We start from the raw sequence: 121896 nt of genomic DNA, 5'->3' as shown, positions 1-121896 counted from the left end.
AGAGTTATTTTGTTTTAAATATTTTAAAATTGGATGATTTCATGTTTTCAACTAAAACCTTATATAAAATGTTTTTCAAACTTGTTTAAAAGGTTTTAAGTTAAAAAAGTTGGCTCAACTAGTTGAACCGGATGAGGAACCGATCGACCACCAACTCAACCGGTCAAGGGGTGCAAAAAACCTTCTCTCTCTTCTAGAATGGTTGTTCAACCGGATGAGGAACCGGTCGACCCACACCTCAACCGGTTGAGGTCTAGTTAAGGTCCAACCGTCACCTCCCAAACATTAAATGTTAACGGTTAGTCAACCGATCGACCCCCAGCTTGACCGGTCAAACCCCCAACGGCTAGTTTGGTTTTTTTCCTCTAGAAAAAGGCTCCAAATCTTCATTGTTGAAGAGCTCAACCTTCCCAATTCTTTCTTGAATATATTTGAGCCTTGCAAAAGTGTTTTTGAGTGCACCATTGTTCTAAAACTTGCATATCTTTAGTGCACCATTCAATCCTAGTTTTCTTGTATCATTTGAGTTTAAAGTTTTTGTACTAGGATTTTGTGAGATCGATTATTTGTATATCTTTGAGAGTAAGATTCTCAAGTGTGGGGTATTACTTGAGAGGTTGTTTAAGAGTGACGTATCTCTTAAGGATTTTAAAGGGTGATTGGAGCCAAAAGTCCAAAATGGTGGATTGGAACCATAATCCAATTGTATTGCTTGAAGGCTTGGTTTGAAAGCCTTGAATTAGTGGAACCTCAAGCTTGGGATTGAAGCTAGAGGAGAGTGGATGTAGGCCGGGTTATGCCGAACCACTATAAAATCTTGTGTTTGCATTATCTCTTCCCTATTCTTTTACTTTATATGCAATTGTCTTTATATTGTTTTATTATATATTTGCATCTATTTGTCTCTTACATTCACATAGTTTAAATTTGCAAAAAGAGACCATCACCCTTTTCACCCCTCCTTTAGGGTGATTACCATAGGTTGGATTAGACTAATTTTTCTAACAAAGATATATATAGACACACACTCACAAATCTTTCTAGTGTAGTGATTAATGAAGGTCAACACATATCTTCCACCACTATTTGATATAACCTAAGAAGAGGCTTAAAGATCTAAATAGATTTAATCCAAAATAACTTTAGTCTTATGATATCATTAAACATGAACGAAGGTTCAATACATCTTCATCACAATCATCATCACTAGCAAGGGCATCACCAGTAGGGGCATCACCAGTAGGAGCATCATTAGTAGGGTCACTAACATCAAGGACATCAACAACAAGGATAGCAAGAAGGCCATTAGCATCGAGAAGATTAAGAGAAACATGATTAGAAGGACCAAAGGCATGGATAAACCTTTGCAGTATCCTTTATTACCTATCACACATAAAGAAGTTGATTTAACCCACACATGAGCCTTATCAATCATGAGCAAATGTGTAGGCTGTTGACACAAATCATCATAAAACAATTTCAAATAATCTATGAATATACTCATAACAAAAGAATTCTCTAAATCATCAAACTCTCTAAAACTGGAGCTTAATTGCCATGAAAATAAAACATAATGGCTAATGGGTTATAATAGTTTTTGTTTTTGTTTTTGTTACCTCATATGTATAAAGCATCAAGAATGAATTTCAAAGTGTTCCAACTCCCGCCATAATTTGAAGAATTGATTGATGCATTCTTTTGAAATTGTACTTAGTTAATATCCCTACAATCAATAGATATGGTATATTAATATAGAGAAGAATTAGAAGATCTACCATCAAAACTGGCATCTATGAGTCAAATTCAAATGTTAATGTTGTTGGGATGAAACCCTTAAAAACAAGGCATGATATAATAAAGTTAGATTTGAACTTCCATTTTATTTATCCATTGTATGCATTGATATTGATTTAAGCATTTAGACCTATATCACTTACATTGTACATGACTTGAGAATAGTAAGAGTTACATAGAAGATACAAGTTATGGTTTCCTTACAAGATGATAAATAGCTCACACTTGATTCATGGATTTGGGCAATCCAATAAAGATTGTAAAACACTACCTCCTAATTAGAGAGATGACTTATCTTAATCGTCAGGATGAGTTTTTATGGTGCACTAGTGTGTATTATAAACCATTGGACATGACCTATAGTGAATCATGACATAAAATTATCGAGAAGTCATAACTTTACCAAATTGTTGTGCGGTATTGTTTCTCAACCTTGAGAGAATATTAAGCTTGTGCCAAAATTAGTAATGACTTTAACCCATGGGTAAGATCCTAAAGTGATAATACATGTTATATGAATTGAGTCACTATTGATGGAAATTAGTAGCAACAAGTACTCTCAATAGAAACACCATGATATCTCATGGACTTTGAGATAGTGTGTTCCCTTGGATGATCTTAAGGACATGTGATTAAGAAATCTTTGATTGTAGTAATTCCTTGAATGAAATTTGATGTGTTTTTCTAAGCTAGGATATGTTAGGTGATCACATAATAGAAGGATTTGTAACTCAAGGATGATAGAGGTAATCTAAATATATTAAAAACTTTCACTTTATTAGGTTACGAACGCCAGTTCATGAGGAGATTATATATAGTGGATAACACATCATAAACCCAAGTTCTTGTATCTCATTGTAATATACATAGGATACATGAGTGCAGTTGACTTTTTATAGTGAGATGTTGAGTCAACTTTAAAATTGGATTATAAGGGAGCGAATATTTTCTTATGGGTCATAGTGATTCCCACTCGATCTCATATCTCTTGATAACATGATCTATGAAAGTTATATGAGTTTTTAGTTTACTTGTGTGAATAAGGATGGTTTATTAAATACAAGGTTGCATAAGAGCTTGTAAATGGTCTCTCTAGATTGAGCTAATTGATTAATTAGAGTCTAATTGGGCTCATTAATCAATTAAGTTCCTTTTCGACTAATTGATCAATTAAGACCTTTATTAGGCTAGATTTAATGATCCAAACTCAAGGTAGGCTCAAGTCACTTAAGCTCATAGGAAGCCTATAAATACCTCTCCTTGGGGTTAGGGCTTTAGTTTAGTCTCATGTCCACTTAAAAAGAAAGAACCCTAGTCTCCACCCTCTCTGAGATCTCTACTATCTTAGTGTTTGTATTCAAGGAGTCATCAAACACAAGATCTTTAAGTCTTTAAGGTCATCTTCAACACTTAGAATTTAAGGTTTGGAAACATCTCAACATAAATGTTAGTATTTTAGCACTAAAGAATCAATTTTGAAAATTGTTATTACTTTTGTTGTGCATAGATTTAAGATTCCAACAACGGGTATTAGAGTATTTGTTATAAGCATCGTTAAATCTTTATTTAAGGTGTGCTAACCTCTTTTTTGTAGTCTTGGTATAATCCCATGACCAAGGATCACATGCATGATATATATTTTTTTTATTTTTTTATGTGTGATGAATGAATAGGACGAATATTTTCTTTCTTTGTTTTCTTCATAGATTTGATGTAAGCTCTCCTAAAGGAGCATTGGTGCTCTCGTTTTCTTATAAAATTTTAATTTTTTTCATAAATTGAGATGTAAACTTCATTATAGGAGCCTAGGGTTTAATTTTATGATGAAAATTTATTTATTTATTTATTTTTATCATTTATGGATGGTTACAACAAAAGAATTCCTCATTAATGTCAATAAATATTCAATCTTTGATTGGAGTATCATCTATGAAACATCAAGGAGACTAGCAGAAAAAAGAAAGATTTTTCTCTAAAAAAAAATTTTATTTAGATTTCTTTGGGATTGGATGATATTTGTAGAAACTCTCTTCCTAGAAAAGCACCTTCAATTTTATTTGTTAATCTAATATTATTTGAGAATATAGTAGATGATGAAGATGATGTTTCTTCAACAATGAAGATAGAAACTAGGGCAATCATTAAAAATCATACCTTGACCTTAATTTTACAAAATTGAAAAGTCCTAATTCTAATTTCACCTCCTTTGTTCCAAAACCTTAAGATAATTTATACAAGTTTGAATAGCTACTTCCATGAACCATATTCTTTGAATTAAAACAAGAGTAATTTTATTCCGCCTTCATCTTTGTCTTTGATTTAAGGTATGAATTGAGAATAGATAAGAAGTAAACAAAGATCGACTTGATTTATGGCTTCAACTAAAAATAGATGAGAAGTAAACAAAGATTCAATTGATTTTGGGTTTCAATTGAAAATAGATAAGAAATAAAGATGGATTGAATTGATTTAAGAATTTGGATGAAAATGGAGAAAACCATTAAGAAAGATCGGAGTATTATACTTAATTGGGTTTTACTCGGAAATAAATCTTTATTAAAACATTTTTGGGTTTTTTTATAAAAAATATTAAACAAATTGTTGTTAGTCAAAGGCATGATCATCTAAGATATATTAAAATTAACTGTCAAAACAAAAAAATTAAAAAAGAAAGGAACTCCAAGCTGTTTTACAAATTTGATTGTGATGGAGGACAAGGACAAGAAAAAAATAAAATATAAGATTATTTGAAAGTTTCATTAGCTTGCTTAACCTAGCATAGACAAGCAAGGGCTTAAAAAAGTCAACTTATAAATGAACTTAGTCATACATATCCTGTATTTAAGTATTTTTCCTACCTTCAACACATCTCTCCACTCAACTTGGTAACCTTCTCCAATACGTTCTTAGTTTTGTCTTTGAACAAGAAATTGATCAAAAGAAACCAAGATACAATAGGATGATAGCCTAGAGAAGGAATTAGATGCATGTATCATCGAGATTCTACTTAGAAAGTGAATTAATTTGCAAAAGAAAATCAATCATTTTATTTTCCTATTGTTTATTCTCCACATTTTAGTAATTTTTAATATTTTTTTATTATAATTTCCAGAAGACATGAAATTTTCATCCAACTCAAGTTGCTATTAAATTATGTGGAAAAATATAATAAAAATAAAGTAAAAATTTTAATAAGATATAGATAAAAATATGAAGAGAAAAAAAAAACTACAAAATTTTAAAGGAAATGAGTGCATGGTTTACTTTCTATGGATATATAACCGTTCTTAAACAAGGACAAATTTGGAGTTAATTAGCTATCAGTGTGTGTTACATTGATAAGAAATACAAGAAATTTGGGATTGATTTATGTTTAATTTAAAAATACGGAGACATTTTTTTTAAACAAAAAATAATAGTAACTTTTATATAAAATATAAAAGAACTCTTTAGGACTTATCAAATTTTATAAATAGTTTTTAAGAATATAAAATAAATTTGCATTTCTAATATAAGAGTTACCATAACTTTTTGTTTATGATTTTAAAAATAAAAATAGTTGTGATTTTTATATAAAAATATAAATAATATTTACTTACATTATTGTAGACCCCTTTTAACAGGCCACCCGGGAGGAGTAAAATTTTCGTTTTTTAGGGGTGGGGACAGCTACCAACGACACATGCATGGGACGCGTGGTGAAAGGCACCACCACCTCGCCATGGTGGTGGTTAAGAATGGAGATAGGGCTGATGGTTGGAATAGGAGAGCAGTTGAAAAAAAAAAAAAAAAAAGAAGAAAAAGGGGGGAAAAAGCGGAAATGGGAGAAGAGGCCTAGGCGGAGTCGCGGAGAGCAAGAAGAGAGCTTGTTAGTTCGATCCAGGTATGATTTCCGCACTATTTTGTACATTCTGAAGAGATCTATCCTGTTTCTTGATAGTTTTTGGGTTTTATTTGTTGGTTTGCTGTGGACATCAAGAGCCACAAGATGGTTTTGGGTTGAATGTGATTATCTGCCCATATATGCTCTGTTTTGGTCCTCTTTGCTGCTCTCGTTTTTTTTTCCTTTGTAAATGGCCCATGTGCATGGAGAAAATTTTAACTTGTCCAAGCAAAGACTTCATGTTCTCATGATGAATAACACGGTTACCACATGCCTACGCCTTCTTCACTGTTCATGTCAGCTATACCCATTTCCTCACTCAAGCTTGCAGGAATCAAGCATCCTCCACCACACCCATTTTCCTCTCATTCATTCTCCATCCCACTCCCTCACTTACATGGAGTCTCACGGGTGCATGCTATCCTTCACTCCTTCACATACCCATTAAAACCACTCACTCAAGCCTCCATATCCATACAACCCATACCCATCCTTCATGCTACTCATAACCATGTTCTATCATACCCATGTGTACACCCATTTAACCATACCACCAAACCCGTTTCTCTCTCTAAACCTTCACCTACCTGTGGGATCCTCCCTAAAAAATGTCACGTGACTCTCTTTCCCTTGCACGTGCAGACGGTCCCCATTGCGACGCGCGACATAACTCATTCCACCCGGGGAAGAATTCTGTCCGGCCGACGTTCCACCTTCTCCGGATATCTCACATCCGGAATTCTGTCCGGCCGATGTTCCACCTTCTCCGGATATTTCACATCCGGCGCCTGACGCCGGATGGGAGAGGAGGGCGATTCAACTTCCCCCGTCAGACATGTCCGGATCCTCTGATAGCGCTTACCCGGAAAGCATCTGCAATCGACAATTCAGATTCCTCAGACAGCTTGGCTCGTCAGACACTCGCGATTCGCCAGATCCATTTCCGCCCACAATCAAAAGGCAAACTTCGATAATACTGACGACCAAGTCTCCTAAACTATCACTCATCTTTAATGCAAAATAGATTTGGCTTTGGTGGGGGCTCCACACGCGTGATTTTATGATCGATTGATGGATTGATTGATTTGATTGCTATATGTGATTGATTTACACTATTCTATGATACACACGATTATTTTGTATTTAATTGCTAACATTTGTTTTCATTGAAGTAAACCAGTTCATCACTCAGGTACATTATTTGTCTCTCCTGTTCATTCAATTATTTTGTTTTGAGTGATATTCATTCAGTATTCATGCTCGATTAATTAATTGTCATGATTGCTTCATTTTATTAGTAGAGACCCGTCTTTAGGGACTTAAAGGGGTGCTACGGTCTTTACCGTACCTTCCTGATAAGTAACCTGACCCCCGAACCCGATCCGGTTTTTCGTAGACCAACCTTTTCCAAAACAAGGAGTCACACCTAGGGTTTTCTTTCTTATTTTGTTTACCCCTTTAAAAATAAAACAAAAATAAGTGGCGACTCCAAGTCATTCTTCTAATAAATAAAATCATTTTTCAAAATAAAAATCGAGCTCGCCATCGAGTGGGAAGCGCATGAGCCGAAATACGGGGTCCACAATTATGTCCTTGCAAATTAATTTTAAAATTTTAAAATTTTAAAATTTGAGATAGTAAATACTTCTTAATTCTTCAATTGTTTTAAACAAATTTTAAAAATCGTTATCTATCATAGGTAAAATCTCTTAGGGTTATTTCAAAATTGTTTAAAAAATTGGAATAAATAATTTTTAAACTCATACTATTTATACAAAAGTTACCATATTTTATATAATTTTTTTTATAATTATCTATTTTTAAAAATAAAAGAGGACTAAGCGTATATTTGGATACATATTTTGTCTTTTATTTTAAAAACAAAAAATAATAATAATGTCGATATAAAATACAAGAGCTCTTAGAAACTTACTTAGATAGCTAATGATTTCTAAAACCTAATTAAAAAAATTAAGGTATTAAAATTTTTTACTACCTTAAAAGTAATTTTTAAATACATAAGGTAAGTTTATAAGTTTTTTATAAAAGAATTTCTATTTTTTTTTTTAAATGAAGAAGAAGCAGCTTAAATTTGTCAATTTTCAAAGTTAATTTGAAAACATTTGTGAGGTAATCATTAATCATTAATAAGAATTAATTTTTATTTTTAATTATATATTTATTTATTTATATTACCAACAAGTGAAAAGGAAATTAAGGTCTGAGCCCAAGCAGAAAACAGAGCACCTTCTGATCACCGACGAATGGGCCACAAACAATAGGCCCATGGGCCCATGACCCAACGCAGGAACAAACAGAACCGAGGAAGAGGAAGGAGGAGAAGGCGAAGGCCTTGTGTCATCTTCTGCATCGTATGACGTGGAACACATTGACGGCAACCTCCCCAGACGGCGACGATGAATCTTTACGCACACGATCTCACCCTCCTCGACTTCAATATCAACTTTTCCGATCCGGTCTTCGATTCCCTCACTCGCTCCTCTCAGAGATCCTCTCCTGATTCGATCTCAGTTGATGGTAACTCTCCCGTGTCAAATCCCAGCCCTCCAAGGTACCGGCATGATGGCTCCTCGCCCCTCCCCCTCGGCATGGATTGGAGCCCTCCCCCTCGGAAGTGGGTATGCCACGATTTTGATTTTAATTTTGATTTTGATTTTTTTTCGTTTTTGGTTCCCGGGAAACGAGGGGAGGGGAAGGCAGGAGTTTTTGAATTGGTGAAGAGAGGAATTTGATAATTTTGAATCTCGTGTTCTATTGGGTTGTTGAGGAAACTGGGGGGAATGAGAGAAAATGGAGATTTGAATTGTGGCATCTGTTTGGATGACGAGAAAACGTGGGATAAGGGAGCGTGTTCCGAAGATTACTGACAAACGCTCACTACACTATAAGCTGGTGACTACCCATTGAAAAATTTTCTAGATAGTTTGAACTATGTGATCTGAAGCTCCAAATCTTAAAGAAGATTTTAGCTCGTTTGGTCAGCAAAAAGTAGCACTGACTGTTTTTTGAACATATTCTTATTTTTTAAAGACGTTGAAATATTGTCTTCACAATTTAAACAACAGAAATACTTAAAAAAAAAAAAAATTCAAAAATGAACATTGAACATTATTGTTGTTTTCATTTTCGAAGATGAAAATATTTCTGAAAACTACTCGGCTACCTGAGCTCACCCTGCGGTCAATCTAATCCTCTTTATGTGGATCGATGTCATAGTCCTTTACACTTGTCCTGAGACTTAACTACGGTTTACCATCTAAACACCAACGATGGGGCTTGACCATCCCACACAACACACCCATCTGGCCTTTATTCATTTGATGCTTGTGGCCTTGAGTTTTAAAAGGCGCAAGGTGCACTTAAGGCACAAAAATCTCTTAAAGCATAGGTGTAAGGCACAACACAAGAAGCTTGATTAGTCGAAATGAATGCAACCTATGGTGCATGTTAGTTTTTTAGAAATTTGAAGAAATAAAAGCTTTTTTAAAAAAAGAAAACAGACAAGGCATGCCTCTCTAACTCGGCACAAGCTTTGGCAGGTGAAGTGCTATGGCTAGGAAGTGCTTGTGCTTTGGATAGAGCGCACACCTTTAACAAGTATCTACACATCAATCCCAAGGTCAATTTTTCTATTGTCATTTTCTTGGGAAACAACATTGTTGCATACCTGAGAGCAAGAGGGGTCATTTTTTATGGAATTGAGAGAATCCACATCTTATTTTCTTGATACTTCCTCCATATAGGTAGCCAACACCTTGAAGTTGGACCTTATTGAAACTAACTACTGTTTGGATTTGTCACACAGTAACTTCACCCTGGATTTTGCTCACTGTTCATTACATTCTAGTTTATTTGTATGTGTGTGTGTGTGTATGCCTATAAGGACAAAAGTATGGATTTATGTGACATATGTATATATGCTAGTGTGTTCAGATCAGGCATGCGACTATATAGTTTCTGTGAAGTAAGTCAACAAACAGGATCACAAAGCTTAAAATTGATAATTTTTTTGTGCTTAAAGATTTGAGCTACTCAAATATGGTTTAGCAATTATGGTATTTTTTTTTTCCATTATTGACCTTAAGATGGATTTCTTTTTATGTAGGATGGACGAGACTCCATTTGGCCACATGATCCTTGCACAGGGTGGAGTTACTGTGTGACAATTCCTTCTTGGGTTGTTATTCCAAAATCAAGAGGTTCAGATCCTGTTGTGGTATATATTTTCATTTATTTCTCAGATTGAGTTCTGCTGTTTTCTGCTGGCACATGTGTCTAGCTAAGCTTTATGTATTTGTATAATTGATTGCATGTAAATTATTGTTAGCTATTCTTAGTAAATTGTTGTTCCCTTCTCTATTTTCAATTTTTATGAAGATCTCACTAGTGTTTGTTCCTATTTCTAATATGTGGATATTTCTTTTTCTTGTTCTTCTTCCTCTCTCTTTCTCTCTCACACACACATCAGGACACAAATACATACAGTTCTGATTATGCTATTGCTTCATCATTTTCTTATGTCACATATTGTGAGTCATCTAAGGGCAATATATGTTACTTGTTTATTGCTCTACTATGCACTGCACCTTTTGCTGTATGTTTCCCTTTATAAAGATACTTCTCTTCTCCCAAAGTCGTTTAGATGCTTGTGCAATTATGTTGCTCTTTTTTAATTGGGAGCAATGGAGCAAGTGGCATTGTGTCTTTCTCATGTTATGCAATGGAGCAATGGACCAGTGTCATATATCAAAGGCTATTACGCAATTTGTTAAATTTAACATCATAAACACTAAGAGCCTGTTTGGGAACTATTTTCTAGACACAAAAACACGTTTGACAATTTTTGACAGAAACAGTTTTTTGAAAGCTTGTTCTGAAAACATGGCATTTTCTGATAACATATTTTAATTGTTTCCTTTTGTTTTTTAGGGATTATTTTTAAAAACTAATTATATAAACATAAAGAATGATTGAAAATAAAACATTACAGAAAAAAAGTTTTTTTTAAGCTACATTCAGAAACACAGAAAACACATTGATAACATTCCAAGCCTTCAAATAGACTTTTATTCTTAAAAACATCAAAAAACTGTTTATGAAAATTGTTAAAAAACTAAGTTTCTAGAAGTTTACTATGGTCTGTTTAACCCTTGCTTATGTCTCATGTTAAACAGATAGCACTAGTTCCTGGGTTCAGTTCTCATTTGTATTTCAATTTTATCATGAGTTATCTTAGTTGTATGTAATGTATGACCTACAAACCAACACCGTCCATGTCCTCTTTGGTAATTTTATGATCCTTTCTGAGTTGAGACTTTCCTGTTTTCTTTTGAAACTTGTTGTAGTAGTTGCATTGAGATATCCCAACTTGATTTCTTTTTTGGATAGGCAAATAAGAATATATTAATATGCCTAATAAAAGAAAAAGGGGCACACATCAAGCACATAGGAGGTATACAAAGGATGCCTAAAGACAAGATATCCCAACATGAATATTCCCCTCATTAACTTTTTTGATTGGTTGGGCTCTAGGTGAGGGTAGGTGAGGTTTTTGTTTTCCTCCTGTTTTGCTCTTTTTTCCCTTTTGGCACCTATTGTATACTTCCTGTATGCCTTTGGTTGCTTTCCAGGTTTCCTTTTTCTAATCAATATACTCTCTACTACGTTTATCCATCAAAAAAAAATAAAAATATTCCCCTCATTAAGCTGTGTATTAAAGTTCCATTATAGGTTTTTTCAATTCTTTGTAATGAACAGTGAGTTGTTGAATTTTGGAACATGTCCAATATTTCTAGGGAAGCAAAATTATGTTTTGGATCCTTAAAATTTGAGAAGAATTTCATCGATGATGTCATATATTTGGTCAAAGGATAAAAGAGAAATCTTTAATTACAGGGAATTAGAGATGTGGGATGCAGTGTTAACTAGTTTTAACAATTATGTTTTTGAGATTAATGAGCATTATTTATTTATTATTTTTTAAATTTTGTTTTATCAACACAACCATACTTGTGATTTTGTATATTTTTATTTGCTTCATTCATTTTTCATTCACTATCAGTGTATTTGAAGAGCACTCTTATGGGGTTCACTTTGCTTTTGTTTTTTTTTTTATTTTAATATTGAAATTCTGAATTATTTGTATTCTGGTAAGCATTTTCATTGCTTCAGTTACACTCTCTCTTAACTTTGGAAGGGACAGTTTTACAGGGTTCAAGTTGGCATACAGTCTCCAGAAGCGATCACTACTACACGAACAATATTAAGAAGATTTAATGATTTCTTGAAGTTACTTTCTGAAGTAAGTGTTTTAATTTTTTCTTCATTTTTTAGGAAGAGAATTTTCTGGCTGCTATGATTTATAAATTATTCTCATTATTTATTAGGAAAAAAAATCTGTAATTAACTTTCATGGAAGAATTTTATTTTTCTATAAGTTATTGACATTGTCAGAAAATTTCTTTTTTCTTTTTTAAACAATTTATTTGATAATAGTGGCTTCAGATCAGCCTCATTTTTTATTTTATTTTTTCTGTTCTTTCTAGCTTGAAAAAGCATTTCCCAAGAAAAATCTGCCTCCAGCTCCTCCGAAAAGGCTTCTGAGAATGAAAAGCAGGATGTTGTTAGAAGAGGTAGGTAGAATTTTATTTTCTTGTTTTCTTTGGTATCCTATGCATAAATCAAAATCATTAAAATACCTCTCCTTGAATTTCTGAGTCTTTACTGCCCACAGTCAATTAATGTAGAACTAACTTTCAAAGCAAACCAACCTCATAGAATTTGTTCTAGTAGCAATTAGCCATATGGAGGATAATCTCTTTGGACACATTAGTGAACCTCTCTCTTTTTGATAAGTTGTTTGTGTGCCTTTAGGCATTAAAAATGTTCTTAGGATCTCTCTCTTTACCCCTCCACTCCTCATCTGCACCCCCTGCATATGTGTACATGCCTGTGTTCTATCTTATGTCCCCCTATTTGCTAGTGGTTTTGTTACCTTTGTAGCATAATATGGCTCAGTCAAAGATTAGCCAAGTCTAAAGATAATCCATTTGCTTGATTTGTTGGCAATTAAACAAAATGTTGGACTAAAAGAATTCTATCTTGAAAATGGCTTAAACTCCTGAAATAGTCTCATGAATTTCCCCTGTCAACGGAACAAGGAAACATTTTGATAGTCTCAGTGCTTCTTGTCCTAGATCCCCTTCAATCTTGCAGTCTAGAGAAACTATTTTTTCCAAATGAGGAAGAATCTTAAGCATTTGTATCCTCTGTCTTCTATGGGTAAAAATGCTTCATACTTGTTCCTTTGATCTTCATGCTCGTTCCTTCATTCTTATTCTTACTCCTAGTGTAAGCTAATCCTTCATTTAGCTAATTTAACTCACCAATCACTACCGTGTTAATATAATTTATCTTTTCCTATCCAAAAAAAAAAGAAAAGAAAAGAAAAAGAAAGTAATTACTGACTTATATTCCTTGTTATGTTGTAAAGCTAAGACTCCGAGCTTGAGATATTGAGTCAAATGTTGGTTATTATTGGGACGAAATTTTCTCATAGAAGTTAAGTTTTTGAGTATTTTTGGAAATAGGGAAGCAAAGAAATGAGTAATACAAGAATTTGGATATTTTCTCTAGCTAAAATTGGTCATTCTTAAAAGGAGGGTGAAGGGGAGGGGGAGAAGGGAGATGCGGGAGGAGCTAGCCTTGGTCAGGGGGCTTTGGAATGAGCCCAGGTGTCTAGGTGGAGATTTTAATGTGGTGTGTTTCCTAGTTTAAAAAGGGAATTGCAGGCAAATGTTGCTCACTATAAGGGAGTTTTTTTGGCTTATTAAAGAGTTTGAGTTGAAGGACCCTCCTCTGGGTGGCGGTAGCTTCACTTGCTGTGGTGGCCTGGTGGGAAGGAAGATTCCTTCAAAGCTTGGTTGGACCACTTTCTTTTCTCTTGAGATTAGGATGAGCATCTTTTAAGGTGTTTTCTAGCTATTGCTAATTTGCTACCAAGGCTAATGTCTAAACACACTCTTATTTTTCTAGACTGTAGGGTAGAGAGGAAAGGTATGACTCCATTTTGATTTGAAAATATGTGGTTAAAAGTGGAAGGTATTGGGGATCAGATCAAAGATTGGTGGTAGAAATATGGGCTTAGGAGAGAAGTTGTAAGCATTCTAAACTGATCTAAAGAAATGGAATAAAGAAGTGTTGGACAATGTAACAATCGAGAAGGAAGCTGCCTAGGACATGATACATTACTGGGACAGTATATAAAGGTTAAGACCTCTCTCAGAGGAGGAGCTGAGAAGTAAAAAATTAGCCAATGATGATTATAGCCATTTAGCCATCTCAGAAGAAACCTAATGGAGGCAAAAATCAAGGGCTCTTTACTTAAAGGAAGGCTCATTGCATGGCTAATGAGAGGTGGAATGGCAATTTCATCAACAACCTTAAAATCAATGGGGTTTGGATGAAAGAAGAGGAGGAGCTCAAGAATGGCATTCTATCTTACTTTAAATTTGTCTTTAAAAATCCCTAAGTGAGGAGACTTGACATGATAGGGGAGCTCTTTAAATGCATTAAAACATCAGACAGAGAAAGTTTAGAGGGGGTCCTTTCTTAGAGGAGAATGCGTTGTCAGCTCTTTTGGAAGTTTTGTTGGCCTATAGTAGGAAAGGAAGGGATGTGATGCAACTATTCGAGGAATTTCACTTGCAGAATTTTGTTGAATGTAGCTTTAATGCTATATTTTTCATTTTCATTCCTAAGAAGGGAGGGGCAAAAGACATTAAGGATTTTAGGTACGTTAGTGTCGTGGACAATCTTTATAAACTTCTAGTGAAAGTTTTGGCCCATAGGCTAAAAAGGTGGCGTCAAATGACTAGAATGCCTTTAAATGAGGCTGTTGATTCAAGGATTAGAAGCTCCAGGATAGGTTTAGTTTCGAATTGGATATAGAAAAAGCATATGACCATGTGAATTGGAAGTTTCTCTTTCCAGAGGGGAGAGGGGGAGGAGGAAGGCATGTCTTTCACCTATTTTTTGTAGATGATACCCTTCTCTTCTGTAAGGTTAACACAAATTAGCTAAGATTATGGAAATGGATCATAATTTGCTTTGAGGTTGTGTTAGGTCTAATAAACATGCATAAAAGTGAAATTATTCTAATTTTTTTTTTTTGGGGGGGGGGGGGGGTGGGGGCGGTTTGGGAGAGTGGGAATGGCTTCTTTATTTGGGTGAAGGTAGGAAGATCTTTTGCTTCTTATCTTGGTCTACTTTACTTGAGCATCTCATAGGTCTTATGCTATGTGGGATGTAGTAGAGAAGAGGTTCAAAAGGATATTACTCCTTATGTGCTGAGACTAAAAATAGTCTCAGCACCATTTTTGCCTCTAGGAACACCATTTTTTTTTGCATGTGAAGGAGTTTGGAGAAAGATTTGAACAATAGATATTTGATGAAGAGAGGGTGGACAATGGTCAGCAGATGAAGGCTTTGTGAAAATAGTGAAGAATCAACTGTTCATGTCTTGATATATTGTGATGGGACGAGAGTGCATGCTTCTTTGTCTTTGGCCTGAAATGGGTGTTTCTAGCTTCAGTGGAAAAATCTCCTTGAGTGGAAATTTAAGGGATTAGATAAGAAGAGAAGAATTGTTTGACATATGACCTCCTTTTGTTTGTTTTGGTGTATGTGGAAAGAATGTAAATGAAGGATTTTCAATGAAGAACTCTTATATCGAAGGTTGAAAGAGTATATATGAAATCCCTATTGGAGTAGTCTCACTCTTTGCTAGGATTGGAGAGTTTCTCAGTGATGGATTTCTTAGATAGCCTTGTCTGTCGATGGTCTTGGTTCTGTTGAAGGCTGTTTTTTGTACGTCTCTTTTGGTGTTTCTGCTGTGGTGCTTCGTGTATATTACTTGTATATATAGGGTGAGCCTCCTTTCTTTGGCGCTCTTTAATGGATGCTCTGGTTATTTATCAAAAAAATAAAAATAAAATAAAGAAAATAATTGGTCATTCTTAAATGTGGAGCTCAAAATTGTAACAAAACTATTGTTGGGCTTTTTTGGTGCTCTCTGTGAGAATTGTATGACCTGTAGTTTGTATTAGAATGAAGTGAACCAAGAATCATAGATGAATCTGGCTGTAAGAAAGAAAATGTATTAAAATCAAACTGCTTATCCAATATTGGCGCTTCTCTAACAAGAAAAATGTGAGGATAACAAGAAAGAGAGAGAACTGTTATTACTTTTTTTTAACTTTTTATTTTATATTAGGTGTTTCAAAAATATACAATCCAAAATTTAATTCAACATATGATGAAAAGCATGGTCGAATGCTGTATTTCACATCACCTGCTTATTTTATTTTTGTGAATTTTAAAATATGTATTTTGAAATTAATTTTCTAGTACAACGAACGTCAATGTCATTTTGCATGGTGATGGGGAAAAATTACATTGAAATCATAGCTTAACTCCATCCAAACTTTTTAGTTTGTAACTATTTACCATTTGTTTTGTAATCCATGATGGGCCCAACTATGCTCTTTAGAAACTAAATATAAGATTGATAATAGAAATAGTTTCCACCTGAGATTTCTAACATATCCAACCTCTAGGATGAGAACGAGTGATTATTGGGATATGAATTCTTGTTATTTAGACCCAAAGTGTTTCTATTTCTTTCTTACATTCTATTAACCAAACAAGGCCTAAAAAACAAATGAAGTAGAAGTATTATCACCTCCAATACTCAAGTAAAACTGTGTTGTGGAAAGGGTTTGTTCTGTGATATGCTTGTCTGAGTAACTTCATTTCTTGGTGATTGGGGGATGGTATTTACAAGCTGATATAGTGCCAATTCCAAATGATATATCTTCCTATGGGGAAAAGAGGATGGTTTTCAAATTAGTTAATGGACATAGAATTCCACAGGTTATTTTGCTCTGTGTCAGATGCTGATCATGTATGAATACTGAAGTATCTTTATTGCAAATTTTGTGCCTTTTTTAACTAGTATTATTGCAGATAAGTAGAATACTGTAGTTAACTACAAGTATTATTGCATACAATAACCACAAACGTTGCAAGTAAAAGTTTGTTATTATTGATAAGAAGAATCACCCAGGGACTAGCAGATAAGATGGGTGATGCTAGTTCTAAGTTCTATTCTTAAAAATAAGCATTTTTTTTTTGGCAGATGCAAATTTGTTACAGTTTTAACTTTATTTTTTCTTTGGGTCAATGGCTTATTTATCTATTATTTTAATTTTTTGGTTTGTTCTTGTTGACATTAGTTGTATTCATCTGTCCTCAAGAATCTAGAACTTGAACTAGTTGTTGTATCCAATAAATTAATGGTAATGATATCCTTAAAATGGTTAGCTTTCTTGCAGAGAAGGTGTGCTTTGGAGGATTGGATGGAGAAGCTCCTATCTGATATTGATTTATCAAGAAGTGTTCTAGTGGCAACCTTTCTAGAGCTAGAAGCTTCTGTGAGGTCTGGTAGGTGTCTCGATAATGCATCTTATTATATATATATATATATATACATGAAGATGATGTTTGAAGCAACTTGTGCTGATATTCAAAAGTGCAGTTTGGATAATCCATGGGCATCACTCGTATGCTAATATTATTATTTTTTAATATTGCTGTATTTTCAGCATTCTATGATTCAAATCAGCAAATTTCAGATGCAAATGCTTCTGGTAGTGGCATGTTTCCATCATTACAACTCCAACCAAACTCTGATTATGGTAGTGATACAGCTTATGAGAGATCTGAGCTTGGAACACTGAGGCATGGAATGGATAACTTCTCTGATCTTGGCATGGAAAATTTTACATCTGACCATGACATAACTGGTACAATAGAAACTGCTGGAAAATATGGGATGTCTGATAATGGTAGTGGTACGCTAGTGGGAGACTTCATTCTAAAGAGCTTAGAAAGGTTTTCTAAACATAGGATGCTTTTGAATAGAGATAATAGCGTTGCAGAAAAGGATAAAGTTAGTGAAGGAACTTTAAGAGCTGCAAATAATCATGAGGGTGGAATGCAGCTTTTATCTGATGTGGAGGATTGCAAGCCGGTTGGCCATGTTCGGAGATTGTCAACAGAGAGTGTTGGAAGTGATGTAAGTTCTGTTAGACATAGCGAAATTTCAAATTTAGGGGTGGCCAATTCATTTGGTGATGGCTCCACTGACATTCTTGAAGGTGCTGAAGCTCCAAGAACCATGGATACTCCTGTTAAGCCAGATTTACAGGTCTCTAGTGACTTAGTAGTGGCCCTTCCATCGGAAGAGCAACATAAAATGAATAGGGTTCTTACCACCATGCGACGGCGGCTAGCTGCAGCTAGAACAGACATGGAGGATCTTATAGCAAGATTGAATCAAGAAGCTGCTGTGAGACAGTACCTTACAACCAAGGTACTACAATATTCAATTCTGTGTTTATTCGGAATTTTATTTTCTGTTTGATTGGATTACAAATAGTAAAACAGACCCTGTGCATCTCTCATCCACTTAATTTTTCTGTAATATGTATATAGTTCAGATTGGGTTTTTTAATAGTTTTCAAGGGATTCTTTTTGTGAAATCGATTGCATGTTTCTTTAAAATTCATTGCTTATATCAAAGTATTTCTATGGTCTTCTGAGCACTATTTGATAAAATAGTGGCAAAAGTACAGAAGATGGATTTTTCTGCATATTTTGTTGGTCCATATTAATAATGTGTAAGGGTTGAGTTGTTTTCCAGTTCAATGACCTTTTTTTGTTAGAAATTATTATTACCCAAATAAAATTTTTTGTTTGTTTTGTACTTTATCAAAACTTTGAGCCTTTTGTAGCACAAAATTGATGGCCTATATTGCTGGATCTTCTATGAGCTCGCATATATTTTTTCCTAGAAATATTTATTGAAGTCGTTGAACCATACAAAGCATAAAATGGTATGGCAGATCCAGAAGGAGGCTTCTTTTTTTCATTTAGATCTCATTATTCCTCTTTGTCCACTAGAAGCACCGAGACCTTCTCCTCTAGCATTGTTTGTAATTCTTGAACTCCGGTGAGTGTTGGATTCTTCGCCTGGAAGCCACTTAGGGTAGGATATCGACTTTGGACCTGCTTAAAAATATGATTCCAAATAGATGCTACATGAGAAAAAAAGAAGAAAGAAATGGTAGATCATATCCTCCACTGCTTAAAAGCAGTAATCTTGTTGCAGTTGATTTTTGCCCTATTTGGAATAGTGTGGATATTACACTCCTCAATAAGGAAGGTCCTTCTGAGTTGGCATGAAACCTTTGTACGGAGCAAGAGGAAGAAAGCTTGGAGAATTGCTCCCTTATGCCTTTTTTTGGACCATATGGAAAGAGAGAAATGGCAAGCATTGGAGAATTTCAGAAAAGCAGATGAAGCACTCAAGCAATCCTTAGTGTATATAATTTATGGGAATGAGCTAGTGTACATAGGAGTTGATTCCTTGTCCATGTTGGACTTTATTGAATGGATGAGCTTTATTTAGTGGTTGGGGTTTGTTTTTTGTGTACCCCACCACTTGGTTATGTGGTGCCTTTGTATATACCGTGTATATTTTAGTGTGCCCTTTTGTAAGGTGCTTAATACAATGAATATTTACGTATCAAAATAATACTATTAAAGTCGGGAGTTGTGTCTGAAAAAAGTTTAGGAGTGAGTGAGTAGGCATGCCAAGAAAATAGAAATAGTATGCTGTCATTCCATAATTTTTGGGGTGATTCAGAAATATATAATTAATCTGAGAATTACTTGCAATATTCAGGAAACTTGGGAGCAACATATATCCAGGTTTGCTAGTTTGATAAGACATTTTTTCTAGAAAATTCTTGCATATTTCAAGAACTTTATAAATGTGGAACAAACATACATCTTGTTCTAAGAAAGTTTGTAGTGCCTTAGTTTGGCAAGCTTCTTTCATGATTGTCAAGGGCCATCCAAAAAATTTATCCAGTGAATGACATCTAAGCCCTTCAACAGCATTAATTTCTTTCAGATTGACAAATGTAAGTTGGTTGTATTGGAAATTTAGTTGGAGATTAAGGTTTTCTGTCAACAAGAAGTATTGTAACCATATGGATCTTGATGTTTACAAAAGAGAAAGCTACTTTAAATTAAAGCGGTCTTGATATACTTGCATGACATTTGAATGTTATACATCATAACTATTTTATGGATATAATTTCTATGAATATTTTCTCTTGTAGGTCAAGGATTTGGAAGTGGAACTTGAAACTACTAAACAGAATAGTAAAGAAAGCTTGCAGCAAGCTGTATTAATCGAAAGGGAAAGATTTACACAAACACAGTGGAATATCGAGGACCTTCGAAGTAAATGTTTGGAGTTGGAGCTGAAGTTGAAGTCTGAACAGGTACTTTTTAATTAGACATACAACCGTTTTGTCATATCTCCTTTTCAAAGAATTACTTGGGGGCTTCAGCAAATTATATGTGGAAACATTTCAGGATGAAAAGTTGCTTATAGCGTCAACAAAAGCATCCATCATTCAGGAGAATGAAATGTTGCTGCAGGAGTTGGATGTTGCTAGAGAACAGTTTGAAAACCTGCAGAAACATCAAGAAGAGTCAGAGGCAAAATCAAAAGCAGATATAAAACTCCTTGTTAAAGAAGTAAAATCTCTCCGTGGTTCTCAGTCAGAATTGAAGCAAGAGCTGAGCCAATTGATGAAGGAAAAAATTGAAGTAGAGGTAATTCATTACTTCCTTGTATTCATTTTTCCTCTGTTACCGTCTTGTTTGGACAATTATTGGATCAATTATCACCATTGAAGATTGAATGATTGTTAATGTTTGAGCATCCTTCTCTGATTCATTTGATTAGTGAATTGGGATAGCTTATGTCAATTCATAATTTTGTTTCCTGGTTTTCTTCTTCTAGACCCCATGGTGGTTAAATTATTTATCTTTATTCAATCATATATCAGGAAAGGAAATCTTTTCACGTCTCTTTGATATGCTGATTCATCACTAATAAAATGTTTTATGTTGTCATTGTATCTGTATTTTTCAGAGAGCTCTTCAAAAGGAAAAGCAGAGAAGGGAATTTGTAAATTCTGCTAACACAAAGTTGCTGCATGAATGTGAAATTCTCCGCAATCGGCTTCAAGAATGCAGTGTGAATTTCCTTGTTGAGGAAGAAGATAAATTAATTATGGATACTTCATCACCATCTGATGCTATAGATCTGCTGACAACATCGGACAATCGAATTGGTCTTCTACTTGCAGAGGTATCTTTCACACTGTAAATTCTCTTGTTGATTATTGTATTCTTTGGAACTCTCATTTTTGAAGTGCTTGGTGTTTAAAATAATTCATTTGAAATGAGAAACTTAGGGTTTATTTAGGAACATTTTTAAAGCAGTTTTCAAAATACTTTATTTTCAATCATTTTTCGTATCTGTACAATTATTAACATGTAGAAAACAAGGAAAAACAATTAAAATATCTTATCAAAAAACACTGCTTTCATAACAAATGATGGGAAAACTGTTTTTTGTCAAAAAAATCATCAAATGTCTTTGATTCTAGAAAGCAGTTCTCTGTTTTTAAGAACAATTTTTTTTTTTTTTTTTAAACCAATACCCAAACAGGCTCTTGCGCTTTTGCTTTCGTTTCCATTGTTCTCCGATATCTGACTATCATGACCATACTGAGTGAACACATTTAATTAATTCATACTCTTTTTCATTGATTAGGTCTTACTTCTTACAGTTCTGATCTGTCTGTGTCCCACCCCAAATTATTTAGATGTATGACTTCACTAAAGAAAGCTTCATCCTGTCCTGACTTTGTGTACATGTGCTGCATGATAAAATTGAACAGGCACAGCTCCTTGCGCAAGACGTGGAAAATGCTCTTGTAGCAGAGGGTAGAAGCCAGAATAGCAATAATGCTGACACAAGAACTAAGGACGACGAGTTGAGGAAAATGCTAACAGATATTTTCATCGACAATGCCACATTGAGGATGCAGGTTAACTCTGTCATCAGATGTGCCCTCAATAATCCTGACAAATCCGAGCAAGATGAGGAGGAAGAGGAAGCCCCATTGAGAAAAACTGTACTAAGCAAGTTCTTGGAAAGATGACATGCAAGTGATACTGTAAATTAATGTGTTTTTTTTTTTTGATAATATGGCGAGGACTTGCCTACCGTCCAAGCAAATGCCAAAGTAATCGCCAAAGAAGCCGACTGATACTGTGTGTGTGTCTGTAACTAGTAAGTATAATATAGGATGCCAGTTTTGTTACCCCAACAAGGATGCTTCTTGAACTCTTTTATGTAAATTATGCACTCCAATTTGAAAAGGAAATCCACTCAATACAGGAAAATTTATGGGAATTCAGCACTGTCCAATAATTATGTTTGCAGGAAAGTATAAAGGAATGCTCAAGATATTCTATCATTATTTTAAGCGGCATGTGATATTAAATCCATTGCAATCCGTAAAGAGAAACATAGTTCTACATTTCATAAATTGATGTAACAATTCCAAACCCCAGCCAACGTGCCCAAAACAAAAGATTTTCAAATCATTTCAATTCTTATGGACTCTCCTGCATTTTTTTTCCCTTGTACTAATAAATACAAAACTTAAACTTCAGCTGCTAACTTAAAATATCACAGGATTTCTTAAGAAATGATATATATTCAGCGGGTTGGTCCCTCGACAAACAAGTCTCCAGCAGAACAGTTAGTAGTATTGACCTGAGTTTGGGTGGGATTTCGTTCCTGCCAGAATGCTTTTCTGTTGTGATCAGCAACGCATCCTAAATTTCAACCGGCCATTGGAGTATAGCAATGGTCTACTTGTCCCCGCCTCCAAACATTCCCAACATATCTTTGTTGTTTCCCACTTGTTTCATCAAGTTTTGTAAAGCGCCCATGCCACCAATCTGCTTCAGCATTTGTTGGGGAATGATTTTGCTCATGTGTTGTGCATTCATATTTCGGGATAGGGCACTCATTTCTCCTTTCTTTGGAATCTTAAGCCCCTTCATCTTGCTCCAGATCTTGGCAAGACGCTTGTACTCTTCCAACATCTCCATTACTTCTCTAACTTGACGTCCAGATCCTCGGGCTATCCGCATTATTCTCGATTCATTCATGAGTTTTGGGTTCGAAGTGTCCAACTCTGCAACACATTAGCAACAAAATTGAAATCAATGCAATATATTACCATGTAAATATTTCCCTTGGTTATGCAACTAAATTCATTGGAAAACATCAAGAAATGAAATTTACCTTCATTTGTCATTGAGTCCATCATGGTCATGTAGCGCTTGATCTTTGCCTGGCTTTCCTTTTCTCGACCTTTTGGCATTAACTCTGCACTAAATCCTGGAAGCATTGAAAATACCTACATAGAACAAGAGAACCACCAATTGCATGTTAAGAGATATGGATAATTATAATGTAAGTGTGCTTAAAACATGCATCACCTATAAGTATCAGTACAAAAACAATGTTTTCTACTGTTCCATGTTTGGGCCACATCTAATAAAAACCAAAAGCATGGAGACAAATTTAGACGGTTATAATGGAGTTCTGCTTATTGCTTGGGCTACTCTTCCAATCAAAGGTTCAATTCCAATTCAAATCTAAACATAATGTGTACCAAAGATGACCAAAAAAAAAAAAAAAGAGGTTTATTGGAGGGCTTTCTAGTGGGCAGGAGTAGGACTACACTGTTTAATTTACAATTTGCAGATGATTTCATCTCACTTGTGTGTATTTGTCTCCCTCCATCCGTCCTAGGTGCTAGAGCTTAGTCATTATACTCTTCAGGCTCATTCACAGTAAAGTCATTCTTCATGGCTTTGTCCAATATATGAAATCTAATTTCTTTCTCTCCAGCCAAATTTTTAGGGCATCGTGAGCCACTCAAGGCATTGTGAGCTTGTAAATTTGTTTTTCTTATTTATACGTACAATGAGTGAAGTTTATAAGTAGTGAATTCAATCCTACTTTCAAGAAAACCTAGGAACAATCGCCTCTTTTTATACGGCACCAGTTATCATATTATTCTTTGCCTATCTAGGAAAGATTCCTAGTATACTAGTTGTAATAGTCATTCCTTGGAAAATCCTAATGTTCAACTTACCACAACAAAAATATAGGTGGTACAAACTAGTTGTCATTGTGCTGATCAGTCAAGTTCTCCCTATGTGAAGAAGAAGGTTTGGCTATGTTGTTGGATTACAATATGAAACATGACCCTGTTTTATTAGGTGCATTTTAACATTTTTTTTTCCTATCAATGGACCAGAAAAAAAAAAGGAATCGAATTTCCAGGAATAATAGTTGTTGTAGTTGTCCTTTGGAGAATTTCAGTGTTTCACTTATCATGGCAAATATAATGGTATGAACTAGTTACCATGGTGCCAATCAACACAGCTTTTCTTCTATGAAGAGGAAGGCCTAGCTACGTTGTTGGATTGCAATATGAACCTGATACTTCAAATTTAATATAAGTAGAGAATTTATTTTTTGTGTCAAACAGAAAAATAGTTATATTGTAGTTATTATTCTTGATCCAACCAAACTTTAATAGTCAGTCATGGATCTATAGATTTCAAAAGAATTATGGGATCCAGTGTTAAACATATACTTCAAGGGAATACATATATTTTTGCTACATCAAATGGCATTGGAGTTGAAATCCTATATCTAGACCATCGTTATTCATGGCAGAGGGTGTGGTGGATGCAGAAGTCAAAGCCAACAAATTTAGATGGCTCAGATGAGGCATATGGTTTTAGATTTGTCAGGTTGTTCAATGCCTTAGTGACAGGAACTTGCACATACCAGAAGGTAGGTTTTTTGGAGAAAAAGGCCTGGCGGAGCTTTCTAAAAAATTTGGATTCTCCACCAATCTATAATGATATCATGATAATGAAAATTTAAAGGAGTTTTATCTACTAACAATGACTCCATCAAAGACTAGAACTTCTTACCAATTGCCTGACAAATTCCTGAAGACAGGAAATAAAGACATGATTCAGTTCCTGTTGTGCATGATTATTTTCATGGTATTCATCTTTCTATAATTGATAGAGCATTAGAGCATGAAGAGTTCTATTGTTATTCATAAACAAAAGAGTCCCATTACTATTACAATCAATGGTTGGAATTTTAGTCATACTTGGAAAGGCTTTATGAAATGATGGATGGGGTACATAGAGTCTACTTCATACGTACATGTTTTTGGAGTGGGTTAGGGTACATATGGAGTCTACTTCTTTGTCCCTTTTAGATTTCATAGATTGCTTGGGCTGTAAGTGAAGTTAGGGTGTTGGTTTTTTGTCTATCCCTCCTTTTTTTGGCCTTGTATACATCTCATATACTTTAGGCGCTTTTAATACAATTGCTTTACTTATCAAAAAAAAGAAAAGGAAAGAATGGATGGTCCAATATCTCAAAAACTGCTATATTTTTATTAACCAATCATGAAGCTGTATGCTGTCAACAATATTGCTCGCATCGCCAACTGATGAGGAACAAGTCACACAGACTTAGGCTTACCAAGGCCATGTGACCCACTTGTCTGCTTAGCTTGAAAACTGATTTTTGAGGAGTTTCAGCTTACAAAGTATCCAATTGTTGCTTTGTTTCTTATGTTTTATTTTATTTTTATGGATCAATATTTGGGCAATAGTCCTTTTAAGTGATCATGAGACTATTTTTAAGTAGCAACCATGTATACATGGTTTTAAGAGTAATAGAGAACTGAAATTCAGAGTTGATGTAGCCCTAACTTAAGTACTTAAAAAAGGTTGCAAGCTTTCTCCTAATCTAGCAAAAGAACATCATATTGACAACTGTTCCTGAGTTTTATAAACCTTATAGATTTATTCTATGAAGTTTCAACTTCAATTGTGAAATTCTTTAGAAGGTGCAACTCACATTGTAACAGCTGGAAAGCAGATCTGATTCCCTTTTGCTGCCTCAAGGGGATTCCTCAATCATCATCAATGGGTGTCCATGAGTAGAATAGGTTCAAGGAGGTCTGGTCAGTGGATGGGTTGAACTCTTGATCGGTTGAAGGACATGATTTTTTTTTTTTTTTAATAGGTACATGATTTCCTCAATCCTCATTAATCTGGAAGCCAAGATTGGCTGATTGAGAAGCTCTTATTCTGGCTAAAGGGGTCGCATCCTCTGTTAAGTTAATACAGGGTTCTTCCCTGTAAGTCTTTTTGAATTGGATTGGGTTTCTCTGTTGTATGCTGTATTCATACCAGTAGGGTTTATGACCTTTTTTTTTTTTTTTGCTTTTCTACTTTGAACCCAGAGAACAAGCAAGCTGGAAGGACAACTTCTAAGAGGATTATCTCCCATCCCAAGACCTAGTTTATGCAATCCTAAATGGTTGATGTAACACATTACAATCAAGTTGTCATTATGTCATATATTCATATGTAGCATACCCTTCCATCCCAAGACCTAGTTTATGCTGATCCTAAATGGTTGATGTAACACATTGCAATCAAGATGTTCATTATGTCATATATTCATGTGTATCATACCTCACAACTGGAAAAATTAATTCTATAAAGTTGAAATGAATGATTATATACCAAGCTTTAATGCAAAGTGCTTAAATGACATACCTGACCAATAGGACCCATTTTAAGTATGTTCTGAAATTGCTCATACATGATTCTTAAGGTAAAGTTCCCTTCTGAAAGCTTTTGCAGAAGCTCTGGCTGCTGATCCATAGGAACAACTTCATGAATTTTGTCCATGAAACCAGACCAGTCACCCATTCCTAGTTGAAAAAGGGAATGGAATGTTAATAGCTTATAAAATATGTCAGTATTTGAAGTATTCATAAACTTCATTTCAGTCAGAAGAACATCAAACACTGAGAGGAGAAAATAGTAAACATGAGGTTGATACCTAATAGGCGGCTGACAAATGGTTTAACATCAAAAACTTCAAACTCATCCATATGCTCTCCAGTTCCAATAAATATGACAGGACTCTTTGTCGCAGCAACACTACATATAGAAAGTGGAACAAAATTAAATTGTAAAGATAACAAAGAGTAGTGATTTAAACACCAAATATTTCCAGTGAAATATCTAACACATTCCTATTTGTCACAAATGTTCCCATTTCTGCAAAAGGAGCTGCACTAAGAAAAACTACCAAGAGAAATGGGGAGAAAAAGGGTATGGTAGCAAGCCCTAACACATAATCAATAGACAAATAATAATCTCCTCAACAGAAATCTCTATTATTTGAACATAATGTGCCAGAAAAATACTCTTTTTCTTTTTTTTGATAGGTAAGAAAATATCTATTAAAAAGATGTGCCAAAAGAGTGACTCAAGGTATACAATACCTATACACCCACCGCCAAACTGGCCAAAAAAGTACAAATAAACAAGCACCCAACTAGGACAAAAAACAACCTTAGCTAGAGCCCAACCAATCAATAAAACTAAGTAAAGTAAGAGGGCAATCAACTATAAACAACTTGGCCTCTAACCAAAGGGAAAAAAACAAAAATGTATTTGAGTCTCTGAATTGACAGCACATCATCATTGAAGGTCAATCTATTTCTCGCCTTCCAAACCGTCCAAAATATGTAAAGAGGAGCTACTCTCCACACCTTCTTGCACTTTTTGCCCATAAATGAACCATGCCAACTAAGGAGAGTCTCTCTAACTGAGGAAGGCAGCACCCATGACACCCTAAACAAAGTAAAGAGCAAATCCGTTAAGACCCTATTAGCCAAGGCCCACCCTTTTTTGAATTAAATCCAAGGTTAAAGCTTTGCCCCACGTAGCCTCTCAAGCAACGAAGCTAATCTTGGGCTGCACCCACACGTTCCAAATGCAACTTGAAGGAAAAAAAGAAGGGTTGCCCAACTCTAGAGCATAGTAGAGGGCTTTGACTGAGAACTTTGTACTCTTTGTTTCAGTCCAAAACACCATGTCTTCCACATCTCCGCGCACTCTCTTCCCATGCAGCCACTCCAAGAAGCTTTCCGCCTCCTCCACCTCCCAATCATTAAAGGCTCTTCGAAAACAAGGGTTCCATCCCCCCCAACCCCTCTCAACCAAGGGGTCCCAAATATCCGTCACCCACGCTTCCTTATTATCGGTTAAAGCAAACAAGGGAAGAACACACACAAAGGAGAATCCTCGCACCACCTATTCCTCCAAAATCTCACCCTCCGCCTGTTACCCACAAGGAAGGAAATCCTAGAATCCACAAAGTCCCAATCCATCCTTATCCCTTTCCACAACCCAACACCATACGCCTCTCTCACTTCCCAAGAACACCATCCCTTTCTTTCTTCCCCATACTTCCCTCTAATCACTTGATTCCACAAAACCTCTCTATCATTTGCGAAACGCCAATTCCATTTACAAAGAAGAGCCTTATTGAGAGTGGAAAGATATTTGACCCCCAAACCCCCTTCTTCTTGCTTAAGCACACCAACTCTCATCTTACTAAATGAGGTTTTCGCTCCATATTTCCACCTCCCAAAGGAAATCCCTTTGAATTTGCTCTAATCTATGTCTAACTGAGCTTAGAATGTGCAACAAAGACATGAAATAAATGGGTGAATTTGACAACGTGCTTCGAATTAGGGTCGCCCTCCTTCCTTTGTATATGTATTGTCTCTTCCACATAGCCAACCTTCTACGAAACCGTTCTTCCACTCCATCCCAAATTGTCACTGACCTAAACGATGCACCCAAAGGAAGACCCAAATAAGTGGACAGGAGGCTACCCACTCTACAACCAAAATCCATAGCAAGATCATCAATATTCTCCACCCTAACTACTGGAATTAGTTCACTCTTTTCCAAGTTTATTCTCAACCTTGACACGACCTCAAACCATATAAGCAACCAGCTAAGATAGGTCAATTGATCTTGGGAAGCTTGGAAAAACACCAAGGTATTGTTAACAAACAACAAATGGGAAATTTGAACCCCTTCTTTACTCCTACCCTTCAACCTACAACCCGACAAAAAACCTCCATCCATTGCCCTCTTAAGGAGACAACTAAACCCCTCCATAGCAATCACAAATAAATAAGGCAAAAACGGATCCCTCAGCCTCAAACCCCTTGAGCTTTGAAAGAAACCCGTAGAGGTGTCATTAACCAACATAGAGAGAAACTGGTAGTGGAAATGCACCACTTGATCCACCCAACCCATTTCTCCCCAAAACCCTTTTTCTGCATAACCGTGAGAAGAAAAAACCAGTTCACATGGTCATATGCCTTCTCTATGTCAAGTTTGCACAAAATACTATATTCATTATTCTTCAAGATCGAATTAATGGCTTCATTAGCTATCAGCACTGCATCTAGGATTTGTCTTCCCTCCACAAAAGCTCATTGGGCCTTAGAAACCACCTTTCCAACCACCTTTCTTAGCCTATTGGCTAAAACCTTGGCTAGTCACTTGTACAAACCCCCCATCAAACTTATAGGCCTAAAATCCCTTAAATCTTTAGGACCCATTTTTTTTGGGATTAAAACCAAAAAGGTTGCATTCAGGCTTTTAACAAAGTTACTATGTTCATAGAATTCCTTGAAGAATCTCATCACATCATCCTTCACAAAGTCCCAAGAAAATTGCCAGAATGTCATAGAGAAACCATTAGGCCCTAGTGCTTTGTCCCCACTACACCCCAACAGAGCACCAAATACCTCCTCTTCCGTGAATGGCACCTCCAAAGCTAGAGCGTCTAGAGTCTCTAGAGTCTCAAACTGCAACCAAGATAAAGAAGGACGTTAGTCCCCCGGATTGGACAACAAAGACAGAAAGGCTCTGACCACCCCTTCCTTGATTTCATTCTCCTCTAAAAGCCAAACACTATTAATCTTTATTCTGTCCACGTTATTCCTCCTTCTATGTGCATTGGCCATCTTGTGAAAGAATCTCATATTTCTGTCACCCTTTTTTAGCCACACTTCCCTAAATTTTTGCCACCAAGAGATCTCTTCTAGCAGAAACCATTTTTTATAATCTTCCCTCGCTTCTTTTCTAGCTTCCAACTCCTCCAAAGACAGGGTGCTAGTCTTTTCCTCAGCATCCCAATAGTCCACCTGATCTAGAGCCAAATCCTTTCTGGCTTCAACCCTGGGAAAAACATCTATGTTCCACTCCTTCAGTTTAGACTTCAAGGCTTTTAATTTTGCCGCCAAAATGAAACTTGAAGAGCCACTAAAGCTGTCCCCCTCCCACCATGACTTCAAAAAATCCTTAAAGCCCTCCACCCTTAACCACATATTCTCAAATCTAAAAGAGGAGGGGCCTCTTCTTAGACCTCCTCCATCTAAAAGAATCGGGAAATGGTCATACACGGGTCTCGGAAGGACACACTGCACTGCATCGACCTGCTAAAACGGCACTCCCACCCTTCATTCACTAAAAAACAATCCAGCCTTGACATTGTTCACCCCTCCACTCCAAGTAAAAGCTCCCCCCCAACAACGTGTCCTTTAACTCCAAGTCTTCTGTAACCTCAAAGAACCTTCTCATGTTTGAGTTCAAACTCCTTCCCTTGTTGCGCTCTTCAGGGCATTTAATCAAGTTAAAATCCCCAGCAACACACCACGGGCCATTCCAAAGTCCCTTTATGACCCCCAACTCACCCCAGAACCACTCCCTACCCCTCTTCAAAGTCGGGCCATAAAACCCTGTAAAAGTCCAAATGAAGCCATCCTCGCAATTCTTAAAATGGCATGAGATTGAGAACACTCTCGTTTCCAAATTGACTAACTCCAACACCCTGTTATTTCAAAAAACCACTATACCTCCAACAACACCCCTTGAGTCCACATCTCCCCATTCTAAGAATCTCCCCACTTCTAAGTTGCGAATGAGACCTCTTGACATTTCCTGGATCTTAGTTTCCTATAAGCAAATCAAATCTAGCTTATTCTCTTTTATCAAAGCTTTGATCACCTTCCTTTTGTCACTATCATTAGCCCCTCTTACATTCCAGGAAAGCATTCGAATCTTCATCTAGACCTGGAAGTGCTGCCCTCCCTCCCCTTCTCCTCTTCCTCCAATATAGTTCACAGTACATTCCGGCTTTCTCAACTCCCTTTCAAACCTTGATGACTTTAATTTTTTCCTTTTCCTACCATCCAACTTCTCTTTCTGATCTTTCCTCGCTTTCTTCCTTTTCAACAAGGTCAAAATCTCCCCTTCGAATTCCTTCGTCGGCATTCTATGTAGCGACTGAACTTAGCTAAACAACTAGATGACCAGCTAAGAGTACCCACTTCCTCACCCTCCTCCAAAACCTCCTATATTGTCCTCTTTGAGAAATCCTTTGTCATGTCTTCGACAGCCCATAGTTTCTTACTCGAAAATCCAAAACCCTCCGCCTTCCTCCCATCCGCCAAAATCACCCTTAAGGGGTCCAAAACTGCTAGTCTGTTCGCCTCTGAAACACAACCCCGGTTGGATCCCCTGCCAGTGGTGATGAGTGCCCCATCTAGCTTAGAAGGAATAGAAGAAGAAGAAGAAATATCTTGCTTCCCCAAGAAGAAAAAGAGAACAAAGGGGAGGGAGTTGTGTACCTGGAGGCCTCCTCCATTAGAGCTTCATCGGTGATCTTTGCATGATGAGGCATCGGTTGACGCGATCCCATCTGGAGGCCAAAATCATCCCCGTCTAGCCTCCAACAGTCAACAACTCAAAGACCCCCAGCCTCACAAACTTCACCCCTCCTTTGAGGTTCCAGTGAGATCTTCCTCAACTACTCAAAGCAAACAAGTTTGGAACGGACACGAAAGGCTCTCCCCATCTTCCAACCAAACACCGGTCCAACAACTCCCTTTTGCTCAGCAAATCCTTTTCACCAAGTTGTAGCCACACTGCTTCCCCTTACCTTCTCGCTCTAGATTTCACAACATCAGCAAAGGACTCTTTCGCCTTCTCCTCAGGAGCCCCAACTTTGCTCTCTGTCCTATTGGAATCAAGGACTCCCTTAGGCTCTTCACGTGTCATTACTCCAAGAGAACGGAGCTTTTCAGCCAACGTGGCCCAACCTCCCAGAATGCCTTTCCCCTCTGGGAACACTAAACAATACTTCTTTGCTTCCGAGTCAACCACGGAACACAAAATGAATTTGCCCGCCTCATTTGCATGACATTCTAGTCTAAACTTCCTACCTCCATCCTCCCAACTTTTAACAAACCTCTTAGCAAACTCACCCTTACAGCGAGCCTCTACTCCTTCCATCAGACAACATAAACTAAGGCCCCCAAACCTGATCCATGATGTAAAACCTCTGCTTCTTTCCATAATGATCCCCTTAAGCTTCTCCCCAAACACATCCACAGAGATTTCAAAAGACTTGGAGTCCATTGCAAAGCAACTTCTGCCTTCTCTCATGGATATTTTGTCAAAAAAAATACTCAAATTGAAAGTTGATTTGACATAAGTAAAAGAAAATATTGTGATAGTATAAAAAAGAAAAGGTAGAATAGTGTGAGTAGGGCTCATTTGGCATAGTTGTAGGTTCCAGTAAACAACTTGTTGGAAAAAACTTGTGTAGAGAAGATAAAAATAAAATAAAACAAAAATAAAAATTAATTAATTAAATTATGAAACCATTTTCTATAAGCTCTTCAGCTAAAGCATCATACTCCTAACTTCACTTAAAAAGGCTTCAGGCATCAAGAATTTTCTATTTTTAGATAATTTGTAACTACACACTCTAAAGTTCTTTTATAGTCAAAAAGAGCTTTTACGCAGTCCATAAAATAAAGACAAGTTAGAAACAAGGAATTGATATCTAAGATTCTCTTAATTAAATGAATAAGAATAACAACATTGAATACAACAATAGTAAACCCTGGAAGAGCAATCTAATAATTTTTAAAAGAATTAAACCAAACATAATGTTAATAGAGCAACCAAACAAATATTTTTTTAGAACTAAACTAAATATGAGTTCAATTGAATAACTCAACCAATGATTTCTAAAAGAAACTAAAATAACCATAATATCAACAAGGAAACCAAGCTAATAAATTTTAGAAACTAAACTAAACATGAGATCAACAAAATAACTAAACTAATGATTTTTAAAAGAAACTAAACTCAGCATAATATCAACAAAACAACAAAACTAATAATTTTTAAAAACTATATCAAGCATGAGATAATAAGAACAACCAAATTAATCATTTTTCAAAGAAACTTAACTAAGTATAAAATAAACAAACCAACTAAACTAATAATGTTTCAAAACTAAACTAAATATGGGATTAACAGAATAACAAAACTAATGATTTTTAATAGAATTAAACCAAGCATAACATGAACACAATAGCCAAACTAATAATTTTAAAAACTAAACCAAATATAAGATCAATTGAATAACTAAATTAATCATTTTAAGAAAAAAAAAAACTAAACTAAGCATAATATCAACAAAGTAAGCAAACTAATAATTTTAAAAACTAAACCAAATATAAGATCAATTGAATAACTAAATTAATCATTTTAAGAAAAAAAAAAAAAAAAACTAAACTAAGCATAATATCAACAAAGCAAGCAAACTAATAATTTTAAAAAACTAAACTAAACATGAGATTAATGGAATAACCAAACTAACAATTTTTAAAAGAAACTAAACTAGGCATGATTTCAACAAAGAAACCAAGCTAATAATTTCTAAAAATTAAATTGAACATGATATTAACAGAATAACCAAACTTTTGATTTTTAAAAGAATTAAATGAAACATAACGTCAAGAAAGCGACCAAACTAATAATTTTTTAAAAACTAACCTAAACATGAGTTTAACAAAATGACCAAACTAAAACTAAACCAACCATAATAGTTTGGTCATTTTGTTAAACTCATGTTTAGGTTAGTTTTTAAAAAATTATTAGTTTGGTTGCTTTCTTGATGTTATGTTTCGTTTAATTCTTTTAAAAATCATTAGTTTGGTTATTCTGTTAATGTCGTGCTCAGTTTAATTTTTAGAAATTATTAGTTTGGTTTCTTTGTTGAAATCATATCTAGTTTAGTTTCTTTTAAAAATTGTTAGTTTACTCATTCCATTAATCTCATGTTTAGTTTAGTTTTTAAAAATTATTAGTTTGCTTGCTTTGTTGATATTATGTTTAGTTTAGTTTTTTTTTTTAATGATTAGTTTAGTTATTCAATTGATCTTGTATTTGGTTTAGTTTTTAAAATTATTAGTTTAACTATTGTGTTCATGTTATGCTTGGTTTAATTTTATTTAAAAACATTAGTTTTGTTATTCTGTTAATCCCATATTTAGTTTAGTTTTGAAACATTATTAGTTTAGTTGGTTTGTTTATATTATACTTGATTAAGTTTCTTTGAAAAATGATTAGTTTGGTTATTCTTTTTATCTCATACTTGATATAGTTTTTAAAAATTATTAGTTTTGTTGTTTTGTTGATATTATGTTGAGTTTAGTTTCTTTTAAAAATCATTAATTTAGTTATTTCGTTGATTTCATGTTTAGTTTAGTTTCTAAAATTTATTAGCTTGGTTTCCCTGTTGATATTATAGCTATCTTAGTTTCTTTTAAAAATCATTAGTTGAGTTATTCAATTGAACTCATATTTAATTTAGTTCTAACAAAATATTTGTTTGATTGCTCTGTTGATATTATGTTTGGTTTAATTCTTTTAAAAATTATTAGATTGGTTATTCCTGTGTTTACAACAATAATAACTAATACAATTATACATTCCTGTGTGGTAGTCTTTGTTATATATAAATAAAATGACATACTACGCAACTAAAACAGCAAAACCTTTAAATCCTAATTATTTGGGTCCACTACATGGAACCTTGTCTGCCTCAAATCCCTAGAAAATGATGTACTATATATATATATATATAATGAGTAAAACCTATGCTAATTGTGAAAAGTTAATGATTAACTCTGCAAACAAAAATAGAAAAGCATCAAGTATTGTTTAAAAAGGACACAAAACATAATGAATACTACAAGCACACTAATAGCACTTACGCACTAAGAGCTCCACCTCCCTTTGCATGACCATCCATTTTAGTAATTATCACAGCTCCAACTGCAACACTTTGCCTGAATGCTTGAGCTTGATCAAATGCAGCTTGACCAATGCTGCTATCCATAACAAATATAACAAGATCTGGTCTCTGGAAGATCCAAAACAATAAAATTAGCATGCATAAGTGACTATGACAAGATAAGTGGAGCAACAGATGCTGAAACAAATACCGTTGCTTCGGAAACTTGACGCATTTCTTCAAAGAGAGCAGCCTCCTGTTTGTGGCGCCCACTAGTATCTACAATTATAAGATCACAATTTTCCTTCTTGAATCTTTCCACACCTTCCACTGCAATTTTCACAGGATCTGACTCCATGTAGCTGTAGAAAAAAAAAATAATGTGATTAGAGTACCAAATGAGACATAGTATGAAGGACCCCCAAGTGACAAAGATATTGACAACGAACATGGAGAATGAATAACCATTTTAAAAAATATGTACTCACACAGCCTATGCGATATGTGCCATAACTCATCTATTCCTAACAGCTAAATAAAATGACTATGTTGACGCACAAGCATGTTTATACAGCAAACACACACCAAACTCGCATTAAATTGATTTTGCAAATGCAGAGCCATTCAACTTCAATCATCAATAGGTAAGAGGATCCAGAAAAGAAAATGAAGAAGAGGGGTAAGGGCATATACAACAATGAACAAGTAACTATTGATTTCACAATGAAACCAAGAATACTTCTTCATTTGCTTTGTGCAAAGTAGTTTAAGTTTCCTATTAGAACATGTTACCACCAGCACTAAGCAATCAGGCAGAGGTTAAGATGATATCATTAAGTCAGACACATGTACATGTTAAACACATTCATTAAAATTAGTTCATCGGTACTTTTCAAGTTACCAGGAGAAAGTTCCAGCATGTCTTAAACTACCTTTTTTATTGCAGCAAGTTACCAGGAGAAAGTTCCAAAATGACGAGGCAAGGAGCAGGAGGAGAATAAGCTTAAAAGTTTAGATTCTGGTCACCCGGAAAACAGAGTAAGCTTCAAAGCTTGAATTTTTTCTCTTTCATTGGCTGTTCTACCCTTTGCTCAGATAATTCTTTTTTTTTTTTTATGGGCAAGATGAGAAATTATATTTACAGCGCTTGAAAAAATCACACCAAGGTACACATGGAGTATAGAAATAGCACCTAACAACACATGAAAGGAGAAGAGCAACAACAACCCACCACCTAAAGCAAAACCAAGGCCCTAAAAACCTAGAAAGAATAGAGTGCCCGCCGTCGACCTGCTTGCAAGCATACCAAATATGATTTCTGACCAATCAATCTCTTGATAATCTTTCTCTTGTCACTGACAATAGCCCCTCTAACATTTCAATGAGATAAATATTAGCTTCATCCACCCACTGCATCAATTTCCCACCTCCCTGTCTACTTCCTGATCGTCTACCTCCCTTTCTAATTCTTAATCATCTACCTTCTGCCCCCTTATAATTCACATAACATTCCAGCTTCTTTAGTTCTTTTTCAAATTTTGACGAAGAAAGGTTCTTCCTCCTCTTCCCTCCCTCCTGACACCTCTCCTCTTTCCTAGCCTTCATTTCTAAGGAGAATCAAGATCTCAGCCTCGAAACCTACTGTCAGTATACCCAACCAGTTGCTGAAAGTTGCTCATGGGTTCATATACATATGATACCACATTTTTTATGTCCCACATAAGACAGGGGAAAAAGTTCCCACTTTCTGGTACTAAATATGTATGGGCTCCTCTTAACCGAGTAGATATATTTTGAAGTCATAAAGACCCTTTGGGCCTAGAACGAACAATATTTACACAGTTGGGAGCAAGTCCTTACAAATGGTATCAAAGTTGATCCTTAACTCCAGTATAGGGATCTGTTTGGCTTCATGAGGGATGTCTATCTGTTTGACCTTGCAATCTCATGGGACATAGTGAGGATGTTGTATCTGCATGGAAGGTGATTGTGATGTCCCATATTAGACAGAGAAAAAAGTTTTTGACACTATATATGTATGGATTCCTTTTAACTAAGTAAATGTGTTTTAAAGCCTTGAGGGTTTTTTGGGCTCAAAGCCAACAATGTCTACACGACTAGGAGCGGGTCATTACAAGACCTTTCCCCTCTCTCCACCCACCATAAGGTTGTCCTTTGTCCTCTTCTGCACTAACAAAAATTGCACTCTCATGCAACTTCACCCTAACCTCCAAACCATTGCTCCCACTGCTTGGAACCACTTGAGAAATCCATGGTGGTGCTTCCCACCATAATTGCATGGCGAAGCAAGATAGGCCCACCACCACCTCCAATAATGTAGGTGTCGTTCTCCCATCTAATCTCACCAAAACTCTTACCCATTGCAAATGTCAGAGATGAGTTGTGTTTTCATCCATTGCAACAAAACAATGACAACAATACCCTAGCATTTTTTAAGATCACTCAACACCACAAGCATACAATAAGCTTCACCACTCACCCATGTTTCCTTAACGTGCACACCCTTCGGAAAACATGCTACTTTTGAGACCCTCCTATCCAGGTGCAAAACCTTATTCTTGTACACCCTTTGAAGGCACATTCTCTGCATCAGAGCTTTCCTTAAAATCGAACAAGAGAAGTGCACCCCCTAATCAGGAAATCCTCACTCCCCTTTCAAAGATAGCTATGACTTATCCATCTCCTCAACAAAAACACTTTTGGAATCAAGTCTAAATATTCTCCCCATTTCTCAACTAGATAGAACCTCAAATGCTCCTTTCTAAGCTAAACCTCCTTATCCCCAAGTTGAATCCAGATTGCTTCACTAGCCATATCATGCTCTTTCTTATCCAAGTCTGCATAAGACCCTTTTGTCGGCTCTATTAAACTACTACCTTTCTCCACATGCCTTCAAGCAGCTAGGTATGGAGGAGTCCTTTACTCTAAGGAGGAAACTACTCCAAGATAGCAAAGCTTCTCAACCAGGATAGACCAATCCCTAGGGAGACCCTTTCCTTCAAGGAAGATTGGAGTAAAACTCTTGGCCTCCATATAAATAACCAAGCAGAGAATAAACCTCCCTAGCCCATTTGAATGTAGCTGTAACCTCTAACCTAAACTCCCTCCCATCTTCAACCCAATCTTTGCTATATACCTTTCCATCCTCATCCTTACAACAAGCTTCCACTTCTTCCAATAAACAAAACAAACTCCCTTCCCCAAGCCTAATCCACGAGGACGAACCTCTACATCTCTATAGAATTTCCTTTTCAACTCCCTCCGACCACCTTTATGGAGATTTCAAATGACTTCAACTCTACTACAAACCAGCTCTTGCCTCCTTTGATCTCTACAACCAGACTGAGAGGAAGCTTTTTACAATAAGCCCTAATATTCTCCTACATCATAATTGGTGTATTCAATGGCTAGATTTTTGGTAGTTTATCTTACCTTTTGCTTGGATAATAAAACTCAACATCTAAAATTCTCTACAACCTGCTTTGGATACTCCTCATAGTCATTGAAGTTTTTCTCACATACAAGGGTCCACAATCTGAATTTATGAAGAAGCTTGCCCAACTCTATGTCATAAGCCAAGAAATATTGTGGGCTACATAAAGTTTGCATAGGGGCCTATCTTTGCACTTTACCTTCTCAACTTCAGAACAAGTACAAGGGTGCAAACAAGCACTTATTGGTATCTAATAACCTCTTTAGGTAACCAAGTCAATTCCTAAGTAAGCCTCATACTCTTTAATATTTAGAAACTTAATAATATTTCAAGATATATTATTTTTAAGGAGACATCTTGATAAAATTATAGATTTTTGCCTTGTACTCATGCACAAGCATAACAATTAAATTTGTATTTTATTTTTTGCTAGGCACAACAGTTAAAATACATGCATATATATATATATGTATATATTTGTATGTATTTGTGTTTATCTATCAAAAAAATATATATATATATATGTATATTATGAATGCACAGAAGTTGCATGCATATTGGCACCCTTCATCATAAAAATCCTTTCTTTAGTATCAAAACCTATTTGTAGAAGCAAATAATCTCATGTTCTAAGCTAATGTTGTTGATGAATCCCCTATACACCATAATGGAATGGTCAAGATGAGAATGGTTGGTAGAGGAAGAGAAGGACAACAAAGAAAGAGAGGAAAAAGCATGATGGAGAGAGAAGAAAGCTCTCTGTATCTAAAGTCCTTTATCATAAAGGTTGGGATACATAGCAACAAGAGTGTAACCCATAAGATGAATTACAGCCATCTAAATGACCTGCCTCACACTCAATATTCAAGAGGAAGCATGTACCAGAATCACTAGTACCCCACAGTGGGTGAAAACATTGTGCAACAGAGATTTAAGAAAGTATAAAGGCTAAACTGAGCAGGTATTACATAAATTTCTTTCACATCAAAATTTTAGCAAACTTCTAAAGTTAAACATGGGAGACATAAGAACTTGTAAAGTGTCAAGAGAGTACCTCCCATAGAAGGGAATCTTTGCTTTGGTAGCATTTTGCTTCAGCTGGTCAAAAGCACCAGCTCTAAATGTATCGGCACACACTAAAGCTGGTTTCCAACCCTTCTTTTGATGATAATATGCATACTTTGTACATGTTGTCGTTTTTCCAGAACCTGATATGTTTACACACAGATAAGAATGCCATAATCCAATATGTAAAGAAATTAATACTAAACAAAATGTGCAGTACATTTCAATATAAGAATTTTGAATGACATTTATCTTTGTTTTTGGACTTATGAAATATTCGCACTGAGATTTCCAATGCACATGAACAAGAAAAGGGCCTTCTTATCTGACCCCTAATCATAACATAATAATCTGAAGCACCATTTACCTTGTAAACCAACAAACATGACAACGCTTGTTTTCCCTTTCTTTGGAGTGAAAGAAGGCTTGCCAGGATCCAACATTTTGCAAAGCTCTTGAAATATAGCCTAGAAACAAAGCAAGCACAACCATATACCAAAAGATAACCTGTGAGGCAACAGTAAAAGTAAAAAGGAATATGAAAAACAAACTAGCATGCTTCCCAAACAAAGTTTCTAAACAGAAATCCTGATCATTTTAGACAAAAAAACATTTAAATAAAATTTAATTAAACACTAAAACGAAAAAAATAAGACAAAAAATTTTTAGACTCAGCCTATGCATTGGATTCCATATAAGCGATTTTTCCCGAATTCAATCATTTCTTTTTACGTTGGAACTAAGCTTTGTGTTAATCGAGACAAATCAGATATGACATTGTTAACTAGAAAATTTTGCAATGCCCAAGTTCTGAAAACGACATTAAAATACAAACCATATAATATGTTTCAGGCATCAAGAAAAAGCTATCTTTTGCCAGAATTCAACCATTTCTTTTTATGTTGGCACTAAGCTTTTTATTAGTTCCTTTCTTAAGTGGAAAGCTTCTACATGGTTTTCACACTTCTATTGTATAGTTTCTTTCTAGTTTAATTTTGGTCCTAGGAAAGATTAGGATATTAAGATTTCCTTGAACTTTTTTAAACAAATTTGTGTTAATATAGGCAAATCAGGTATGACATCATTAATTAGAAAATTTTGGAATTCCCAGGCTCTAAAAATGAGGTTAAAGTGGTTTGAGATGTAAAAAATCTTAATTGGAGATGACAAAATGAGCTTATAAACATAGAATTTTTCCATATCAAAACCACATGATGTTTTGGCATTCATAGAATATAATTCAGGTAAAAAAAAAAAATTCTAAAATCAGGCAAAGTCAATCACACATTTCAGTAGTAAGATGAAGAAGAGCATATCTTAGACAAATATCTTGTTGCGTGACAACTTGTGACCAGTCACTAAATTGTTATAATATATTTAAAAGAATAAGAACAAGGCAACAACACAAAACTTCAGTCTACGACTTGAATTCTGCATGCGTTCCAACTTCCATAACCATTGTGAGAAAAAAATAATGCTCCAGATATTTCAAATAGTTTATAGCACTGCTGTTGAACTATTGATTGATACCCTATATCGGAGAGATTGGCTTAAACCATAGAACTCGTAACTGGGAATCCAAAAACCTCCCTCGCGATTGATAAAATATTATGCCAATTCAGAGATTTCAAAGTTTTAACCCTCAATTGCTGCTTTTACTCAACAAATTCAGAGAAGAATCACATTCAGTTCTAACCGTCGAATGATCCCACGTTTTTTAGACTCTTCCTTCAGGAATCTAGGATTTCCAAATTGAAGAGGATTGAAATCGAATATTGAAATTAACGGAGGAGTACCTGCTGAATGATTTTGCGCTTGTTGTGGCCAGCGGCGAGGTCGTCGAAATTGACGAGCTTCTTGATATTGGTCTGCATATCCCGGACGAGCTTGAACTGCACATCGGATTGCAGGAGAGCGCGGGTGATTTCGTTGAGGCATTCATTCAGGACTTTCTCGTCGATGATTGTGGCATTGCTCATCTGCTGGAGAGCACGCGATATGCTCCCGCCCAACTCTGATAACACCATCTTGATCGATTGCAGAAGAACGCAGGATCCGTGACAAATTCGTGAGAGTTTGGGGGTTAGGTTTCTTATGAGGAAGACTCGATTCCTCTCGTGTCAAAACTCCCCTTATACTGTAAATGAGCCTGTTGGATCGGGTTGTGGGTCGACCCAAATAACCTCCAAAGGACCCGGCCCGAAATAAGATAACAATCCCTAAAAGGGTTTTATCCCAAAAAAAAATGTCTTCACACTGATATTAAAATAATCACAAAATAGGAATCTTATAAAAATTTAATAATTATAAAATAAGAATTTTCTAAAAATAATTCAAGTTTGATACTCTCACGAGAAATATAGTATCTAGAATGGTTAAAAATAATGTTTATATCGTTAAAAGATAGTACTTAAAGTATTACATTTAACTAAAAAGTATATAAAATGCTAATTATTTTTATGTAATGGTATAAAATCTGCATTTTATAAACTTGAGTTCCTATTTTGTTTTTTTTTTATACGTAGTGTATGAAAACAAATTTTTCTTGAAAAGAAATGAGCGTTTATATAAAAAAAATGAATTACTTTTTACATTTCGGGGTTAAATTTAAAATTTTAAAAATTATTTCATCCCTTTTAACTAATATTGTGTCTCTTTCTTTTCTTTTATTTATTTTTTTCATATTTTACCAATGAAATGTGGGATTATTGAAAAAAAACATTTTTTATACACAAAATTTATCTTCTAGAAGAGTATTTGAGCCAAAAAAAATATCATTGGAAAAACATCATTTCAAATTCATGAAATAGTTTTTTTGGAGAGAATATTTCAATCATAAAAAATTCACAAAAACCATCTCTTAGAAGCTGAATTTGACTCAAATTTATATTTTTGTTATATCTTAATAAACATAAATAAAAAGCAAGTGTTGTATTTTTTTTCTTCAAAATTTAAGAATTCTAATAAATATAAAAATAGATTGTTAATTTTTTTTTAAAGATAAATTTTAAAATGGAAGAAAAATATTGTCCTTTGAATTAAAATTTCATTTTTTTTATGTACAATAGATTTGTAAAGGTTTTAAAAATAAATAGGAAAATTCAAATGTTTTAATTAATTTTTAGCATAAAATGTAAAAGAAATTATGCTAAAAATATTGTCCTTTGAATTAATTTTATTATTATTATTATTATTATTATCTAACATAGATTTGTAAAGATTTTAAAAACAAAGAGGACAATTCAAATGTTTTAATTAATTTTTAGCATAAAATTTAAGATTAATAAAAACATAATTTCTTTTTAATCTTATTCAAATTATAATAAAATAATATTTATTTTATTGTAAAATTTAAATCCTAAATAATTTTCAAATTTATGGTTTGGAAGATGTCACTGTATTTTTTTTTTTCAAAGGACATTGTGTTTTACCATTTATAATTAAGAAATAAAAACTTGAATATAGAAATATATATTATCCTATATTAGATTGAATAAGGATTAAAACAGATTTTCCCTTAATCTTTAATTTAATCTTGAAAATTAATTTACATTAATTAATTTAAAAAATAAGAAATTAATTTATTTTTCTATATTTTGTGTTCTTGGTAAATTGTTTTTGATTTATGAGAAAAACAATTAAGTTTTAAGATAAAGATTAAGAGTGAGTTTGATAGTGATTCTAGAAAACTTCTTTAGCCTTCCTACTACTTGAATAATAAAAATTTTGAAGTGTTAAAAATATTAAAAACACTTTCTAAAATCACTAACAAATTGGTTCTAAATATTTTTAAAATTTTAAAGTTTATTTAATAAAATTAATTTAAAAATTAAAATAAAAAATAATTTTTATTTAAAAATAATTTAATATACTAAAATTTAAAAAAAAAATTAAATGCTTTGTCATTTGAATAAAAATTAAAAACACAAAATAAATTACATAATGGTTTCTTTTTAAAATTGACAAAAATACTTTTATTCACTACTTCAAACTACTTCTTTATAAATATTAAATAATTTGAAAATACATAAATTTTTAATTAATTTTAATTATATTTAATTTTATTTAATATTTTTTTACAGTAAAACCAAACATCATAATATCATTTCTTTAATATGTTTTATTTTCTTAGTACTTTTTTGGAGTCAGCATAGCATAAGTTCATGAGAAAGCATCCTAAATATATAAATTGATTACTTTTTTCTTTATTCATATAAAATCTAATGACATCAATTAAAAAAAAAAACTTTAATTTATTGATAACTTATTTTGCAATTTAAAAACATTATTTTAAAACTTGTTTTTGTTCTATTGACAGCTAGCTAAAGTATGTGTAATAGGAACTATATGTGTGATTGGAGTGAGGAAACAAAAACGTATAATGTCATGCATATTGAAACTAACATCGGAAAATGAGGATACCTCCATTATACATTGATTTGCTAAAGGTGTTCATTTTTCAGGGAACAAGTGAGTTTGATGTTGGTCTTTTCCGATATCTCAACCTCAATATGTGATCTTATAATGAAAATAAATAAGCAAGTTGGAGATGATTCACTATTTCCATCGTCAGATTCAATCAAGCCTTAAATTGTAATAGGAAGGTAGTTTGAACTGAAAATTTCTTGTACATTCACAATTTTATATTTTCTATAAGATTGAATTTTATGCTTGAAAATTTTATTTTAAAAATGATTTTATAAGAGGTAAAAATAATTTTGATATTTTAAATTTTTACTATAAAAATCTTCTTTCTATGGGATCTCCTCACTTTTCCAAAAAGCCACGTTTGAAAGTATACAATGAATGATTGAAAATTATATTTAAACATTCATAAAAATTTTAAATAATATTTTAGCATTTAAAGCTCTCGTAATAAAGACTTAAATAGTCTTACTAAGTTATTTTATGAAATATGCTAAACATATTTAATGACTTAAATTAAATCATGTTAAGTCATAAAAGGTCCGTTGGAGTGATTCTCATAAAAATGTTTTTAGCCTTTTAAAACTTTTATAAATGTAACTTGTATTAAAAACGTCTACAAATCCAGAGTATGACTACTTATTTAAATTTAACTGACGATGAAAATAAAATTATAATAAAAAATATTTTAATTCAAATAAATAATAGGAAAAGGTGTTCGGAGAGTTTTATTTTAAACTAACGAAGAAAAAAAGAGATAGATTCATGGGTTTGGATTTAAGAGCAAGAATTTTAAATTAATATTGGTAATTAGGGTTGTTAACATTAACACAAAATATTATTAAGAATGTCAAAATATAATTTTAGATAAATATTTAATAGTAATATTTGTTGTTTTTTATGTTATGTTAGATGAAGATTAGATTTTTGAAGGTTTTGAGTGCTTTTTGAAGGTAAGATAAATTAATATAAATTTTATAAAAGAAAATGTTTTCTTTTTTATGTATTATTTTGAATAATGTAAAAGGTTATTTTGTTTCTCTACATGGATAAAATACATTATGCATGAAAATTATATTAGAATATATATATTGTAATAGAAAAATATGTAAATACTATGTTTTTTTGTAAGTTTGAATAAATGAAACTATAAAGTGTTTGACTTTAGTTTGTTTAACCCTTTACATTTACATTTCTTGGAAGGGAATGTAATCATTTTGAACTGAGTTTTTAAGGGTTTAATTAGAGGTTATTAATACTAGTAGGTGTTTGGTTCCATTTACCTTTAAAGGAATAAATTTAAGACTAGTAACTGGTTTGTAAAGTCTCACCTAATTAAATAATGAAGTCTCGCTTAATCGAACACCATTTGTTATTTGATAACCAGAGTAATATTATTTTCAATGCATTTGATTTGATTTGATATGAAATTATCATTGATATAAATATGAAAATATTTGGTTGAAAAGTTTTGGATATTTTATCATGTTTGAATTGTATATTGTGTCTCTTATTTGTATTCATAATAAAAAAATGTTTAAGTCATGAAACTGGATTAATATTCCTTATTGAACTTTAAGCTCAGCTTCTTTTTGTTAACAATTTTTCTTAGGTAAGGAGTAATGGTTAGGTTGAGAATTTATTTTTATTAAATATTAGATATTTAATAATTATTTGATTTTTAAGTTGTTTAGATAATATCACAATGATTGATGGGTTAGTTTGAGGTTTGAGGATTATAGTATGTTTCTTTTTCGAAGATTTGATAATTGGTAATCTTCTTATTACAAGATATTGTTTAAGTTATTTGCATTTTGAGTATTTAGGCTTGAGGTATGAAATGATTGTCATACTGTGGACCCCGCATTTCGGCTCAATGCGTTTCCCACTCGATGGCGAAACTCGATTTTGATTTGAAAAATTGATTTTATATTGATTAAGAAAAATGACTTGGAGTCGCCACTTATTTTTGTTTTATTTTTAAAGGGTAAACAAAATAAGAAAGAAAAACCCTAAGTGTGACTCCTTGTTTTGGAAAAGGTGGTCTGTGAAAAACCGGATCGGGTTCGGGGGTCAGGTTACTTATCGGGAAGGTACGGTAGAGACCGTAGCATCCCTCTAAGTCCCTAAAGTCGGGTCTCTACTAATAAAGTGAAATTGACGCGGCAATCGAATAAGAAAGTCAATAGATACTCGCATCAATCATGCATATATGAGAATCAGAATATGTATAGGGAATGATCAGAATGAGTGAATACGTACCTGGGCAGCAAACAGCAACGCGCTATCAAGAAACGTGATTAGTGCACAATTAATGAATACAAAACATAGCTCATACATATCGGAGTGCAAAGCGAAGCTCAAGCAAAATACAGTAAGCACGATAATTGACAGTCCAAATGGGTCAAACATAGGGCCCCCAATAAAGCCCGATTTATTGTTCATGAGCTAATCCCACAAATCTCGTGTTTTGGAATTATAAAGGGATCACTATTGCTTATGTAAAGTCAAGAAGATCAGAAGATTATTTAGGAACTGAAATGCGATTAAAAACTATTCGAGTGAAAACTGGATTATTGGAGCTTATTTGAAAATTGGAGTATTTGGAATTAAATTTTGAAGATTAGAGCTCCGGTGATTAAATCGAAATTTGTTAAAGAAAATGAGAAACGGACTTTAGGAAATTGAAATGCGAGACCCTAGACTTTTGAAAGCTGAATTTATAATAATGATAGTAATGAGGTCTTGAGAGGTTGAATTAATAATAATAATAATTATAAGATTTCGAAAGTCTGAATTAATGATAATAATAACAATAATAAGATTTTAAAGGTGTGAATTAATAATAATAATAATGATAAGATTTTGAGAATTTGGATTAATGATAATGACAATAATAATAAATAGATTTGGAGAGTTGAGTTAACGATAACGATAATAAGAGAGTTTGGGTTAGTTATGATGATAATAATAATAATTAGATGTTGAAAGTGCGAATTAATAATAATGATAATGACGAGATTTCGGAGGTTTGGATTAGTGATAATGATAAATAATAATAAATAGATGTTGAAAGTATGAATTAATAATAATGATAATAATGAGATTTTTGAAAGTTCGGATTAATGATAGTAATAATAATAATAAATAGATTATGAAAGTTGAGTTAATAATAATAATAATAATAATGAGATTTTTGGAAGTTTGGGTTGATGATGATAATAATAACAATAAATAAACTTTGAAAGTTGAGTTTATAATAATAATAATGAGATTTTTGGAAGTTTGGGTTGATGATGATAATAATAACAATAAATAGACTTCGAAAGTTGAGTTTATAATAATAATAATAATAATAATGAGATTTTGAGAGTTGGGATTAATGATAACAATAAATAATAAATAAATGTGGAAAGTGGAGTTAATGATAATAGTAATAATAATGAAATTTTTGGAAGTTTGGATTAATGATGATAATAATAATAAATAGATGTTGAAAGTTGAGTTAACAATAATGATAATGAAAAGATTTTGAGAGTTGGGATTAATGATAATAATAAATAATGATAAATAGATTTTTGAAAATGTGAATTAATAATAATGATAATAATGAGATTTTGAAAATTGAGTTAGTAATAATAATAATAGGGTTTTGAAAGTTTGGATTAATGATAATAATAATAATAATGAATAGATTTTGAGAATTTGAGGTAATAATAATAATAATAATGAGGATGATAATTAATAATGATAATGATAACAATGATTAATAATAATAATAATAACAATGATAATAATAATTAATAATAATAATAATTAATAATAATAATACTAACAATGATTAATAATAATTAATAATAATAATAATAACAATGATTAATAATAATTAATAATAATAATAATAACAATGATTAATAATAATTAATAATAATAATAATAATAGGCTTTGAAAGGGGATAAAGATTGGGAATGGGCCTTGGGCCTTGAAAATGGGTTAAAAAGGGATTAGGAAATGGGCCTTGGACTTTATCCCAAGCCCAATATCCCTACCATGGGCAAACCAGAAATGGATCCCAAGCTTGGGCTTGGCTCTAAAAACAGGCCCAAGTCCAATGCTAGCATGGATGGCCCAGAGACTCATCTTCCTCACCAACTCACCCCGCCTGGCTGCAACTCCCCTCACCCTCTCTCCGCCGCGGCGACTCCATCACATCGGGATAAAGCCGGCTGCCGGCGCTCGCCGCGTTCGGCGCGTCCACGTGGTCTTCCTACTGAGACCGAGCTTCCTTTCCTCACGGTGGCCATGTGTATGTCGCCGACGCAAGCAAACGACAACGGGCTGAGCTCTCTCTGGATCGCCCTCCCTCCGACAGCGACGCCACCCGAGTCGGGCACGACGCGGGCGAGATCGAAGGCGCGTCTTGCGCGCGCCGCGTGCCTTCTCATGTCTACATCGAGCAGCTCTCCATGCTTCCCCGGCCGGACCCGGGACCTCTCGCCGTGAGGGCAGTGGCTGCGGCGACGGTGCTTAGGATTGGCATCGATCCAGTGCTCCTCTTTAGGGGCTCATCGAGTTGAAGAGGATCCGGTTTTAATGATGGTGAAGACGATGAACAGAGAGATCCATGGAACCTTAGAACTGAAGCTCTGGTTCTGGTGGTGCAATGGCGGCGAGCGTGAAAGAGGAGGAGTTCCAATGAAAGGTGGTGGTCATGCATGGCTATGCATGGCTATGCGAGAGAGAGAGGAATGAACGTAAGGGGCGCGGGTGGGAACTAGGATAGCTATGGTGGTGAGCGTGGTATGGGTTCAGCGCAGCCATGCTCGGCCATGCAAGGATGGAGAGAACCGGAGGCTCTCGATGCCAAGATCAAACATCTGACCCAAGTGAGAATCCAATCTCTCGCAGGGGAAAAACCAACAATATTGCAGGAAGCAAAAAAAACAGAGCAAGCGCACGTGGAAATTATACCTGATTAAGAACGAATTTATGGTTTTGGATGCCCACAGCAAATCACAGAAATAACCTTCATGGATCAACAGAGGCCCTTACCTGAATATTCCGCAGTGACGCCTCCTTCTCTCTCGTCTGAATATCCCCACACGGACGTCCTCTGCCCTCCTGAAAAGTCCTCCCCCCTCTCTGCAGATATCTCCCTTTTTCCTTTTTCCCTCTTCTTTCTTTTCTCTCGTGTCTTCCTCAGCAAGCCATCCTCGGCCCCCCTGCTACACATCCCATCTGCCGCCCAAAAACTCTGCCTCCCCTGCAGCTTCAGAGCCCCCAAACACAGCTCTCTCATCATGTCGAGCCCCGGGAAATAAAAAAAAAAATTAAAAATTAAAAAAAAGGTCCCTGCTTCCGGGGGTCTACACATACCCTTGAAGTAGGTCTTAGGGCACGATGTATAATAAAAATAATTTTTAGCAAGTACTAGTCCTAATTCAAGAATTACTTTAAAAATTCTCTATATTTTTAAGAGCAATATTTCAAACTCTATCAAATATCTCATGTTAGTTGGAAATCACTTTTCGAGATAATTCAAAACTTCTTATAATCACTCCCAAATCAAAGTCAATTTCCTAATGAGATTCATGTAGTTATTGATATATTTTATTTAACCAATGGATAATGGGTTGTTAGTTCAACAAAATAAACTAAACAAAGAGATGCAAGCTAAAAATTAACCTTTTATTTTTAAAAGAATGTCTCTAAAATTAAAATTTAATATTAAATGTTTGAAACTTATGAGGTTGTATTACTCACATTGAATTCAATAAAATAAAATATGGCTTGAAATCTATTCTCCTAGAGTAAAAGTAAATTAAAAATAAAAAAATTTAAATAATCTATAAACTAATGCTTCCAACAAAGCCCTATCTTCAACCCTGAATTAGTAAACCATTTTCATATTATCACATAATCATCAAATTAATTGTATCCCAACTTACTTATTGAGATAAGAGATATAATTAATTTCTATTAGTCTCCCCCAATATCTCAAATATATATAGATTTCCAATAGAGATATTAATCACTAGCCAAAAAGGTAAATAGTAGTGATCAACATCCGATACTTCAATAATAGTTAGGCAAATAGTGAATAATGCTTTAATAAAAGAGAAATAATGAATGTTTTAAATTGATATGATGAAAAATTGAAAGACGAAGGGTGGTTAATGAAATAGAAAGAGACCATATCAAATTCATGAGTTAAATAATTTCTCATTACATTTATTTGCAGATTTCTTACTTGGTACATAGAGTGTGAGGGAGTCTTCCATACCATATGATTTTCAATTTGGAATCTAAATAATTAGTGCATGATATGTTAAACCAATGGGCAATTTATTGACTTTATACCCCTTCCTATATACTTATTTTTCCTAGAATCCAATCATGTACCGGTTTCTTTGGCACATGCTTATATTTCATTAGCTCTTCCAAGCAATTTGGACAAGAAAAAAAAAAACCTCAATCCATTTCAATTATTATAATTTAATCCGCTAGTTATTTTTCCATTATATACATGTAAGTGCCAAAAAAAAAAAAACTTGTATTCCATTTATTTAATTCATTAAAACTATGTTTGATTCCCAAAAAGTATTAGGAAAAGAAAAAAAATTAAGGAAAATATTTTTCTCATATTTAGTTTTATTATAAAAAAATGCGAAATAAAATCAAATATAATTAAAATTATTAATAAATTTACATATTTTTAAATTATCAAATATTTATATAGAAAAGTTAAATAACTGAAAAAAGTTTGAAATAGTATATAAAAATAATTTATTGATTTTAAATCTATTTTTTATTTTCCTTCACTTTTTATTTTCTTCTATTTTTCATTTCTAAGAACCAAACATAGGCTAAGTTTCTTTATACATGCCAAATAGTTTTTTATTCGTGATTTTGGTCATCCTTTGATGAAAAATTTAAGCCGGAGTATCAATGCATGTTAGCCAAAGATGGAAAACAGGAAACCTATATTGCTATTATCTTACAAGAATGATATAATGACGTTTGGGATAAAAGTAAAACTAAAATACCACTTGAATTTAATTGCATATAAAAAAATAAAGGTTGAAAATGGAAGAAAAAAAATGATTATTTTTTTTAAAAGGGAAAGCATAGACCCAAATTTAATAAAATTTTGAAAATTTTATCTCCTATATAAAAATGAAGAATTTAAATAATGTATTCATATTTTTAATTAATTTTTAATATATCTATTAGTAATAAAAAAAATTCTTAGATAAGAATATAGGAAAAGTGCAACACTTTAGAGCACGTTCCTACTAATCACACAACAACATAAAATAAAATAAAAAAACAAGATAAAATCAATAAAATAATTTAAGTCAAGAAAGCCTTTACGATGATGTCAATTAATAAGATCTCATGTTGGTGAAAGTTATAAGAGCTAGTAGTTTATGTTTACAATTCAAAGACCTTAGAAAAATACTCAAAAAGCAAGGAGAGAATATTAATGCTTTGATTAATGATTAGAGGAGAGGAGAAGCCCTTGTTTATAGGCTCAGAGGGATAGGATTGGTTTTTTTTTTTTGTTTTTTTTTTCCAGTAATCTATTTTTGACATACAAGAAAATAATGAGGGTATTTTTGTTCAAATAAGATTAAAAAAAAAGTGGGAAGTTAAATTTCAAAAAAAATTTCACAAACCTTCTTAATCAAATAACCCCTTATTGTATGGAGAAGAAGAGGGGCTCTTATTTCAAAAATTGGTCCACTCGCCTTCATATATGTGTGTTTTGGTAGTGTGCTATGTTTTCCAAGAGTTTGGGTAGGGTACTATGTTTTCTAAGGGTTGCTATGAGGTGCTAATATTAATTTATTTGAGCAATAGGGTTGAAAAAGAGAGATAGAGAGACATATCGATATAAAAAAAAGATAAAATGGGAGAGAATCAAAACTTTATTACATTCCATCATTCTTTTATTCAAATATTACATAATTTTTTATTTATAGATACTCACGTTTAACTAAATAGAAATTCCTAATAATAAATATAGAAACCTTATAGAATTTGATAGCTAAAAAATAGTAACTAAAATAATCACTCAAAATAAAATATTTTTCTTAACTTTTTAGAAACTAAATTTAATTGTAATATTTAAAGAGTTTTTAAATTAAGTTTAACTTCCAACATGTTCCCTTAAGCTTGATTCGGGACTCCAAGCAACATCTTCAACCTTGTACCTCAACCCACTCTCTACTACAATATACCTACTCTAATTACACCGGAGAATTCTAAGGTTAATTGATATTAGTCTTTTGCAATATCTCAAAATACGTATACCTTTGAGATTACCACTATAATTAATTAATATTAATCTTCCCCAATATCTTAAATATATATATAGATAAATCATCTCAAATATATAAATATATATAAACAATTGATATGTTAGAAAATTCTTGAGATAAGAGTTTGAATTTAATGGGAATTCTTGATATAAGAGATGGAATTAATTGATAATAAATGGTTTGAATTGATAACATGAAAAATTAAAGTATAAAGAATGGTTAAAGATATAGAAAAGCATCATATCAAATTTATGAGTAGGATAATTTCTAGGCACATAGAGCATGAGATAGTCTTCCACATCATATGATTTTCAATTTGGAATTGAGTGGATTCTGCATGAATAATGTTAAACAAATGGAACTTATTGACTTTATGCCCCTACCTATATAATTCTTTATATTACTAGAATCCAAGCATGTACCAAAGTCTTTTTCACATGCTTAGTATGCTCATCAGCTAGTTCAAACAATTTTGTACAAAGAGAGAAAAAAGAGTGTTGTTAGTTACCTAATTCCATTTAAGTTGTTATGAACTTTAAAATGCTACATCATACATACCATATAAGCTTTTTAGCGTCTCTTTGGTCATTTTTGATGAAAAATTTAAGTCAGATTAGAAATGTATGTTAGCCAAAGAGAATAAAAAGGAAAATTGATGTTACTGTTTGTATACAAATATTTCCTCACTCTAATAACAAATTGTAATGGGAAAGTGAAAAAATATCTTACAAGAATATTTTGAGTTAAAATAAAAATATAAGCATACTTTTGGATATAAATGCCCTTGTATTTGATTGGATATACAAAAAATTTAAAGGGTGAAAAAGGAAGGAAAAACATGAAAAATATGAATGAAAAAAATATACATATAAATTTAATAATTTTTGACAAATTTCTTTCTTATATGAAAAATAAAGAATTAAAAGAAAATATATAAATTTTGAAGTATTTTTTATTATATCTATGAGTAATTAAAAAACTTTTCTTTTCTCATATAAGAATATAGAAAAAGTGTAACACTATAGAGCACTCTTCCACTAATCAAACAACATTAAAAAAAACTAAATAAATGAAAAAGCTCATTAAATAGTTTAGGCCGGGAACACCATCTATAAGCACTTTTTGCGGTGGTGAAAGTTATAGTATGCTTATCATTCTAAAACGTAAGAGAACTCAAAAAGCAAGGAGAGAGGGAATATTAGTACATATTTGATAATTGTTTTCGAAAATAGTTTTGAAAAACAATTTTTGAAAATTATTTTTTAATATTTTGTAAAATAAAAGTCTGTTTGAAAACTTAAAATGTTTTTAACCCGTTTTTAATATTTTAAAATATGTTTTAACAATAATTTTTGATTTCTAGTGTTTGTTTTTAATTATTATATTTGTATAATTATTTTTTAAAATAATCCTTAAAAAGGAAGTAAAAACAATAAAAAATAATTTAATTTTTTTTTGTGAAAATATCTTATTTTCTATTCTTAAAAGTAAAAAAATAGTTTTTAGTTATAAGACGTATTTTCTTGTTTTTTGGTTCTAAATAATAGAAAACTATTTTAAAAAATATTCGTCGTCAAATAGACTCCTAATATTTTGACTGATAATTGCCAAGAGAAAAGAGACCTCATTTATAGACTTAGAGGGATAGGTTCGCCCGTTATGGGATTTGATAATTTTGTTATCCTAATCTAATAGCCTCTTATTAGATTGAGAAGAGGGGCACGGGCTCTTGTCTCATGAATGTGCCAACTCATTCATAGTGCGCAAAATGTAAATTTTCAATACTCTTATCATTATTCCTTTATTATCTTAGCTTATACTGGCGTAGACCCTAATTTTTCCTCAAAAGTGTATGCTCATATACAAATCTCACGTGTTTTGTAGGTGTCCTAACTGTGTTTTCTAGGAGTTATATCCACTTCATTTTGCAGGAGAAGACCAACAAAAGACTGAGAAATCATCATGTTTTAGAGGTGAAGTTAATTTTGGTGCCGAACTGACACCATTGCCAATATAGTGAAGGCCATTATCGGACTGAAGCGATGACAACAACCTCCGTGTTGGAGTGATCAACATTGCGCCAGGCCATTATCGAAATGTATTGTCAGATATTAAAATAAGGATTCAAACTGATACCATTGTTGATACAAAAACCACTATCGGAAATTCCGACAATGAACACAAAACCAACAATTTCTTCAAACTTTCATTTTAGGTATGAATCAACACAGACAGTTGAGAACTCTGAGTCCACAGCCCTCGCCTCTCTCGACATTCACATGATTTTAGGTATGAAAATTATCCCATCTTTATCAAAATTTCATTTTCTTCTTAATTTTTGGTTTTCTTTGTAATTCAATTGTTTGAAGCCTTAGTACATAGATCATTGTGCATTATAGTAAGTTATTATTGGTGACGTTGAATGAATTGATATGCCTAGAAAACTGAGTTTTTTAGGCTCTGTTTGGTTCATGGAAAAATTGAGGAAAAATGCGAAGAAAAGAAAAAAAATAATAATAAAAGGTAAGGAAAAGTGGTAAAAATAAAAAATAGGTTTAAACATAATAAATTATTTTTACATGTTTCTTCAAACTTATTTTATTTATTTTTTTTATTATATGAATATTAAATAATTTTAAAATATATAAAAAAAATTATTTTACATTTTTTATGGTTAAATAAAATACAAGAAAATCATTTTTCTTAATATTTTTTTTTATGCATTCTAAGAATCTAACATAAAGTCAAGGAATTTGTTTTTTGATGAAAATCCAATGAAATTAAAATTAATGGCGTCCAATGTTCTGCATTTTCTTACTACATACTATCATTTTTTCACAATTTCATAATGGCGAAGGGGAGGGAGGCCCGGAGGCACGTACCAAGGCATGCTTTGATTTTCATTTGTCCTCTTCTACACAAGGAATATCATCTATATATGGTAGAAATATTGATTTAGTGGAGCTTTGAGTACTTTGGTTTTGGGGGCTATTTACTATTTATCCTCAATTGGTGATAAGATGTTTCTACGCCAACATACATATGAATTGGGGCCAATAGAGGTGTCCAATGGGCTGGGTCTTTTTTACATCATGGTAAAAATGATTGTGCATATAAAGTTGTCTTTTTCCAAAAGGATTCCTTTATTAAAAAATGGTTGAATAAAAGACTTATACCTAAAGAAAATTTAAATCATTAAAAGTTTATTTTTAAAAATTTACTTTACTTTAATTAATTAATTTATTTTAACTCTTTTTAACTTTTAAATATTTAATTGCTTTAGATCTATATCATCCAATTCGAGTGGAAGGTTGTGTTATATCCTTTTTCTATTCAAGAAGACATAAGTAGCTAAGAAGTTATTTTTGAGATTTTCTATATTTTATTAATTAAGCAAGATATATATATATATATATATATATATATATATATATATATAGGTTATTTGCAACCTTTCAAATAAAAAATGGAATACAATGACAGAAATAAGGAAAAAAGAAAAGAAGGGAAAAAAAATTATATATTTATTTAATAATAATAAGTTATTAGGTTAACAAATTAAATTGTAGTAGTTAACCCGAATCAAAGAGATCCCATCAACCTACAATCATAATTAACCTTCAATTTTTAGAAAGGGTGTCTCTAAAATAAAAATTAAATGTTAAATCCGTAATAGTTACAGGGATAATATTACTCTCAAATTTAAGTATAGGTGATATTTCTCTCAAATTCAATATAAATCCATTTTTTATAAATAAAATATGTGGTGAGATGTAACAAGTAAGATATTAATTTTAATTAATTAAAAAGGTAAAGATGAATTTACTTCAACAACTTTTGAGAAAATATGTATAATTAATTATTACTTAAGATATTTTATTGTTTAAAATTCATAAAAATACTTGAAAAAACTTTAAATAATATATGTTAAAGTTATTTTATAAGTATAATTGACGTATATATGGTCAAAGATAATATTTATCAACTTTTTGTTATTGAAATTAATTTATTTAAATAATTAAAATTATTAAAGATTATATTAATAATTTATCTTATTAAATTAATTTTAACTTATAAAATATTAGAACTTCATTAATTTTTTTATTTTATATTTTAGCAATGTTTGAATAAATTTTTATTTTTAATATTTTAAAATAAAAAACATTCATATAAAAAATATATATATAAAAATGAAGTGATAGTAATTTAAAAAAAAATAAAATTAATGAGATAAATGATAATACATTTAATATTAAAACTATAATTTATTTAATTCAAATGCATTCAATAATGTAAAATAGATGTTGATACATATATATTTTTTTAATATTTATATTTTTTATATTTAATTATCATATAAATGATATAAAAAAGACTTATTAAGAAAATTATAATGATGGTTTTTATATTTTTAGTAATCAATTAAATAAAATTTAAAATAAAATAATTAGAATTAATTTATTTATTAAAATTAATTTAATTTTAATATATTTATATTTGTGCACATATATTAATAAGGGTAGATTTACCCCAATGGTAGTTAGTTCAATCTCACCCTTTTGGCTCGATTCAATTGGTTTGACTTTCTTGATTAAAAGCCAACAGAAAAAGGTTCTATGATAGTTTTTTCAGAAATATTTCTTGTCCGACTTTGGTGTCAAATGTTGTGTCAAGCCGATAAGTAAAATATCCATGATAATTGCGACATTTCAATAACGAATTAGAATTAATTGATGTTAGTTTCCTCCAATCTCTCAAGGGAATAATAAATTATTTGAATTGATCCCATGAAAAATTTAAGAATTCAAAATTTGAGGAGTGGTTAAAGTAGAAAAAGATCATATTATATTCATGAATAGGATAATTTCTCACTATATTTATTCACATATTTCTTACTTTGCAAGTAGAACATGAGAGTCTTCCATATCATATGATCATCAAGTAGGAATCAAACTAATTTTTGCATGAATAATGTTAAAACCAATGGGTAACACACTCTAACTTTATGCGCTTACCTATTTATTAACAACATGTAACACACTCACTTCATGCCCTTACCTATATAATTCTTCAATACTTATTTTATTTAATTCATCAAGTTTCACTATACTATCATTGTAGATAACCTTATTATAGGTCTATTTGGTCACCTTTGACTTAAAATTTTAGTGAGACTATAAATGCATGTTAATCGAAGAAGGGAAACAAACCAATGGATCGGAAAACATATATTGTTGTTTGTAGCAAAATATTTGTTTACTCTAATAACAAATTGTTATGGAAAAGTGAAAAAAAAGTGAAAAATTTTATGATGTGTTTCTTTGTTTTCTTTGAAGAAACAAGTTTTCATAAATAAATATAAAAAAAAACAAATATTTCATACAGTATATAAAAGAAATTATATCTAGTTAGGAATTTGAGACCCTTTACATGTATTCAACTCTCTATTTCTTCATAACAAGTTTCTAGGTAGACAAATATTTTCCAAATATGCTTTTGCTAGAGCATACCACTCCTCTAAGATACATCACCATTGAGATAGTCACAAAATGTACATTACAAAACTTATCCAAACCATAACCCCAAAAATTAAAATTGAATAAAAGAATACTAATTAACCAAACATCAAGGTCTCCCACCTTTGGTTCATGATGCTAAACATTCTTACTCTTTTTTTTTTTTTTTTATGTCATGAATCATTTGTGTGCCTTGATTCCTTATTACATCTATGTAGATCCAAATCATTATGATATTTCATTGTTTCCACTTTAAAGATATAAAAAAAAAATGTTTGGGAGATGACATTTATTTTTTTATCATCCATATACATGCCCTATGTATCACATCTCAAAGAGAAACTTAGTCCTCTTTCAACCAAAAATTCTTTTATAGTGTTTTATGCATTTTCAATCTCTTGATTTATGTTTATATTTAGATAACACAAAAAATCTTCAAACTTATATATATATATTTTTGTGTTTTACTCTTCCAAAAATCTTCATGCTTGTGCTAATAATAAATCATTGTTAATAGAAGCTTTAACACCAACTATTAGAGTAATAATACAAAGCTCAAAATGTAAATAATTTTAACATAGTTTGACATACTATTATTATGGATCTAGAGACAAGAAAATCAATTCATTATACCACAAAAACATTACAAAAGAAAGAAATTTGAAGCCTAATCCTACTATTATGTGTTCATCTTTATGTTATTGCATTGAATTTAAAAATATTACAAAATTAATAAATTTGAACACTAGGAAGGATTAAAGGACGAGCCAGTGTAACCTAGTAGGAAATGCTTCACTTAAATCCCTCCACCAAGTTAGAAATTCTTATGCATATGTGTTGAAGAAGAACCAGCCTTGAACTAGGGACTGTTAGAGCAGAAACTAAAAGGAAAAACAACCAGTTTGCAAGAACTTCTCTTAGGAATAAAATCAAACAGCTGGTACGCAATCAACCAAGATCAAGAACACAAGAGACTTATCGTGGTTCGATCAACTTGATCTACATCCACACTGATTTCCTGAAGCCTTTATTCAATTGTGCCAACCAGAGATTACACAAGAATCAAAAACAAAGAAATTACAAGTTTTTCCCAAGAACCCTCCTCACCTCTGTTCCTTTCTATACAAGATAACCTAAACAGACCTATGGTTATGGATTTGCAAAGCTTTCTTGATTTCTTGCTCTCTGTTCTATACAACTGAATGCCCCTCTTTTTAGTTTTCCCGAGACTGCACCTTTTATATCAATCACAAGCCTCTAACTAACTAACAAATGCTCCCATCCGTTATTTTCTCAGCCAGATTTATTGTTTGCTAGTTGAGCTTTGTCAACAACCTTGCCACTTGTCACTTGATAGTTGGCAAACTCTACAAAACTCCACCTTGACAACCTATTAAGTTGACAAGTGTCTAAACTACCTTCAGGTCTCAGTACCTTCCCTAATGGGAAGTCTTCAGCAATCTCCCATGTTGATCAAATTCAAACAGTGTTTGAACTTAGTCACATTTAGAGACTTAGTCAACATGTCGGATGGATTGTCTTTAGTAGGAACTTTTCCAACTCCAATTTCTCCTGCAGCAATGATATCTCTCACAAAGTGCAATCTTACATCAATGTGTTTGGACCTTTCGTGGAAGGATTGATTCTTGGCTAAATGGATTGCACTTTGGTTATCACAATATACAACAACTTTACCTCTGTACATAGCCAATTCTTCTGTAATACCCTTCAGCCAAATTGCCTCCTTCACAGCCTCTGTCATTGCCATGTATTCAGCTTCAGTGGTTGAGAGAGCTACCACTGACTAAAGGTTGGCCTTCCAACTCATTGCTCTTCCAAACACTGTGAATACATATCCAGTAAGAGACTTTCTGGTGTCAATGTTCCCAGCATAATCAGCATCTACAAACCCTTGTAACTGAGTTCCCAACTGACTATTACCTCCATAAACCAGGCCCAAGCTTCTAGTACCAGCTAAGTATTGAAAAAGCCACTTTACTGCTTGCCAATGTGGCTTTCCAGGGCAGCTCATGTATCTACTTATCATGCTAACCGCATATGCAAGATCAGGCCGAGAACACACCATAGTGTACATCACACTACCCACCATGCTAGCATAAGGTATCATTTCCATAAACCTTTTCTCTTCATGAGTCTCAGGTGCTTGTGTAATGGAAAGTCTAAAATGTTGTCCTAGAGGAGTACTCACTGTCTTTACATTATTCATCTCAAATCTGCTTAGTACCTTTGAGATGTATGAATTTTGAGAAAGCCTAAGTACCCTCTTGCTCCTGTCTCTTTCTATCTCCATTCCCAAAATCCTCTTGGCTGAACCAAGATCTTTCATTTCAAATTTAGCCTTAAGCATCTCTTTGACTTGCTCCAAGTGTCTTTTCTCCTTACATGCCACCAGCATGTCATCCACATATAGTAAAAGATATACCATGCTGTCTTTAGTTAGCTTAAAATATACACATCCATCATGGCTGCTCCGATTGAATCCAATATCCAGCATGTACATATCAAATCTCTTATACCATTGCCTAGGTGATTGCTTTAGGCCATAAAGAGATTTCTTAAGTAAACATACTTGACCATCCTTGATTCCTTCTCCAAAGCCTTCGGGTGGTTGCATATAAATCAGCTCATCAAGTTTTCCATGCAAGAATGTTGTCTTCACATCCAGTTGATCCAACTCCAAGTCTTCATGAGCTACAAAAGCCATCAGCAATCGAATTGAACTATGTTTGACTACAGGAGAGAATATCTCATTGTAGTCAACACCCTTCTTTTGTGAAAACCCCTTAGCCACCAGCCTTGCCTTGTACCTTGGAGCCTCATTCCCTAGTGTCCCTTGCTTTCTTTTGAAAACCCATTTAGAGCCTACTACCTTTTGGTCCTGGGTTTAGTGACCAATTCCCAAGTCTCATTTTTCCTTAAGGAATCCATCTCCTCTTGTATAGCTTTTACCCACTGATCAGCCTCATTGCTATTGATGGTTTCTCGGTATGTTTTTGGCTCCATATCCACTATTTCTTTAGCTACACTCAATGCAAATGCTGTCATATCAGCTTGGCCATATCTCTTGGGAGGCTTGACTTGTCTTTTCTGCCTATCTCTTGCCAAACTATAGGATTCCGGCCCTTGAGTTGGTTCATTTTGTCTTTCATGTACAATTTCTTCTTGAATTGTCTTTGATGAAATCTCTTTAGACTTTTCAGGTTGCAAAGTCTCATGCTCTACCTCAAATTATAATTGATCTGACCCTTCCACATCTTTGGCTGGAGTTTGTTTTGACATATCTTGCTCATTAAAAGTTACATCTATGCTAATTATACACTTCCCTTTGCCTTGTGTTTCTATCCACAACTTGTAACCTTTAACTCCTTTCGGATACCCCAAGAAAATACACTTTATAGCCCGTGGTTCTAACTTATCTGTTTTGGTGTGTACATAAGCTGTGCATCCAAAAACTTTGAGATGTTGATAATCTGTAGCTTTCCCAGTCCACTTTTCTTGAGGGGTTTTGAATTGTAATGCTGATGATGGGCTCCTGTTGATCAAATGGACAACTGTTTCTGTAGCCTCAGCCCAAAAAACCTTTGACAACCCTGAACTTGACAACATGCATCTCACCTTCTCCAAAATGGTCCTATTCATGCGCTCAACTAGGCCATTTTGTTGAGGTGTATATCTGACAGTTCTATGTGTAGCTATGCCTTCCTTTTGACAAAATGAATTAATATCATTTAATAGGAATTCAAGCCCATTATCTATTCTCAACTTCTTCACTTTTCTGCCTGTCTGAGTTTCAACCAGAATTTTCCACTCTTTGAACTTTAGGAAGGTCTCACTTTTATTTTTAAGAAAATAAATCCACACTTTCCTAGAGTAATCATCAATAAGAGTTAAGAAGTACCTTGCTCCACCTATTGATGGTACCCGTGATGGTCCCCACAAGTCAGAGTGTATGTAGTCTAGCTGGTTTTGTGTTTCATGTATTGCTTTGGCAAACTTCACCCTTGTAGCTTTGCCAAACACACAATGTTCACAAAAAGGCAAATCTGTCAGCTTATAGTTTCCCAACACTCCTTGCTTCTCCAACTCTTGTAGTCCCCTGTGGCTGATGTGACCAAGCCTCTGATGCCATAGCTTGGTTGTCCCCACATCCTCCTTCAGCACAATAGAAACTTTGCCTATCACAGTCTGGCCTATAAGAGTATACAACCCATTTTTTTTTGTCCCTTTCATGACAGTAAGTGAACCTCTAGCCACTCTCAAAGAGTTAGGTTCTGACTTGAATGTATATCCTGACTTGTCTAGCATTCCAAGTGAGATAAGGTTCCTTTTTAACTCGGGTATATACCTGACATCTTCAAGAACTCTTTCAATGCCATCATAGTGCTTGATCATGACGGTACCAGTACCAAGAATCTTGCAATGTTTATTATTGCCCAGCATGACATAACCTCCATCAACTTCTTTAAAGTCTTCAAACCAAGTTTTGATAGGACACATGTGAAAAGAGCACCCTGAATCAAGTATCCACTCCTTGCCCGAGTCCACCTCTGCCACATTTAGCACCTCAGCACTGTCATATCCATCCAAAATCACAGCAGCATCACCTTCATTCACGGTTTTTTTGACTGTGTTTTGTCTCCTATCAGGGCAATCCTTCTTGAAGTGCCCTTCCTTGTGGCAAATAAAACACTTGAATTTCTTGGTCTTGGATTTTGATCTGGACTTTGAATTCTTGCCCTTCTTTTCTCGTTTTTCAAATCTGCCCCTGATGTTTAAACCCTCACCCGACTCCTCCTTGGATTATTCTTGTTTCTGTAATTCTCTAGCATGCAAAATGGACTGTACCTTGTCAAAGGTCAGGTTGTCTCTCCCATACATTATGGCATCTTTCATATTAGTATATGATGCATCTAAAGAAGTCAGTAACAGAATTGCTTTATCTTCATCAGATATTGCGATATCAATATTTTCCAAATCCAAGATTATCTTATTGAAGTGATCAAAATGTTCTTCAATTGACATACCCGGGGTCATCTTCAATGTATATAACTTGATCTTCTTATGTAATCGGTTTGCTAATGACTTGGTCATGTATAGGCTCTCAAGCTTGATCCACAACTCAGCTGCAGACTTTGCTTTAGCCACCTCTCTCAGCATAGTATCACCTAAAGAAAGAATGATAGCACTGTGAGCTTTCTCTAATAGCTCTATTTTCTGCTTTTCTTACATGGTACTGGGCAGGTTTTTCTCTCCAAGTAGGGCATCTTGGAGCCCTTGTTGAACTAGCAATGCCCTCATCTTGAGTCTCCATAACTCGAAATCATTTTTGCCCGTAAACTTTTCTACATCGAACTTTGCAGTCCCCATTATAACCCAAAGGCTCTGATACCAATTGTTGAAGAAGAACTAGCCTTGAACTAGGGACTATTAGAGCAGAAACTAAAAGGAAAAACAACCAGTTTGCAAGAACTTCTCTTAGGAATAAAATCAAACAGCTGATACGCAATCAACCAAGATCAAGAACACAAGAGACTTATCGTGGTTCAATCAACTTGATCTACATCCACACTAATTTCCTGAAACCTTTATTCAATTGTGCCAACCAGAGATTACACAAGAATAAAAAACAAAGAAATTACAAACTTTTCCCAAGAACCCTCCTCACCTCTGTTCCTTTCTATACAAGATAACCTAAACAGACCTATGGTTATGGATTTGTAAAGCTCTCTTGATTTCTTGCTCTCTGTTCTATACAACTGAATGCCCCCCTTTTAGTTTTCCCGAGACTGCACCTTTTATATCAATCACAAGCCTCTAACTAACTAACAAATGCTCCCATCCGTTATTTTCTCAGCCAACTTTATTGTTTGCTAGTTGAGCTTAGTCAATAGCCTTGCCACTTGTCACTTGATAGTTGGCAAACTCTACAATATGCTCCATAAGAAATTAATGACACATTCATTTGATGTGGTCTTTCTCTATTTCTTTTACTACTTTATTCTTTCATCCATTCTTGAGCAATAATAAAGTTTACTTCGACCATCCAATATATAAATAATTTACTTATGAGTGTTGGCATTGTTATTCTACTATCAATACTTTTTTTTTAAAGTTTATTTCCATTGTTGTTATTCGTATTTGAAATATTGGAGCATATTAAATCAATTAGGATATTAAATTATTCAATTATGAAACTTGTTAATCTATATTCCCATCAAAATATTTCAGATCTTTTATCTCTAGTCTCTCTTAAGAGGTGATAGGATATCACATCAATTCAGCCGAAGATGTTGGTATGGGATGGATGACTTTCAACCAAGTTAATTTTACTGTGGGATAGATTGTGAGTCTAAAGATGCTGGTTAGTATGTGATAGATTGTTTTTAACTAAGTTAATTTCATAAAAGATAGATTGTTTCCTAACAAGTAATTTTTAATATGAGATCAATTGTTTCCAACGAAGTTAATTTTAGTATAGAAATGAGAAATACATCCATGGTCTATCATCAGATAAGAAAAATTATATTCTATTTTAAAACATGTTCATTGTTCTATCATTGAAATATATATATTCTACATATAAAAATATTTAAAATAATTAATTTGAGTTCTTATTTTATATTTTTTTTCCCAAATAAATTACTACTTTATTCTTTCATCAATTCTTGAGCAATAATGAGGTCTACTTTGACCATCCAATATATAAAGAATTTGCTTATGAGAAATGGCAATGTTATTCTACTATCAACACTTTTTGTTATTTCCATTGTTGTTATTCATATTTGAAATATTGGAGGATATTAAATCGGTCAAGATATTAAATTAGTCTATTATGAAACCTATTAATATATATTCCCATCAAAATATTTCAGATCTTTTGTCTCTATTCTCTCTTAAGACAATATCACATCAATCCAACCCAAGATGTTGGTGAGTATGGGATAGATGGTTTTCAACCAAGTTAACTTTAGTATGGGATAGATTGTGAGCCTAAAGATATTGGTTAGTATGAGATAAATTAATTTTAACTAAGTTAATTTGGTTAGTATGTGTTGCAATTTCTAATCTTCCAAATCAGTTTTTATTTGGTAGATCTTATTCAAAACATATCTTTGGTAGATCTTTTTCAAGAAAGCTTCTCCTTATCAAGCCAAAGATTTATTGCATCTTGCTCTATATTTTCATTCTGATTTTCCAGACACTTTCTCTCTTTACACAAAAATGAAAAAAATATTGTCTCATAATTACACACAAGAAATGCACTCTCTGAAAAATCAAAGCTCTTCTACCTGTTCTCTTTCTCTTTTCCCTATATACAGTTTAGGTTACAAGAGAAAACAATAGAAAAAAAATAACTAACTAACTAACCATTTGAGATAACAAGTGGCAGAAATTTATGAGTCACTTATAATAGTATGGATAGACCGTTTTCAACTAAGTTAATTGTAGTATGGGATAGATTGTTTCTAAAGAAGTTAATTTTAGTATGGAAATGATAAATATTTTATCATTGGAAGAAAAATTATATTCCATTTTAACTTCTATTCAATATTTTATTTGTCATATTTAACTTTATCTAATCCACTCTATTTTTCACCATTCTACATAGGTAAAAATATTGTCATGTAATATACAATTGTGATAATTGCTATAACTTTTATATCTTCATTTTTTTTAGTGTAAAATAAAATCATGTTTAATTTATACAAATTGGATAGTTAAAAAAAATTCAAAACTACTAATCCATGATATCCTTTTTCTTTTTTCTCAAATAAAGTTTTTGATTACTAAAAATATTTCAAGCTACTAATTAATTCAATAATAAACTATATTTTTCCCATAGTCTCTAAGATATGGAAAGAATTGATAGCCAAAAATTCTCAAAACTTCTATATTTTGGATATTGTTTAAAAAGTATAAAGAGTAGAATCTCCATTTTCAACATTGTGGAAGTGAGAAAGAGGGACAAGAAAACTCTCATTATCATCTATCAAGCAATGGATGAAGGTACTTTTAAGAAGATTTCAAGTGCAACCTCCTCTAAGGAAGTTTGAGAGATATTACAAAATATACAAGAGAGTTGATAACGTAAGAAAAGTTCATCTTCAAACTTTTAGAAGAGAATTTGAAGGTTTAAATTGATCTTTAATTATTTTTCTAGAGTATTGGCTATTGTGAATTTGTTAAAGAGAAATGGTGAGAATTTAAATGATACTTATGTGATTGAAAAAATATTTCGATCTTTAGATTCGAAGTTTGATTTATATTGTTGCTGCCATTGAAGAATTTAAATATTTAGATTTTATAATCATCAATCAACTTAGAGGATCATTGCAAGCCCATGAAGAGAGATTAAAAAGGAAAAACAAAAATAAAATTAGAATAAATTCTTCAAATAAACCTTTCATTAAAAGAAAAAAAAATTAATGAAAGAAGTTAGAATAATAGAGGACATGGATGTGGCCAAGGTAATAAAGGAAGAAGTAGTTTCAATTCATCAAACAATGAAGGAACAAATCAAAATTCATATTCCTTAAGAGGATGTGGAGGATGACATAATTCAAGGCAAAATATAAAAGGGGAAGGTATGATAAATCATAGATTTAATGTTATACTTATAATAAATATGATAATTATGCTTATGAATGTAGAAGTTCCACTAATAATATGGAAGGACAAACTAACTATATTGAAAAGAAAGATCAAGAAGAACCTACCATGTTATTGACATATAATGGAGAAAGTGAAGAGAAAACACTTGGTGTCTTGGCATAGAGTAAGTAATCGCATGTGTGGTTTCAAAAATATGTTTGTGAAGCTTGATGAATTTGAAAGTAGCCATGTTACTTTTGGAGATGCATCTAAAATTCTAGTAAAAGGTAAAATCTTAATTTGTTTGAAAAATGGAAGACATCAATTTATCTCGAATGTTTACTATTGCACAACATGAAAAATAATACATTGAGTTTGGGTCAACTCTTAGAAAAGGGGTATGATATTCACATGAAAAAATCAAAGTCATTCGATAAGAGACCAACATGCTAATTTAATTACTATTGTGTCTATGATAAGAAATATAATATTTTTGTTAAACATATAAAATGACGTAAAATATTTAAAATCTTTTGTCAATGGTTTCTCTTGGATTTGACATTTAGGACTTGGCATTTTAATTTTAGGGGATTGAAATTGTTGGGCAAGAGAAATATTGTGAGGGGATTGACTTCTATAGATTATTTGGATTAATTATATGAATGATGCCTACTTGTAAAACATGCTCGAAGTAGTTTCCCACAAAAGAAGCCTCTAATGCGCTTATTCATGCTGATATATGTAAGCCAATATATCCAAACTTTTTTAGTAAGAATAAATATTTTTTTACTTTTTATTGATGATTTTAGTAGAAAAACTTGGATACGTTTTTTGAAGGAAAATTTCAAATATTTAGCACTTTTAAGAAATTGAAAGTACTTATTGAAAAGGAAAGAGGTAACAATGTAAAGTTACTGAGATCCGATAGAGGAGGTGAATTCACATCAAAAGAAATCAATGAATATTGTGAAATTCATGTTATTTATCTTCCTTCAACAGTTTCATATTCTCCACAACAAAATATTATCGTTAAAATATATATATATATAGATCTATTCTTGACTATGTTGAAGAGTAAGAAGATGCCCAAAGAATTTTAGGCTAAAGTAGTTGATTGTGTTGTTTATTTGTCAAATTGTTCTCTTAATTGAATTTTATGAAATAAAACAATGCAACAAAATTGGAATGGAAGAAAGCTAGGTATTTCATATTTGAAAGTATTTGGAAACATTACACATGCTTGTGTGGTAAACTAAAAACAATCAATGTTAGACGGCAAAAGGGAAAAATATATTTTTGTTGGTTATGATTCAAGCTCCAAAGGTTACAAGTTATACAATCCAAACAATGGAAAGATCATTAGTAGAGATGTCAAGTTTAATGAAGAAGTATGAGATTGGAGTGTTCAAGAAGACGAATATGAGACTCTTCCTCTATATGAAGAAAAAGAAAACAAACAAGGGGAAGCTTATAAGAGATTGCTACTCCACTTTCATCACCATCTCCATCAATTCATGAAGTTCCAATAATATCATTCTCATTGGAAGCTTAAGTGAAAGGACACCATGTTTTAGAAGTTTACAAAATATTTATGAGATAACAGAAAATTAAAATGACTGAACCCCTCTTTTATCTTTCTACAAATTATGAACCAAATAAGTTTTGAAGAAGCAATTTACTATTAAAGATGAAAAAAATGTTTCGAATGAGGAAATAAAAGCAATAGAGATGAATAACACGAGAACTAAAATTCCTTTCAAAATAGAGAATGATAATTGGAGTAAGATGAGTATACAAAACAAAAATAATGTAAAAGGGGAAGTAAAGAGATGCAAAGCAAAATTGGTGGCTAAGGGTTACAAACAACAACAAGGCATTCACAACGTGAACAAGAAATTAGTGATTGTCTTATAAAAAATTTCAGCTTTCCATGATTGAAGCAAGCATATTGATGGAAGATATCATTTTATTAAAGAATGCATCATTAAGAAGGAAATACAATTAAATTTTACAAAATCTCAAGATCAAATTGTAGATATTTGTACTAAACCTCTCAAGTTTGAAGATTTTGGATACTTGGAGTTACAAATAAAGTTTAAGGGGGCATGTTGAAAAATTAAACTTAATTTAGAAACTTTCTAAATGTTAGAATTAGATTTAGTGAGTGTTTATTAAAACTTAATACTTATTGCTTAATAATTTAAGTTGGCTTTAGGTAAAATTATTCTTAAAGCTTATTACTTATTTTTTACTTTGAGTATTAAGGTTACTTGATAAAATTAACTTACAATTTATTTTAAGTTTTCAAATTAACATATTTACCCCCATTAATTATAATTACTACTTATTATCATTAATTTGCATTACTATTTATTTTCATTAATCTTAAAAAATAATTTTTTATTAAATATTCATACGTAAAGTATTATAGATATATAAGATAACCTTAAAATATTCACTATAAAAATGAGTTATGGATATTGAGTTATAGTTGTTAAATGTATTTTCATTAGATGTAGGTAAATAAGACAAAAAATATTTGGAATTAAATATAAGTTAACTATTTTGATATAGTTCTTAAAGTCATTTTTAACTTTAAGTTGTAATATTAAGTTATTTTACAAAACATACTTAATCTACTTAATAATTTAAATTAATTTATTAAGTTACTTTAAATCATTAAGCTGATTTACCAAATATTCTCTTAATTTTTGAAAATCAAGGTAAAATATTTTATTTTTGGTAGTTATTTTAGTTTCTATTTTTTAGTTGTTAAGTGTTAAAAGCTATTTATATTTGATTATTAGGAGTTTCTATTTTATTAAACTATCTATAAATAAGGTATTATGTGATATTTGAATAAGAGAGAGTGGTGGAATAGAATAAAAGTTTGAATCTTATCTAATTTTTATCATTTTGGTAATTGTTTGGGTTTCTCTCTCAGCCTTATTACTCCAACGAATTGGTATTAAAGTTTTCGCATACCCAGCACTAATATGATATACTCATATGTACATCTCCCTTTATACGTGTTTTGGAGGTGTCCAACTGTATTTCTAGGAGTTAATATCCATTTCAGTTGGCTGAGAGGTTCATAAAAAGTGTATGAGAGTTTGCGGAAGAAGAGTGATAAAAGACAGAAATCATGATGTTTTAGAGGTGATGTCAGTCTTGGTGTGGCAAACTGACACCGGCCATTTTGCAGATTGATAGAAAATGACGTGTTACGGCAAATTGATACTAAATCGATGACAACAATCTCTATGTCGAGATGATTAACATTGCACTAGGTCATTAGCAAAATGTACTATCACCTAGTTCGATGTTAAAATGAGGATTCAAAACGATACCACTTTCGATGGTGGAGCCACTATAGAAAATTCTGACATTGAGCACAAAACCAACAATACCTTCAAACCAACCCAGGCAGTTGAGAATCCTGAGTCCTAAGCACTGCATCTCTGGGCATCCACTTGAGCATTTGGGTATTAGTATTATCCCTTCTTTATCAAATTTTGCTTCTTTTTTTTTTTTGTAATTTTTATTTTTATTTTTATTTTTTTTAATTCAACTGTCATAAGCCTATATACATAGATCATTGTGTCTCAGGAGGCACGTACCAAGGCATCCATTGATTCGCATTTGTTCTCATCTCCCACACAGCAGGCCAAGTTAACTGAACTATCCTCTGCTAGGAATATTATATATGGTAGAAATATTGATTTAGTGGAGCTTGAGTACTTTGATTCTGGGGGGCTATTTGCTGCCATGGGTGGTCAGTATTTGTCCATGACGGAGACTATCTATCCTCAAGTGGTGAGATGCTTCTACGCCGACATGCAGTATGAATTTGGGTGGGCCATTGAGACTACTATGAAGCGGTTATGTGACCCCACAAGCCACCAGCCTGCTAGCTTAACATGCTCAGTCGGGTCCTCCACCATATGATGAGTTATATTTTTATTCTAAAGAGAGATCACCATGACGACTAATCATTTCTCGAGGCTTTCTAGGTTACGGTATCCTTGTTGGATTTTGCATGAATCTTGGGTAAATCATGTTGCATCACATGAAATAGAGTTGTGAGAACAGTTTCTCCATTCTATCTTATAGGATCTTCATCACCAAGCTGTTGAGGACTTCTAGAGTCAATTTCGCTATGAACCTGAGAATGAGTAGTTGAGTCCTTATGACATATAATAATTTGACGAGAATGCATTTCAAGGACTCGAGGAATGTTCTTGGGCACCAAAGGGAAAGGGGGAGAAGAGCAGCAAAAAGAGGAGTAAGACTCCCAACTTCATCCTTTAACAACTCAGATGCATGAGGAGGCCATTTAGGAGGAGGAGATTGAGAGGATGGAGGCTGAGGAGACTAGACAGGTGCTTAGGCACCTTCAAGCCATAATACTTGGTGTTGTTACCCTCCTTTCTTTTTTATGCTGCAAAAAAGGGTAGACATTGGGTCATACATCTTTTGTCTTGGATGATATTTGGTTTAGATACCGAGATGATATTTGCTTTATTTTTTGTATTTAATTTTGGATTATATGTTTTATGGGCATGTTCAGAATTATATATATATAAATTATATGTTTTATGGGCATGTTCAGAATTATATATATATATATATATATATATATATAGTAAAAAGGTTTGGTTTTTCATAAAAAAAATAAATTATAAATATTTATAATATTTATAAATCAATTTTATTTTTTTGATATAATTTAAAATTATAAAAAACTTGGAAAAAAAAAAAAAGAGAATTTCCTTGCCCCGTTTACTTTTATTTATATTTTTTGGCAAGAATGTGAATATATAAAAATATACGGGATAAGGTGACCAAAGAACATGATTATACTATCATTCATAATTAGGTAGGTGGATAACAACACACAACTAGCTCCAACACAACATATACCTTGACAGATGGTTATAACTTATATGATTGTGTCAGACATATGCTTTAAAGTGGTGCTGTTTTTAGAACCTTCCAGAAGATCAAGTAAAACTTAAGTGGAATTGCAATTTAATTCAAATTGAAGCTAAGTTGAAGGAATGTCATATGAAATGTTAGACAATTTTAAGACGACTCTACCATTCTCTACAAATTTATCTTTATTTTCTTCAATTGAGATGCTTGAACCCATAGTGCTTCTAGTATATGTTTAGGCAATTTGATTTGTTATTATTTTTCTTGTATCTTCAACCAAACTATGGATATAAAAGTTGAACGATGCCAGATGGCTAAGGTAGTTAATAGAGCTATTGATAATTCATTTTGACCATGGATTTGATTCAAATGTACATAGCACCATATACCAATCAAATCTACCCGTCCTAGGATTTACCAATAAACCCTCATCATCTTTGTTTGCACCAATATGTTGTTTTCAAGGACTTTTCCGTCATGGCTAGGATGAGAGGAACCTTTTTTCCATCACAAGCAAGCAGATCGACTTCACCCTTTTGGCTTTGTTTTGATTTGATCTTGTTGTCATATAATTTAGGCTATTGGAAAAATAAAAAATTATTAATTTAAAGTAAGATACATGCGACAACTCAAAAGGACTCTTTTAAGAGCTTTTAAGAGCATAAGCTTAGAAGTTTTTATGACTTCATGTCACTCATCTTGATTGTAAAAGCTATAAATATGAGGGAATTAAATGCCTCACACTAATGAAAGTAGCACTTATCAATGTGTGAGACCAACTATCCCCTCCTATAGATTATGATACATGTTTGGAAATGGTAAACTAGACATAAGATAAGTATTTACATTATATTCAGCCATGTTTAAATATGATTTTCCTATGGTGCAAACAAATTCATAGAATTGGGTAAATTTTTGTGGTCCAATTCAAGAACTAGTCATGAAATAACCACTAGCACTAGTTGATACTTTATTTAACTACCAATGGGTGGAAATTATGAGTGGGATCTATTTTTAGAGCAGTAGTTATCATATATAATAAACATGATATTTCCTAGGAACTAAAATACAATTAATTGACACTCAAAGAATGCGTCTTCTATCCCATTTGTCCACTGAGTGCAACTCTTTGAGTTTGTTATTAATCTGGTGACAAGCATTTCACATAAGGATATCTCGTGTAATTACATCCACAACATATTCTAAAGTTATGTTTGGTTCCTAAAAAATTAGAAGAAAATATGAGGGAAAACAATATAGATGAAAACTAGAAAGAAACAAAAAATGAAAAAGAATAAAAAGAGAGAAATGTGTTTGGGTATAAACTTTTGAAAATAAATGGAAAAGGAAAACCTAAATTTATAAAATCCAAATTTAATATATATAACTTAATACATGGGTACTACCATTAACTTGAATGGGTATCCTTTCATCTTGAGAATGCATGAATGAGTTTATCTTTTCTATTTTTTTTTTTCTTAAAACATAGTTCTCAAAAAATATTATATATTTATATAATATTAACAAAAATATTTTTATATATTACTTCAAACTCATTTTATTTATTTTGAAAGCTTTTATATAAATATTAAATAATTTGAAAACACATAAGTTTTAAATTAGTTTAAATTATCTTTGATTTTTCTTTTCATATTTTTCCTGATAAAACCAAACATGACAAAAACATTTTCTTTATCATGTTTTGTTTTCTTAATACTTCCTTGAAACCAAGCATAACACAAGTTTATGAAAAAGTATTTTAAATACACAAACTTGTTACATTTTCTTTATTCATATAAAAACCAAGAACATCAATTAAAAAAAATTTATTGATAACTAATGTTGCAATTTTAAGACTTGTCTATGTTTTATTAGCAACTAGCTTGAAGCATGCCTCATAGAAAGAGAGAAAAAAAAGTACATTGTTGGTTTATGCAAGAAATAAAGGGTTCAAAATGAGTGATTTGAACAATAGGCAAATGACGCATGATATGTCCATTATGAACCAAATGTTTACATCTCTTATCCATTAAATTTGTCAATTTGTTAAGAGAATTGGTTTTTGTGTAGACAAGTGAATTTGATATTGGTCTCTTCTAATGTCTTTGATCTTAAAATGAAAAACCAATAAGTATTGTGTTGGAGATGATTCATTAAAAGAAGTTTCAAAATTATGTTGTAGAGTCTCCTCTTCCATCTTTAGACTCAACAAGCCTAATTGAAAGAGGAAGAAATTTTAAACAAGGAAGGATCACATCAAATTCATGAGCCAAAAATTTCTAATGATGTAGAATCACAATTTGTTACATAATTGACATGTAAATAAAGTCTGAGCCTCCATGCAAACTAGAACAAGCACTTGACCATGTCATTAGTGTCACATGATCATTAGTGTGTGAAGAAGGCAATTTAAAAGTAATTACTCATTTGGATTTATAGCTGCCCTTAGATTAAAGAGAGTTATCAAGCATTTTACATGGCCAAACTAGATGTCTAGCTTGTAAAAATATATGTTTTGAATACAACTTGTGCTGAAAAATCACTGTTTTTGGCTTGTCTAAGCTACTAATGAGTTGTCTAAGCTGCTAATGAGTTGACGCATCAGTTCAATTTCAAATTTGGCTTTTTTTTTTTTTCTAATTTGAAGAAAAGGTTTAAGCTATCAAAAAAAGACTGTATATGAAATGTAGAAGAAATTCGTATTTGCAAATTATAGTTTCATTGGAACTCAAGAATGGAGTGAGGGTTTGATTCATCATGTAGAGAAAATAATAAGGGAAGAAAAATTTCACTCAATGTGTTAATTACTATAGTACTTGACAATTTCACCATATTTTCTATTACATCAAATATATCAAAACATCTAAGGTGACTTTTGATTAAACGAAATAATAAGGGGTTAATGATAAATAATAAAAAAACTTTTATTAGTTTTATTGAATTTATTAAAATCTTATCACTTCATTCCAACTTTAATAATTAGGGTGTTTGATAAAATCAAACTTAAAATTTTGTGAAAATTTAATATATTTACTTCATTTGAATTAAGTAACAATGAGTTGATAAAATAAAAATAAAGGAATAAATAATTAATGGAGGGTAATGAGAAGTTGTGGGTTTTGAGCAATAAAGACATGAAACTATTTTGCAGTAAGAAAGTGTGATTTCTAATAACTTTAAGTTGATTTTAACTTTAAAGGCCAGGGTGGAATAGCCCTCAATTACTTGATCAATTTGGTAATAGAAGTGGGAGTTATTATATTTGCTATAAGATTAAATTTTATGTTTTAAAACTTTATTTTAAAATGATTTTATTAAAATAAAAATAACTTTGATATTTTTTTTTATTAAATAAAAATATTCTTTTTATGGGATATCCTCACTTTTCCAAAGAGCCATGCCCATAATTGAAAATTCTATTCAAACACTCTAAATAGTTGTTTATGACGCTTAAACAATATTCTTGAAATAATGTTTTCATATTTCCAAAACTCTCCTTATAAGACTTAAATAGTCTTATTAAGTTATTTTAGGAAACATGCTAAACATATTTAATGACTTAAATTAAATCATATTAAGTCATTAAAAGTTCGTTAGAGTAGTTCTCATAAAAATGTTTTAGCCTTTAGCACTTTTATAAATGAAACTCATATTAAACACATCTTTATCAAAAATCTATTCATATCTAGATATAAATGATAAAAATATTTTCTTTTATAGTGTTTTTAGTAACATATTGTGTAATAAAAATGATTTTTGGAAAATATGCCAATTAAGCACTAATCAAAGAATCACTTCAAGTCTATATTTTTAAGAGTGGTTTGTAAAACCTTATCAAGTATCTTATATTTGTAAGAAAATAAATTTTAAGGATTAGAGATACTTCCATTAATTACTCTCAAATTGAAGTCAATCTACATAATATGATTCAAACTGACATAGGTTTACTAATATTCAATATATTTGGTTTTCAAAAAGTATTAAAAAAAATGATAAAGGAAAATGATTTTACATGTCTAGTTTACTGTAAAAAAAATATACAAAAACTAAATATCATCATGCTACACTTTCTTAAAAACATTTTAGGTCAAGATGTGAAAAACCTCTAAATTTGTTTTTCCTTTTAAACAATCTATATAGAATATAGGAAAATATCTACAAAAGTCTACTAAGTAATTACTTGAAAGTAGCAAAATTAACACGGATGCAATCACAATTCAATTATATATAGGTAACCAAATATATATCACCAAAAATATTCAACTCATAGAAGTTCATATGCACTTAATTTTAAGCAAGTAAGAAAGCAATAATAATAATAATAATAATTTTTCTTAACATATTTTTTTCCTTTTCCTTTTGTATTTTCCAAAAACCTTAATTAAAAACCCAATCTAGGTATCAATTGTATCCTTATATCTTGACTCTAAATCAATATAAAGATAAAAGAAAAAAAATTAATAATAATAATAATAATTTTTTTTAACATTTTTTTTTCCTTTTCCTTTCGTATTTTCCAAAAACCTTAATTAAAAACCCGATCTAGGTACCAATTGTATCCTTATATCTCAACTCTAGATCAATATAAAGATAAAAGAAAAAAAATTACTAAACCATTCCACTTATTAAATGCAAATATTTATTGACATCAAATAATAATTTCTAATAACCTAATAAGATGATAAAAATATATTGATAAAACTAACCTTGTTTATTTTTATAAAATTTGAATATTTTAAAAATTAAAATAAATTAGTATCCTTCAATATATACCTACCTCTCTTTGCCACCTTAGTGTTGTTGCTCAACTTTTCTACCACTTCACAATCTCTAAGTCATTTTGAAACATGATGGTTACTCTTTTGGGACACTCAGTGTAGTATGCATGCCATTATGATTCAATTTCATAATTATATGGTAAGCGGTTCTCATTTTTCTCTTTAATTTATTTTTAATAACTTCACTATTGCTGTATTTGAACATCAAAAGTTGGTGGGAAAGCATGCGGAAAATAATAGTAGAAAATGACCAAGAATAAAGAAATGAAGAAAGATTTAAACTAATTAATTTTTTTTAACATTCTTTTCAAAATTTGCTTTTTATTCATTGGGAATGAACAAATCTAAAAATTATAATTTCTAAACGATTTTCACAATTTTAGATTTTTCTTTATAATTTTTATTATGAAATAAATAAAGTCTTTATAAAAAAAATTCTTTCTTTTTCGGAAATGCAACCTATATTGTGATTAGTTTTACCATTTTTTTTTTCTTTTGATTCAAAAAAAGGAATGCAACTTTGGGCTTACTTTGGAGAATGGAAAGTCAGTTGTTAATTCTTCTACCGCGGAGTGATGGAAAATGGAATGCCTATTTGTAGTTTACACACATAATTATGATACCATTAATTATATATTTATATATATATAGCTTCCTAAAGTTGTAGGATTTGAAATTATAAGAGAAAAGGTACTAAATTGAGATAGGTGTCAGGAAAATCTTCAAAAGTTAATATAATTAGATACAATTATTGTCAAACTTAGATCAAAATTACATTCTTTAAGTTCTCTTTAATTTTGTTATATGTTAACCAATTTTCTAACTTAACATCTTTGGTAAATTATTTTCATTCATTTTCTTTTAACAAATTTTCTTACAACATTCTTAAAAATAAAATAAGAGAAGGTTAAATTCAATATAAACCCAATTTTTTATATATATAAAATATGACTTAGATAAAATGATATTTCTCCACAAATAAAAAACTAAAAATACAAAAAGTAAATAATTTCTAAACCAAAGATTCCTACTTCAAAGAAGCTGAAAATTGGAATTTTTGATATAAGAGTTAGAATTAATTGATGTTAGTCTCCTTCAATGTCTCAAATCATTCAAATAACATACATGGTGGATCATTAAAAATATAAATGGTAGTAATGAACATCAAATTACTATTTTACATTCAAAGAGGTGATAAAAGTAAAATAGTAAACAGTTTGAATTGATACCATGAAAAATTGAAAGACAGAATGGTTAAAAAAATAGAGATGGATGATATTAAATTAATCATTAGTTAGATAATTTCTCATTACATTCATTCACAGATTTCTTGCTTGGCACATAAAGCATGCATGAGAGTCTTTCATATCTTATGACCATTGATTTTAAATTTGAGTAATTTTTGGATGAATAATGCCAAACCAATGGGCAACTTATTGACCCTATGCCCCAATCTATATACTTCGTATGACTAGAATCCAAGCAGGTACCAGGGTCTTTTTCACATGCTCATATTTATCAGCTCGTTCATGCAATTTTGGACAAAGAGAGAGAAAAAAAAGGTTTCTTAGTTACCTGAATCCATTTCCATTCTTATCAACTTTAATCTCCTTTTTTTAAATTCATACAAAAGAAAAGACTATATATTTCATTTATTTAATTCATTTTCTCTATAACATACATGTCACATAGCCTTGTTTTACGGCCATTTTATCATCTTTTGATAAAAACTTGAGCCTAACTATAAATATGCGTTAACCAAGAGTGGAAAATGGGAAAACCTATATTGCTATTTGTAGAAAAATATGTTCTTATTCTTATAGCAAATTAAAATAGAGAAGTGAAAAAAAAAACTCACACGAAAGATATAAGAATATTATAAGAAAAAATAATCACATTTTTTTGGATAAATGCCCATTGTATTTAATTCAATATCCAAAAAATTAAAGAGTAAAAATGCATGGAAGAAAAAATGAAAAAAGAAAGAAGAAAAACATAAATCCAAAACTCTCTTGTGTGAAAAAGGAAGAATTAAAAGAATGTATACACATTCTAAAGTAATTTTTAATATATCTATTTGTAATTAATAAAAAATCTTACATAAATGATATAGGAAAAGTGAAACTCTCTAGACCACTGTTAGTGCATTGAGCCTTGTAGTTTATGATGGGCAATTTAGTTCCATTCATTTTGGCATTGGGTCTTTTTAAACTACAACTTACTCTTTATTGAAGACATGAGGTTGCTAATTGATCAATCACGATGTCACATGTAAGTTTGGAAAGGTCCAAGAAAAGACAAATGAGGATTGAAAAGGTATGAGTTAGATCATAATTTTAAAATGATGCAAAAGAAACTTTAAAAAATGCACGAGTGCTTAAGTGTTGGCCCAAGCACTAACTCAAGTGTTACAACGTTCAAGTGCTCGAAGTTCTCAAGCACTATAAGTGCGCTTGTGCCTAGTTTACCTTTTAGTTCCCAAATCTCTCAAAGAAGGTTTAAAAAAGATTTGGGAAAAGGAAAAATAGAATTGAAAAGGTATGGGTTGATTGTGATTTTAAAACTATGCAAAATGAACTTTTAAAACTTATTTTAAAATGCACAAGCGCTCGAGCACTTATCCCAACACTAAAGCACTCCTCCTAGATTGCTTAAGGGCTCTAAGTGCACTCTAAGTGCATTCTAGCAAATTTCATTTTGAAAAATTTAAGATTTTATTTTTAAGGTCATTCCATATCCGATCCTCTAAGCTATTGGGCTTATATATACCCTACCTAAATAAGTTTTAAAATATAATACTTTGCTTTCTGGTTCCAAATCTCTCAAAGAAGGTTTCAAACTTCTATTAGGTTATTAAAAGAGATTTGCATCTCCTCAAGTGCTAAGGGGAAGATGCACTAGAGACCACGAGGTGTTATGTCATGGATATGGGTTGTAATATAGGTTTTAAAAAGTAAGTTTAAGCATCTGTTAGGTAATTCTGTGTACTACCTTAATTCTCATACAGTGGATTGTTAATTTGAGGTTTTTTTTTTATCTCCTCGCATTGTATAGAGGTTTTCAACATGAAATAGATCTTATATTGTGTGTTGAATGATTTTTAATCTTTCCTATACTCTTTAAGGAATTAATCGGATTAAAAATTATAATTTTTGGGCTAGTAAGAATAAAACCACCTATTCACTCTCTCTTGATGTTACCCTAATATTTACTTTTTTTCAATTAGTATTGGAGTAGGAATTTTTAGTAAAAAAAAAAAAAAATTGATCTTGCTAATCCAACATGGAGCAACAAAGGGCAAGACCATCCATTACAAATCCACCTTATTTTGATGGTGAAAACTATCCAGATTGGAAGAGTGGGTATGGAATTCTTCTTGAAGATACAAGGAAAACAAGTTTGGAATGCTATTAAATTTAGACGGAGTCACCATTAAAATCGGATAGAATTGGAAGATACATAGAACTTAAGCCCAAATAAGAATGGGACAAATTAGATAATGAGGGAAGTGAGGTTAATACTCAGCAACATCTCTAATGGGGTTAGCCCTAGTGAGTTTCATAAGATAGCCACTTGTAAATATGCTAAAGAAGACTGTGACTGTTGGCATCTCAAATCTATGCAATGGAAACAATACTATTTTATTTTATTTTTTTTAAAAAATGATCATTAGGATTAAATTACTAACCTTTTGATTTTCATGTTCCAAACCTTAAGATTTAGTATATTGGTCAACTACATATTATCAACCAAAGATATGCATCTAATTAATTATCATTGAATTTTTTTAATCTCTTGTAAGAAATACTCAAGAGCACAACATGTTGGATTTCCAAAATCATTTTGAGAAATATTTGAGACGAGAGTTAAAATTAATTAATATTAATTTCCTCCAATGTCTCAAGTATAATGATAGTGATCTATACATCACATTAATATTCACAATTCAAAAAAGGGAATAGTAAATGATTTGGATTGATACCATAAGAAACTGAAGACAAAAAATGAAGAGTGGTCAAAGAAAAAGAAAATGATCATATTAAATTCATGAGTTAAATAATTTGTTACTACATCTATTCACATATTTCTTACTTTTCACATGGAGCATCAGAGATTCTTAATATCATATCATTATCAATTAAATATAAGTACTTTCTGCATGAATAATTCTAAACCAACAAGTAACATATTGACTTTATACCCTTATCTATATAATTCTTTCATATTCATTTTATTTAATTCATCAAGTTTCTCTATACCATGCATGGACTTATTTTAGATGGAAAAAAATTATGTTGTTGCTTATAGAAAAATGTTTGCTTATTCTAATAACAAATTTCAATGAAAAAGTTATATATATATATATATATATATATATATATATATATATATATATATATATATATATCAAAAGGTAATGTTACGAAATAATAAGAATAGGTAACAAGAAAAGCAAACTTAGGAACATATAGATTTACATGAAAAACCCTAGATGGGAAAACACTAAGAGTATAAGAAAAGAAAATTCACTATGTCAAAAATTGATACAATAGGGAAGAGTTACAGCGGCTACAACATAACCCTAAAAATACATCATCATCATCATCATATATATATATATATATGCAAGAGTAATGAATAAAGTAGGTCTATACGGATCGGACCAAATAGAATTCGGGTTACCAAACCAATAGGTGAAAATGAAGAATATAGTTTTGTAGAGTTTGCCAACTATCAAGTGACAAGTGGCAAGGCTATTGACTAAGCTCAACTAACAAACAGAAAGCTTGCTGACCTAGGTAGGAAATAACGACTATCTTGAGAGTGTTGTTAGTTAGTTAAGGTTTTTGACTGTTATATAAAGTGCAAACTGGGGAAAACTTGATCAGGGCATTCAATTGTACAGAACAGAGTGCAAGAAAAGAAGAAAGCTTTGAAATCCATAACCACAGGTTTGTTTCAGTTTTCTTGTATAGAAAGAAAGAAACAGAGGTGAGGAGGGTTCTTGGGGAAAAGCTGTAATTTCTTTGCTTTTGATTCTTGTGTAAACTTTGGTTGGTACAGTTTAATAAAGGCTTCAGGAACTCAATGTGGATGTGGATCAAGTTGATTGAACCACGATAATTCTCTTGTGTTCTTGATCTTGGTTGATTGTGTGTAAGCTATTTGATTTTATTCTTAAGAAAAGTCCTTTGTAAACTGGTAGTCTCCTTCTGGTTTAGTTTTTTGCTCAATCAGTCCCTATTTCAAAACTGTTTCTACAACATAGTTTAAACTAAATAAAATTTTGACAAATATTTTTTTTTGAATTTTTCTCTTATATGAAAAAGGAAGAATTAAAAGAATGTATGCACTTTTTATGTAATTTTTATTACATTTAGTACTAATTAAAAAATTCTTAAGTACAACACTATAGTCACTTTTCCACAAATCACGCAACAACATAAAAGATAAATAAATAGATCAAGCCAAATAAATAGTTTAGGTTAAGGCACTTCTTCACAAATCACAAGACAACATAAAAAATAAATGAATAGATAAAGCCAATTAAATAGTTTAAGTCAGTCGTACTCGATTTGAAGTCTGTGAAACCAGGAACTTTCATAATGCCTTCCAATAAGATCTTGCGGGAGTGAAAGTAACAAAATTAATTGGCACATATGATCATAATTTAAAAACCTTATGTAAGCAGACAAAAAGCAAGGTGAGAGAGGGAAAGTATTAATGGTATCACCAATCATTGCAGGCATTGGAACCCACGACTTTGCAGGTTGTACAGGGAATCACATCGACCCCTTTTACAGATGAAATTCTAGGAAAAGAAGCCCCCAAAGGGTTTATGGTTCCAAAATTCAACATGTTTAATGGAACTAGCCAACAGTCCTCTGGAGCACCTGCTTTTGTTTGGATTTGAAGAATGATGGGAATGGAGAAAATTGTTCTTCCATTTGTTACGATTCTTTCTTTTCATCAAAGATCATTTAGCTACCTAAAACAGTTTCATTTCATTCAAAAATTTCTCAAATGCAATATTTGCTTTAGAGATTTAAAAGAAAAAAGAAAGTGAGATTAAGGCCTTTGAAGATTGGGAGTACAACATTGTTTTCTAATATTGAAAAACAATTTTGGTTTCATTTTTAATTGTATTGGTTAATATTAGATTCTTCGTTTATCTAAGATCTTTATTTCAAATCTGAGTTCTATGAGTGAATTCTAAGTTTGTATTTACTAGGCTAACAAACATCCAAAATCTTTATAAAAGGGATTTATGTCCAAACTTGCTTTTGAGAAGGGGAAAAGGAGATGGTTGATTCAAATGGCATTTTTTAAAAACTTTTCAATCAAAATTTACCTTATTTTAACTTAAATATAAATAGCATTTAATAGTATAAATATTAAGCTTTTTAATGCTAAAGCTTCAAAGGAAGTTGTTTTTTCATTTTTAAAATTGTTTATTTTTTAGTTTATCGCTTTTTTAAAGATACTTTTATCATAATGGAAAAAGCGTTTTTATTATTATCTTAAATCTTAAAATAATATGTTTTAAGACTTAAGTTAAAAAAACAAATTACCCATTAATTTGGGAGTAAGTAAATCTAGTGATTGGAAAATATTTGAGTATGTTTAATAATACTATGAAATAGTACTTATAATATTTATTTAAGTTCAATTAAATATCTAAGGTATTTCCTCCAATTTGTTTAGGTTTGATTTAACTATCTCGCACATCTTAAAAATTCTTCTATTTAAATTTGTGCTTTTTTTAGATGTATGATAAACAATAGCTATTGTCAAGTTTATTTTATGATAAACAAAATTTTATCAGCCTGTAGATCGAGCATTTTCAAAATGGAGTTTTAGTACATCAATCAACATATATTAAGAAAGTTTTGAAACATTTTTATATGGATAAAACGCACTCTTTAAGTTCTCCAATGGTTGTCAGATCACTTGATGTGAAAAATGACCCATTTCGTCATTGCGAAAAATATGAAGAATTACTTGGTCCTAAAGTACCATATTTTAGTGCTATTGGTGCACTTCTATATCTTGCCAATTGTACCCACTCAAACATTGCTCTTTCTATCAATTTATTAGCAAGATGCAATTCCGCTTTCACTCGAAGACATTGGAATAGTATCAAACATATATTGCATTATCTTCGTGGAACTACTAATATGGGTCTATTTTACTCAAGGGAATCAAAGCAACAATTACTTGGATATGCAGATGCAAAATATCTTTCAGACCCACATAAAAGTAGGTCACAAACAAGGTATGTGTTTTATTACAATGGTACTGCTATCTCATGGAGATCTGTCAAATAAATAATGGTGGTCACATCATCAAATCATTCAGAAATTCTTACAATTCATGAAGCAAGTCGTGAATGTGTATGACTAAGATCAATGATCCAACATATACAAAAAACATGTGGACTACCTTCCATCAGAGGCAATGCAACTGTGTTACATGAAGATAATGTTGCTTGTATTGTACAAATTAAAAGAGGATTAAAAAAAGGTGACATAACTAAGCATATCTTCCTAAATTCTTCTATACTCATGAGCTCTAAAAGAAAGGTAAGATCAATGTTCAACAAATTCGGTCATGCAATAATATAGTAGATCATTCACAAAGGCGTTACCTTCGACCGCATTGAAAAAGTTAAGATATGACTTTGGAATACGAAGATTGAGAGATCTACCATTTGAAATGTTGAAGAAATCATAATCATGTTTACATGAAGGGGAGAATGATAATATGGACAGGCTGCACTCTTTTTTCCTTCGTTCAGGTTTTGTCCCAATGGGTTTTACTAGCAAGGTTTTTAACGAGGCAATTGTAGTAATCCAAAAGAATATTGTACTATTTTTCCTTCACTAGGGTTTTTCCTAATAAGGTTTTAATGAGACATAATCTTATAATCATCCAAGGGGGAGTGTTATAAAATATGAGATTCTGTACCACTATGGTAACTTGTGGATGATCATCCATAAATATCTCTTGTAACTCCCTATAAAAGGGAGAAACCCTTAATGAAATAAAATATAGAGTTTTCCCGTGCATTCTATTCTCTTCCTACATTATGATTTCTCTTGTTTTCTTCCCCTTTCACTTTATAATTTTACAACATTTTTAAAGTTTTTTGTTTTTTTGTTTTTTTGTTTTTTTTTTTGTTAATTTTAAATTTTAAATATTTAATTGGGTAGGATTCATGTCATCTCACCCAAGTGAAAGGTTGTATTATATAGAGGTTATTTGTGAGACCTATTACTCTATATTTTATTAGTTAAGCACGATTTCAAATAAGAAAGTGGACGACAAAGAGAAGAGAGAAACATTATTTTATTTAACAATAACAATAGATGATAAGCTATTAGCTCAACAAAATGAAAATGGCTAAGCTAAATTAGAGATATGCAAGCTATCTATGATAAAAATTAACCTTGTATTACATGAATAATGTATCTAACATTTAAATTTAAACCTTTAGAAGTTATAAACATTGAAATTACTCTCAAATTCTAAGTATATATAGGATAAATTATTTATTTATTAACAAATATTCTAATATTTTGCATTGCATTTCCAAGTTTTACTTGCAACATTCTTGAAAAATAAAATAAGAGTAGATTAAACTCAATATAAACCCAATTTTTTTGTAAATAAAATATGATTTAGGTCAAATGATCTTTTTAGCTCTCACCTAAAAAAATTAAAAATATAAAATTTAAGATAATTTCTAAACCAAGTTTTCCATGGTGAAATAAACAATGTTAACAATGGTACTTATTTAATCATTTCCATATAACGTAGTCATCAAATTAATTCTATCTCAATCCAACTTAAATTGATGGGAATTCTTGAGATAAGAGTTAGAATTAAATGATATTAGTCTCCTCCAATATCTAAAATAATTTAATGGTTAAATCACTAAAAATATAAATAGTAGTAACCAATTGATACCAAAATTCATGAGTACTATTGACCATCACATCCAAAGATATGATACTTCAATAAGAGAAAGCCAAATAGGAAATGGTTTAAAATGATACCAAAAGTGGTTAAAGAAATAGAGACAAACCATATAAAATTCATGAGTTAGATAATTTTTCACTACATTCATTCATAGATTTCTCACTTGGCACATAGAACATGCATGAGATTTTCCATACTTTATGATCACCAATTTGGAATTTGAGTAGTTTCTCCATAAATAATGCTAACTAATAGGCAACTTACTATCTCTATCCCACCTACCTATATACTTCTTCATATTACTAGACTCCAAGACGAAAGTCTTTTTCACATGTTTAAGTAATTTTAGACAAACATAAAAAACCAAAAAAAGAAAAAAAAAGAAAAAAGAAAAAGAAAAAAAAAACGTGTTGTTAGTTACTTGAATCCATTTATGTTCTTATGAACTTCAATCCATTTTTTTCCATTACATATAGAAGGAAAGACATTTAAATTTCATTTTTTAATTAATCAAGTATTTCTATACCATATATGTCAGATAACCTTCCTTTTTCCTTTTTTAAGTCTAGTTGGTCATCTTTTGATGAAAATTTTTAAGCCTAATTATAAACGATGTTAACTAAAGAGGGGGAAAAGGAAATCCCTATACTGTTGTTTGTAGAAAAATCTTTGCTTACTCTAATAACAAATTACAACGTGAAAAGAAAAATCTCACATGAATGTTATAAGAACATTTGGACTAAAAGAAAAAATAATGTCCCTTATATTTAATTTAATATCCAAAAAATTAAAAGTGAAAATGGAAGAAAAAAGTGGGGAAAAAAAAAACATAAACCAAAACCTATCTTATTTGAAAAATGAAGAATTGAAAGATTATATATACACACACACACACACGTATTTTAAAGCATTTTTTCATATATTTACTTATAATTAAAAAAAATCTTATATATATAATTTAGTAAGTAGGGCCCGATAATGCTAAAAAGATGTGAGAACAAGAGTAGTCACGCTAGAAGAGAGAAATGACTAAGGAACCAACAATTCTCTCTTCTTGAACAACCTATATCCTTCACAGTAAATCAACAATTGAAAGATTATCCAACCCCAAGCAATCTTAGTTATTGGAGGGGGTTCGATTCGTTAGTTGGTATTTGTTTAGTCATTCAAATAGTCATTGGCATTGTTTTAGTTATGCATCACACACATCATATAGATTTAGCTTTCAACAATGTAAAACACATGATGAGAGATGTTGAAAGGAGTTAGTTGCTCCGTTATATGCTTGCTAATGGGGCAAGTATGTTTCTCAAAAGGATATGGGAAAAGTGAAACACACTCCACCACTTTCCCACTAATCACACAACAGTATAAAAAATAAATAAATAGATAAAACCAATTAAATAATTTAGGTCAAGAATTCCTTTAGATGCTGTCAATAAGATCTCATGGTGGTGAAAGTAAGAAAGAGAATATTAATGTTTTGATAGATAATTAGTAGAAGAAGAGAAGCCACATGCTATAGGCTAGGGATGGGATATGTTGGCTACAGGACTAGACTCAAATCCTTACTCTGATAACCCTCTTGTTATACAGAGAAGAGGCGAGGGGATCTAATTGTCTCATGAGTCTGCTCACTCGCACAATGCGGGTAGAACATAAATACGCAACTTTATGTCAGAATAATAAACATTGTAGTAGGTCATTATCGAAATGCAATGTCACCTATTTTGATATTGAAACGAGGATTCATACTGCCACCATTCCCAATAGTAGAGCTACTATGGAAATTTCGACAGTGAGCATGGAACAAATTTCTTTAATCCAACACAAAATCGAAACTGTGTGGCCTTGATTTCAATTCGACAACTTAAAAATCAGTTTTTCACATTGTTTGAGCCTGGGATCACCTATTGCCATGCATCACAAGTTGGTTACTCCTCCTAGTGTTGCTTATGATTCAAGCTAGAAATGCAGAATTGGGAAGAAATTGTTGGAAATTATGGTGAGTTCATACAACACAAGAGAACAAGATTGTTCTCTTAAAAAACATCCAACTATTCTCTCTGTATTTTCAATCTTAAAAATGATACGTATATAAATGGATACAACTTCCTCAACAACAATTTCAAAATGTAGGAATTTTCTAGATAGATTGAAATTCCCAAAACATAGACTCTTTCCTAGGACGACCAATAGACTCCAAAATATAAACTTATTCATGAAGTAATAACACACACTAATTAAGAATAATGTTTAGTAAATAGATCTAGCCCATATCCTTACAGTCCCCCTTAAGCTGGACTTGTTTAACAGCAAACTTTTCTTTCACTTTCACAAAAGTTTCTAACTTCAATGCCTTGGTGAATACGCTCTGCAATCTAGTCTTATGTCTTATGGAACTTGATGATAACTTTTCCATCTTTAACTAAATCTCTAACAAAATGATGCTTGATCCTGATGTGCTTACTTCGTATTGTTAGTTCAATGGCTGAACTATTATCACAGAATAACTTCGCTCCTTTCTTTTGATTACGCTTTAATTCCTTCAACATCCATCTTAACCAAAGTGCTTGACATCCAGCTGCATATAAAGAAATGTACTCAGCTTGTGTAGTAGAATGTGCGACACCAGTTTGCTTCTTTGAAATCCATGAAACAGCTCTTGAACCAATGTTGAACACATACCCAGAGATGCTTTTTGAATCATCTGTATCTCCACCCCAATCATTGTCACCATAACCAACCAGAACTGAATTTTGATTCTTCTTGTAATGAGTTCCATGATTTATAGTACCAAGCACAATGCATCTCTTTGGAGACTTCATAAATCTGCATAGCATTCCAACAGAAAACATCAAATCTGGTCTTCTTGTTGTCAAATACAGCTTCTGACTAAACTTCCATAGAGAGTTCCATTAATTTCTTCACTTCTATCATTCTTACTCAACTTCAAACTTACTTCTATAGGAGTAATGAACGGAGTAGCTTTATCCGCTCTGAACTCATTTAACAATTCCTTTGCATACTTCTGTTGTGAAATCACAATCTCTTCATTTGTTGGCTTGACTTCAATGCCAAAAAAATAATGCAAAAGCCCCATGTAAGTCATTTCAAACTCATTCATGAGCAATTTCTTCAATTGTTCACGCAATGTAATATCATTCCCTGTAAAAATCAGATCATGACTATATGAACAAACTACAAGAAAATTCCCATTCTTCATAACTGTAAAGAGTTTGCTCATAAGGGCATCTTCAAAAACCATTTTCTAAGAAAAAACTGTCAATTCGACTATACCCGGCTCTTCGAGCTTGCTTCAATCCATTTAGTATTTTATTTAATTTATACACTTTGGTTTCTTCTCCATTTTTCACATATCCCTATGGCTGCTCAACACACACTTCTTTTTGCAAGCACCCATTCAAGAATGCAGATTTCACATCCACGCCATGCGCCTTCCATCCTCTTCGAGCAAATACTGCCAACAGAAAATGAATTGTTTCTAACCGAGTCACATGCAGGAGCAAAAAATTCATCGTAGTCAACCATACTTTTGCTTATAGCCTTTTACAATGACTCATGCCTTACATTTTTCCACTTCAACACTTGAATTCAGCTTCATTTGATATACCCGTTTGACACCAAGAGGTTTCTTATTCTTTGAATAATTAGTAACCTCTCCCAAGTTTTGTCTTTTTAATATTTTATTTTAAGTGTTGAGTAGTTTGTTTTTAATATGCTAAAAATCAACATTTTAATATATTAAGAAAAATAATTTTTATATTAATTCTTATTAGACTAAAAACTAGCTTACCATATTTTAAAAAATCTTAGATTAATAAAAATTATTATAATAAATACTTTATTATTATCATTTTTGCAAAAAAATTATTTTTTTTAAATTTTTGTAGACCCCCCCCACCCGAGGAGGTGGGGCTTTCTGGGGATTATGATTATTTTTTTGCTGTTTCTCTGACGGCTTTCGAGTGGGCTGCTCAGGGGGCGGCAGATGGGATGTGTAGCAGAGGATGGTTGGCTTGCGAAGGAAGACACGAACAGAGGAAGGAAGAAAAAGGAGAAAAAGGAGTCTGGAAAGGAAAGGAGAAACGGAGGTCTCCAGGAGGGGGAGGGGAGAGTGATATTTTGATAAGAGGTTTTTTTTAGGAAGCAGAAAAACAGCAAGCTGCAGAGGGAAAAGTGGAGCTGTGGGGTCGTCAAAAATATCACTTGGATTTTGGTACGTTTTCATCTCTTAACCTCTCATTTCATTCCACGCTAGTCTGATGAATACTTATTTATGGTTTGCTGTGGACGTTCAAGGGCCACAGGTTTGTTTTGGTTAAGTATGATTATCTGCTCCTCTATGCTCTGTTTTCATTCTCTAGTGCTTTTGACCTTCTTCCCCTGCATTGGTGAGATTATTCTTCGTTTGGATTTGAGTATGATGTTCAATGGCTCGTGTTGAAGACTCCTTAGTCGTTCCACCACTTTTGAGCTCGTTCATCTTTCATGAGACGCAGCTTTGCACAAATGATTCTTGAATCTTCTGGTTTCTACTCTGTTTTCAAGCGTTTTTATCCCCATACCTCTCTGCTCCATGAAATTGGTTAAGGGGGGCTTTAGATTCTCGTATCACTACTAGAGGCTGGCAGCATCGATGGTTTCATGAAAATGATGCTCCTCAGGAAGAGTATTTTCAGGTCGAACGCAAGACATGAGTCTCCATAGCTCCACTTAACACCTGTAAATGCATTCCTCTCCTATCCCATAGCCACCAAACCCATTGTTTCATACCCACATCTACCCATACCCGTGGCTGTAACTCTTCCCATGTCACCCATTCCACGCAAATACCTCATTGATCGTCTTTCGAATCCATCCCATGTTCTGCACTCTCTCTCTCTACACAATACACCCTCATGCACAAGGTTTTCTCATTAATTTATGCCGCTCCACGCCATCTATCCCATGCGCGCACCCTCAGATCCTTCTCATGACCATAGGTTCCAATCCTCCACGCCAACATATCACCACATATACCCATCATTACGTCGAACCCATTCCACGACCACCATTACACCTATCACCATGCATTAGTTATCACACTTCATGTCTGGCATACCCATCTCCTTTGAGCCTCGCATGAAACCGCCACCTTTCTACCCTCTCATGCCTGCTTCCTTCCTTTGGACACCACCAACCGGCGTACCACCGGGATAAGGACGACCTCTCTCGTGAGTGTCGCCATCGACGTCAGCCAGAAGAGGAAGCCCCTCGCGCGCCTGCAAGGGCTGCAGCAGCCAGCTCCGCGCCGTCACCGGGACGCTGCAGCTGGACGTGTTCGACGGCGGAGAGAGCAGGACGACGCGGCGGCGTGGCGCGAAGCGCCGGCAGTCTGGACCAGCTTCGAGGGCCCCCGGAGAAGCCTCTCATATCCAGTTCCTCCGTCGCCGTCGCCGTCGCCAGAAGTGGAGAGGAACGTATGCTTGATGGTTCAAAGAGAGATGAGAGTTTGGACTTGGGCTTGAGTTGGGGGTACTGGGCCCAGGTGTGATGGATGTTTGCATGGGTTTGTTCATGAAGATTTTGGGTTTGGATTTGAGGCGAAGGCCAGGCCCAAGTGGGAAGATATTAAAAAGAAAAGAGAGAAGGAAAAGAAGGCCCTGTTTTTGCTATTGACTTTTGGGCTTGATGGATGAATATCATCTTTTATTTTTTATTATTATTAATTATTATCTCTAATTATTATTATTATTGCAATTAGTGTTATTATTATTATTATTATTATTATTAATCCAATTATCAAAATCTTACTATTGTTATTATTATCAATTCACACTTCCATAATCTTATTATTCCTATTATTCTTAATCCAAACTTTCAAAAATCTCATTATTATTATTATTATTAACTCAATTTTCAAAATCTATTTATTGTCATTATTTTTATCATCATTAACCAAACTTTCAAAACCTCATTATTATCATTATCATTAATTCACATTTTCAAAATCTATTTATTATTATTATTACTATCATTAATCCAAACTTTCAAAACCTTATAATTATTATTACTAACCCAAATTTCAAAATCTATTTATTGTCATTATTTTTATCATCATTAACCAAACTTTCAAAACCTCATTATTATCATTATTATTAATTCACATTTTCAAAATCTACTTATTATTATTATCACCATCATTAATCCAAACTTTCAAAACCCCATAATTATTATTACTAACCCAAATTTCAAAATCTATTTATTTATTATTATCTATTAGTATCATTAATCCAAACCTCCAAAATCTCATCATTATCATTATTATTAATTCACACTTTCAACATCCATTTATTACTATTATTATCATCAATCCAAATTCTCAAAATCTTATTATTATTATTATTATTAATTCACACCTTCAAAATCTTATTATTGTTATTATTATCATTAATGCAGACTTTTCGAGATCTTATTATTATTATTAATTCAAATTCTCAAGCCCTCATCACTATCATTATTATAAATTCAACTTTCAAAGGTCTATGGTCTCGTAGTTCAATTTCCTAAAGCCTGTTTCTCATTTTCTTTAATAAATTTCGATTTAATCACCAGAGCTCTAATCTTCAGAACTTAATTCCAAATACTCCAATTTTCCAATAAGCTCCAATAATCCAGTTTTCATCTGAATAACTTTTAATCACATTTCAGTTCCTAAATAATCTTCTGATCTTCTTGGCTTTACATAAGCAATAATGATTCCTTCATAATTCCAAAACACGGAATTTGTGAGACTAGTTCATGAGTAATAAATTGGGCTTTGGTGGGGGCCCTATGTTTGACCCCTTTTGACTGGCAATTGTCGTGCTTACGGTATTTTGCTTGAGCTTCGCTTTGCACTCTGACATGCATGAGCTATATTTTGTATTCATTAATTGTGCACTAATCCCGCTTCTTGATAGCGCGTTCCTGTTTGCTGCCCAGGTACGCATTCACTCATTCTGATCATTCACTATATATATTCCGATTCTCATATATGCATGATTGATGTGAGTATCCATTGACTTTCTTATTCGATTGCCACGTCGGTTTCACTTTATTAGTAGAGACCTGACTTTAGGGGCTTTGAGGGGTGCTACGGTCTTTACCGTACCTTCCCGATAAGTAACCTGACCCCCGAACCCGATCCGGTTTTTCACAAACCACCTTTTCCAAAACAAGGAGTCACACTTAGGGTTTTTCTTTCTTATTTTGTTTACCCTTTTAAAAATAAAACAAAAATAAGTGGCGACTCCAAGTCATTTTTTTAACCAATTAAATCATTTTTCGAAAGGAAAATCGAGTTCGCCATCGAGTGGGAAACGCATGAGCCGAAATGCGGGGTCCACAAAATGGCGACTCCGCTGGGGAATTTTTTTTAGAGGGTCAAGCTTGAACTTAAAGTGAAGCAAACGCGGCATTTGATTGGACGATCAGTGGATGCTCTTCTTTTGATTGTACATTGAGGATTTCTTGATGCATGCTTAGACGTCATATTCATTTGAGATTTTGACATGCGGGATTATTGACGATTGATCTTATTGCATTGCTTAGCGTATTGATTCTGATTTTGGCATGATTGTTCTGATCACTTCACATGCATACACTCACCATTGTATATCACTCAGCTTGACATGTTGATTCTCTGATTTGTATACTATTTTGATCGTTTTTGAGCAGGATGTTTGTACCACTATTCGTCTTGATTGTTGTATTCTCGCTTATCTTGTGTGTACATGAGTGATATATCCTGTTTTGCCTGACTGTATGATGCATGACTGCCTTCCCTCTGCATGATTGCATGTCGTCTGTCTATGTGGGTCTCACTTCTATCCCCCTATCTCCAACTCTCTTGGTTTCGGTCATTCCTTTCATCTTGGTTCTCACTATTGCAAGTGTGAGACCTTCTGTGTGCTTGCTCTCTGACCGAGCCAGAGATTAGGAGTAGGGTCTGGCGACGGGCTATATCGATGCACAGGAGTATTCTGGAGGAGAGCGACACTTTGATGTCGATTGGAGTCCGATCATTGAAGACCTGTATAGCCCCGAGCTAGGTTTCATGGATAGTCGTGCGACCAGTGCGTTTCCTCTTCTGCTCTAGATTCTTAGGGTTTTCGGATGCACCCACACCTTTCACTGTGCACTTTAGTTGACCATTGAGCGTCGAGAGTTTGAGAGGTTTCACCATAGGAAACCCCCTGGGATGTCGAGGTAGTGCATGTGTGGAGGTGATGACCACCTTGCATGGAAGCACCCCGTCTCTTTTTGAGGCGTGCAGATGGTTGCGTACCGCCGGAGGGTACGATCGCTTCTGCTAGGGATCTTTTAAAGTCCACCCATATCCATTTAGAGCCACCCTTCACCTTGTAGGTTGAGCCATGGGTCCTCCGATTAGGACTCCCTCCCTACACGTGGGTGCATCCGTGGGCCTTCAGAGCCGGTTCAGTAGTAACGGGTTTGGTTACCTTCGCAGTGGTCTCTTATATATCTGCTCAGGGTTGGATATCGGTTTATTCGCTTCTAGGCTACCTTTTGACACATTTGATAGACATTCTTTGTGAAGTTTCCCTTACCCCGCACCTTATCTAGTATTTTCACTATTGTAGGAGTACCGATACGTTCAGTCTGGGATCGACTTCTTGGATTAGAGTTGGGGGTAGATTGATCAGGGTATCGGACCAGTTAGACCAGAGATCAGATCAGAGGGATATGGATTCACAGATAGTTACCGTCGATCAGTTCGCTGAGGCCATGGCTTCGATTCAGGAGGCTATAGCTAGCCTTGGCCGGAGGATAGATGGGCAGCAGGCCCAGCAGGTCCCGCCCCCGGTTGGTGCCCAGTATGACCCTACAGTGCCACCACCTCCTCCACCTAGTCAGTCAGCGCCACAGGCCATGCCGTTCACTCTGCATAGTCAGACCGGGGTTGCCCCGCCTCCCATCACCGTGCCCACCCCGACCTCAGAGGACCCGCATGCTCGCATGGATAGACTTGAGCAGGGTTTGAGACAGTTGAGGGCTTCAGACAGAGCCACTACTTGGGAGGGTTTTGATGGAGTGCCGGTAGCTAGCTTGCCGGCTAAGTTCAGGATGCCTGACATTGAGAGGTATACTGGCATTGGTTGTCCACGCCTCCATCTTCGATTATACAGCACCGTGATGAGGGCTCATGGACTGGACGAGCCTCAGATGATTACTCTTTTCCCATTATCTTTGAGTGGGGCGGCCCAGCGTTGGTTTTCATCTCTGGAGGCCTCGAGGCGCCGCACATGGGACGACTTGGCCCAGGAGTTCCTACGACAGTTTTCGTTTAACACTGTCGTAGATGTATCGAGGAGGGAGCTCGAGGCTCTTAGGCAGAGATCGGACGAGTCAGTTTCTTCGTTCATTTCCCGCTGGCGCGGGAAGATAGCTGAGATTATCGATAGACCATCAGAGAGGGACCAGATTCAGATGGTTTTGAGGAGCCTGCAGCTGCGGATCGCCAAACATGTGGTAGGGGCCCCATTCACAGATTTTGGGTCTCTGGTCATGGCTCTGTACGATGTCGAGGACGGCATCTCAAGAGGATTGTGGACAGATTCTTCCCCTAGTGATATTAAGGGGAAGAAGCCCTTCGTAGGATCGAGGCCGGCAGATGTGAGTGTTATCGGTTCTTCCAGTCAGAGGCCTCTCAGGCGCCATCAGCCGATCCCCCAGTTTCCCGAGCCTCATTCGTCCTATGCATCTCATCAGTACAGGCCACGGGCACCTCGTCCAGCTTATGATCAGACATATACTCCGCAGACTCTGGCTTTGCCTTATTATGCCTCCCAGGGCATTGAGAGACCCTCAGTTTCCTACACGGCTACAGGACAGCCATGCTATGCTGCTCAGTTCATTGCGAGACCCGCAGCGTCTTATCCCCGACCCAGAGCTCAACAGACTTCTGCTCCCTTTGCTTTAAGGGCGCAGAGGCAGTTCTCACAGATAGGCATGCCGTTGAGCCAGGCTCTTCGGAAGCTTACAGAGGCTGGGTTATTGACTACTCTCACCCCTCGGCCGCCGCCTCAGCCGATTCCACCTCAGTTCAGGATGGATCTACACTGTGCATACCATCAAGGGCCTGGACATGAGACCGATCGATGCACCGCTTTGAGGCATGCCGTTCAGGATTTGATTGACCAGGGTTTGGTACACTTAGGTCAGCCGAGTGTGACCACGAACCCGTTGCCTGCTCACACCACACATGCAGTCCCTCCACCAGCCGATGACATTCATTTCTTAGAGTTTGACGAGATCGATGATCACATCCACATGCTGAGTGATGATGATTCAGACCCAGAGCCCATCATGCCAGATGTGATTTATGAGACGAGTGGGGTGACTCTGGGTCCTCGGATGCCTGCTCCCTTCCGATTAGTTCCCGAGGTGGCGTCCGTGCAGGCTGCCACAGTTGAGCCATTGATTTTGCCGCATTACAGTGTCCAGACGCCTTTCATCTTGATCCCGGATGTTGAGGGGGTTCAGGCTCCGTACGTTGATGATTCTCAGACTCTGGACATTCAGTACGTTCTCCGAGGAGGTAGAGTGATGAGACAGCCACCTCCAGCTGCTTCCGCTAGACCCTTAGGGGGTACGTCATCCCAGGAGGAGGTCAAAGTAGAGGATGACGAGATTTTGAGGCAGTTGTAGAGCACTCAGGCTCGTATTTCTATCTGGAGCCTTTTAGCGTCCTCCAGTACTCATCGGGATGCACTGACTCAAGCTCTGAACCAGATCAGAGTTGATACCACGACCACTCCTGAGGGACTCATTCATATGATGACGGCTGGCAGAGCCACTTGTATAGTCTTTTCCGATGACGACTTGCCACCAGAGGGTTCTGGCCACACGCGTCCTCTCTATATATCTGTTGGCTGTTCAGGTCGCCGAGTTCCATCTGTCCTTCTGGACAATGGCTCGGCCCTGAACGTATGTCCTCTGGCCACCGCCATCGCTCTTGGGTACACACCATCCGACTTCGGTCCATCCACTCAGACCGTTCGAGCTTATGACAGCACCCGTAGAGAGGTCATGGGTACATTGGAGATTGAGCTCCTGATAGGTCCGACCACATTTATCACTATCTTTCAGGTTTTGAGGATTCCTACATCCTTTAACCTGCTTTTAGGCCGACCGTGGATTCATCGAGCTGGAGCCATTCCTTCTTCACTTCATCAGAAAGTGAAGTTCATCCATGAGGGCCAGGTAGTCGTCGTACAGTCGGCAGGGGACATGTTCATTTCCGCTGAGCCCGTGCTCCAGATCAGCCACAGTGACGATGATTTACTACTGACCGGGTTCACTTTTGATGAGGTACAGACTCTTGAGCTGAGAGACTTTTGCCGGGACTTCATCGCTATGTCCTTTGACCAGCATGGGAGCACAGTGGTGCTTGATATCATGAGAGGCATGTCCTATCTACCCGGCATGGGGTTGGGTCGACGTCAGCATGGACCGAGCGAGTTCATCACCATTCCTGATCATGACGTACCATTTGGGCTTGGGTTCATCCCCACCGAGGCTGACTATCGATACATGGCGCGTTTGCGCAATGAGAGAGTGAGGGCTCGGCTGACCCACACGCCTTTCGACTATCCTCTTCGCCCATACACCAGGAGCTTATCTGATTACTTTGTGAGGGCATCGGAGTCACATGCACCATCTGACGGGATCATCGGAGGACTCAGCACCACCCAGGAGGCCGAGCTTCAGCGCCTCGTCCAGCAGTTACAGTTGAGTGACGGAGCCCCTGGCCCTTCGGCTTCTGTGTTGATTGCTCCTCCCTCCCCAGATCGCACGAGTCTTATGACGCTTTGCTTCCCGGATGAGATCAATGATCACGGGACTTTTGCCGAGATTGGAGACGTAGTGGATGGAGCCGTGCCGCGTGACGAGTACGTTGATGAGATGCTCGCGATGAGCTTGAGCCAGACCGAGGAGATGGCCCCGCCGGAGCTCGCTTCACCTTTTGATCTCTTTGGGGTGTCCGTCCTCGAGATCGACGAGGAGATCCAGGTTGCCCCCACTCCAGAGGTCGTCGAGGATGTTATAGTTGCTGTTGATTTGTTTGATGGCCCTGTTGGCCTAGTTGAGGGAGCGTCCGACCTTGTGGACCCACCTCTCACCTTTGATGTTTTATCGGGATTTGTCTCCCGTCATGACTATGTTTCTGACTTTTCATCTATGGATTTGAGCACCTTTGAGTATTTGCCTGTCTCTCATGTTATTGATTTATCTGCACCATCTTCACCCACATCACAGATTTTTGACATTGATGATGAGATTGCGCAGCACGACTCAGACAATGACTCGTCTTCTGCTTCCGATTCAGACCCCGTTGATCAGAGAGTTTCACCTACTGTAGGGGACACCGAGATTGTTGACTTTGGCACGGCAGATCAGCCTAGGGAGTTGAGGATCGGATCGGATTTGTCTACAGATGAGAGAGATAGCCTCATCCAACTACTCAGATCCTACTTGGACGTTTTCGCATGGTCCTATGAGGACATGCCAGGCCTTGATCCCTCTATCGTCCAGCATCGTTTGCCACTTCTGCCCCAGGCCAGACCGGTTAAGCAGAAGTTGAGACGATTGCACCCTCGTTGGAGCCTGCAGGTGAAAGAGGAGATCCAGAAGCAGCTCAGTGTAGGATTCTTATCAGTGGTTGAGTACCCGGAGTGGCTGGCCAATGTCGTCCCTGTTCCCAAGAAGAACGGCAAGGTGAGAGTCTGTGTTGATTTCCGAGATCTCAACAAGGCCAGTCCTAAGGATGATTTTCCTCTTCCACACATCGACATGCTAGTTGACAGTACGGCAGGTCATTCGATGTTGTCATTTATGGACGGATTTTCCGGGTACAGTCAGATCTTGATGGCTCCAGAGGACATGGAGAAGACGTCCTTCATTACCGAGTGGGGTACTTATTGCTATAGAGTCATGCCATTCGGATTGAAGAACGCAGGAGCCACATATCAGAGAGCAGCGACCACACTCTTCCATGACATGATGCATCGGGATGTCGAGGTGTATGTAGACGACATGATAGTGAAATCCCGAGATAGATCAGATCACTTGGCAGCTCTTGAGAGGTTCTTTGAGAGGATCAGACAGTTCAGATTGAGACTAAATCCCAAGAAGTGCACTTTCGGAGTGACTTCTGGGAAACTCTTGGGATACATGGTCAGTGAGCGAGGCATAGAGGTAGATCCGGACAAGATTAGAGCCATTCTTGACATGCCTGCGCCGAGGACAGAGAGAGAGGTCAGAGGCTTCCTGGGCAGACTTCAGTACATCAGTAGATTCATAGCCAGATTGACAGACATCTGCGAGCCCATATTTCGACTCTTGAGGAAGAGTCAACCTACTGTTTGGGATGACTAGTGCCAGCGTGCCTTCGAGAGGATCAGAGAGTACTTGTTGTCACCTCCTGTTTTGGCGCCTCCTACACCAGGCCGTCCTCTACTCTTATACTTGTCCGTATCAGACGTGGCCTTGGGTTGCATGTTAGCTCAGCTCGATGATTCGGGCAAGGATCGAGCCATTTACTATTTGAGTAAGAGGATGTTAGACTACGAGACGAGGTATGTCATGATTGAGCGTTATTGTTTGGCATTGGTTTGGGCCACTCGCCGGTTGAGACATTACATGACCGAGTATTCCGTGCATTTGATATCTCGCTTGGATCCTTTGAGATATTTGTTTGATAGACCCGCTTTGGTTGGTCGCCTTATGAGATGGTTGGTGCTTCTGACTGAGTTTGACATCCATTATGTCACTCAGAAGTCCATCAGAGGGAGCATTGTAGCAGATCATCTAGCCTCATTACTAGTTTCTGATGCCAGAGCTATTGACGATGATTTTCCAGACGAGGATGTCGCTGTTGTGACTAGTCTGTCGGGGTGGCGCATGTACTTTGATGGTGCGGCCAACCATTCTGGATATGGGATAGGCGTCTTGTTGATATCCCCTCATGGTGATCACATTCCCAGATCAGTTCGTTTGGCATTCTCGGATCGACATCCTGCCACGAACAACATTGTTGAGTATGAGGCTTGTATCTTGGGATTAAAGACAGCCCTTGAGCTCGGGATTAGACAGATGGAGGTGTTTGGTGACTCCAATCTGGTGTTGAGACAGATTCAGGGCGAGTGGAAGACTAGAGATGTGAAGCTTAAGCCTTATCATGCATATTTGGAGCTATTGGTTGGGAGATTTGATGATTTGAGATATACCCATCTGCCTAGAGCGCAGAACCAGTTTGTTGATGCTTTAGCTACTCTAGCTTCCATGATCGATATTCCCGTTGATGCCATTGTTCGACCTTTGTTGATCGAGTCGAGATCTGCTCCTGCTTACTGTTGCCTGATCGATGATGTAGAGCCAGATGATGGTTTGCCATGGTATCACGACATATATCACTTTTTGAGACTCGGCGTATATCCTGAGGCCGCCACGGCCAAGGATAAGAGAGCATTGAGACAATTGGCCACTCGATTCGTGATTTGCGGCGAGACACTGTACAGGCGGTCACCTGACGGGATACTATTATTGTGTTTGGACCGCGCCTCTGCCGATCGGGTGATGAGAGAGGTTCATGCGGGAGTCTGCGGACCACATATGGGAGGACATATGTTGGCTCGTAAGATCATGAGGACAGGATACTTCTGGTTGACTATGGAGACAGATTGCTGCCAGTTTGTTCAGAGGTGTCCCGAGTGCCAGATACATGGAGATCTCATTCACGTGCCGCCCTCCGAGCTGCACGCACTGACTTCACCATGGCCATTTTCCGTCTGGGGTATTGATATCATCGGGAAGATTTCACCGAAATCTTCTAGTGGTCATGAGTTCATCCTGGTCGCCATCGATTACTTCACCAAGTGGGTGGAGGCCGCTTCGTATGCGAGATTGACATCGTCTGGAGTTGCTAGTTTCATCAGATCACACATTATCTGTCGCTATGGAGTCCCTCATGAGTTGATTTCAGATAGAGGAGTACATTTCAGAGCAGAGGTTGACACCTTAGTACAGAGATACAGCATCCGGCATCATAGATTGTCTGCGTACAGGCCGCAGACGAATGGGGCAGTAGAGGCCGCGAATAAGAATATCAAGAGGATATTACGGAGGATGGTCGAGACTTCTCGGGATTGGTCAGAGAAGCTCCCATTTGCATTGTGGGCTTATCGGACTTCTTTTCGCACCTCTACAGGCGCCACACCCTACTCCTTGGTATATGGCATGGAGGCGATGCTACCCGTTGAGATTGAGATGGGTTCGTTGAGAGTAGCACTAGAGCAGCAGATTCCCGAGGCAGATTGGGCTCAGGCTCGATTTGATCAGCTCAATCTCCTAGATGAGAGGAGATTGAGAGCAGCAGACCATGTTCGTGCGTATCAGAGGAAGATGGCCCGCGCTTTCAAAAAGTGGGTCAAGCCCAGACCATTATGGATAGGTGACTTAGTTCTGAAAGTCATTAGGGGATTGATCAGAGATCCTAGAGGGAAGTTCAGACCCAACTGGAGCGGACCTTATTTTATCAGGGAGTTGACCCCAGAGGGCGCTGCATGGTTGATGGATTTAGATGGAAACCGATTTTCAGAGCCAACCAATGTGGATCAGCTAAAAAGGTACTATGTTTGAGACCATGGTTGCAGGATGGGTCGCCATCATTTCGGTTAGCCATTACCTTGTTATTCCTTTGTGATACATAGTCCGTTGCTAGCCCATTGAGCCTCACATGCGTATTATAGCCTTTCTTTCTTATCGCGTTGCTCACATTTTCACACCGGGATAGGGGCCCTTTTAATGTATGCATGCATTGTTTGGTAGTTTCATGAGCCTTGGACCTAGGGGCATGTTTTTCTCATCATCTTTTCCTATCACTGCACCTCTGCATTTTCATCTCATCTTATTGGTTGTGTTATTCATCTCTTCTTCTTTATCCTATCTACTATTTGTTTGTCTCATATTCTCTCCACCCTGAGTGGTGAGCCTCCTCAGTTCATCACATGGAGGATAGTCACATCATTTCCACCATCTATCTCACCGACATTGGTTTAGAGATCCTTAGTTTGAGAAGGTCATCTCGTTAGAGAGAGTTTTGTTTGTTACCTTAGCACTTGGGAGTGTGTCCATTTGTTATTGATATCATCTTTGGGGTTCGTTTGTTCATGTTCAGGGTATGTGTATCTGTATCTATGTAAAAAAAAAAAAAAAAAATTATTATTATTATTATTATTAGCGCATGTGTGTATGTGCATAGTGTTCTCGATCATTGGGTATGTATATTGATGTCTGGGGGTCATTTTTATCGAGTATGTTCGTTATTGGGAGTTCGTATGTGAGCTCTCTGAGATCCCATGTTATTTGTATTGCTTCGTCATATCTATTTGTGAGAGAGATGAGTGACCTTCTCCTAAGGACTCCGAGTCATTGTCCTTCCCATCATTACATTCATTGTTGATGTGACTTCACTTCATGTTTGATCTGAGTCGATCACTAACTTTCTTCACGTATTCATTGTTTCGCTATTGTTTTTATCGTTGCTTGTGATTCGTCTCATTCCCTTCGCGTCTTATTCTCTCCTTACAGTGACCCATCTCAGGTTCGATACTTCGCATCATCATTACCCATATCACTACCAGTTCATTTTGCTTCATCTGTCTCCTTATCGATATCATATTCACGTTAGGCATTCCCAGGTCCATGGCTCATGGGGTTCACTATACATGTTGCATTTCATATATGAGGGCATGAGTTTTGATCATTGGGTATTTGAGCCTAGTTTCCTTTCATTTCTATCACCCTATCACCTTGGCCTACGTTACGTCCCGTGTCTTAAGACCACCCTGAGGCCATGGGATCAGATGTCGTCTTCGGCAGCCTCTACTTGGACAGGTGATTGAGATCTAGTTGATGTTTAGATATCGCCATGCTTCTTCTTCTGGGAGTCGCCTCTTTGATGTGTAGGTCTGATTCAGTTGTGTTCGGATTACCAGGATCGTGAGTTTGATGATGATTGATTTGGTGTCACCTGATTTTTTTAACCTATCATACCTTTGGTGCCACACTGGGGCATATCCCTTTTCATTGGGAGGTTCATGGATCCTCACGGACTTGCGCGATCATCACTTACTGGATGCTCATCGAGACGTGGACATGATCGTTACCTTACGGAGCCTCTGAGATCCACCCAGCCAGGTCCGCACTTCTCGACACTTGGATGCCATCATGCCTCTCCATCTGGGAGATACATTTTGGATATGTGTGCATGATTCAGTTATGGATTCGGACGACCATTGTTACATGTTCGATGACAGACGATTTCTTGTCGCTTGATTTCTGACCTGTCGTGCATCCGATGCCCATACTGGGGCATATTTTCCGTTTCGGATGAGATTTACGGACTTTCATATAGGTCACATGTGCGATGATGGAGGTTTTCATGACATTTGTTCTTCGGACCTGTCGCGCACCTGATGCCATACTGGGGCATATTTTCCGTTTCGGATGAGATTTACGGACTTTCATAGAGGTCACATGTGCGATGATGGATGTTTTCATGACATTTGTTCTTCGGACCTGTCGCGCACCTGATGCCATACTGGGGCATATTTCGTTTCGGATGATCTTTATGGATCTTCGCAGAGGTCACATGTTCGAGGATAGATGATTTCATGCTATCTGATCTCCGACCTATCGTACATTTCGATGCCATACAGGGGCATATTTCGATTCGGATGAGATTTACAGATCATGAGCGAGTCGCGTGCTTATCCTTATTTGGCGAGATGTATGCAGAGATGATGATATATTCGCTATCCTCACGATGATTCCTTAGTGGAGCCTATCGAGAGCCATCTAGCCAGGCATGGATGACCTGAGCTCATCTGATTTTTCGACGTATTGCATTCTCGATGCCACATTGGGGCACATTCCCCATCTTGATCGAGATTTATAGATCCCCACTGGTTTACATGATCATCTACGGTTATGAGATACACGCCAAGTCGATGTTTGATTTCATTTTGTCCGGATACTCCGAGGAGCCTCTCTTGAGTCATTCAGCCAGGTTCATACCCTTTGATATAGTCGTGATTCCTGGATGGAGTCGTCTCTGGTGCCTGGATTTCCCGCGTCATCATCCCAGAGGGGTACATATCAGATCTGTTATGCGTCCCATTGGTGTTATTCTCGGGTCATCAAGACAGATCGGGTACATCTGATGTCATACTGGGGCATATTGCCTTCATTTAGCCCTGGAGGCGATCCTTCTCTCACATATCCGTTACAGTTTCCATCACTCGATCGAGATATATTGTATTCGCCTCACTGACCATTATTCCTGAGCTTTTCATCGATATGAGCTCTTAGCGGAGCATCGTTCGAGACTCGTAGAGTCCCTTTCAGCTATTTCCAGCGGATTGAGATTTGCAGCGGCATATCGCACTGGGGCATACCCCCATGCTTGAGTTTATCAGACCTTTTGTGTACTTCCTCACTACTCAATCCATTTCTTGATCTTTGCGAGTCGTCATACTGGGGCATATCCCCTCTAGCGCTTTTCTACTGGGGCATACCCCCTCTCTTTGGGTTTACCGTGTCTAGTGTTGATTTCATGGTTGTCGGACCGATTTGTCGATCTTTATGAGTTATCACATAGGGCATCCCCCTATTGCCACTGTCTTTACGTTTGGGGCATTCCCCCATTGTCATTTCGTTAGGGGCATCCCCCCACTGTCTTTTTGTTTGGGGCATCCCCCCACTGTTATTTATGTTTGGGGCATCCCCCCCACTGTCATTTATGTTTGGGGCATCCCCCCGCTGTCATTTCGTTTGGGGCATCCCCCCCGCTGTCATTTCGTTTGGGGCATCCCCCCCACTGTCATTTACGTTTGGGGCATCCCCCCACTGTCATTTACGTTTGGGGCATCCCCCATTGTCATTTCGTTAGGGGCATCCCCCCACTGTCTTTTTGTTTGGGGCATCCCCCCACTGTTATTTATGTTTGGGGCATCCCCCCCCCCCCCCCCCCCCCCCACTGTCATCTTTGTTTAGGGCATCCCCCTACTTTAGGTTTGTTTAGGGCATCCCCCTACTGTCTTTTCGCTTGGGGCATCCCCCCACTGTCATTTACGTTTGGGGCATCCCTCCACTGTCATTTATGTTTGGGGCATCCCCCACTGTTATTTATGTTTGGGGCATCCCCCCCACTGTCATCTTCATTCAGGGCATTCCCCGTTCTCGTCACTTTGTTTAGGGCATCCCCCTACTTTAGGTTTGTTTAGGGCATCCCCCCTACTGTCGCTTTTGGTTTAGGGCATCCCCCTACCTTTAGTTCGTTTAAGGCATCCCCCTATTTTCAGTTTGTTTAGGGCATCCCCCTTTCCTATCGCCTTGTTTGGGGCATCCCCCTTGTTTACTTTGTTTAAGGCATTCCCCTACTGTTAGTTCACCTGTGGGCCTTCTAGTTTAGCAGAACTAGCTTTTCGGTTCAGCTTCCAGAGCCATTATTTTCTAGTTTAGCTTTTAGAGTTAGTTTTTGGTTGGCTTCCAGAGCCATCACCGTCATCTTGTTTAGGCTTCCAGAGCCATTGCTGTTGTCTTGCTTAGGCTTCCAGAGCTGTTATTTTCTAGTTTAGCTCTTAGCGTTAGTTTTTTTTTGTTAGGCTTCCAGAGCCATTTCTGTCATCTCGTTTAGGCTTCCAGAGTCATCACTGTCATCTCGTTTAGGCTTCCAGAGCCATCATTATCTCGTTTTGGCTTCTAGAACCATTACTGTCGTCTTGCTTAGGCTTCCAGAGCCATCACTATCATCTCGTTTTGGCTTCCGAAGCCATTACTGTCATCTTGCTTAGGCTTTCAGAGCCATTACCGTCGTCTTATTTAGGCTTCCAGAGCCATCACTATCATCTCGTTTAGGCTTCCAGAGCCATCACTGTCGTCTTGTTTAGGCTTCCAGAGCCATCACTGTCGTCTTGTTTAGGCTTCCAGAGCTGTTATTTTCTAGTTTAGCTCTTAGAGTTAGTTTTTTTTGTTAGGCTTCCAGAGCCATCACTGTCGTCTTGTTTAGGCTTCCAGAGCCATCACTGTCGTCTTGTTTAGGCTTCCAGAGCTGTTATTTTCTAGTTTAGCTCTTAGAGTTAGTTTTTTTGGTTAGGCTTCCAGAGCCATTACTGTCGTCTCGTTTAGGCTTCCAGAGCCATCACTGTCGTCTTGTTTAGGCTTCCAGAGCCATCACTATCATCTCGTTTAGGCTTCCAGAGCCATCACTATCGTCTTGTTTAGGTTTCCAGAGCTGTTATTTTCTAGTTTAGCTTTTAGAGTTAGTTTTTTTGGTTTGGCTTCCAGAGCTGTTATTCTTCTAGTTTAGCGTTTAGAGTTAGCTTTTTGGCTTGGCTTCCAGAGCCGTCGTTTTTTTTTTCTCAGTTTAGTGTTTAGAGTCGGCCTTGTCATCCAGAGTCACAACTCCTGGCGTCCATATCCACTGGCTTTGCGCATCTTACCTTCATGGTTTTACATTGTCCCTCGGTTTTTCCTCACTCCGTTATCCTGTGCTTATCGCCTATTCATCTCGTAGTCCACATAGGGTAGTCCCCTTTGGGCGCATTCTTGCTCGTACTCCAGGGTGGTTCGACCGTTACTCATCATTGACATTGATTTCTTGGGTCACTTTTAGAGACATCTTAGAGAGAGATTGGGTCCTTAGTGTGGCTTCAGAGGCGCTTTGAGATATGTTTTCTTTTAGGATTAGAGCCTTTGTGTTCGTCTGTTAGCCTGAATGAGTTTGCGTTTCACTAGTGTCCTTTTGGGGGTCTCCTTGGTTCTTCGGTAGGGTTCACTTCATTCCACTCGCTATTCACACTTTCTTTTTATTCCAGTGTTCATATTCCTTGCACTCGTGAACTCTACCGAAGAGGGGCATATTTGTAGACCCCCCCCACCCGAGGAGCTGGGGCTTTCTGGGGATTATGATTATTTTCTTGCTGTTTCTCTGACGGCTTTCGAGTGGGCTGCTCTGGGGGCGGCAGATGGGATGTGTAGCAGAGGATGGTTGGCTTGCGAAGGAAGACACGAACAGAGGAAGGAAGAAAAATGAGAAAAAGGAGTCTGGAAAGGAAAGGAGAAACGGAGGTCTCCAGGAGGGGGAAGGGAGAGTGATATTTTGATAAGAGGTTTTTTTTAGGAAGCAGAAAAACAGCAAGCTGCAGAGGGAAAAGTGGAGCTGTGGGGTCGTCAAAAATATCACTTGGATTCTGGTACGTTTTCATCTCTTAACCTCTCATTTCATTCCACGCTAGTCTGATGAATACTTATTTATGGTTTGCTGTGGACGTTCAAGGGCCACAGGTTTGTTTTGGTTAAGTATGATTATCTGCTCCTCTATGCTCTGTTTTCATTCTCTAGTGCTTTTGACCTTCTTCCCCTGCATTGGTGAGATTATTCTTCGTTTGGATTTGAGTATGATGTTCAATGGCTCGTGTTGAAGACTCCTTAGTCGTTCCACCACTTTTGAGCTCGTTCATCTTTCATGAGACACAGCTTTGCATAAATGATTCTTGAATCTTCTGGTTTCTACTCTGTTTTCAAGCGTTTTTATCCCCATACCTCTCTGCTCCATGAAATTGGTTAAGGGGGGCTTTAGATTCTCGTATCACTACTAGAGGCTGGCAGCATCGATGGTTTCATGAAAATGATGCTCCTCAGGAAGAGTATTTTCAGGTCGAACGCAAGACATGAGTCTCCATAGCTCCACTTAACACCTGTAAATGCATTCCTCTCCTATCCCATAGCCACCAAACCCATTGTTTCATACCCACATCTACCCATACCCGTGGCTGTAACTCTTCCCATGTCACCCATTCCACGCAAATACCTCATTGATCGTCTTTCGAATCCATCCCATGTTCTGCACTCTCTCTCTCTACACAATACACCCTCATGCACAAGGTTTTCTCATTAATTTATGCCGCTCCACGCCATCTATCCCATGCGCGCACCCTCAGATCCTTCTCATGACCATAGGTTCCAATCCTCCACGCCAACATATCACCACATATACCCATCATTACGTCGAACCCATTCCACGACCACCATTACACCTGTCACCATGCATTAGTTATCACACTTCATGTCTGGCATACCCATCTCCTTTGAGCCTCGCATGAAACCGCCACCTTTCTACCCTCTCATGCCTGCTTCCTTCCTTTGGACACCACCAACCGGCGTACCACCGGGATAAGGACGACCTCTCTCGTGAGTGTCGCCATCGACGTCAGCCAGAAGAGGAAGCCCCTCGCGCGCCTGCAAGGGCTGCAGCAGCCAGCTCCGCGCCGTCACCGGGACGCTGCAGCTGGACGTGTTCGACGGCGGAGAGAGCAGGACGACGCGGCGGCGTGGCGCGAAGCGCCGGCAGTCTGGACCAGCTTCGAGGGCCCCCGGAGAAGCCTCTCATATCCAGTTCCTCCGTCGCCGTCGCCGTCGCCAGAAGTGGAGAGGAACGTATGCTTGATGGTTCAAAGAGAGATGAGAGTTTGGACTTGGGCTTGAGTTGGGGGTACTGGGCCCAGGTGTGATGGATGTTTGCATGGGTTTGTTCATGAAGATTTTGGGTTTGGATTTGAGGCGAAGGCCAGGCCCAAGTGGGAAGATATTAAAAAGAAAAGAGAGAAGGAAAAGAAGGCCCTGTTTTTGCTATTGACTTTTGGGCTTGATGGATAAATATCATCTTTTATTTTTTATTATTATTAATTATTATCTCTAATTATTATTATTATTGCAATTAGTGTTATTATTATTATTATTATTATTATTAATCCAATTATCAAAATCTTACTATTGTTATTATTATCAATTCACACTTCCATAATCTTATTATTCCTATTATTCTTAATCCAAACTTTCAAAAATCTCATTATTATTATTATTATTAACTCAATTTTCAAAATCTATTTATTGTCATTATTTTTATCATCATTAACCAAACTTTCAAAACCTCATTATTATCATTATCATTAATTCACATTTTCAAAATCTATTTATTATTATTATTACTATCATTAATCCAAACTTTCAAAACCTTATAATTATTATTACTAACCCAAATTTCAAAATCTATTTATTGTCATTATTTTTATCATCATTAACCAAACTTTCAAAACCTCATTATTATCATTATTATTAATTCACATTTTCAAAATCTATTTATTATTATTATTACTATCATTAATCCAAACTTTCAAAACCTCAAAATCTATTTATTGTCATTATTTTTATCATCATTAACCAAACTTTCAAAACCTCATTATTATCATTATTATTAATTCACATTTTCAAAATCTATTTATTATTATTATTACTATCATTAATCCAAACTTTCAAAACCTTATAATTATTATTACTAACCCAAATTTCAAAATCTATTTATTGTCATTATTTTTATCATCATTAACCAAACTTTCAAAACCTCATTATTATCATTATTATTAATTCACATTTTCAAAATCTACTTATTATTATTATCACCATCATTAATCCAAACTTTCAAAACCCCATAATTATTATTACTAACCCAAATTTCAAATTCTATTTATTTATTATTATCTATTAGTATCATTAATCCAAACCTCCAAAATCTCATCATTATCATTATTATTAATTCACACTTTCAACATCCATTTATTACTATTATTATCATCAATCCAAATTCTCAAAATCTTATTATTATTATTATTATTAATTCACACCTTCAAAATCTTATTATTGTTATTATTATCATTAATGCAGACTTTTCGAGATCTTATTATTATTATTAATTCAAATTCTCAAGCCCTCATCACTATCATTATTATAAATTCAACTTTCAAAAGTCTATGGTCTCGTAGTTCAATTTCCTAAAGCCTGTTTCTCATATTCTTTAATAAATTTCGATTTAATCACCAGAGCTCTAATCTTCAGAACTTAATTCCAAATACTCCAATTTTCCAATAAGCTCCAATAATCCAGTTTTCATCTGAATAGCTTTTAATCACATTTCAGTTCCTAAATAATCTTCTGATCTTCTTGGCTTTACATAAGCAATAGTGATTCCTTCATAATTCCAAAACACGAAATTTGTGAGACTAGTTCATGAGTAATAAATTGGGCTTTGGTGGGGGCCCTATGTTTGACCCCTTTTGACTGGCAATTGTCGTGCTTACGGTATTTTGCTTGAGCTTCGCTTTGCACTCTAACATGCATGAGCTATATTTTGTATTCATTAATTGTGCACTAATCCCGCTTCTTGATAGCGCGTTGCTGTTTGCTGCCCAGGTACGCATTCACTCATTCTGATCATTCACTATATATATTCCGATTCTCATATATGCATGATTGATGTGAGTATCCATTGACTTTCTTATTCGATTGCCACGTCGGTTTCACTTTATTAGTAGAGACCTGACTTTAAGGGCTTTGAGGGGTGCTACGGTCTTTACCGTACCTTCCCGATAAGTAACCTGACCCCCGAACCCGATCCGGTTTTTCACAGACCACCTTTTCCAAAACAAGGAGTCACACTTAGGGTTTTTCTTTCTTATTTTGTTTACCCTTTTAAAAATAAAACAAAAATAAGTGGCGACTCCAAGTCATTTTTTTAACCAATTAAATCATTTTTCGAAAGGAAAATCGAGTTCGTCATCGAGTGGGAAACGCATGAGCCGAAATGCGGGGTCCACAATTTTATTTTATATAATTAAAAATATATTTTAAAATTAATAACATGAGATTTGTCAAGCTTTCTTTTCCAGCTTTCATGTTTGGATTCGTTAGGCTAGGGATCATGCATGCTTTGGCAATCCAATTGACAAATCAGCAGTGATACTGATCTTTAGGTGTTCCAAATGTTAGTTTTAGGATTTTCAATATTAAGGAAACGTCAAATGTTTTAATTTTTTTATTTAATTAAAAATTTTAAAAATAAATAATAAGTCAAGAAAAAAAAATAGTTAAAATCTGAAAGTTTTTATTTTAAATAGAAAGTTGAAAACATCTCCTAAGTATTACATGATAAAAAGTACCTATTAAATACTAATCTAGGAATTACTTGAAGTATTTTCTATATTTTTAAGAGTAATTTTTAAAATTTTATCGAATATCTCATATTTATAAGAAAATAGTTTTTAAGGATAAGAAATACTTCCAAACTTCTTATAATCACTTTTTAATCAACGTCAATTCACGGGTTCAAATTGACATAGTGTTTCAAATACATGATATGTTTGGTTGTTGAAAAGTAATAATAAAAATAAATAAATAAATAAAGGAAAATGAATAAATATGAAGAAAAATATTTATACTTGTATTTAAAATTATTTAATTTTTATATTAAAAAAGAAAAATAAATTAAATGAGCATAAAATAATATGTAAAAATAATTTATTAACTTCAAAATCTATTTTTTATTTTACAATATAACCTTAATTATCGCACATGGTTTTGAGTATGTTCATAAAAACTAGAAAATAAAAATAAACATCTAATTTATTTTTTCAAAGTTGTAGCTTGTGATTAGTTTTAGCATTTTTTTTTCTTTCAATTCAAAAAAGGAATGCGGCTTTGGGCCTTTTTTCCTTTTGTGATATATTCATATTTTTCTACCAAAACATCTTCAATCAAATATTTCCAATCATTTTCTTAATAGATTTTGTCCAAAGATGACAAAGACTTTTTTTTTATTAGATAAACAAAAATTAATTAAAATTTTTTTAATATAGATGGAAAATTTTTAAACGAATTTGGAAGTAATCTACACTAGAATAAATATTACTTTAAAAAGATTATAAATTCTACACAATTTTATAAAGATTTTTCAAAGAAAAATGTAAATTGTATAATCATTTTTACTCCTATTTTTATCACCTTGCGAGATGACCAATGGTAATTTAATGCAAACAAACTTTTATATTTAATAAATAAGAACATTATTTATATATATAATGACTTATTATATAAAAAAATGATAAAATTTATCGTAAAAGTGTTTGTACATGTAGCAATGTCATTTTTCGAAGAGGATTTATTCATAGAAAAATATTGAAATATAAGATGTATAACAAAAAATTTTAAATAATTAAAAGCTTATTTTGAAAAATTTTCCTTTAATTTTTAGTATTATTTTAACCTTTAAATATTTAATTTTATAGGATTCATATCATGTCAATCAAGTGGAAGGTAGTACTCTACATTTTATTAGTTAAAGAAGATTTTCAAATACGAAAAGTTATACAAAAATGAGAGAAATTGAAATCTTTTATTTGACAATAATAGTAGATGATAGGTTATTAGCTCCAGTTGAATCAAATCTTCAATTGGAACATTCTTGAAAAATAAAATAGGAGTAGATTAAACTCAATAAAAACCCCAATTTTTTTTTATAAATAAGGTATGATTCAAGTAATGATTTTTCTTCGAACATAAACAAAATCAATTGATTTCTAAACCAAACATTCATTTTTCAGAAGAAAGGTGAACATTGGTTAGTTAATTATTTAGGCTACTATTTCCATATGATATCATCATTAGATTAATTCTATATCAGTCTAATAACTTAATTGGAATTCTTGAGATAGGAGTTGAAATTAGTTGACATTAGTCTCCTCCAATATCTCAAATAATCCAACAGTACTAATCAATATTAGGTTACTATTGACCATCACATCCAAAGAGATGATAAAAGTAAATGGTTTAAAAAGATGCTAAGAGTGGTTAGAGAAATAGAGATAGATCATATAAAATTTATGAGTTAGATAATTTTTCACTACATTCATTCACAGATTTCTTACTTGACACATGGGTCATACATGAGAGTCTTCCATATCTTATGATCATTAATATGGAATTTGAGTAAGTTCTCCAAGAATAATGTTAAACGAATGGGCAAATTACTAATTATATGCCCCCAACCTAAATACTTCTTCGTATTATTAGAGTCCAAGCACGTATTGGAGTTTTTTTCACATGCTTACATTCATCAACTCATTTAGGCCAAAATAATAATAATAATAATAATAATAATTAATAATAATAATCACCTGAATCCATTAATGTTTTAATGAACTTTAATCAATTTTTAAGTTTTTCCATTACATTTATGCAAAAGAAAAGATGTCTATTCCATTTATTTAATTCATCAAGTTTTTCTATACCATACATGTTAGATAACCCCTTTTTGTGTATATTTGATCATCTTTTAAGGAAAAATTTAAGCCTAACAATAAATGCATGTTAATCAAAGAGGGGAAAAAAAAGGAAAAACCTATATTGTTGTTTGTAGAAAAATATTTGCTTACCCTAATAACAAATTGCAATGAAAAAATGAAAAGGATATCTCACCGGAATGTTATAAGTAGGGATGGCAATTTTCTGAGCTAATCGGGTAACCCGCCCCGGCCCGCCCCTATTGGGACGGGTTTAAAATATAATAAACGGGTATAGGGCGGGTATGGGAATATTTTTAAAACCCGAATCGGGTTTGGGACGGGTATGGATTTTGTTCCAACCCGCCCCGCCCCGCCCCGAATATACATTTACAGAATTACCCTTCAACTACCACTAAAATGTAAAAAAACTCCCTATATATATACTTCATTATTTCCCATTTCCCCTAATTCTTGCCCTAATTCTGATGGCTGCTCCTCCTTCTTCTTCTTCTTCCTCTGATACAATGGTCCTTCGTTCTTTCCATTTGCCCTAATTCCGATAGCCACTTCTTCTTCTTCTTCCTCGCTTGAATCCCTATCTTCAGGATCAATACGACTTTTTCTTCCTCCCTCACACCAACTAAAATACTCTGAAATCAATTCCATCTTGTTCTTGGTTTAGCCTCAAAGCCCAAAACTCCTCTTTCGCAACATCAAACTAGTCATAGATGATTGAGGATCACCTTGAAATCTTTATCCGATAGCACAACACAAAAGGAACGCGAAAACCGTGGTGAATTTGATGAAGTCTTGGTTCAAAGATTGACTTGAAGAGGGATTCACATCCACGGCTGTTCTCGTTTGGTTCAGTTTTCATAAATGGTTCAAATTTTTATTTTTTTTTTGGTGTTTTGCACTAATTTTGAATCATTTAAGCTAACTATGAGCTTAAAATTAATGATTGTTGTGGTGTTAATTTCAACTTTGATATTATTTTTTCATTTTTTTGGTATATTATCATAATCAATGAAAGGAAAATGCATTTGGGTATGAGGTTTGTTCATCACCAGTTAGGGTTAGGGCTCAATGGCATTCGGGACGGGGCGGGGATGGGATTATTAATTTTTTTGTTAACGGGGATGGGAACCAATCAACCTGCCCCGAAACAGGTTTGAGCTGGGGATGGGAAATAACTGTATAATCGGGTGCGAGAATGGGATGGAAATGACCCGTCCCAAACCCGCCCCGTTACCATTCCTAGTTATAAGAATGATTGGACTAAAAGGAAAAAATAATAATGATACTCTTGGATATGAATGGCCCCTCTATTTAATTTAATGTCCAAAAAAGTTAAAAGAGTGAAAATGGAAGAAAAAAGTGGAAAAGAAAAGAAAAGAAAAGAAAAGCAGATATCAAAATCTCTCCAATATGAGAAATGAAGAATTGAAAGATTATATATATACATATTTTAAAGCAAATTTTAATATATGTACTTATAATTAAAAAACTTTGTTACATAAAGAATATAGGAAAAGTGCAACACTCTCCACCACTTTTCCACTAATCACACAACAACATAAAAAATAAATAAATAGATAAAACCAATTAAATAATTTAGCTCAAGAATGCCTTCATGATGTTGATGTTGTCAATAAGATCTCATGGTGGTGAAAGTAATGTTTTGATAGATGATTAGTAGAGGAACAGAAGCCACCTGTTTTGTTTTGACACTTTGTTTTTCTTCTCTATTCTTCACATACCCGCTGCTCAACATACACTTCTTCTTGCAAGACCCCATTCAAGAATGCAGATTTCACATTCATTTGATGCACCTTCCATTCACTTTGAGCAGATACTGCCAACAGCAAACGAATTGTTTCTCATCGGACCAAAACTTTCATCATAGTCAATACCATACTTCTGCTTATAGCCTTTTACCACGACTCGTGCCTTATATTTTTCCACTTCACCACTTGAATTCAGCTTCGATTCGTTTAATATACCCATTTGACTCCAAAAGGTTTCTTATCTTTTGGAGAATCAGTAAGCTCCCAAGTTTTGTTTCTTTCACTTGCATCTATTTCTTGATTAATTGCTGTCCTCCATTTCTGATATAGAAAAGCTTCTTCAAAAGTTACAGGATCTGCATCAGCTAACAAAGCAAAACCACCTACTTCTTCATTTGAAGCCCCTTCATAAATCTCCCAAATACTTCTCATCTTTTTTGGTGGAATCCCTTCATCACTTGTGGAAGACAAATCTGCAGATGGAGAATGTGGACCTTCATTTTCAGCATTTTGAACTTTTTCCTTGCCTAAAATATCCCCCGGCACATTATTCTTATCTTTGTTAACTGTATCCCACTTCCAAGACTCTTCTCATCGAACTTAACCTTCCTGTATATGATACAAGCTGGTATCCGGATTCAGGTGCCACAAAGCATGTCACCCCGAATGCCTCCAATCTCATGACCAAGATGGACTACATGGGCCAGGATAGAATCCATGTGGAAAATGCCACAGTAAGGCAAATTCAACATATTAGACATTCCTTTATTTCTTCTCAGCTTACTTAGAAGCCTCTTTTTTTAAAATCATCTTTTACAAGTTCCTCCATAACTAAGAATCTGATTAGTGTTTCCAAGTTTGCTAAAGACAATTAAGCTTATTTTGAGTTTTACCCTGATTCTTGTTTTGTCAAGGATCAGGTTCCCCAGGTTATCATAATGCAAGGGAGACTTAAAAGCAAGGGTTGTATATATTTTATCAAGTGGGTATCTCATGACAGTTCTACACTCATTCTCAGTCTGATGTCTCCTTGGGTTCCAAGTCAGTTTATAGTACTCAACTATCCTCTTCCTCTTCTAACTCAACCCACTTTAACTCCAATATCTTCATGGGGAATTCTTGGCATAGTTAGAAATAATTGAAATTAATCTATCCCAATATCTCAAATGTACATTGACACTAAAAATGTAAATAGTAGTGATCAACATCATGTTAATATGGACAATCTCACCCAAAGAGGTGATAATTCAATAAGAGAATAAGAAATAGTAAATGGTTTGAATTGATAACACAAAAAATTGAAAGACAAAGAATGGTTAAGAAAATAGAGAAGCATCATATCAAATTCGTAGGTTGGATATTTTCTCACTACAATCATTCACAGATTTTTTTTAATGGGCACATAGAGTCTTTCATATCATTTGATTTTCAATTTGTGTAGACCCTCAATTTTGTCCCTTTAGCACATGTCTTTAAAATTCGTTTTCAGTGCTTCAAAATAGTTCCTTGGTGGCCCATTACTACTCGTACAACTTACCTTTTTCTGAGTCACCTCGGAGACTTTGGTTGAGGGATTATCTGACCCTTTATTGTGATCCTTGGCAGTCTTGACTTAGACTTAGGCTTTTCTTGTTTTTTTTTAGGATAGCTTTTAAGCACACTTAGTCCACTTCGTTTGCCCTAGCGCACTAGGACACACCCTAGGTCACCTTTAGATGTTTTTGCATGGTTGCATGACTCATATTCTTTTGGTGGTTACATAGCTCGTATGGCTTGCATGTGATTGATTTTCTTTATTTTTGTTTTTAATTATTTTTATTTTTTATTTTTATTTTTATTTATTTATTTTATTTTTTTAGATGTGTGATTTAAATTTCTTTTGATTTTCAATTTCATGATATTTATTGATTTTAATCTTTATTCTATTTTGTCTTTATTTTATTCTTATTTCTATTTGTATCTTTATTTATTTATTTATTTATTTTTTGGGCATGAGGAAACGGACCGCCATTTATTTGGAAGGAAAATCAACAGAATTTTGAAAGGAGGAGATTTTATTTTTAGAGGGACAGCACATATACTTCTTCCATGTGGGGATCGGCTACAAGAAGGAAAGAAAAGAAAGAAAGGAAAGAAATGAGAAAAGGAAGTAGGATTTTCCTTTTCAGCAAGATGGTTTCTTTTGGAAAAGTGGGACTGGCAGCAGAGAGGAAAGGGAGGAAGACCAGATCCTTAAAAGAGAGGAGAGACGTATTGGAATGATGGGAGGAAACCATTTAAGAGGAGAAGAGGAAAGAAGCACAGAAAAACCAGTGGAGATTTTCTGAGGATAGAAACCAGTGCAGATTTTTTTTTTTTCCGTTAGAAGAAAGCATTCCCAGGTATGTCTACTGTAGATTCCTTCTTCATTCCCATTATCCTTTTGTTATGTACTAATCTTTGCCAGATTTTGAGTCTTGCTTAGATGCTAGGGGGCAGAATGACAGAGGTCACATGCTTGTCTACATTGATACTTGCTTCTATAGATGTTATTGATTTATCCCTTAGGAGTTCTCTAATTTTGATTTAGTGCTGCTAGGTTCCATTTATTATTATTTCCTGTGCATTACATGAGAACTGTGGTTGTATTCGTTTGTTGGAATCTGCTCGTACTTATCCCATCATTCTAAACCCATTGAACCTAACATGAAATGGGTTTTCATTTAATGGATCACTTATTTGTTCATCCCTTTTTTTTATCAAACTCTATTTTGGCGGGGTTGTTTTTCTATAGTTGAGCATGCTTCAAATTGCTCTGTTCTGCTTCCCGGGTGTGTCTTCCTATATTTATGAATGAATAAGGTATAGATTTGTGGGCTTATGAGCTGTAAAGGTGATTTCAGTGGGGTTGAGATTCCGGGTCCACAAGAAAAAAATAAAATAGCAGAAGAGAAAAATCTGTAAGAGAGTTGGGAAGTCCAGAGTAATGCAAATCCTCTTGGGCGTCTTTGGTTCAGAAATATCAGAAAAGTTAGAAGGATGAGAAAAACAAGAAAGATTGTTTGCCTTTGAACTTTTGATTGCTTAAAGATGTTTGACAATGACCACTGTAAACAACCTGCTACTTTAATGGTTGTGATATTTGAATGTCAGTACGAAGATGTGATTGGGGTGAAAGTGCTGAAATCAGAGCTCAGGAGAAGATCATTGACTGTTGAGTCTGATACAGAACACAATTGAAATGCCAACATTGAGATATTTGGAAGAAGGGGTCTTGCTCCAGGAGTTAGACTTGGTGGGGTGCTTGGTGACTCACTTACCAGAGTTGTAGGAATGCAAGCAGATGCACTTTTGTTTGCAGAGGCCAGAAAACAGGGTTTTGATTCTTTGGAAAGAGAAGATGACATTTTTACTATAGAAGAGAAAGGATCTGATGCTACTGGTGACCATGATAGGATTGTGGTGAATGATGACAATATCCTACAGTGGGCACTTGTTCTGGAACCTGTTAGGGAGCTACCTACGAATGGGGAAATCAAAATTAGAAAGTGTATTTATGAGGCTCTGGAGAAAGATTCATCAGAATGGGTAAAGAAAATATTGGCGCATTCAATCGGTAAGGAGAATGGATACTCAAACCAATGTTCTCCACATGTACCTACAAGATGGTTCGATTATTCAGGACATTGTTTTTAGTTAGTTTCAGGCTTAAATGCATGACTATTGCGTGAAGACTATGATTCTAGTTTCTACGCATGAAAAGAAGTTGATTGGAAGGAATTCAGTTATTTATATCATTGTTAGGCCATGAGTTCAGAATTATAGAAAATTCATAGTTTGCATTGAAATACAATTAGTGGAACAAATCCCTGAAACTGGGCAGAATCTTTAACTTCTTCTAAGCAAACTTTGCAGATGGAGCCCACCTTAGTATAAAGGCACTCAGACGTTCTTAATTGTTTACTGACATGTGCCACTTCCGGACTATGGTCATTCACGTGGATGGTTTAATAGCTAAAATTCGTAAATACAAGAAAACTTGGTGCATACAAGGTGTTTAGGCAGCATGGAGGCTTAGCAGTTGGGAATTGATGGATGAGTACCTTGATGGGACTGACAAGGAAGGTTTACTTTGCAGCAGCTCTGAGAATAATGCTTCTTTTGACATGGATGTTGTGAAAATTCCTCAGGTCATGATAAAGAAAGACCAATTCTCAGTTGCTGAGAAAATTGCTCTGTCCAAACGAGCTCTAATTACTCTTCCAGCTGTTGCTGAAATCAATTGATTTGGCTGATCTGAGATTCACAAAAATGATGGAAAATTAGGGAAATCGGCTCAGATTTACACAGCCACCCCTTTGGGCAAGAGAGTGGCTCTACAAAGATTGGTTCTTGGTGCAAGTGGCCTTGGCGCCCAGGTTGGTGATTGCTGGCTTCAATATGCAAAGCTCTGTCGCTCAACCAGAAATGACAGTATCTCCCACTCAGCAGATGCCACATGCAGAACAGCCAATTCCTCCATAAGTTAACCATCCTTCCTCATCTTCAGCTATTGCATTATCAAATTTTCTCCAAAGTGCTAGCGCAAATGAATCAAAAGGAAGCTTAGTTAAAAGTCCTAACCTGCTTTTGTCCGAATTATCAGAGTTTTCAAAAGAAACATTGCAGCAAATACACGAATCAATTGGATTCAGCTTATAGTCTCAATGCTGATGGTGAAAAATAGCTATGCTGATCCAGAAGAGTACAGTGATGAAGATTACAGTAGTTTCCAGAGGCCAAAAGTAGTAATTGAAGGAAAACCAGAGAAGACTCTCAAAGCCAAAAGAATCATGGGACTCTGAACAGTTTGAGGATCTTTGATCAGATCAGTCCAGAAATCAATCCTAATCAGAGGATGCATACTGATAGAGATCAGGGAAGGTATCTGTTTACTAGGACACCGTCCAGACTTGAACTTACTGACAAGCACTCTAAATTTGGCATCCATGTTTTCTACTAAAGAACAGCTACTGCCTCTTTGTGAGTGCTTCCCTGCGTCTGTTGCTTCAGAAAAATCAATGAGTGGCAGTGTGCACTTGAATTGGTTTGTGAAGCAATGTCTACTGAGCTGCGAATTGTTCATCAAGATAAGCATGGCTGCGTCCTTCATGCTGAAAGTGAGTGGCGAACCTATCTCCAACGACTCGTACATGAGCGAGGAACACTTCCAATGCACAAAACAAGTCTGATTGAAGGTCCTGAATAGCAACTCTGTCCCATTGAAAGTCCATATAGGATGTGCCAGAAGCTTGAAAGATGCAAATTAAAAATCGATACCATCCAAAATGTTCTAGATGGACAGTGCAAAATCAGTGGAAATGTTATTGTGCTCGCAAAAGTTCAAATTTGCCATTTATAATGCCATTAGATTTGTACCAGAAGGGCAAGCAAGCGAATGCATTCCACAATTAACAACTGATATTTCAGATTCACTGAAGTAGATGAAAACAAGTTGCTCTATGGTTGCTGGAAAAGAATCTGGAAACTCTAAGCAAGAGCTGGAATTGTCGCTTCCTGTTAGTTTCCACTGCCACCCATGATTAAATAGAGCCCTCAAGCTCTCTTCCAGCAATGTCTTTGATATCAAATGCCCACCAGAATCCCCATTCAGTAACTGCCTTATGTGAGCTCATGGATCCGAGGGAGATACGGACATGGAAAGCTGATTATGCCAGGGTCCGTATTTCTCAAGAGCAACTCAAGTTTGCTGGAACTCTTCATCCCTCACCAGATATCACCAAAGCTTTGAACAGCAGGGAGTCCCGGAAAGTGCCGAAAGAAAGCAGAATGTATACAAGGATTCAACACCAGCAGAGGAGTCAGTCACGTCTCCAGGCTTCACCTATACAGATACCACCTTGGTGCCCACCATCCCCACCGGATCCTCTGATGGCCTTGTGCCTACATTCTGGAGGATTTTTAGAAGCACTCTTATCCAAGGTGATTCAATTGTGTCGACTCAGAGTCAGGCTCAAGAAGTTGTGAATTAAAAAGTTTAGGATTCGGTCCAGATTTCTTCTTTTTTCGAAGGGTGGTTTGTCATTGTAGTTGAAATGAAAAACATCAAGAGCGCAAAAAGAGGGTTCAAAATCATTCAAATCGGGGTTTAAGCGGACTGAATTGACATTTGGCTTGAATATTAAAGAAAGATAAATGAATCTCCAGATTTGTGGTTGAGATGGCTAAAAGACTTAAAGCAATGGAAGGCAAAGTAATAGAGTTTCGAACTAACGCATGCCTCAGGTTCCATGAAAAGGGGTGTAGGTCCCCTCAGCTAGACCTAGAAGCATTATTCCAGTTCCGGCAGAGTCTCAAACAAGGAACCAGACGGGCAACTTATATGATCAGAAAGCACAGACATTAAAGGAATTCAGAGAAAACGAGTTATAGAACAGGAAATTTAATCTGAAATTGAGCATTGTGTCTTCACCAGAAGCTTCTGTTGATAATTCAGTTTGTGATCGTGAGAAACTAGAATTGAATTGAAGCCCCTTTTTTTTTTTTTTTTTTTTTTTTCTTTAAATGAGGTGGCACCCTAAAATCCGGTGAACTTGGGCTCAGAAACGAACACATTCAGTTTCTTTCTAGACAACCAGTGGTCTATAGAATCCTCCCTATGCAATCTGTTTCAACCATTTAGTCTGAAGTGCACCTTCAGACCTCACTCATATAGTGGTCACCTTGCCACACACCATACTCCTCCTAATGTTTCTCCTTATTCTTTTTGTTATCTTACACATTTTAAATCTGGATTTCAAAATCTTTTCCCGTAAAAAATAACTCTAGTTTTATTTAAAATTCCTGAGAAGTCTCTAGGCATAAAATCCAAATTTTAACATACTATTTGCTGCCATTTTCCCTTCCGGCATGCATTTTCATCATCTTCAACTATTTTATGATTTTCTCGATTTTTGACAAGCATGAATAAACTTCATGATTCCAAATAATGGAATTCATAGAATCAATTCATGCAAAATTAATTAGGGCTTTGGTGGGGGCCCGACATCCATGATATTCTCTTCTATATTGTTTGTTTGATATCTGATTGATTGTGCTCCCTCTTTGAGGTGCATGAGATTATTTTGAATTTGTTATTGGGCTAACCTTGTTTCCCATAGAGGAGTATTAGCTTGCTATCTAGGTACGCTCTCCATCTCCCCACTTTTCAAAATTCCATGAATATCCATATCTTTGTGTACCATGCCCTTGCTTGATGACATGCTTGATTGACTTGATGCATATTTGATGCTTGTTTTATTATCTTGGATAAAACATATGTTGTGCGATATATTTCTACACTAACTTTCATGTTTTATGATAGCGCTTTGAGAAGCCGTCCAGGTATGCACCCCAACTTTCCTTTATGGCAATTTGATTCTATTTGGCATGTTATTTTTTGAAATCACCTTAATCTATCTAGGTATCCCCAATTAATCAATTAATTGCCACATTGCCCCCAATTTAGTTAGTAGAGACCTCTTTAGGGCTTAGAGGGGTGCTACCTCCTAGAGGTACCTTCCCAATAAGTAACCTGATCCCCGGACTTGGACTCGGGTTTTTCAAAGACACGCTTTTCCAAAAATTATGGAGTCATTTTTTAGGGTTTTATTTCTTGTTTTATTTTCCCTTCAAAAATAAAAATAAAATAAGTGGCGACTCCAACTTTTCTAAAATTAATTTTTCACAAATAAAAAGCGAGCCTCGCCGATCGAGTGGGGGCGCACGTGAAAAATGCGGGTCCACAAATTGGCGACTCCACTGGGGATTTTGAGGATCAAGCTTGAACACTATTTAAGGAAAATGTGGCGTTTAATTGGTCGATTAGTGGGTACCTCTTTTTTTTAGGCAAGGTGATTTGATTTGCTTGCTTGTTTGGTTTGCTATCTTAATATGTTTGATTGCCTTGGATGATCACTTGATTGTTTTGCTCACTTAGCATGATTCACTCTCACATATGTTA

At 34.6% G+C, this 121896-nt stretch overlaps 2 protein-coding genes across 2 annotated transcripts; one reads left to right on the top strand and one right to left on the bottom strand.

Annotated features, from left to right (window-relative positions):
• Nucleotides 1-7963: 7963 nt before the first annotated feature.
• LOC100250817 (PX domain-containing protein EREX) lies at nucleotides 7964-22103 on the top strand. The gene is made up of 10 exons (XM_002264276.4): nucleotides 7964-8316; nucleotides 9804-9914; nucleotides 11901-11999; nucleotides 12244-12330; nucleotides 17092-17200; nucleotides 17362-18131; nucleotides 19948-20112; nucleotides 20207-20449; nucleotides 20772-20990; nucleotides 21586-22103. The coding sequence occupies exons 1-10, from the start codon at nucleotides 8095-8097 to the stop codon at nucleotides 21847-21849; spliced, it is 2289 nt and encodes a 762-aa protein (XP_002264312.1). The 5' UTR covers nucleotides 7964-8094; the 3' UTR covers nucleotides 21850-22103.
• A 64-nt stretch (nucleotides 22104-22167) lies between these two features.
• On the bottom strand, nucleotides 22168-41480 carry LOC100261219 (signal recognition particle subunit SRP54 2). The gene is made up of 9 exons (XM_002264123.4): nucleotides 41106-41480; nucleotides 39677-39776; nucleotides 39299-39452; nucleotides 35002-35152; nucleotides 34771-34919; nucleotides 26664-26764; nucleotides 26375-26532; nucleotides 23007-23121; nucleotides 22168-22896 (listed from the first exon to the last, which is right to left on the bottom strand). Exons 1-9 carry the CDS (start codon nucleotides 41334-41336, stop codon nucleotides 22568-22570), a joined length of 1488 nt encoding a protein of 495 aa, XP_002264159.1. The 5' UTR covers nucleotides 41337-41480; the 3' UTR covers nucleotides 22168-22567.
• Between the last annotated feature and the right edge of the window lie 80416 nt (nucleotides 41481-121896).

Source organism: Vitis vinifera, chromosome 9, assembly GCF_030704535.1.
Source record: "Vitis vinifera cultivar Pinot Noir 40024 chromosome 9, ASM3070453v1".
Classification (NCBI taxonomy): Eukaryota; Viridiplantae; Streptophyta; class Magnoliopsida; order Vitales; family Vitaceae; genus Vitis; species Vitis vinifera.
Note: the sequence above shows the minus strand (reverse complement) of the source record. Positions and strands in the feature narration are given on the sequence as shown.

Bases quoted from the DNA above. Each gene is read 5' to 3' on its own strand.
- LOC100250817 (XM_002264276.4), top strand. From the start codon at position 8,095: ATGAATCTTTACGCACACGATCTCACCCTCCTCGACTTCAATATCAAC. The intron at 9,915-11,900 runs GTATATATTTTC...TGGAAGGGACAG, and splicing joins GAGGTTCAGATCCTGTTGTG to TTTTACAGGGTTCAAGTTGG. The intron at 12,331-17,091 runs GTAGGTAGAATT...GCTTTCTTGCAG, and splicing joins GCAGGATGTTGTTAGAAGAG to AGAAGGTGTGCTTTGGAGGA.
- LOC100261219 (XM_002264123.4), bottom strand. From the start codon at position 41,336: ATGGTGTTATCAGAGTTGGGCGGGAGCATATCGCGTGCTCTCCAGCAG. The intron at 39,453-39,676 runs GTAAATGGTGCT...TAAACATATCAG, and splicing joins CATGTTTGTTGGTTTACAAG to GTTCTGGAAAAACGACAACA. The intron at 26,533-26,663 runs GTATCAACCTCA...TTTTTCAACTAG, and splicing joins ATTTGTCAGCCGCCTATTAG to GAATGGGTGACTGGTCTGGT.